The sequence below is a fragment of the Loxodonta africana genome, chromosome 9, assembly GCF_030014295.1.
Source record: "Loxodonta africana isolate mLoxAfr1 chromosome 9, mLoxAfr1.hap2, whole genome shotgun sequence".
In the NCBI taxonomy this organism is placed as follows: Eukaryota; Metazoa; Chordata; class Mammalia; order Proboscidea; family Elephantidae; genus Loxodonta; species Loxodonta africana.
In genome coordinates, this window is record NC_087350.1 from 119,885,272 (window position 1) to 120,023,454 (window position 138,183).

General features: G+C 59.6%; 1 protein-coding gene and 1 long non-coding RNA gene across 7 annotated transcripts; both read left to right on the forward strand.

Moving 5' to 3' along the window:
* Nucleotides 1–13,648: 13,648 nt before the first annotated feature.
* Nucleotides 13,649–118,514, forward strand: RXRA (retinoid X receptor alpha). 6 transcript variants are annotated; one of them, XM_064290630.1, is made up of 11 exons: nucleotides 13,649–13,776; nucleotides 88,021–88,286; nucleotides 91,081–91,221; nucleotides 94,960–95,110; nucleotides 95,548–95,727; nucleotides 104,974–105,143; nucleotides 109,462–109,591; nucleotides 110,229–110,361; nucleotides 111,268–111,359; nucleotides 113,168–113,273; nucleotides 115,051–118,514. In XM_064290630.1, the coding sequence occupies exons 1-11, from the start codon at nucleotides 13,749–13,751 to the stop codon at nucleotides 115,196–115,198; spliced, it is 1,545 nt and encodes a 514-aa protein (XP_064146700.1). In that variant the 5' UTR covers nucleotides 13,649–13,748; the 3' UTR covers nucleotides 115,199–118,514. The 6 variants fall into 6 exon arrangements, 5 of the variants coding, with proteins under 5 accessions (XP_064146700.1, XP_064146703.1, XP_064146699.1 ...); XM_064290629.1 differs by lacking the exon at nucleotides 13,649–13,776 and adding an exon at nucleotides 62,421–63,573; XM_064290631.1 differs by lacking the exon at nucleotides 13,649–13,776 and adding an exon at nucleotides 63,603–63,912.
* LOC135232328 (uncharacterized) lies at nucleotides 93,939–94,959 on the forward strand. Its single transcript, XR_010322882.1, has 2 exons — nucleotides 93,939–94,456; nucleotides 94,838–94,959. It is a non-coding gene; the product is annotated as an uncharacterized LOC135232328 (long non-coding RNA).
* Nucleotides 118,515–138,183: the final 19,669 nt, after the last annotated feature.

Genomic DNA, 138,183 nt, shown 5'->3' on the forward strand with positions numbered 1-138,183 from the left:
ACTGAGTGAACCCCATCAATGCCACATGGCACGGAATTGTCCAGTTGGACCCCAAAGGAGTTCCTGACCCACATGATTGTGAAACATAATAAGACGATTGTTGCAAGCTGGTCAGTTTTGGGGGTGTTTGCTGTGCAGCCTTAGCCAACAATAGCAATACATCTGAACAGTGCTGACTCTCAGTGTGTCCCGGATGAACTTGGGTCTATGGGGGGCTGCCTGGCTAGTCATCATAGGCCTAAGCCTCTGCCTGGGCCCCGCCCTGCTTTGGGGTCCACTGGAAGCCATGGACTTTTCCTTTTGACTAAGAGCAATTCAGACCGCTTGCTTCTCAGCATGAGGGAAGGCAGGTGTGTTTTGAAGCTGGTGTGCAAATAGCTGGAAAAAGTCACAGAAGGAAGGTGGTGTATGGGCCTCTGGAGAGAGTCTCAAGAGGTACCCCAGGGGTCACGCAGGCACCCCAGTGGCCCTGACTTCACCTATTCACAGGACAGGGCCCGCCAGTGATAGCATCCGGGCAGCCCTAATACTCCCCAACTGGGTGGGGGGTGCTGACCATAGCCAGCAACTTTCTCCTGCCAGGCCCTGCTAATGGGGAGCCACTGTGCAGTCCTGGTTTGAGGCCTTTGAGGCCTCCCTGAGGGGAACATGGAGCGGGCAGTGGAGAGCGAGCGGGGCAGCGCACCTGCTTCCTCCTGGTCCCAAGTCAGAGGACAGGAGGCTCCCATACCCCTGAGCACCAACTGTGTGCCCTTCCTTGCTCCCTGAGCCTCAGAAGTGATCTGGGGTCTTCCTCCCCCACTCACTTTAGAGAAAATGACTCTGGGCTCAAGTGTCAGGGACCGGACAGAGTCACAATGCTGGGGCAGAACTTGAACCAGGTCCCCTGACTCCCAAACCCAGGCCCTATTACTTCATTGGGCTACCCCCAAGAATCTGAGGGGTTCATGGAAAAAGGGTGAGCGTGCTTTTCTGAACTTACTCCTCCTTGAAGGCCCCAGTTGCTGGCCATGGCCTGGGTTCCACTCCTTTAATCTTGGAATGAACTTCCAACTGGACCCTCCCCTCCTTTATCAGGGAAAAATCAGCTCCCCCATCATGGGTGAGGTTGAAAGTCTTCTCTGATCAGAAAAATGCAGCACAAATAGTTGATTTGGTTTGAATTTGGGGGCTCAGAGAGAAATACAGCCGTATGGTCAATGTGGGTGTGGGGAGCAGGGAGCCACAGCAGAACCCATTGTTTGCTGTTTGGGGGGTCATCTTTTCGGATCCTAGATGTCATGGGGTCCACGGCCCTGGCTACAGAGCTGGACCTGGAGGAGGTAGGGATGCTTATAATTTTAAGTTGTACATGTCATTCTATGGTCCATTTCACGTTAATTTCTGTCCATGATGTGAGGTGGGCGTGAATGGTATTTATTTATTTATTTTTCATACAGATATCCAGCTGATACGGCACCACTAGTTGGAATTCTTCCTTTCTTCATTGGATTGCCATGGACTTGTGTCGACAATCAGTTGACCATATATGTATGAGTCTATTTCTTGACTCTGTTCTGTTCCATTGATATACACACTTTAAAAAAATTTTTTTAAACAAATACCACAATGTCTTGATGTAGATTTACAGAAAGATTTGAAATCAGGTAGGATAAGCCCTCCAACTTTTTTCTTCTTTTTAAGAATTCCTTTGGTTATCCTATAGGCCTGGTGGTGCAGTGGTTAAGAGCTCAACTGCTAACAAAAATGTTTGTTTGTTGTTTGAATCTACAAGCCGCTCCTTGGAAACCATATGGGGCAGCTCCACTTTGTCCTATAGGATCACTATGAGTCTGAATCGACTGGAAGGCAACAGGTTTGGTTTTCTGGTTTTGGTTATTCTAGGTCTCTTGCATTTCTACACAAATTTAGAATTCATTTGTAAATTTCTATTAAAAAGCCTATTGGAATTTTAATTGGGACTGTTGCCTCTGTGGGTCAATTTGAGGAAATTGTCAACTTCTCCAATATCCAATCTTCTAACTCAAGAAAAAATCTCATGAGCATAGTATATCTCTCCTTTTACTTAGATACTCTTTTTTTTTTCTCAACACTGTTTTGTACTGTTCTGTATGGAGGTCTTAGATATATTTTGCTAGATTTATCGATTTATATTTTTGTGCTATTTTAAGTAGACTTTTCAAATTTTAATTATCCAATGTTTTTTGCTAGTATACGAGGGCAGTTGATTTTTTTTTTTATGTTAACCTTGTATCCTGTGATCTTGCTAAATTCATTTATTACTTCTGATAGTTGTTTTGTACAACCTCAGGGATTTTCTATGTAAATATTAATATCATCTGCAAATAGGGACGATTTTATTTCTTTTGCAATCTTTATGTCTTTTATGTCTTTTTCTTGGCTTGTAGCAATGTCTGGGACCATTGGTTTAGGAGTGGCGAGAGTGAACATCCTCGCCTTGATCCCGACTGCAAGGGGAAACAGTTCCGTTTTTCACTATTAATTATGATGTTGGCTGTAAGCTTTTTGTGGATTCCCTTTATCAGTTGGAGGAAGTTTCTTACTATTCCTACTTGTCCAAGAGTTTTTTTTCTTTTTTTCATCGTGAATGGGTATTGAATTTTGTCAAATGCTTTTTCTCAATCTTTTGAAATGATCATACAGTTTTTCGACTTTAGTGTGTTCATATGATGGATTCTACAAATTGTTTTTAAAATGGTAAACCAATCTTGTGTTCCTGGGATAAACTCCATTTGGTCATAATGTATGACCGTTTTTCTATATTGTTAAACTCAGTTTATTAATATTTTGATGTTTTTACCAAAGATGTTATCCAGTACTTGATCAAAGATTTTATCAAATAATTGATCAAGGAGTCTATGAAATCTTTGATAAAGGATTTGAATGATTAATAGAATTCACCGGTGCAACCACCTGGGCCTGGATTTTTCTTTTTGGGAAGACTTTTGATAACAAATCCAGTTCTTTGGTGGCTTACACAGGGCTGATCAGATTTTCTATTCCTTCCGTGTCAAGTCAGGTAAGTTGTATTTTTCAAGAAATGTGTTCATTTCATCTTGCTTGTGCTCATCGTCACACAGCTAATTTGTGGACAAGCTGAAATCAACATGTGTCTTACCTTTTCCTAAAGCTGTGACCTTCCCAGACCAACGGGGCAGGCCCTCTGAGTGCCGGCAAAGCTGGTGGCAGCTGCGTGGCATCGGGGTCCTATTGCTTTAGTGGGAAGTGAGGGGGTGCTGGCGAGGACGGCTTTGTGGCGAGGGGGCTGGGCGCACGGCCTCTGGGGGAGTAGTTCTCACCTCCTCAGCACATGGACACCTTGGGGGTTCTCTGAGAGGGCCCTTTCCTTCTCCCCCCAGTCAAGTGGGAAGCAAAAGTGTGTCAGAGCGTACTCTGCGTGTGCTCTTTGGCTTAACAACCACCCTACGTGGGGGCTATAATTGGTATACATTTTACAGGTGAGGAATCTGAGGCTCCAAGACATACTGGGTGACCTGCCCCAGGACATATTGCCAAGCCACAAATGCCTCCATCACTTGGGGCTCCAAGCCACCCTACTGTGTCCTGGCAAATGCCAGTAACTGAACTACAGAGGTCTTCCCTTTGGGCTCCATTTGGGATAGTAGGGACCAGAGGGTGCTACCCTGGCTGGTTGGGGGCAACCTTGTGAGTGCTTTCTCATGACTTCTCAGTAGTCCCCAACAAAGGCCCCAGGGCTTCTCTGGGAGAACCAGCTGGGGCCGTAGACGGAATGCAGCCATGGTGCTTGTGGACATTTCAGAGCAGTGCCATCCCCTCAAGGGTCAAGGTTTACAGGAGACCAGGTTCTTGGTGGTGGGCAGCACCTCAGGGCCCTTGTGCGCAGGAGAGGCGATGAGACCCACCAGGTCTTGTGAAACTGCCGTGTGCTGACACTCTGCCATGGCTGCTCCCGGGCATCCTGGGCTGTGCCGGGGGTCGGGGATCCTTGTCTTAAAGTGGAGCAGAGAGGTCAAGGCCCCCGCTTGGCCCCATGGACTTGTGAAAACCAGAGCTTTAATCAGACTGCTGGGCTCAGAGGCCCAGCAGTGTTGCCGGTGGGTCCAGCAGCTGGGCAGGGGCACAAGAGATGACTGACCGTCTGTCCAGGCAGCCTTTGCCCGTGAGTCCTGCTTAAAGAGGCTCGGTGTCTAGCTCAGCTGCACATCAAAGCCCTCCTGGAGCCACTGGGGCTGGTGGTCTCGGCAGAGGGGGTGTCAGCATTAATCCTCTTCAGACAGCTGAGGGGGTGACTCAGGAGTGACGGGGCAGGAGAAATCCTATTAGTCCTTTATTCCGCGCCCTCCGCGGGCCCTGTCAAGGGGCCTGCACAAAGGCACTGAGAGCTTCTGGAGGCCTCAGAGAGCTGCGGTCAGGGGGACAGACACGTGAGGGGCAGCCCCAGAGCACTAATCCCTACCCGGGGGGAGCTGAAGGGAGGCCAGCAGCTCACTTCACTACCAGTCCGCTGGAAGCCTGGGAGTCCTTGCAAGCTGGGTGGCCCTGGGCAAACCCCTCTCTCCTTCTAGGAGGGCTGAAGAGTCCCCTTGAGTAAGACTGGGGGGAGGGAGGAGGCCTCAAAAGTGTTGAGGGTGGCCTGGTGGCATCTCGAGTCTTGAAACGGACAGATGCAGGGAGAGCCCAGCTTTGCTTCCCTTCCCCGGGACAATGGCCTGGATGGGTGAGGCCACCAGCTCTCCTGGGGCTGAGGGCATCACAGGTGGGGGTGGGGTGGATACATGCAGCATCCTGCCTCCTCTGCCCTTGAGGCCCAGCCAGCTTCGCCCTGGTCAGAACCCAGCTCCGGGCTCCGGACCAGCCTGCAGCTTCTAGCTGAACCTTCGAGGGAAGCAAGCCCCTGGTTGCATCACTAAGCCTGGTTTCCTCCTGGGCAAAATGGGGCCATGACAGCACCCACTTCATGGTGTATGGATGGGAACGCCCTGAGCGGAGCCGTCGCTCTACGAAGGTCAGGGCCTCTGCTTACGGTCACCAAAGTGCGGGTCACTCTGGGCTCAGACCCTTCTTAGCAGGCATTCAAGCCCCTTCCAGACTTGCGCAACCCTGCTAGGGGGAGGCTCCTTCCCTACTCCCCGCCAAGCACCAAACCCTCCACGTGCCCACCCTGCAGCAGCCCCTCCCCTCCTGCCCATGACAGACCCTGGCCCTGCTTCCAGGCCACCTCCGAGGCCTCTGATACCTCCTCTGGAGGCCTTGGAACCCCCTTGGGTGTCTGACCCCACACTCCCACTTTCTCTTTGGTCCTGTGTTTAGGACTTTTGTGTCCTGTCTCCCTTTCTGTTGAGTCTGGCTCCCCACGGAGACCCCAGGTTGGCATGGGGGACCTGGCACACAAGCATGTGTCCAACGCCTCTGCGCCACCTGGAGTAGAGGAGAGAGGGCCCGAGCTCGCTGTTCGCCCTCCACCCTTGGCTTGCAGGAGGTGCTGAGCGGTCTCAGCGTTTCGGGGTGCTGGGGTCTAGGGTGCCTCTGTGCTCAGCCCCTTGGATGATCACAGCCACTCTGCTGTCTTGGCCACGGACAGCCTCGAAGAAGAGCTAAGCGGCTTCTGCGTCAGCTTTTAAACCTACGTGTGAGCTCACTTGTCGAGCTGTGGGCCAAATGTTTTGACCATTTAGAAGCAACCTTCTGTGCTTGTGAAATTAAGTGTATTATTAATCTCGCCTGGCCCGGTGACAGAGGGCAGTCCAAATAAATATCCTAGCAGGGGAAGGAGGGCAGAGTGAGCTCATTTTTATGGGCTCAAATCGACGCAGGACATTTGGGAATGGCACTGAGGGATGGAGCCTGCCCGGGGAGGGTGGCTGGACACCAGGGGGCTGGGGGCACCGGGCTGCTTAGACAGGAGAGGAGAAGGCACTGGAGACATGGCCACTGTCACAGAGGGTGACACGAGGCAGAGGAGGGTAGGGGCCCCTGTGGGGGTCTTCCAAGCCAGGGAGGCAGGGCTGGCAGGGCTGTCTACAGGTCCCAAGGAGCCAGATTAGATGGGCTTCAGACAGGTCTTTTTTTTTCTTTTTTTTTTGTAAATTCTATCTATTTTGTTGTTGTTGAGAATATACATAGCAAAACATACACCAATTCAACAGTTTCTACAGGAACCATTTGGAAACCCTGGTGGCATAACAGTTAAGAGCTACAGCGCTAACAAAAAGGTTGGCAGTTCTAATCCACCAGCCGCTCCTTGGAAACCCTATGGGGCAGTTCTGCTCTGTCCTATAGGGTCGCTATGAGTCAGAATTGACTCAATAGCAGTGAGTTTTTTTTTACGGGAACCATTCAGTGACATTGATTACATTCTCCGAGTTGTGCAACCACTCTCACTCCGCTTTTGTGTGTTGTTTCTACCCCATTAACTCCCTGCCCCCTAAGGTTCCCATCCAATCTTTTGAGTCGCTGTTGTCAATTTGATCCCGTACAGATAGTTCTTGAAAGAGATATGCTTAAGGCAGACCTTTTTTCACTAGTTAAGCTAAACTGTTGTTTGGTTTTAAGTAGCCTTCAGGGGATATTTTTAGTTTAAGGTTTCAAGATTATCTCAGGGACATGGTCTTGGGGCTCATCCACCCTCCATGACTTCAGAAAATCTAGACTCCATGAGCATTTGAAATTCTGTTCTGCATTTCCCCCCTTTTGGTCAGGATTCTTCTACTGAATCTTTGATCAAAATATTCAGTAATGGCAGCCAGGCACCATCCAGTTTTCCTGGTCTCATGGCAGAGGAGGCAGCTGCTCACGGAAGCAATTAGCCACACTTTCCATTTCCTTCTCCTATTCCTGACTCTCCTTCTTCCTCTGTTGTTCCAGGTGAATAGAGCTCAATTGTTGGGGCTTGGATGGCCACTTGCAAGCTTTTAAGACCCCGAGCACTGTGCAAAGAGCTAGAAGGTAGAAGAGAAGCACTAAAGACGCTATTAGGCCAATTAACTGGGATGTCCCATGAAACCATGACCTTAACCCTCCAAACCAAGGAACCAAGTTCCGTGAGGTATTTGGTTGTATGTAAGCAGCCTCAGTGGCTACTCTTTTTAGACGGGCCTTTTTAAGCCCAATTTTGTTCTGATTGTAAAACTCATAAAGGCTCGTTACAGAAAGCAAGGAAAATCTCCTAGCGCTCACCACAGTCCCTAGTGAGGGAGGTGTTTCTGTCTGGATGTTTGTGTATACAGTTATAACTGGAATTCTCCCATATATAATTTTAGACTGCATCCTTTTCACTGGGCAGTGTATGTTGCTGGAGGTTGCATCCATGACTTATTTAACAGGATGTCCTTGATGGCTGAGGGTTCTTTCCAGCTGTCAGGCAGCCTCGAGGAACACGTTTGCAGCTGGATCATTTTCTGAGTTTCTTTTTAGGGCCCGTCGCTGGTGGGGGTAATGAGCCGGGAGCAGCTCCGGTTTCCCCTGGGAGACACTCCTGGAATCACACGCCCTAGGGTAAGTGTTATCTTACAGAGGCAGAAACTGAGGTCAGGGAACAGTCAGCCACAAGCTGGAGATGCAGGTGTCTCCCTGGGCCTGAAACCCAGGAAGCCCCTGCTGTCAGGGTGTCAGGCTGTCAGGGGGTTAGTGTTCTGGCCAGCTAACGTTTCTCCGAATCCACAGAGCAGGGAGGACCAGCGCCGGGCTGCCGTGTGCCCCGAGCTCTGGGGCCATCCTGGCCACCAGCTCCTCAGAATTTGGGTCTTGGGCAGTGGCTGAGGTGGAGCACTGCTCTGTGCTGAGTGGAGGATGGGCCAGGACAGCCAAACTGTGGGTGCTCCGGGGACCCAGGTCCACCAGTCGTCCTGAGGCCTCGCCCTGGTCTGGGGTCGCCTCTGTGGCACACCAGCTTCACTGGCCCCCGGAGCTGCAGCTAGCACCAGGCCTGGTCGTCTCGCCAAGGGCTGCAGAACTGTGCCCCAGGCAGAGGCTGGCCTCTCTTGCTGGTGATGCGGGTTGGGGATGAGTGGCATTTTTCTGTCCAGTTCCCTCTGATGCAAGCCCCCAGGAGCACAAGGCAAACTCTTGGTACTTTTCCCATTCTTCAATGCAAACGACACCTCTTTATGGCCGCCATCAATAACTGCTCCCATCACCCCACTGCCGCAGTCGCCACATATATATTTAAACCACATTGGAGGATGACAGAGATGGACGGATATTTTTAATCCCAACTGGCTATTATGGCTCATATCATGTCTGTCAAATAAATATTATGAATCCTTTCCCGTTATCTTTATGGGGCAAGTTGACTTCGCTGGTGCGGTTGGGGTGGGTGTCTCACCCCGCATATTTATCCCATTGTATGTATATGCATGCGAGCGGAGGGAGACAGCCGTGGCCATTGTCAATAATAAATGCCCCCGATAAAGCACATTATCTTCCTGCTTGATAGGTGGCATCTGGAGAGGGCCATGGTGGAGAGAGCCCCAGGGAGCAGCCATATCCCTGGGCCCAGGCGAGATCTGTGCCCCAAGCTTGGTTTCTCAAACTTGGCCCTTCTCCTCAGCCCCTGGGATGCGTTAACATCTATTTCCCTGTTGTTATACTCTCGTTCGGTGCCAAAAGGCCCCAATGATTGGCTGGCTATTTTCTCTCCTTGCATAGAAGAACAGACAGAGATCCAGAAAGGGCCCTTGTTCAAAGACCAGATGAGAACTGGTGGCAAAGGCAGGCTATGGTCCCCACCTCCTGTTATCTGTCCCAGCCTCTGGCTGTCCAAGCCTGTCTCCTCCTTCTTCTCTCTGGACTCTTGTCTTACCAAGCGCCTCCTGGCCCTGGTGAGAAGCAGGGGGTGGTGCAGTTCACAGCAGCCAGGGGTCCAAGGCCGGTGGCTGCCCAGAGGCTTTCTGGAGGGTCTGACCGCCAGCCTGGGCCCTGGGCCTGGTGGTGGCATGCTGTGTGACCTGGGGCCAGTCACTGCCCCTCTCACCTGTTTCTCTGTCGGTGACACGGGGGAAGCAAGAGTCTTCATCTGTAGGGTTGGTGTGGGGTCAGGGGAGCTGGTGCATGGCCAGCCTGGTCCGAGAGGCCCCAGGAAGCCTCAGTGTCCTCCTACCTTCCAACCCGGAACTCAGAACCACCCAGCACTCTGTTCAGCCTGCCACCTCCACCCTGCCAGTCAGGGCATCGTGGCGCCTTCCAGTGGCAGGCCTTTCTCAAGAGCATCTCTTCAGAGGCCCCTGGAGGGGACCCCCAGCTCTTGCCTTGGGGCTGCTCCACAATCCCAGCCCTTCTCCTTCAGCACTGGTCTGCTCAAACTGCCACTCAGCATTGGGGTTTGGAAACAGGCTCCCCTTATGATGGTGGCCAGCTGTGGGCCTCCAGAGGGCCCAGTTTATAGGGAATCCCAACCTGATTCTTCCCTGGGAGCTGGTTTGGGGTGTACAGCCAGCGGGGACTTCTCTGAGGGCGGGAACTGCCCTCCTGACAGATGTTCTCAGGGGACCATGGGCCTGCTGTGGATGTTTTCGTGGAAGACCAGATCCAGGGGGGAGGCCTGTCCTCCCCTCTCCCCCTCCTCCCCTCCTTCCTTTCCCTTCTCCTCACTTTTCCCCTCTACTCTTCCCCATCCCCTTCCGTCCTCTCCTCTCCTCTTCCCTTCTTCCCCTCCCCTCCCCCTTCCTCTCCCCTCCTCTTCCCCTCCCTTTCTTCTCCTCCTCTCCACTAAAGGGGTGCCCAGTGGGGACCAGCAGCTTCTCTGAGGGAGGGAAAGGGGTGTGAGCGGGGGCTGGAAGCCCTGGGTCCCAGTTCTGCTCCACCTGGCCTCGCCTGTGACCTCAGGAGAGCCCCTGGCCTGTCTGGGTTCCCTCCTCCACCCCAGCTTGAGTCATCTGTCACCGCAGGTGGAAAGCATTACCCCTAAAGGAGCCACATAGGAGGGTGGGATTCAAGGTGAGAAGGGCCCTTTGGGCATGGCGGTCAGGGTGGAGAGCCAGCCAGAGGGGCCACCCTACCCACAAGCACAGGCTGGGGTGCTCAAGCTGTGCCCTGACTGGTCAGGGCCCAGAGCCCTAAGACCCTGTGAGGCCCCGATTGCAACCAGCTTAGGGGAATCACCCCGCTGTGGGGAGGAACTGAAAGCTGCCGGTCACCCCCTTGGCAGCCCTGGCCCTGTGCAGAGATCCCAGCCTCACAGCACACAGCCCAGCACAGACAGGTCTTTAAAAATATTATTCACCCAGCGATTCAGAGACTGTTTACAAGGCTGAGCCCAGACAGGCACATGGAATAGCCAAAGTATCTTAAAAAGCATCCTTCAGGAAAATTTAAAAAAAAGCCCCACACAAAAAATAAAACCTCTTAGGTCCCAGGTTGTAAATAGATGGATATTACTATAAAAATATTTCAGGCCCTCAAAGTGCATGGCTGGGAGGCTGAGGCATTTTTCCATGGTTAGTGTGGACCTCGCCAAACGTGGCAGGCACCGTCCTGGCAGTCTCCTGTGGGATCATTTGTACAAAAGAGCCCCAAATTGAGGGAAGGGTGACAAACAGTGGGCCACAGGAATGACAGGCATTGTTTTCCATCAAGGAGGCAGCATGTGTTTCCAAGGACCCCCATCCAGGAGCGGTGGAGAACACTGAGGACCTGTGGGCTCCAGGGCTTCAGGGCTCTGGCCCCAAGAGCTCGCCACTGCCCACGTGGTGTCTAGGAGCCCTGGGCAGAGGCATAGGCTGGGGGGCCCCGGTGGGAGCTCCTTGGGAAGTGAGGCCCCTCTTGTGCCCTTGAGGATGGAGCCCACGTGGACCCTTGCCTATGTGCGGCTCCTGTCTCCAGGCACCACAGTGCCAAACACAGCCCTGGAGTTTTCCGCTGTGGCAAAGGGTGGGGCTGGGGCACAGAAAGGGAGGGAGCCCAGGCCCCGGCTGCCCATTGGCCAGAGGTGATGTTCAGGCGCTTTAGCCCAGCCTTCAAGGCCCCCAGGACTGGCTCCCTCACTGCTGCCCAATGCACTCTGACCTGCCAGCCAAGTGGTGCTTTCTGTGCCTTCCTCCAGCGTGCCTGGCACCAGCTACCTCCAGCCACATCTCTCTGTCCCGATGTTCACCTTGCCCCCACCTGATGAGCCCCCACACCATGCCCACCTCAAGTACCAGCTGTGCCAGGCTCCCTGGCTGGACGGGGCCTTGTCCCCCACCCTGTCCATGCAGGTCCTTGTGCCCATCACACTCCACCTTGAACTGCAGGGGCTGGAGGGTGTCTTACCTCCCCTCTCGGCCTAATTCACCACTATCCCATAATAATAGTAATGATAATGCTAGCAGCTGTCACCTCCGGAGCTCCACCTGCTGGGTACCAGACTTGCTGAGTATTACCTCAGGAGAAGGGTATGGAAACTGAGGCACAGGACAGGGAGCAACCTGGCCTAGGCAACTGGCCAGTGAGAGACAGAGCTGGGGGCTGGCTTCCTGGCCTACAGCCTTTGCGTACCAGGACTGCATTTCCACCTGAGCACCCGGCCCAGAGCACAGGGCCTGACCTAGGTAAGGGTTAGACATTTGTTGAGTGAATGAGTGATTCAGGACATTGGAGAGCAATGGTCATTCATGTTCTCACTTCTCTGTCCTGAGACCCAGCTCCATGAAGCATGGCTACCACAGCCCCCAGAACCCATAGGACGTGGCAAGACAGTGGCATTGCCCGATGGTCACTGTGTGCACGGGGTGACCCAGAGGTTCCAAAGACAGACCCTGGGGTTAAGAGACCTCACTGCCCTGTGACTGTTTGATCTTGTCATCTCTCTGAGGCTCACTTTCCCCACCGGTCAGTAGTCCATAGTGCCTGTTGTCCACGCGCTACCGGAGGATTCTGGGAGGGATTCACCAGAGAATGATCCTTGGGGGAGCTCCTCTCCTGCTCAGTTGTGCTGCGAGGCCTCCCCCTGATGCAGGCCAGACAGACTGATCATCCCCCACAGCCAAGGGCACTGTCTAGGTCTGGGAGATGGCCTGAGCACTGGGCCTGGCTCCGGTGCCCGCCCAGTCAGTGGCTCTGTCCTGCCCCTGTGTGTGTCCGCCCCAGCCCTAGCAGGAAGAAATCATTTTTAGAAGCGCAGCAGGGCCCACAGTGCAGTGGGAAGTGGGGGAGTGGGTTTGTTGTGGCTGGGATGACAGGCGACAGGGGCTGCTGCAAGGGGGAAGGCAGCCGCTGGGCCAGGCTGCCCTGGCGGGGGGGCCAGGCTTCCCTGGGGGGACCGAGTGGGGGGCTGTGCCTGGGGCTCCTGCGCCAAGTAGAGTGAGGTCCCCTCCCCCAGGACGTAACAATGATATCTATGGGTCTTTCTTCAGCCAGCCCTCTCTCTGCAATCTGTCCTGCTAACTCTGGGAGGCTGGCCCTGTTGCTCTCCCATTTCGTGGATGAGGCAAGTGAAGGCCAGAGGGTTACAAAGCTCACTGGAGGGCACGCCAGTAGGCGCGGTGCCCCAGGTGGTAAGGCTCCCTGTTTCCTCGAGGGCTCGGCTTATCTTCCCACAGTAGGGAAGGCAGCCCCAGGGTTGCCTTTTTCTCCATCAGCTCAGCTCAGACCTGGGGGGCCACTATTCAGCCTGTGTGCATGGTCTGCCCCTCCGCTCTCCAGCCGGAGTCTTTACACGTGAAACATGGGTTCTCGGGACGCAAGCCCCTGGGGTGGGCGAGGAGGCGCGCTGCGCTGGGCCTGGCACAGGGGAGGCTGGCGGGGTGGCTAGCTTACGCCCAAACCCCACTTCCAGTCCTGAGAGGCGGAGGAGGCCAAGCTGTCCCGGAGTGGAGTGCTTCCTTTCGTTTTTAAACAAACAAATCATGAATTAAAAAGTCAGTACGCAGAACTACCCAAGGTATAAAAATAGCCACCGGCCACAAACTCAATGCAAACACCAGCAGCTCCTCTCCATCCTCGTTCATGTGACAACGGGTCCATGCTGAGCCGCGGAGGGAACCCCTGCCCCATCAGAGGGCCGGTGGGTCCGTCCGTGGGCGCCGGGGGGCGTGGGGACAGGGATGGGGTGTCCGGGGCCTCTGCTTTCCCTTGGGCATGAAGGAGACTGTTGAAAACAGAAAACGGTGCCCGGCCCGGGAGGCCGCCCTTCGCGTCGGGCGCTTTGTCACTCCGCGAACTCAGGCTCCCCACTTGCCAAGCGGGTAGGGGTCGAGGGCCCGGGCCCGGGACCCCGCTCGGCGGCGGCCGGCGGCAGCAGGGCTTTGTGTGGCCGCAGCCAGGCCGCGGCGCGCTCGGCCCCTCGCCCGCTCTGTTCCGGCGGCCGGAGCCCCGCCCCGGCCCCGCCCCGCGCCTCCCGCCGCCCGGTCCCGGGAGCCGAGCCGCAAACTTGCGAGTTGCTGGTCGCGCGCACCGGGGCGCCGGCGGTCGCGGAGCGCGGGGCGGGCGCAGGCGGGCCGGGCTCTGGCGTCCGGGCTCCGGGTCCGAGCGGGCCGGGCCGAGGCGGCGGCGCTGCGCCGAGTCCCCGCCCGTCGCGGGCCCCCCGCCGCCCCCCCGCCGGCGCCGCAGCGGCGCGGTCGGCTCGGGGCGCGGGCGCGCGGCGGGGGCGCGCGGCGGGGGCGCGGCGCGCGCACGCGGAGTTTACATTGTTGGGCGACTTTTGCAACAACTCGCCGCGCTGCGGCCTCCGCGCGCCGCCCGCCGCCGCCGCCGGCTCCCCGCGCCTGGGCCCGGCCGGCCTCCGGGGCCGCCGCCTGGTCCCGCCGGCCGGGCATGAGCGAGCCGCAGCCATGGACACCAAGCATTTCCTGCCGCTCGGTGAGTGTCGCCGCGGGCGATCGCGGCGGGCGGACCCCGGACCCGCGCCCCTCCGCGAGGTGGCCGCGCCGGGCGGGGGCCGGGCCGGCAACTTTTCCGGCCGCGCGGCGTGGGGTGGGCGGCGGGCGGGCCGGAGCGGAGTTGTCGCGGGCTGGAGTGGGCGGCCTGGGGGTGGCAGGTTCACTCGGGACCAGGGGATCCCCCGTCCCCCCGACTCAATTCAGCCCGGGCCCCCCCGTCGGGCATCGCGCTCGGAGCACTCCCGCCGCCGGGGTGGCTGCCGCCTGCCCCGCGCCTCCCGGCCGGCCGCCCGCCCGCCCGCCCGCCGGGCACTTCCCTCCGGGCCGGCGGGCGTCCTGGTCCGGCCAGCGCGGGCCCGGCCAGCAGGAGGAGGAACTTCTGTCCTCGGAGCCTCCCCTGCGCCCTGGCCCCCGCGGGCCGCCTTGGGCCCTCGCTGGCCTCCGCAGCCACAGGCCCGGGCCCTGGCCCCTTGGGTGTGTATGCCCGCGGAGAAAACAGACCGGGACCCACCCCCCACCCCAGAGCCGCCCAAGCCGGGTGGGCAGGTCACCCAGGGGCCTGTAGGAACAGGACCATCTGATCTGGGAAGGCCCATCCCAGAAATGGGGCCCGCACTCCCACACCGGGGTGCTCCTTGGAGCTGAAGATACGTTTGGGAGGAGGACACACACAGGGATTGTATCCTAGCTGGCTGTCCTTCTCCCCTACTGCCCAGTGCCCACTGCCCCCAACTCCAGGCCCTCCTAGTTGGAGGAGGGGGCATGGCCCCACCGCACTGCCCTCCCCAGGGCTTCGGAGCCAGGGGAGGCGGGGAGTGGGGACTTTATAAACGAGCCTGGGAAGGATATTAATTTGGTGAAGGGGCTGCCGCCAGCCTGTCAGGCTGGGTGACAGATTCCTGCTGAATGGAAATTAAAACAGCTGATTAGGAATGAAGGCCACAGCCCGTGGCCCCTCCGGCCTGCCCACCCCCTGCAGCTGGGGTGCAGTGTGGAAGAGGCCCCCTGGCCTAGGAGGCAAAGGACCAGAGCCAGCGTAGGGTTGCCCCACGGGATGCTGGGGAGAGGGTCTGAGGTCCCCAGGATCTGTTCAGGATAAGTGTGGAGGGGGCCTCCAAAGTTTGTCCTCCTGGAGGTAATTCACCCCGGAACTTTCTGTACTAATGGAGACCTCCTCACTGCAGCCCCCAAGGGTGGGCTCGCTTCCACCCATTTTGCAGATGAGAAAACTGGCTAGGAGGAAGTGTCTTGTCTGAGGTTCCAGGCTACAGAGTGGTGGATTTGGGGTTCGAACCCGCAGCTTGTGGGTGCCGGCGTCTGCATCAAGGAGAAAAGAAAGTTGAGTTGTTTGGAACCTACTGCTGCCAGCCTCACATGGGGGTGGCTGGGTCCCTGTGTGGGCATAGCCATCTCCTTCCCCCCATAAAAAGTCTGTGTGTGTGCACACCGCGTACACACACACACACTCTCTCACACACTCGGACTCAACTGGGCTTCCCCTGAAGATTCCCTTTGGGACAGCGTGCTCAGCTCTCTCTCTCGGGCCCTTGTGATGTTGATCGGGGCCTGGCTGTACGCCGGCTGGGTGCTGGAATGGGACAGATGCCTGTCCTGACGCTGGAGGGACAGGGCTGGCTCTAGGAGCTGGTGCAGGCTGCTGCGTGGAGGGCAGGCCCAGGCCGCAGGGTGGCTGTGCCCAAGTGCCCAGGACAGGTGGGGCTGTGCCTCTGACCCAGTGCCCATGGGCCCCGGTAAGCACTCCCACCTTCTCCAGGCTCGAAGGCCTATGCTCACTCCCAACCCAACCCCGCCCGCCCGAGGCCTCCCAGGCAGCCCACGCCCCAGGCCTGAGCTCAAGTCATGGGCTCTGATTACATTTTATTTTTTTCTAAGCTTGTGACCAGCTCTGAAGTCCAGTGGAGTTGAAGGTTCTTTTAAGAGGCTACTTGCCTAAGCCCTTTTGTCAACACGGCCTAATCCTTTGTGGGGGGTGAGTGTCGGCACGCCGGCTTGCCCAGGGCCCAGCTGGTGACCCACTGCAGATGTGGGGCTGCTGGAGGCCTCGACCGCCCCTTGCAGGTCGGCCCCTTCAAGGCCTCAGGCAGGAGGGCTTCCATGGCCTTGGCCGGCTGAGGCACCTTGCCCTCACTGCGACTCTCCCAGCTACCACCCACTGAGCGGCTCAGCGAGCCCAATGTACAGATCTGGAAGGAATTGAGGCCTGGTGGCTGCCCTGCTTCCTGCTCCACCGCCCAGAGTGGGCTATTGCTCCCGCACCGGCTGGGGGAAGGCCCCGTCTGCTGGGCTGGCCAGCCTGCGCCTCAGAGTCCAAAGGTTCCAGGCCACACCAGACCCTCTCGGCTGTTGTGGCTGTCGGTCTGTGGGAGGATGGGTGGCCAGCGGCAAGGCCGGAGGCCTGCTGACCGCCCCACCGGGAGCTCTGGGGGCTCCTGGTAACATCAGAGCCCTCGGGACCCAAAATAGAGCACATTCCGGGGCCTCCCAAAATAACAGGGTCATGTGACTCGGAGGCAGGGCTTGGAGTCCAGCTTGGGCCTGACAAGGCAGTTCTCGTTTCTGCCCGGGCAGTGCCGACTGTTGGGCGTCTGTTTTGGTCAACTCCAAGGGGCTCTGTTTGTTGACTGAGGAAGCGTGAGGGTGAGAAAAACACCCTCAGATGCTGGCCTGGCCATGGCCTCGTTGCCTGCAGCCTGGGGCTGGCCGGCCAAGGTGCCTGGGCCGGAGTGGGCAGCCCTCACGCCCTCTGTCCAGACATGGCTGGAGGAGCTGGGGCCCCAGCAAGGGCTGGCGGGTGTCTCAGAGCCCCTTGGGGTGTGTGGGGTGCAGGATTGGGTAAAGAGTCTGGTCGCGTGGGCCAGCTGCCTGGCCACTGGCAGTTCCTCCAGCTGTGCCTGTCCTTCAGGGCTTCGTCAGGGGGTCACTTCCTCCGGGGAGCCCCCCCGCTAACACGCTGCCCCTCCTGCCCCGTTGGTGGTTCTGGTTGGTGGTCGTCTTGGTTCCCTCTCCTGGAAAGGGTGCTGTTGTGGAATTACGTGGCCCTCAGCGGCATAGAGGAGGTGTGCGGGAGGGGGTTCTGACTAGGAGAGGGCCCCTGGGGATCCAGTGGGACAGACTTCAGATGCGGGTGGCGTGGGCTGCCGCCTGGGAATTTCCCTTTCCAGATTGTGTGGGGTCTGGCCTCGGCTCCTTACACTCCAGGGCTGTGGCCTTGAATGGTGAGTTGAGCCGGTCTCTCGAGAGAAGAGAGCTCCTGTGCCTGGCTGTCCCCACAGGCTCAGGACAGAGGCCACCAAGCTGGCCCAGGGCCAGGCACCATCATCGAGGCTGGACCTTGCACGCCGAGACCTGCCCTGCTTCCCTTCTCTGCGGCGTGGATGCTCTCATTTGTAGCTGGTTTTGGTGGCCAGGGTTTCAGGTGGCCTATGAACTGGGCTGCTTCCATGGAGTGGCTGTTGGAAGGACAGGCATGGGGCTGGGGGCTGGATCTTTCCACCTAGGTTCTTTTGGCCAACTGAGCTCATAGGGAGCCTGGAGGCTGGGACTGGGGGAGGCGTCTGCTGGGGGTCACCTTCCTCCAGACCTTTGTCTGGGCGCTCATCAGGCAAGTGGACTTGGCGGATGCCGGCCTGCTGGAGCATTTACATTTATAAGGAACAGCTCCGTCCTTCTCTCTCTCTCCCTTCTCCTGTCCACTCGGGCCCCTTTGTCACTTGTTCCCTCCCACCCACGCTCTCTGAATGACCCGGAGTCCCTGGGTGGGGGAAGGGGATACAGGACCTGCACCTTCCTGATTCAGCTGCCGGCTGTCCTATCCCAGCTGCCTCCGTGGCCTTGGCTGTCCATCTGTAAAATGGACTCACTGTGGTCCCTTCCGGTGTGTGGGGAGGCCACCTGTCTTGTGGGCGGCTGGGGTTCGTGGTGCTTCGTTCGTGGGGCGTGCCTCCAGACGGACGGAGCCGTGTGCTCCCTGTGCTTCCCAGCTGAGGTCAGGGTGGGTGCTGAGATTTCGAGCCAAGACGAGTGCTGGTGTTATATATGGGTGCGGGTGCAGGCACAAGAGCTGCCCACCACCCTCCGTTCCTTGGTATGAGGTGGTCATTCGCAGAGCCCTTCTTCGGTGCCTGTGAAAGCCCCGGGCCCCAGTGTCCTCTGACCCCACCTCCTCCAGCCCCTGCTTGGCACGGAGGTGGGGTGGCAGCGCTGCTGTATCCCCGAGGCCCAGTCCTGCCCCTCCTTGCCGTGGATACTCCCCCGGGGCCCGCAGGAGGTGAGGGACAGGCGCTGGTACACCCAGCCGGGCGGGTGCGAGGTGTTCTGAGCAGTTGTGCCCCAGCGCCTCACAGACGGGGAAATTGCACCCTAGAGTTACAAAGCAATTGTCTAGCTCAGCAGCTGAATGAGCGTGAAATGGAGCAGAAAGCAGCAAAGTAAATTTGGCCCCAGCCGACGCAGGCAAGGGGGGGCTTGCACACGAGTGTGCAGGCTCTGGGTGTGCGCACACTTGCTTATGGACACGCGCACTCATGCCCATATACCCGATCACTACCTGCACACACACACGCACGTACACACACGCACGTGCACACACACATAGCACACTCACACATGCACACACATGCACGTGTACCTGCTCATACTTAACGCTCACCGCTCACACCGACACGTTCATACTCGGTGCGCACACACATGCACATGCGCGCGCACACACACACATGCTCCCATACTGGCACGCACACACTTGTACACGCTGATACACGTGCTCACATGCCTGCAGTAACACATGTACACACGCACACACAGCTTGCACATGTGCATCCTACACACATGTATGAGGTCATGCATGCACACACGCACACACACAGACGTGCTCACGGGCACATACATGGCCTGCATGCACACATGTGTGCACACACACACACACAGACACACACAGCCCATGCACCACACCATGGTCTGGACATACCCAGTGCTCAGCCCCATGCCTTCCCAGCGTGTCTGGAACGAAGCCTGGGCGAGTCCTCTGTGGATTGGCTCAGCCCCGAGGACACCTTTCATCCCCAGGGACCTCACTGAGCACCTCCTGGGCACCAGGCCTAGCTCCTGAGCCCTGTGGAGGTGGGGTGCGTGGAGGGTGGGCCCCAGGCTCCTTGCTGGGCTGAGGGAGGGAGGTTGCAACAGGTGGTTGCTGGGGAGGAGCTCTGCAGGTGGCAGGGAGGTGAGACAAAGGCCCTGCTGGTGGTGCAGGCAGGCAGGCCTGGGAAGTGGCTGGAGCAGCCAGGCCTGGGGAGCTGAGGCAGGAGAGGCCCGAGAGGCTGGGAGCTCTGCCTGCCGGCATCCCGCATCCGCATCCGTGTCGGAATCATGCCTCTGACCGCAGTGTAGAAGGGGGGTTGGAGATGGTGGGTGGGGCGCTGGATAGAGGAGGTGGGGAGACCCGTGGCGGGGATGGAGTAGCTTAGCTGTAGCCCTGTCTGGCCAGCTCACTTGTCCCAGAGGGGCCTTGGCTCCCTGACCTCGTCCAGTCCCAGATGATTGTACCAGCCCTCCGGTGCAGCAGGCTGGGCTGGAGCTCCCAACTGGAGTGGCTTCCTGGTTGGGGGCTAAGCTGGTCCCTGGGGTGCATAGGGGGCCCACTTTCCTTAGCCAGAGGCCCCTTGAGCAGGAGTGTGGGCCCCCCAGGCTCCTTGGCACACACCCTCTCACAGAGAGAGGCCGGCAGGTCTGCCCTGCCTGCCTTGGGGAGACACCCTGCACCCCACCCCCCGTTAACCCATCTCGGAGCTCAGGAATCTGAACAAACGGGCCACGTCTCCCCCCATCCTGGGCCCCGGATCTCTGCAGAAGGTGACAATGGGCAGTTCTGAGGTTGACTGGGCGAAGGTGCCGGGCCCACATCACCTGCCCAAGTGGGGGTGGGTGCGGGCATCCAATGGGCAGCAGGGCGCCAGGCCACTGTGGGCAGGGTGGGGCCCCCAAAAATCTTGGGCCATGGTGGGGACCTACCTTGGGGCTGGGGAAGGGGACAACGGAGCCCTTGAGGGTCCAGCAGGCAGTGCCTGACTGTAAGGCCACAAAGCTGGAGCTGCTGAGGGCCTCTGTGAGGAGCTGGGGTCTGCCCTGATTGAGATGGTTGCGTGTGTTGTTCACGGCTAGGCCTTTGGCTCTAAGCTGCTCTGAGTTGGCAGCTAGGGCTAGGGACTCAGAGGGGCCTGAGACCCTGCTTCTGGGGTGACACAGAGCCTGCCGCTGGCCCCCCTGTGTTCTGTTGGCCTGTCTGACAACGGTGATGTCCAGCTGGGCTTCTGTTTCCTTGCCCTGCCCTAGCACAGGGCTGATGGCAATGATCTCGGCAGAGGCTGGCCCCTGAGTCTGGAGCCTCCAGGGTAGCGGGCAGGCAGAGTGAGCTGGGCCCGGGCCAGGCGTGTGTCAAGCCTCCAGTGGCCGCAGGAAGCCCCGTGGAGTTCAAAGCTGGCTGGGTGAGGCTGTGGGGCTGTAATGAGGTTACTGATTCAACAGGCTTCCTGGTGCTGCCCAGGGCGAGGGAGGCCGGCAGCCGGGAGGGACCTGAGTGTCCCGTAATTGACCAATTTTGTGTAAGTGTCTGTGCTGGCCCAGGGCAGAGGTCAGGTGGTGACAGCCTAGTGGTAGAGCTGCTGCGCTCATGGCTCCTGGGGTATTCAGGGGTCTGAATTGACAGCCCTGGTGTTGCAGTGGTTAAGAGCTCGACCGCTAACCAAAAGGTGGGCAGTTCAAATCCACCAGCTGCTCCTTGGAAACCCTGTGGTGCAGTTCTCCTCTATTTTCTAGGGTCGCTATGAGTTGAAATTGACTCAAGGGCAGTGGGTTTGGTGTTTGCTTTGGTACCAGGCCCCTTGCAGGTAGGCGCCCCTGCAGTGTGCTCATGCTGCGGTCTCTGCCTAGAAAGGCTGTACTCCAGCGTGCCCCCACCATCCTCTGCACCTGTCCGTAGTCTCGGATCCATGGCCACGGCCACGGCCATGTCCTTCCGGGAGGCTGCTGGCCGACTGTCCCCGGTGGTCCCACATCCCCCTTTGTGCACAGTGTAGAGCATGGTGTTGTGGGGTGTGTGGGGATTCAGTGACTTGGAGCCTTGGTGGGCTTTGGGGCCGTCCTGGAGGAGCAGAGGTCGGTGGGTGTGCCTGCGGGGCCCCACCTTCTCTTGTTTCTGGGGCCCCTTTGGGCAGGGCCTAGGAGCAGAGCGCCAGACCCAGGTGCTGCTCAGTTAGGGAATGGGACAGGGGTGACTGTAGCTCTGTCGGTGGCCAGGCGGGTGCTGGTGTGTGCACACTTTAGAGGTGAGGACCAGGTGAGGAGAGGTGTCCCCAGGGACAGGCTGGCGAGGAGCAGCTCTGAGCTCAGCAAGGCTGGTGCGCCTTGGGCCTCTGCTTCCTGCTGGTGAGGTGCTCATCGGGAGAGCTGGAGGATCTTTTCAGCCCTCCTGGTGCCCAGCTTCATGGGGTCGAGCGATTGTCCAGGTGGCATTGGGCTGGACTCATCCGAGCCTCGCTGCTGCTCCTGGGGAGGAGATTTTACATTTGTGCTCTGGAGAGGGGGCTCGGGGGTATCCCCTGAGCTGCCTGCTCCTGTCCCACTCAGGCAGGTGGGCGAGCTGGCAGGTGGGCAGGCAGGTGGGCAGGCGGGCGGGAGGGTGGGCAGGCAGGCAGGCAGGCATGCCAGTGACCATCCACTTCTGCCCTTGCCAAGTGCAGCTGAGGGCCAGGTGCCGGGCTGGTCGAGGTCTGCTGTCTGAGTAGCTTGCTGTGTGGCCCCGGCAGGCCGCTTCCTCTCTTTGGCCTCAATTTCCCTGGGCCTTTTTTGGCTCTCAGAGGTGTCTGCCTTTCCCTCTAGTGCCCTGGCCTTTTCGATTGGGGTGGTGACTGCCAGTGGTACACTGGACTGGGACAAGCTTCCCAGGAAATGCCTCTGTGCCCTCCCATGGCTACAGGGTCCATGGGGGCTGGGAAGCCATGCTCTGAGCCGGCCAGGGTGGGGTGTATGGCCACTTCAGTGGGCCTGGCTCTGGTTAGAACTGGGAGTGCTGTGTCCAGCTGCATGTGGGCTGAGGGGTGTCTTATGGGACATAGTGGACCTTGAGAATGGGGGTGGGGTGGGCAGAGCAGGCAACAGTGGGCTGTAGCTGAGTGAGGTCAGTCCCAGAGCTAGCTACCATTACAACCTAGCCAGTCTAGCCCCTTCTCTGCCACTTGCCCTTCCTGGAGTGCTCCGTGGCTCCCCAGTGCCCCCAGCATGAAGGCCAGGGTCCTGCCTAGTGTCCTATCGCCCTGCAGCCCCCACCTCACTGCCCCCTCCCCCCAGCTTTCTCACGTCTAAAACTTGTTGGTGAGAGAGGCCACCTGTGTGACTGTGAGTACGAGCTCTGGGTCGGGGTCTTCACCTGCGTGGGCCCCAGTTGCCTCACCTGTAAATCGGGGGTCTGGTGGGGTCGGCCTTGTACAAAGGCTTCCTGCAGTAATCCGTGTGGGGCCTTAGCACGTGGCCAGCTTGCACGGCTTGGGGGTTCTGCTTTTAATTGTTTCAGATCTTTGGGGAGGACCTACAATGTGCCAGGCACCCACTGCTGCTGGGGGCTGGCCCGAATGTCTTGTTCCAACCTCAGGGCACTCTTAGCCTGTTGGGGAAGCTGCAGGTGACCAGGGCTGCTCCTCAGAGCGAGGGTGTATCAGAGGCAGGGGGTGTTTGGAAGCTCAAAGCAAGGAGGTGTAACTGCCTGGGAGTCAAAGGAGGTGATGTTGTAGTTGGGTTTTGAGGGATGAACAGAAGTGTGTTGGGTTGGATGTGGAAAGAGAATCAAGTAGAGAGAATGAGTGGACTGTCTTCAGGGAGTTCTGGCCGCAGTCAAGTGTATGGGGAGGGGATGCTCCAGGTGGGCACGGGGTGGGGTTCCTTCCTGGAGGGTTTAGAATCACTGGCTGCCGTGGCCAGGCTCCTCTGGCTTGCCCCTTTTTTGCTGGGCTACAGGTCTGGACTAGTGGGGACGTGTGAGCAGAAGCTGGGTTCAGCTGACCTGGGAGTGATTAACCCTGTGAGGGCTGAGGCTGTGAGTGGGCCTGCCTGTGACGTGGCGGCCCCAGCTCCTCTGAGCCAGTCCTGGAATGCCTGGTCTGGAGTGTGGGTGACCCTGCCTGGGCTGGTACAACAGCTCAGGGCCCCTGCTGCTGGGGTGGGTGCACTGTTGGGTGACTTTCTGGGTAGAACCGCTGAGATTTCAGTATGGATTACACCTCAACATAAAGAAAACAAAAATCCTCACAACTGGACCAGTAAGCAAAATCCCTTGTGTCCCTGGTCCTGCCATGGTCTTGCCTCACCCTCCGTGGGCTGTTCACTTCCCCAGGAGCCTCCTTTGTATGCGCTGTGCTGATCCCTCACTGTCCTCTCCTCCTGGACTGGGGAAACAGCCCCGGCAGGGACCAGAGTCCATGGGGTGGTGCCACCACCCCACCCCACCCCTGGTTGGTGGACTTACCACCCAGGATCAAGGTCGGGGAGGAGGGCTGGGAGGGGGGCCGGGAGGGGGGCCTTAGTCACCGTTGCCCAGCCCTCGGGGCCTAGACGGTGGGGAGGCGGCCTAGGCCCTGGGGCGGGTGGTGCATCCTGGGTCCTAGTGGAGGACTGACTCCAGGAGGGGGTCTGGATCTTCCCTCTCCCCTCTCCTCCATCCCGAGTATTCACCTCATAAGGTGGGTCCCCGCAAGACTGTGCCCAGTAGCTCTGTCCTGGCTCTGCCACGTGGACTATGTGACTTTGGTGAGTTACTTCCTCTCCTTATCTTGGTTTCCTTGTTTGTGGAATGGAAGGTGGACATTGGACCTGGCTGGAGGTGGGAAGTGCAGCAGCCTCGACCTGCAGCGATTCCCAGCACAGGGCCCAGGTGCCCCTCCCCCTGTAATCAGTGGCTGCAGGCTCCCAGGCCTTGTTTACTGCTGGCTCCCCAGCTCCAGGGAGCTCAGGCCCATAAGCAGAGTAAATGAATGCCCCCTTCTGACCGCCCCCCTCCCCGCCCCTCAACTGCAGCAGTGCTGTGAAAGGTGGGCCTGTCCCTTGCAAAATTGACTTTGAAGTTATTATCATCCTTGAATTACCCTTCTTCAGGACCCCTCCTGATTTCTGAGGGCAGGGAAGTTCTGCTGTGTGTCTACTGGATGCTGACTACTGTGGGCCTGGACCCTGCCCTAAAGGAGTCCCTGGCCCAGCCCTCGCAGCTGGGGGCCCTGGGGTCCTCGGAGGGGGCTCCCATCTGAGGCTGAGAGCCCCGTCTGGCAGAGCCCCCACTGTAGGTGGGCCCTTGGTTTAGATGTGAACCTGGGTGAACCTGGGATTTCCCGGGCACTCAGGAAGGACTGATGCCTTTGAATTGTGTTGTTGGTGAAGAATATTGAATATACCATGGACTTTTGGGATACACTAAAAAAAAAAAAATCCCACCTGAATTTAGAGACCATCTGAAGAATAGATTTGATGCACGGAACTCTAGTGACCGCAGACCAGACGAGTTGTGGAATGACATCAAGGACATCATCTATGAAGAAAGCAAGAGGTCACTGAAAAGACAGGAAAGAAAGAAAAGACCAAGATGGATGTCAGAGGAGACTCTGCAACTTGCCCTTGAGTGTCGAGCAGCTAAAGCAAAAGAATTGATGAAGTAAAAGAACTGAACAGAAAATATCAAAGGGCCTCTCGAGAAGACAAAGTAAAGTATTATAATGACATGTGCAAAGAGCTGGAGATGGAAAACCAAAAGGGAAGAACACGCTCGGCGTTTCTCAAGGTGAAAGACCTGAAGGAAAAATTCAAGCCTCAAGTTGCAATAGTGAAGGATTCCATGGAGAAAATATTAAATGACACAGGAAGCATCAAAAGGAGATGGAAGGAATACACAGAGTCATTATATCATAAAGAATTAGTAGATGTTCAACTATTTCAAGAGGTGGCATATGATCAGGAACCGATGGTACGGAAGGAAGAAGTCCAAGCTGCTCTGAAGGCATTGGCGAAAAACAAGGCTCCAGGAATTGATGGAATATCAACTGAGATGTTTCAACAAACAGATGTAGCGCTGGCGGTGCTCACTCGTCTATGCCAAGAAATATGGGAGACAGCTTCCTGGCCAACTGACTGGAAGAGATCCATATTTATGCCTATTCCCAAGAACGGTGATCCAACCGAATGTGGAAATTATAGAACGATATCATTAATACCACACGCAAGCAAAATTTTGCTGAAGATCATTCAAAAACGGCTGCAGCAGTATATCGATAGGGAACTGCCAGAAATTCAGGCTGGTTTCAGAAGAGGACATGGAACCAGGGATATCATTGCTGATGTCAGATGGGTCCTGGCTGAAAGCAGAGGATACCAGAAGGATGTTTACCTGTGTTTTATTGATTATGCAAAGGCATTCGACTGTGTGGATTATAACAAACTATGGATAACACTGCAAAGAATGGGAATTCCAGAACACTTAATTGTGCTCCTGAGGAACCTTTACATAGATCAAGAAGCAGTTGTTCATACAGAGCAAGGGGATACTGATTGGTTTAAAGTCAGAAAAGGTGTGCATCAGGGTTGTATTCTTTCACCATACCTATTTAATCTGTATGCTGAACAAATAATATGAGAAGCTGGACTATATGAAGAAGAACGGGGCATCAGGATTGGAGGAAGACTCATTAACAACCTGCATTATGCAGATGACACAACCTTGCTTGCTGGAAGTGAAGAGGAATTGAAGCACTTACTAATGAAGATCAAAGCCCACAGCCTTCAGCATGGTTTACACCTCAACATAAAGGAAACAAAAATCCTCACAACTGCACCAATGAGCAACATCATGATAAACGGAGAAAAGATTGAAGTTGTCAAGGATTTCATTTTACTTGGATCCACAATCAACAGCCACGGAAGCAGCAGTCAAGAAATCAAAAGACGCATTGCATTGGGCAAATCTGCTGCAAAGGACGTCTTCACAGTGTTGAAGAACAAAGATGTCACCCTGAAGACTAAGGTGTGCCTGACCCAAGCCATGGTATTTTCAGTCGCATCATATGCATGTGAAAGCTGGACAATGAATAAGGAAGACGGAAGAAGAGTTGACGCCTTTGAATTGTGGTGTTGGCGAAGAATATTGAATATACCGTGGACTGCCAAAAGAACGAACAAATCTGTCTTGGAAGAAGTACGGCTAGAATGTTCCTTAGAGGCAAGGATGGCGAGACTGGATCTTACATACTTTGGACATGTTGTCAGGAGGGATCAGTCCCTGGAGAAGGACATCATGCTTGGCAAAGTACAGAGTCAGCGGAAAAGAGGAAGACCCTCAACAAGGTGGACTGACACAGTGGCTGCAACAATGAGCTCAAGCATAACAACGATTGTTAAGGACGGAGCAGGACCTGGCAGTGTTTCGTTCTGTTGTGCACAGGGTCGCTATGAGTCGGAACTGACTCAATGGCACCTAACAACAACAACAACCATGGACTGCCTGAAGAATGAACAAGTCTGTGTTATAAGAAGTACAGCCAGGATGCTCCTTGGAGGCAAGGATGGAGAGACTACATCTCACATACTCTGGACATGTTATCAGGAGGGACCAGTCCCTGGATAATGATATCGTGCTTGGTAAAGTAGAGGGTCAACGAGAAAGAGGAAGACCCTTGAGAAGATGGACTGACACAGTGGCTACAACAGTGGGCTCAAGCATGACAACGATTGTGAGGATGGCGCAGGACCGGGCGGTGTTTCGTTCTGTTCTGCGTGGGGTCACTGTGAGTCAGAACCGACTTGACGGCACCTAACAACAACATCAAGTGTCCTCGGTTCAGAGAGGGGCCACCTTCAGGCCCCGAGTGGCCCCCCTGGCTGGACTTGTTTCCTCTTGCTGCTGTGTACATCGTGGTAGATCAGGACCAAGAGGTTCCGAGCAGACCTCCTGCGTACCTGCCATCCATCTGTCCATCTGACCCACCACGTGTGCACGTCCGTCTGGTCCTGACCGGCTACTGGGGAGGCAGACTGAGTGGGGCCCAGCTTCACAGAGTGGTGAGCAAGGTGCCTGGGGTTGGACAGACTGGGATGGAGGCCCAGGCTGCCACTTGCCATCTGCGTGACCTTGGACAAGATGTTTTTAAACCTCCCTGGGCCTCAGTGTTGTTATCTGTAGAGTGAGGCTATCCGTTTCCCATAGCGGGTGAAGCAGGCAGGCTTAAACAAGAGAATATAAGGGCACCTCACTCATAGTGAGCATGGGAAGGAAGGCTGACTAGTGACATCATCCCTGCCCCTGTCTGGTGTCGGTGACAGCGTAAGTGTGGTGTCAGGAGGCATTGGGAGCACAGAGGAAGTTTTTCTAGCTCTCTCTAGTCTGCAGTGGGCTGGGGATGTCTGAGTTGGGTTGTGAAGGATATGTAGGAGTTCACCTGGGAGAAGTCAGCATCCTCAGACTTGTGTCTCAGCTGTGCATCTTCAGAGCCTGGAAGGCAGAGCTCTCAAGTCCAAAGTCCTCTTGCCCCGCACAGAGTTGTGTGCCTTCCCCTGGGCGGGACAACCCCTGACTCCCAGGTACCCCTGTTGCTCAAAGCCTGTAGCAGCTGTGTTCCTGACCAAATCTGAAGTGGGGCGGTTGCAGAACTTGACCCTAAGAGAAACACAGCAGTGGGTCTCGTTCAGCTCAGCCACTTTTGTTGTGCACCGCTGCGTGCTGACCCAGGAAGGTGCCAGGAGATGAGGGGCGAGGCTTAAGAAGTGCCCACTTTGCCAGAATCTGCTTAGGCCAGCCATCTGGGCTGGTGGTCCAGGGGGAGGGAGGGCAGTGGGTAGCATGAGGAGTGAGGCAGGAAGAGGGGCAGAGTGGGGACATAGGGATGGTGGGACTGGTCCACAGGTTTGTAGAGGAGCTCCTATCACAGGACCACCAGGGAAAGGGCATCTGGAGTGTCTGAGGAGGAGTGGGGGGCTGTGAGGCTGGAGCCCACCGCAGGAGGCTGAGGTCTTCTACTCCGAGGGGCTGGAGCCATCAGAGGGTCTGGCCTGGGAGGGTGTGTTGGACCTGCTTGGGAGGCTCTGCTGCCGAAGATGAAGTGGCTTTGGAGGGCAGGGTGGGAGTCCAGACTAGAAGTGGGGGCAATGGATTGGAGTGGGGGTGATATGGTGAGGGGTGTCCAGAGCCTTTCACTAAATTGGGGAAAACTGTGGAGGGAGCGGGTTTGAGGACAGTCAGGACCTGGGTTTGGGACGGGGTGAATCTGAGCTGCATCTGGTACCCACAGGGAAAGGCCAGTGGGCAGTGCCTGAGAAAGGGGCGGGGTCCTCTGGACTGGATTACATGGGTTGGGGGTGTCTACTCAGGGATGGGACCCAGAGGGACGGAGACCAGGAGGGGGCTCTGGGGGCTTTCTCTCACCCGATCTCTCAGCCCTGGCTCATACTGCTGGGCGGGTTATGTCCCCTGCCCTGGTGGATGGTGACCCCGAGCACAGCGGGAAGTGTGCGCCTGGCCGCAGAGAAGGCGGGAAGAAGACCCTGGTCTCCTGGGGGCCCTTGACCTGCACCCTGAGGAGGGGGTGGCCCCTCTACTGTGGGGCGGGCGGCTATGAGACCCTTCATTGGCTCTGGCGGGCGCTGCAGATTGTCCCCTGTGCGTCCTCCGGCCCCACCAGCTGCTCCGTGATACTTCTGGGAGGGAGGATCCTGCCCCCTGCTGCAGCAAGGGGCTCCAGGTGGTAGCATGTCCCATCACCAGTGTGTCTGCTGTGATTGGGCCCACGCAGGACTGCTCCTTGGTGGTTATAGCTTGCCTGGCCCTGTGGCAGGGTGATGAGCTGGACCTGGGAGCGGGTGGCTTAGGGTATGGCATTGGGCTCCTTTGGCCTGGCTGGGGCAGCTCAGTGCCCACATCTGCACATGGGACCATGCTGGCCTGCCCCTGGGCAGGCGGCTTGGGGGCCCAGGACACTGCGTGTCCTCATAGTTCAGCTTCCGGCCTCCTCTGGGGCTCACTCCTCAGACTGGGAGGGGAATAGGTGTGTGGTCCCTCAGCCTGGGACCAGCCTCCTCTAGACCTATGCCATCTCCGCCGACGTGTTCTTGGCTGCCCTCAGCAGGCGAGGGCCGTGGTCTATAAAAAAAGAATGCTTGTGAAATTTACGGGCCTCCTCGTGCCTGGGGCGTGATCCCATCCAGTGGCTGCAGGACGTGTGGATGCTCTCAGTCCAGAATGGTCGGCTCCCAGCCCAGGTGAGGCACCTGGCCCCTCTGGCCCAGGCCAGTGCCCCAGGTCGCAGGGTCATCAACTGCAGGCAGCGCCTGCCCCCACTGCCATCGCTGGCCTCGTTACACGGGGAAGCTGCAGGCTCGCCTATCAGCAGTAGGCAATCTGGGCACCGAGCTCCCTGCCTGAAGCCGCCTGTGTGCCTTGTCTGCTGGTGAGCAGTAACTGTCTTGGTGCTGGTCAGGGCAGTGCCCTCGTGCCTGCTGGCGGGTGGAGTGCCTTCAGGATCCCGAGCTGGCCCTGGACGGGGCTGATAAGCTGTGGAGCTCCTTATTGGAGCCTTCCCCCCGCCTCCTGCCATCACGGAGGCTGGACCGCTTGTTCCACCCAACTCGGGGGCATGTGGGGCCAGGGGCCTGTCATGGCTTCAGGGAGCCAGCAGACCTCCGCGGGGCTCAGGGGGTTCAGGGGACCTCAGAGTGGACGGAGCCCTCCAGGACTGCAGAGATGGCCGCCCTGAGTCTCCCCCGTCCCCTGCTGACCCCTGCCCCTCTTGGCAGCCGGCTTGCCTACCACCCTCCCTCCCCGTTTCCCTGGCCGCCTTCTGAGAACAAGGAGGTGATTGTTGTCACCATCATTGTCTCGCTCTGGACTCCCCTGCTGGGCTCGCAGCCCACGCCAGCCAGCAGCCTGGGGACTCTGGCCTGCCGAGATCTGGGTCACCCACCCCCGGACCCAGTGTCTGGGTGGGTCCTGTGGAGGCACACCCTGTGGGTTGGGCCTGGAGCCCCAGCTCTGTCCTTGTGTCTTCCTCCCTGCCATTTGTCCCTTGTCCGTGGGACCCCACCTCGTGCTCACTGGTCCCTTTGCAGAGTCAGTGGGCTGGAGGGCACTCGGCAGAAAGACTGAGACCGCTGTGGTCTTGGGCTCTGTCCCTCCTTCCCTCCCTGGCTGCCTTCCTCAGGGACCTGGTGCCAGGCCCACATGGAGTGAAGGGACAGGCCAGTGTGCTCCCGCCACCGGGTTCTGAAGCTAGAGTGTGTGCATGTGAGCGTGTGTCTCTGTGAGCGCCTGTGCACGTTTGTGTGGGTGTGTGTCTGTGTGCCCTCTGACCCCCACCCCTGCTGTCCAGGTTTGAGATTAGTCCTCACAGCCTGTGTGGCCTGGCTCCCTCAATTAGTGAAGGGCCCCAGGCAGAGAGGGGACAGCCCTGGAGCTTGTGTGTGTGCGCATCCAAGGGAGTGCAGGAACGTCAGTGTGTGTGTGTGTGTGCGTGCACGCAGGGGAGTCCAGGCAGGTCTGTGTGTGTGTGTGTGTGTGCAGGGGAGTTCAGACAGGTGTGTATGTGTTTGTGTGCAGGGGAGTCCAGGCAGGTCAGTGTGTGTGTGTGGGTGTGTGTACACATGGGAGTGCAGGCAGGTCATTGTGTGTGTGTGTATAGGGGAGTCCAGGCAGGTCAGAGTGTGTGTGTGTGTATAGGGGAGTGCAGGCAGGTCATTGTGTGTGTGTGTATAGGGGAGTCCAGGCAGGTCAGAGTGTGTGTGTGTGTGTATAGGGGAGTCCAGGCAGGTCAGAGTGTGTGTGTATGTGTGTACTCAGGGGAGTGCAGGCAGGTCATTGTGTGTGTGTGTGTGTGTGTGTGTGTGTACAGGGGAGTTCAGGCAGGACAAAGGCTCGGTGTAAGAAAAGCAGCAGAGAAGGGTCAGTGTTGGCTGCAGTGCTCGACTTCCTGCTGAGTCCAGGAGGACCAAGAGTCATAGAGGCTGAGAGCAGGCGTGTGTTTTGGAAAGACCTCTGTCTGGAGAGGCTGGCTTGGGGCAGCCTGGTGCTGGGTCAGACCAGCGATAACACCCTAGAGCTCTCTGGCCGTCCCTCAGAGCCCACCCAAGTCCCTAGGGATAGGTGAGGGGATGCTGAATGTTTGACTCAGTAGAGGGACTGGAGAGGCCCAGGGGAGATGAGAGGCACTGAAATCAGACAGCATGGGCCCCTGGGTGCATGTACATGGCAAGTGTCTCCCTGTTCCCAGGCTCAGACTGGGTAGACATCATTAATCAACTGCAGCACTCAGATTACCTTTCAGCAGGTGCCCTGAGCAGACTCTACCTATTGATAAACGTTGAGCCACGTGTCAATCTGCAACAGGTGCCTTAGAGAATGAAGCCGGTAGTGGAGAAAGACCACCACGGAGGATGGGGAGGTGTGTGGCTGCACCCTGGCCCTCCAGCTGGGGCAGATGGGCTCCAGGAGCAGGGAGTCTCTCTTCTGTGGAGGTCTGTGCCCTGGGAGATTGAGGTGGTCCTGAAGCAGGGTCAGTCATGCACACTAGCACGAATGAGCCTAGCCTGAACCCGGAAAGGCCTAACAGGAGAGGATAGGAGGGAAGGCTTCATCTAATTGTGCAGATGGGGAAGTTGAGGTCTGAAGGGCACACAGCTAGTTGGGGCGATTTGGGAGTCAGGCTTGGTCTCTGGGCTCTAAGTCTGGTGCTCTGCCTCCTGATTTCTCATCTTTGGGGGAGCGGAGTGAGTGTGTGGACAGGAGGGCCGTGGAGAGGAGCCCAGCAGACAGACGTGGGTGCTAGGCTGGAATGGGGGCCCTTACCAGCCCCCGCTGGAGGGTCTTCAGTGGGGAAGATAGTGTCCCTGGAGTGGGTGGTGGCATAGTGCCGCACGCCCGCCATGCCCTCACTCTTTCTCGCTGTTGAGGAAACCGAGGCACAGAGGCCCTCTGTCCCTTGCTTGAGGTCCCACAGCTGGTTAGCGGCACAGGCAGGATTCGAACCCAGGCTCTTGGGGCTTTTCATTGAGAGGCTTCCTCCCATGCCTGGTGGCAGCTGGGGGAGGGGAGACACCCCTTGCTGGGAACGGACTGCAGCCCAGCCACCCTGCTGGCCAGGGAGATGCCTTGTTTCCTACACAAACATCCCCGCCTGCTGCAGTGTTTGTATTTTTATTTCCTATTTTTACTTCCCTGTTGGTTCCTTTTAGCAACTTTGGTTAGATAGGCCCCAGCCCTCCCATCTCCACCCAGCTGCCTGGCCGCGCACGAGGTCTCGGAGATGCGCGGCGCGGCGTCCTGGGGATGGGGATGGCTGGCATGCAGCCGGTGATGGGGAGCTCACTCCCTCCTGGGTAGTTGTGAAGGGCAGCCCCTCCTCATCCTCTGGGAGCATTCTGGGACCAGCCAAGGGGAGCGGGAGGAGGTGGTGGGGGATGGGGGGCCATGGACAGTGACTCAGTTTCCTCACACCTGGTTCTTGGTGGAGAATGAGCACTGGGGTGGCTGTGACGAGGAGAGAGGATGACGGTGTGGGTGTGGGTGCTGGGTGGGGTGGGCCATGGACCTGTGGGTAAATAAATACACAGCGTTCATGCCTCGGACTGGCTGGGCAGGTGCTACGGGGCAGGGCTAGGCTTGTTCAAACCTTGTCCACTGCTGGCTCTGGCTCGACCTGCTGAGGGGCTGGCCACCATCTGCAAGGCCATTGAAGCCTACCGGGGGGGGGGTTGTTGGGAGAGCCTGCCCAGCCCAGGGTCTGCCCTTGGTGGGTGCTGCTGAGTGTGCGGGGCATGGAGACCCCACAGTGGGGGAGTGTCTCCTGAGGGCTCTTGGCCTGGCCTGGGGGGTCCTTGTTTGTGACGTGATCACAACCCAGGCCGTGTGTGGCATTTGGCCTGGAATGGGGTGTTGGACTGTGAGATCCAGGCTGGAGAAAGCTGCAGCCTGCTGTGGGCCTTGGGATCCAAGGGGTGGGCTTCAGGCCCAGGACTGAAAGCTGAGCACCCTTGAAGCTGGGCCTGTACCCAGCCTGCTGCCCTTACCAGCCCTAGGGGAGGTTTTTGCCCCATCAGCAGCTGAGGAACAGGTTCAGCGAGGTGCAGCCAGACTCCAAGGTTACAAGCTGATGGGTGGTGGTGGGGCCAACCCCTCTTTTCCAGTAACTTCACCCTGCTTTTGCAGACAAGGAAACTGAGGCACAGGGAGCTGGAATAACTTTGCCAAAGCAGCACAGGGGCCCGGGCCGAGAGCCTGAGCTCCTGACCACTGTATTCTGCTACCTTTTCCAGGTTTGCAGTTGTTACAGCAAAGGGGAGCATGCTTCCTGCCCAGGCAATCCCAGCAGGCTTCCTGGAGCAGGTGGCATTGCTCTGGGCCTTGGTTGTTGTTGTTGTTGTTAGGTGCTGTCAAGTTGGTTCTGACTCATAGGGACCCTATACACAACAGAACGAAACACTGCCTGGTTCTGCTCCATCCTTAACAATCGTTGTTATGCTTGAGCTCATTGTTGCAGCCACTGTGTCAATCCACCTCGTTCAGGGTCTTCCTCTTTTCCGCTGAGTCTGTACTTTGCCAAGCATGATGTCCTTCTCCAGGGACTGATCCCTCCTGACAACATGTCCAAAGTATGTAAGACCCAGTCTCGCCATCCTTGCCTCTAAGGAGCATTCTGGTTGTACTTCTTCTGAGAGAGATTCGTTCATTCTTTTGGCAGTCCATGGTATATTCAATACTCTTCGCCAACACCACAATTCAAAGGCGTCAACTCTTCTTCCGTCTTCCTTATTCATTGTCCAGCATATGATGTGATCGAAAATACCACGGCTTGGGTCAGGCACACCTTAGTCTTCAGGGTGACATCTTTGTTCTTCAACACTGTGAAGACGTCCTTTGCAGCAGATTTGCCCAATGCAATGCGTCTTTTGATTTCTTGACTGCTGCTTCCGTGGCTGTTGATTGTGGATCCAAGTAAAATGAAATCCTTGACAACTTCAATCTTTTCTCCATTTATCATGATGTTGCTCATTGGTGCAGTTGTGAGGATTTTTGTTTTCTTTATGTTGAGGCGTAATCCATACTGAAGGCTGTGGTCTTTGATCTTCATTAGTAAGTGCACTTACTGGGCCTTGGAGGCTGGGTAAATTCCTGTCAGGGATAAGGGGGAGAATACCATGGTGGTGGGTCGTGAGTGACGCCAGCTGCTTCCTGAGTCCTGAGTTGGGAGAGATGGGTGACAGTGGACCTGGAGGCCTCCAGAATAATCTGCAAGCGCCCCGTGTCCACACCATCAGGGGCGATGTCTTTGGCCCGTGGACAGCCCACTGCCTACTGGGAGTGGCCTCAGGCTCTCTGGGGGCAACAGGACCTGGCCCTAGCTGTGTTGGGGGTGTGGGATGGTGCTGACTTCCTTTGACATTTCATATTTAAGTGCCTCATATCGCTTAGCTGTTGGGCTAGGGAAAGCTCTAGAGCCTTGGCCTGTAGGAAGGGCTGAGGTGGGGTGTGAGCTTGAGGTCACATAGTGGGGAGCGTCCGGGCAGGGGTCAGGAGGCCGTGCAGTGGGGAAGGGCTGACCCTTTCCAAGAAGTTTGGAGGACACGGTGGTTGGTGAGCGGCCAGGTGGCAGGGGGTTAGGTGGCAAGGCCAGCCAGACTGAGGGCAGGAATCTGAGACCAGGCCTCTCAGGTATGGTGGGCAGGCAGGCTCTGTGTGGATGGGGTGCTCTAAGGGGATGGCCACCTGCTGTGAGCTGCCCGCCTGCCCTGGCTGGGCCTGGCTTCCTTCACATGTTGCTCTGGGCACTTCACCAATGGCCTTTGCCAAGCCTCTGCCTGGGGGAGTCTTGGGGCTGGTGGTGCCTGGGGAGAGAGGGCGGCTCCATCAAGGCCTCCCCTTTCCTTGTGCACTGGGCAGTGGAAGTGGCTACCCCTCCCTCTTCCAAGGGACACAGTGACACCCTGAGGGCCCTGCACAGAGCCATGGGGGTAATTGCCTGGACTGAATCCAGGCTAGGGCCTGGCTGTGCTGTGCTCTGTTCTCTCCTATCTCCCTGGCTAGCTTACGGCTGGCACCGAGGCAGTGACCCCTCATGTCTGCTCAATACTATGGGTGAGTACAGCTCCGAGTCAGACCAGACCCCTCCCAGCTGGGGTGAGTGTTTGTGCCCTGCCACGGGTGCTGGCAGAACAAGGGCATAGTGCCTGAGGTGGTCCAGTGGGGACTTCCTTCAGACCACAGCGTGCCCAGAACCATGTGGTGGGGGGCTTACCTAGAAGCGCCCACTCTGGTCTGTGCTGAAAGCAACGGCGATGCCCAGAAGCAGCCCAGGAGACCTAGATAGAGGGTCCCTGGGTGCAGCCCAGTGGTCACTCAGGTGCACTGGGTGCCTGGGTTGGCAGAGCCGCCAACCTGGCTGCAGGGCTGAGAGGTCAAGCTGAGGCCCACCTGCTGGTGGGGAGTCCTGCCCGAGGGCGCTGAAGGTGGCTCCAGGTTCTGCCAGCCTCTCTCCTGTCCTGCTGCCGGCTGGCCTTTGTCCCAGCGTGAGTGATGCGGTGGGCAGCATGGGTGTGCTGGCGGTTTGTGCACTGTAGGCCTGGTACTGCCAGGTAATCCTCTCGGGGGCTGAGGTGGTGGGGGGAGCACCTCCTGCCTGGAGAGGCCGCACAGATGACAGGATCCCACTGACCTGTCTTGGGAGGCCCCAGGGCAGAGGGCATTTGGCCAGTGGGAGCTGCCTTGTCACTGCAGCCAGGGGCCCAGGATCCTGCAGCGCAGGATGAGGAGCCCCGTGGGCCTGGTTCCTCCACCAGCCAGGCCCCTCTAAGCCGTGTGACCTGCGGTGGGCGCTTCCTTCTCTGAGCGCCTCTTCTTCTCTGTGGGGGGGGGGGGTGTTGCCCTGGCTTCCTGGGTGCTGCTGAGGGGCAACTGAAATAGGATCTGACCTTTAGTTCTCGCCCGGGGCAGGGAAGAGCCGTAGCTGGTGTGTCCCTGTCCGTGGTGAGGAGACAGGTGTCTCGCTCTGGGTTGCTGTGGGCTCACAAGGGCCCATCATCGCCCTGCATCTAGAACGTGGAGGGCTCCCAGAGTCGGCCTGGGCACCGCTCTGAGTGTGGGGAATGCCCATATGAGGGTCTGCTACCTTGGGAAGGGGGTCTCAGGGCAGCTGGTTCCAGAACCATTTGGACCCCAGGAAGCCAAGACTCGTGGCCGGTGCAACCTCGATGTCGACTTGGGGGCTTTCCTGAGTCCCCACCGTGTCACTCAGAGCAATCTCTGCCTGCCCAGTGATCGGGGCAGGCATGTGGGTGTGCCGTGTCAGGGACCCTGGTCTCGGGGACCGAGCCTGGGAGTAGCGTGACTCTGGTTCGCCTTTTTCTTCAAGTGAAGAGGATCTTTCGTAACTGTGGGAACAAGTGCTTCCTCCCCAAGCTGGGGTGGGGCAGGGTGGTCAGCACATGTGACATCCAGCACCCTGTCACCCTCCTGCCCGAGTCACCCATGGCCCATTGCCGACCCTCTGAGTGCTGTCTAGTGGGGCAGGCACTGCCCGGCCTTGTGTCCCCACCTAGCCCTCACTCACACCCTTCCAGGCCTGACTCAGTGCCCCTCCTGGAAGCCCCTCTTGAGGCCCAGCCAGCATCCCTCCGTGGGGGAGGTTTTCACATGTGGCCCTCGGGCTTGTCTGTGCAGCGTGGGCATGGACAAGCCCACCCCACCCTGCCCTGAGCTCAGTTTCCCCGGCCCTCAGCGTGCCCTTCCAGGGTGATGCTCGAGGGCGTGGTGGTTTATTTCGTCCCATGAAGGGGGTGTTCGCTGTGTGGGGCTGGCTGTTGTGTTCGGCCCAGGCTGGGCACTTGGTGGGGCCCGGGGGCCGTGGATGTGTGGGGGCGGTGGGCCTGACAACCCAGCTTCCTGCCTACGTGGTTGAAGGAAGGGGGCTGTGCTCCTGACTCAGCAGCCGCAGGCTGGGGGAAACCGGAGGTTTCTCGACAGAAACCCCAGCCCTGGCACCTGCCCGCAGCCCAGATTTTTCTTATGAAGGTGCCTGACTCTGGGTCCCCAATGGGCCTGTGGGGTGTGAGGGTGGCAGTGGGGCTGAGACAGGACTCCAGGCTCCTGGGCCTCTTCATACACTCCCCAAGGTACACGGCTAAAGACGGTTCCCCCTAATGTCCTCTATGCTCCCCAGGACCATGGGTGGTCCTCTCAGCAGGTCTGTACTGCTCTCCTGCCAGCTGCCTGCACCCTGCTGGGCCCCAGTGGACGCCCCTTGGTGCCCTGGAGTACCAGTCACTACCCCCCGACCCCGGTCTGTGCTGTTCCTTACGGGCCAGCTCCCCATGTCTGCAGGTCTCGCCTGAACGCTGCCTTCCCTAGGAGGTGCCTCCAGGTTATGTCCCCTGTACCCTCATGTCCAGTGGGGGTGGTTTCTGGCTTGGGAGCCCTGGAACCCCCAGAATCCATGCTGAGGAGGGCCTGGTTCCCAGCTCCGTACAGTGTCAGACAAGTGAGTGTTGGGTGGCGGAGAAAGGGGGCTGGTAGCAACCCCATGGTGCCTGAAGCCTGCTCCCAGCCTCTGGCAATCGCTATGGGCAGGCAGTGGGGCGGGCGGGCAGGCAGAGGGGCGGGGGAGAGGGGGGTCACAAGGCCTGCACTTGAGCCGCGGTGTGGGCGTGCCGGAACCACAGAGGGTGTTGAGAAAATGCAAGTGGGTGCGTCAGGAGGCGGGCACCTAACACTCTGCTTAGGGTAAAGTCTGGGGCAAGGGCTGTTCTCTGGGCCTCAGTCTCCCCACCTGTGAAATGGGGATAATGGCTCCCATGGGGCATTGTCTGGAGCTGATATTTGCACAGTGTGAGGTTGTACGGGTCTGGGTTGGGGGTCGTTAAGTGTATGCTGGCAAGGTGTTGAAAATTGAGATGAAGTTCAGAAGTGGGCTTTCATCTCCTCTCGGGGGCCAGAGGTGGGTTCCCTGCTCGGCCCTGGGGCACCCTGGCTCACCTTGCATCCTGGCACAGTCTACCACAGGCCCAGCCTCTCTCCCGCCAAGTCTTAACTCAGCAGCTGAAGCTAGCCCGGAACCTCCTTCCTGCCAACAGCACCTGCCTTCTCCCCTTCAGGGGTTTGTGGAACCCAGAGCTAAAAATGTCTGCGCCTGTTGTGGGGAGCAGCCTGAGGAACGGTGGAAGCCGAAGTTGATTGTGCCGTCTGCTCCTGCTCCCCTGGCTGCTGGTGTGGTGAAAGTGCAGAATGACTGGCCTCTGCCGCAGCCAGGTTCATTCATGCCTGAGTCTGGGTCGCTCCTGGCAGAGCCAGAGCAGAGCCGGTGCGCCATGGAGTCGCTGCCCTGCTGCTTCTGCTGTGATGCACCTTACCTAAGTGCCCCCTCTGGGAAGCCTGCCTAGGTTCCCCATTCAGAAGGGCCTCTCCCACGCCAGGACTCCGGTCCCTCAGCCGTCTTATGGTGTCTTATTCCACCTTTCTCACGAGGTGCTGCTCCCCACTTGGCCCATTGTGGGGCTCCATCCTTCCCCAGGAGGTGGGTTGGAAGAAGGGCTGCAGCCTGGGCAATGTCTGGGAATGGGACCATGCAGGTGACAACCTAGAGAGGCGTGACATTGTGGACCCGCAGGACCTCCTGCGGCGCCACCTCAGGGTGCTTGCTCTTTCTGTGTTCCACCCAGATCATGCTGCCCCCGTCCTTGGCTGTAGTCCCACCCTGCCCCACCCCCCACCCCCTGTGGTCCCTGGGTGAAGTTGGAGTCCTGGCTGGCCACTGCCCCAGCTCGGCTCACCAGGACCAGCCCTTTGGATGATCTCCTTCCTGTTGCTGGGTGCCGGGTCCACCCCCCACCCCTGCAGGGCCTGAGCACGTGCTGTTCCCCTGTCTGGACACCCTTCCTGCTCCTCCCAGTGCCCCTCCCACTGCCTGGGCCTTAGCGGGGCCACCTGCACACTGGCTTCCTGGCCTCGCCTTCATCTGTCGCCACCCTGTCCCCACTGTCTGCTGGCTTCCCCCCAGGGCCCGGGTGGGAGGAGCACCCTGGGCAGGAGAACCCCTGTCAGGAGGGCCCTGGGTGGCCACTGTGGACGTGGAAGGCAGGTGGGCTGGGGGACCTTGATGTTCACCTTGGACAGTGTGGGGTGGCCTTGTGAAGAGGAGGGAGAGAAATGGTTAAGGAACTGAGGGAAGTCCTAACGTTTCTGTTTTTCCCGTGTGATTTAATAAAAATGTAAATCGTTGGGTGGAGGATGCTCACCTTCTGGGTGTTGACCGAGATTAATTGTGACCCTCGGTGGTTAGCCTGCCTTTGTCTCCGAGCCCCTGTGCCGCTGAGGATGCCAGATGCTGGGAAGACACCGGGCCCCTTGGCCTGGGTGGGTGGTCGGAACTTTGAGGGCAGCCCAGCTGGTGTGGAAGCAGGCTTCCGCTCTGACCTGCTGTGCCCCCCACATCCGGAGGTGTGCAGTAGCTGAGCCAGGATGGCCTGGGACCTGCGCTGGTGGTGGTCAGATCCTGGGTATGTGGAGGGCTGGCCAGGGCAGTCAAGAAAACCCTCCCTGCAGGGTGACATCAACGCTGAGGTTAGGGGTGAGAAGGAGCCTGCCAGGCAGAGACGTCGAGCGGGGACATTCCTGGCTGAGCGAACAGCATGTGCAAAGGCCCTGAGGTGGGAGTTAGCTCGCCGAGGTGAGGGTCAGTGCAGAGCCAGGCGTTGGGTTCTGGCAGCAAGGGGCGTGGTGTGGTTGGTGCTGGTGAGCAGAAGGCAGCCTGTCCTCACAGGGACTTGGGCCTTTGGTTTGGGCCTGGATGGAGAGCTGGTTGTGGGGTGGGAGCGAGGCACAGAGGGGAGTGGAAAGTTCTGGGCAGCAGGCACATTGGGAGGCCTGCGTGGGGAGAGCGGCTCGGAGACTGGGGGAGCTGTGCACTTGACCCTGGGTGTGGGGAGGTGGGGGTCTCCAGGGGGTGGAGCACGGATGTGTGGTCAGAGCCTGGAACATTCCAGGGGCGGCATGTGCAGCTGGACCAGGGATTAAAGGGCCGGAACAGGCACTTGCTGTATCCTGGTGTACAGTACCAGAGCCTTGCTGGGTGCCGAGGGTCAGCTGATGGCTGTAGGCTCTAGGGATGGAGCCCCAACTTTGCTCCCTGACCTTGCACCCTGTCCTTGCAGTCCTGCAGGGTTCCATTGCCATTACGCCACTGCAGATCAGTGGTTGTCAGAGGGATGGGGCTGCCTGCAGGGGGCTGCCTGTGCCAGCTGCTGCGGACTTGGTGGGTGGAGGTCACCGTCCCCCCCATGGCAGTCACAGCCCCCAGGCAGAGCTGGCTTCTGTGTGTGGTACCCAGACACCGGGCTCACCCTGCCCTGGGAACCCCAAAGGATCCATGCTGACTCTGAGCCTGAGTGGAGCCAAGGTGTCTCGTGGCAGGCACGGAGGCTCCCAAGGAGGCGGCGGCATGTCTGAGGCCCAGTTCTGTCGCCAGCGATGACTGCAGTGCCCTGTGAGGTGTTGGAGATGGCATGGCATACGCCAGGAGGAGGCCGTGATACCTCTGGTCCTGGCCACGGGAGGAGGATCCCACCGCAGGAGGAGGGGTCCTGGAGAGGTCCAGGCCGGGTGTCATGGGGGCCCTCCGCATTGCACCCCAGCCTTTGCTGGATGGCTGCGTGTGGTGGGTGGCCCTACTTAGGGAAGCCCTGGGTGGTTGCCTTGGCCTGGGTGGGGACGCAGCTGGGCTTGGTGGGTGGGGCAGGAAGGCATTCCCAGAGGGGGCAGGGACAGGCTCTGGGAAGCTGCCAAGAGGGGGGCACCCTGGAGTGAGGAGTCTGGCTGTCGGGTGGATGAAGGAAGGGAGTGCCTGGATTGTGGGTCGGGGGCTTCAGTGTGTGGGCTGGGACCCACCCTTGTGGCCCTGGGTGCCCAGATGCTGGCCATGTGGGTATTGCTCCTTTGGCCGATGTCTGCCAAGTGTTCTGAGGCCCCAGTGGTTCTTGCCTTTTGGGCAAGGCTGGCTCCCTGGTGGTGGTGAGGGGCAGTGGGGGCTAGGGCAGGAGGCTCCTGGCCCCGTGGAAGTTCATGGTGTTTAGGGAGCATGAATGGACTTGGACCCTAGCATCTAAGTGGGCTCAGGCAGGCAGGCGCAGTGGCTTTCCCTCAGGTGGCCCCGGAGACCCCCACGTGGGCTGGGCCATCTGTGCACCCTACAAGTCTCATGGGGCTCGGGGTCTTCGTTCCCACAGAGGCTGTCTGGGTTGCATCAGCTCTGTGCACCCGGTTTCCCAGAATACGACCCCTCGGGGTGGTGTTCACCTGGGGGGCTGCTCCGAGGAGGGTCAGTGTGGCTTGCAGGGTGGGTGGGCAGGGGGCGGGCACAGGCTGCCCATGATGGGAACACTGTCCCACAGCACACAGCACCCGCTCTCCCTCAACCCCTCGACCCCTCCTGTCCATCCCAGCTGGGCCACCGTTCCCCATTCCCTGTGCCTGGGCTCCCCACTGGCCTGCCCTGGACCCCTGATTCCTGCCTCTGACCAGAGCACACACAGGCCCAGTACTGGGAAGACTGGGTCCACCAGATGGCTGGGCGGGCGCATCTGCCCAGTGAGGCCAGGAGACATCGTGCCGATTGCTGCTTTGATGAAGCGACCTGTCTGAGAGCCGCTGGGCAGCTGGTCAGTGTCACGCTCGCCTGGCAGGATGCTGTAAGCTGGGCTGCGTACTGCGCACTGTCCTGGGGGAGCCGAGGGGGAGCTGGCAGGGGAAGGTCAGGGCCTCAGGGGGCTCTGGGAGGGGCGAGGGGGGACGGATGGAGGAAGGGCAGGGCCTCAGGGCCCCTGGGGGGCTGGCACCAGAGGAGGGGCGTGATCACAGCAGCATGGGAGGACCCAAGCTTACGCCCTGCCCCTCTGCTTACCTGCTGCGCACTCTTGGGGCATCCTTTGCCCCTCCAAGCCTCAGTTTCCCCATCTGTGGAGGAGGTGGTTGCTGTCCCTGTTGGGTTGGTGGCTCAGGACACAAGGTGCAGCAATCATGTCAGGCAGTGTCAGGGCTGTGGGACTCCCCTGGGGAGGGGTCCCGTGCTCCCTCTCAGAGGCCACATGCTGTGTGCCCAGCCCCTGAGCATGTCACTACCTGGTCAGGAGAGAGGGTAGGCACCTGCCCAGTGAGGAGCCGCGTGCCCACCACCCACTGCCCAGGGTTCCCATCCATGGCTGGCTGGGCCTTCCTGGGGTCTTCCTCTAGCCCTCCCGTGATACTCTCACCTGTAGGGAGTTTGGTTCTTTGCCAGGGGGTGGGCCAGGCTGCGCTCCTCACTGCCAGCCCATCGCATGCGGCCACATTTGAGGAGGGGGAGCTCAGAGGTCAGGGCCTGCATCTGAACCCCTCTGCCAGTTTAGCTGCAGGCCTTCGTGACCAGGCACCCCCTCACCCAGGCTCATCTTTGTCTGCACCCAGAAGTGGCAGCAGCCCCCTGTCGAGCGCGATGGCCTGTCTCACACACCCCTGCCACGCCGTGGTGAGCCTAGGTGAGGGTGGGCAGGTGCCGGGGTGGCTGGAGTCCAGTTCGGGTAGGCCATGGGGGTCCTGTCTCCTTGCCCGTTCACTGTGGGAGTTTGGGCAGCAGTTCCTCCTATGAGTCTCAATGTCCCGCTTTGTAAAAGAGGGGCACCGACTTGGTACAAATGCCCCATTGTGCTCCTGTGTTGGTATTAGAGGGCTGGGCCCTGTGAGTACTTTGCTCAGGAAATTAAGATGCGGCTGCCTGGTTCTCCTGGGGGTGGGCTTGGCCCTGGTGGTCAGGATAGACGGCAATACTGGGGCCCAGCGGGAAGTTGCTGGGTGACCTTGGGTGAGCGTCTGAGCCTGCCGTGTCCCGCTCTGTGGAGGGCATTGGTGAGGTCGCCCTCAGAAGGCCCCTGTACCTGCAGTGGGGTCTGTGATGCGGCTGGCGGGGAGGAGCAGGGGTGGGGGGTGGGAAAAGCCGTAACTGAGGGCAGGGGTGGGTGATGGTCTAGGGGAAGGCAGGTCCCAGCCCAGCCCCCTAACGAATGCTCCTCCAGACTGTCCTGGCTTTTATCACCCCAAAGCTGGTGTCTTCCTCTTGGGGAGCCCCTGGAGTGGGCAGGGATCCTACCTTGGGAAATGCAATCCTTCCCAGCCTGTGAATATTTCATCAGCGGATTAAAAATTGAAGTTGACCGTCCCTGCTGCTGGGGTGGGGGGAGGCCACGGCTCTGTTTCAGGCTCGTTTGCGTGTTTTTCTTGATAATGGAACCATGTCAACTAGAAAACGATGTTGCTGCTTAAAATGCCATTCCGGGCCCTCTCTAATTAAGGCCTGGATGTAATAACGAATCTGTGGCTGAGAATGAATTTTTAGCCATCAGAAGGAGAGGTGCCTGGCGCGCAGCAGGGTCTGTGGGTGGGTGTGGGGGTCTGCAAGAGCTGTATGGAGGCCACGCAGCGGCTGCGGCTCTGGCCAGATGCCGGCGTGTGTGTGTGTATGCGTGCATGAGTGTGTGTATGCCTGGTGCATGTGTTCGTGCATATGAGTGTGTGTCTGTGTGCATGTGTGTGTGTCAGGGGGTATGCATATCGGGTGGAGAGGGCTATGTGTATGTGTGTGTATTGGGTGAGTCGTGGTACCTGTGTGTTGGGATGAGGAGGGTCTGGTGTGAGTGTGAGTGTGTGTGTGTCACAGCTGGGCTGGAGTTTGAGACCTGGCCTGTTGCTCAGGACTCTCCGAGTCGGCTTGGCCCTGATGTGGGGACTTGAGGCCCCTGTGCCCATCTGCCTGCCTCATGGGAGGGAGGCGGGAGCGAGCTCACATGGCCAGCCTGGGGACAGGGCCCAGGAGCCATGTCTTAGGTGCTCTGAGGGACCTGCAGAAGCCAGTTGCAGGCAGGGGAAGGTTCTGGGCTCTGGAGGTGAGGAACCAGGTCTTCAGAGACACATAGTAGGCATCGGGGCTGCAGACGGGGCTAGGCTGCTGGCGAGGGTAGGGGTGGGCAGCTGACGCAGGGCCCAGGCAGAGGGAGAGCTGGGCCTGGAGCCATTGGCAGTGGGGAGTGGATGGCACACAGGGAGGGCCCTGGGAAGGATGCTGGGCCACGTTCCTCCCCGGGGCTCCCACTCCCGCTCTGGGACAGTCAACATGGAGCTTGGCACTGTGGTCCTGCCTGGCCCTGCCCAGCAGTGGGCAGGAGTGGCCGAGTGCCAGAGCAGCAAACTGGGTGAGGACAAGTGTCTGGACCACCCAGGCTTGTGGCTGCACTCCCACTTTGCAGCGCTTCTTTTCCTTGGGTGGCTGGAGCGACCCACAGGTACAGACGACCCTGGGCAGCCTTCCCGGCCCACATTCCGCCAGCCTGCTAGCACTGGGCCCCCCCCAGGCAGCAGCCCCCTGCCCCATGGTTAGCAGGGGTGGGGGTGATGGCATGTGTGGAGCACCAGTGTGGTGGGAGTTGGCTCATTCGATACCTGTCAGGCCACCTCCTGCGCACATGATGTTTGCCCCAGCTCAGGCCTGCCCCAGGCTTACCTCATATAAACAAACCTTCACCCGCTTTCAGTGTTGGACTCATTCATGCTGGGGGCCCTGGGGAGGGACAGCCAGTCACTCCCTGTGGGGATGCCGAGGGCCCAGTGGCTGCTCTCTGGGGTGGAGGTGCAGGCTGACCCCCCAGGTGCTTTTGGGATGGTTGCCTTCTTCCCACCCTCCTTGGCATGCAGCAGTGAGTCTCAGCCTGATCCTGCTCCTGCCTCCTCTCCCTTGGGGACCCACAGCTGAGCCCTGGAGCCCGGGTGCCTGCCAGAGGCAAGGAGGCTGTGCCTGGCAGGCCCTGTGCGTTTTGTTGGAGCTCAGCGACCCAGTCGAGGAGAGGGTAAACACCTTCCCCTGTGGACACAGTGTGGGCCCATCCCCTAGGGTCCTCTCGGTCTCTGGAGTTGGGGTGCCCAGTCCTCCTTGGAGCTGGAAGGAAGGAGCAAGAGCTCCCAGGTGGCTGAGGGTGCAGCCCACAAATGAAGGTTCTGGGGTCTGAGGGAAAGCTGAAATCTTACTTTCAAAATGAGAGCAAACACCGAACTCGGCTGCCCAGCCGGGAGGAGGCCTGTTTATTTTCTTAAATGGATTGGGAGTGCTGTCGGCATGGCTCACAGTGATCTGCAGAAGATGGGATTTTTGACAGCCTGAGGTGCGGGAGGCCCGGCCAGCGTGTGCGATGTAGTGAAATCACAGGTGGGCCTGAGCTTTGTGTGTGTGTGTGTGTGTGTGTGTGTGTGTGCACACATGGGTGTGCACGCGTTTGTGTACATGTGCGAGTGTGAGCATGTATGCACAAGTGCGCCCTGTGCATCTGCGGGTGTCTGTGTGTGCATGCATGTGTGTACATGTGTGAGTGTGTACATGTGTGCATCTGTGAGCATGTGTTGTGCGTGTGGGTGACTGTGCACACGTGTGTGTACTTATGTGCATGTGTGTGTATAATGTGCCTGCATATGGATGCATGTGTACTTGGGTATCTGTACGTCCTCAGTGCGTCCAGGCGGACCTTCCAGTCCCTCCTGAAGATGGTGGCCCACAGTAGGGGGTAAGGCTGTCACCAGTCAGCCGGCCCCTCCCCGCCTTCTCCCCAGGCTTTGGGAATGGCAAGGGAGCTGCTTACACGTGAATCCCCTTTTGGGCCATTTGGAACATGACTCATTTACAGGTCTGAGGTGCACCTGCTTGGTAGGCCACACCATCTGCGGTCTCCCCACATATTCCTGACCATTGTGTTGCGGGGATGACTTCATACCTACCCACGAGCCTTGCTGGGATGAGCACAGAAAACTCCGTCTACTCTTGGAGGCCGTGACCCCAAGGTGCTAGCGGGAGTAGGGCTGGGCAGAGCGAGAGGGTGATGTTTCAGAGATCGGGGGCCTGGGTGCTTGGGCCTCTTCTCACTGGGGAGGGACAGGAGACCACAAGGTCCCTGGCAAAGGGCTGGGGGACAAGTGTTCAGACCATAGAATCACCATTTGGCCCATGCCTGGCGTCTCAGTCACTTGGTGCTGCTGTAACAGAGATACTACAGGTGGGCGGCTTTAACAAACAGACATTAATTTTCTCAAGGTTTAGGTGGCTTGTTGCTGTTAGGTGCCGCCTAGTCAGTTCTGACTCATAGTGCCCTACCTACAACAGGACGAAACACTGCTTGGTCCTGCACCATTCCCACAATCTTGGCTATGCTTGAGCCCATGGTTGCAGTCAGCGTGTCAACCTATCTCATTGAGGGTCTTCCTCTCCTTTGCTGCCCCTCTGCTTTACCAGGCATGATGTCCTGGTTCCTGGTTCTTTGTGTGAGACGAAGTCTCACCATCCTTGTTTCTAAGGAGCAACCAAGACAGATCTGTTCTTTCTTCTGGCAGTCCATGGTAGACTCAATGTTCACCAACACCGTAATTCAAATACATCACTTCTTCCGTCTTCCTTATTCATTGTGCAGCTTTCATGTGCATATGATGTGACTGAAAACACCATGGCTTGGGTCAGGCGCACCTTTGTCCTCAAAGGGACGCCTTTGCTCTTCACTTTGAAGAGGTCCTTTGCAGCAGATTTGTCCAATGCTCTTCGTCTTTTGATTTCTTGACTGCTGCTTCCCTGAGTGTTGATCGTGGATCCAAGTAAAATGAAATCCTTGACAACTTCAATCTTTTCTCCATTTATCATGATGTTGCTCATTGGTCCAGCTGTGAGGATTTTTGTTTTCTTTCTGTTGAGGTGTGATCCACACTGAAGGCTGTGGTCTTTGATCTTCATCAGTAAGGGCTTCAAGCCTTTTCACAAGCAGGGTTGTGTCATCTGCATATCGAAGGCTGCTAATGATCTTCCTCCAATCCTAGTGCCAAGTTCTTCTTCGTGTAGTCCAGCGTCTCGGATTATCTGCTCAGCATAGGAAGCTGAAAGTCTAAGTTCAGGGCGCTGGCTCTGGAGGAAGTCTCTCTCTCTGTCGGCTCTGGAGGAAGGTCCTTGTCTCTTCAGCTTCCGCTTCCTGCTTCCTTGGAGATCTCCATGTGTCTTGGCATCCATTCTATCCTGCCTTCGCTTGTCCACTTGCATGTTTAAAAATCTCTTTTATATCTCAAGAGAGATGGACTGAAGACATACCCTGCACTAACCCTGCCTGATTAACATAACAAAGATAACCCGTCCCCAAATGGGATTATAGCCACAGGCATAGAGACTGGGATTTGCAGCACATTTGGGGGGACACAGCTCATAATACATGGGAAAGCCCTGAGCTTTACCCCCCTCTGCTTGTCTGTGCCCACGGACTGGCTGTGGCTGCTGGAGCTCCTTGTGAGAAGTGTGGGCACCTCAGAGAGAAGGATACGAAGATGGACGGGGATGCCTGCAGGCGGATGGTGGGCCACGGTGGGTGTGTCGTCCACCACGGAGCTGTTTCTGCTTCTGCACCCAGCATTTAACGTCGGGCTGTGTCTGTCTCCAGCACAGTTCCTGCAGTGTCCAACCCGCTGCTGCGTCTGGTATCCTGGCTCCCTGCCTTGCACAGGTGTGGTGTGGAGGGGGCTCAGGCCTTGTGGAGTGGACAGACTCACCTGGGATGTAGCGCAGTTGTGCCTTGACCTCCACCCAGGGGCAGGTTAGGATCTTTTGGGGAGCGGTTAGAACTCGGTACCCAGGCCACACGCGGCCTGTCACCCCAGCACCTTCTCATCGCTCCCTGGGTCATTCTGACGTGCATTCGGGGTACGGCCACCACACACATCGCGTACGCTCTGGCATGTTCTTTCCAGCGGCTTCTCTCATGTCTCTGCTGCATCGGCTTTTCCTGTGTCTGGGGTCTGAATGTTTGGAAGCTCTGCTGTTGCTAGAAAGCCCCAGACCCGGGCACCCCTCCCTCCCGGGCCCAGGTACCTGTGTTCCTCAGATGTGAGTATCGGAGTCCCTGATGGCCCCTGAGACCTGATCTTGCCTTGCCCCACAGACCTTGCCCTTCCAGGGCTGGGCTCTCGGTGGGCACGGGGATGTAGCAGCTGAGTAGCCACCAGGAAGTCTTCTGTCTGGGGCTGTGGGAGCTGGCTCCAGAGTGCTGGGGGTCTGACTGGCTCTCCTGTTCCTGGGGACTGCATGAGGGGCCCTCTGTTCTAGAAGGGTCTGGGACAGGTGGTTCCAGAGGGATCATGTCTCTTGCCTGCCCAGGTCTGCCTCTAGGGCTCAGGGCTGGCCCACGCCTCTGAAAAGGCTTGGCTGGCTTCCTTCCTTTGGGACCTGGAAAGGTGAACCGTGTGTCCTCCCTTCCACCCATGGGGGCCGGGTGAAGCCTTCTGGGGAAGCTGCCCCACCTTAGCCTCATGTCCCAGACTCCCATGGGGCCAGGCAGCAGCCCGAGGAGGGGAGGGGACAGTGCCAGGGAGGAGCCAAGATGTCCTGAGCCCTCCTGGGCCCCTTGCCCTGCCTCACCAATTCTTGGGTTCCACCAGGGTGTGGGGACAGGGGACTTTCAGGGGGAGGACTTGTCCATCTTTCTCCTCAACCTTGTTCTCACCTGTGGGAGGCCTGAGTCCCAGGGTTGGATGGTGGATCCACTGGGCCTGTGTGAGGGGAACCTGTGTGCCAGAGAGGGGCATGGGCACCTGGGATGTGAGAGGGTCTCCTGGGCCGGGGAGGGGTGCAGACCCCAGGGATGTGTGTGAGGGTCTCTGCGTAGGTGGCTCACCCCTGGGAAGGCGTTGGGTCTGACTTGGGGGCCGGAAGCTCCCCCCAGCGTTAGTGACTGCACAGATCATTCCCATGTCAGAGGGTTGTCAGCAGACCCCCTGGGCCCCTTCTGGCCTCCCCATGCCCCTCAGGAGATCTGGGGTGTGAAGTGAGAAGGTGCATGGCAGGGGCCCACCTGGCACACAGTGAGTCTCAGTTGCTTATTTTTTGGTTAATCTTTTCTCTCTCAGGCCAAACCTCTCAGGGTGGGGCCAGGAGGGCTCAGGCCCAGACCGTGGCAGGGAGGAAGGGTGCCCCATGGGGAGGGGGCTGTGTGCAGAGAGGTGTTCAAAGCCAGCGAGGCCCAGGCTAAGTGCCGGGGGGAGGCGGGGAGCTGCCCGGCCTGCCGAGTGTGGGGGCCCTCGCTCCTTCGCCAAGCTTTCTGCAGCCGGGACCTTGTGGGGGCTTGCTTGCAACACCATGCAGGCAGGTAGGGGCCGGCCCATTGTGCAACTAGCAGTACTGGGAATTCCCCCCAGGCCCCGGGCCTGCCCTGCCCTAGGAGTCTGCATTTTTTTGGAAAGCTTCCTAGCACCTGGCCCCAGGGGAGTGGAGGCCTCAGGAGGCAGGTGCGCAGAGACCCTGCGTCTCCCAGGCTGAGGCAGGCTGCCCTCCTTGCCTCCCCCTGCAAGGCTGTGCCCCCACAGGAGACAGCAGAGAGGAAGTAGAAGTCACAGCCCAGGGGGCTTGCTCCAGCCGGGCCCTGCCGAGAGCTCTGGTTGTGGGGCTTGGCTGGCTTCCTTCCTTTGGGACCTGGAAAGGTGAACCGTGTGTCCTCCCTTCCACCCATGGGGGCCGGGTGAAGCCTTCTGGGGAAGCTGCCCCACCTTAGCCTCATATCCCAGGCTCCCATGGGGCCAGGCCGCAGCCCGAGGAGGGGAGGGGACAGTGCCAGGCCTTCCATAGCGACCCTCACTGGGGGCAGTGCCCAGTGCTGGGCTTTGGGCAAGTTACCAAGCCCCGCTCTGAGCCTTGGCTCCTGCTGAGTGGAGTCAGAGTCTTCATCTCTGTGAGCTTTGTACAGGTGCACCATACCTGGTCACAGCAGGGTATGCCAGTGGGTGCTGGGGTCCTGTGCTGGCCTAGGGCTGGAACCAGGACTACGTTCTCTCTGGAGGCCATCTGGCCCTGGGAGCCTCGCTTATTCCACACGGAAGGAGGCCCTGTTTTCTGAGCACCTATGTGTGCCGGCACAGCAGTGATTGTCCTGGTCAGGGGCCCTTTGGGCAGGTGTCTCGGGGCAGCAGGGGAAGGATGGTCTGGGGAGAAGGTATTGCTCAGCTGGCCTGTGCTCCCCAGCAGTAGGAAAGGAAAACTTCTTGGAGCCTCACCCTGCCCCCAGGCCTCCTCAGCCCCTGCGTGCACAGAGGGTGTCTCTCTGGGGCCCGGCCTTCTCTCCCTTTCAGTCCCCCACCCCCATGCCGACTGCCCCCGGGAAACCTCGGGGTCCCTGAGCGGGGCTTGGAACGCAGGCGCAGGCACGGTCAGGGCAGAAGGAAAGCAAAACCAAACCCACCCCAGCCCACCCAGCCCACACCGAGCGTCTTATCTGCGTCCCCACAGCCCTGTTGCAATCTCATCTCTGAGCGGGTTGAGAAATGCCGGTGGAGGAGCAGATAGTCGCCCAGGCGCTGAGCTGTCTGGCAGGTTTGGTTCCTGTTCCCCAGGAGAAACCTGGCCAGAGTTCACTGCCTGGAGAGCGCCCAGCCACCTGCCCCTACCGGACTTCTAGCTGGTACCTGGGAAAAGGCAGGGACAGAGAGGGGATGTTGGACACCTGGCCCACCCCGCTCCTCTCCTGGGCACTTGCTGGCCTCAATTTCCTCATCTGTCGGGGACAGGGATGAAAACGGTCTGTGTCTACGAGGATTGTCAGACTGTGAGCACAGCACAGAGAATCTCTCGGCCAGGGGTGGCTGCGTCGTGGTGGGAGTGGATGACTCCAGGCCTTAGGCAGCCCCTGCCGCACTGTGGCCCTGGGCTCGGGGCCTTTGAGGCCAAGGGATCAGCGGTGTTGGACAGGAGCCGAGAGATCAGATCTTAGGGAGGGAATGCCCCACACAGCCAGAAGTCAGACTTGTTAGCCAGAACCTTCTGGAACACAAACATGCCACAAGCAAGCAGAAAGGCCTACCCCCAGGTCAGAGCCTGTATTCTTAGAGAGTTGTGTGTAAATCATAGTTTCTTACTATGTTTATTTCAGGTTTGCCCTGACGACCTTCAACATATCATATCGAAGGATGAGATTGGGGGTAGCCGACCAAGGAGGGGTGGGAAGTAGCCACTTTGGCTGGCTGTTCAGCCGAGGTGCAGATAGCCCTGTAAGGGCTGGGGACGGGGAGTGTGTGTGGTGCCCCTGGAGAACTCAGGGAGGGGTGGAGAAGTAGACTGTGGAGAAAGGAGGTCAAGGGTCCTCCTGACACTCTGGGGTGTGGGGAGTGACGTGTGACCCCCAGATGTGGTTCTTCAGCAGAGCCTGCCCGCCTGTCCTGTGGCCCAGCAGGACCCAGTGGGAGCCTTCTCCCCAGATCAGAGCTGACAGGGTGGGCCAGCGTGGGTGTTTGCCTAGTGAGTGGGCCTTGAGCCAGGCACACGGCCAGTCAGGCTGACCACCGTGGGGTGGGAGGTGGGCAAGGGGCAGGGTGTGGTGGGACAAAGGGTCAGAAATGGCAGTGCCCTCTTGGGAAGGAGGGGGTAGGCTGGGGCTTAAGGGCAGGCTTCCTGGAGGCAGAGACAAGGAACAGTTCATGCAGAGCCCCAGCAGAGAGGCTGCACTTCTGGAGAGAGCCTGGGGCTCAGCTTGGAGAGGCCAAGAGCTGAGGCCGGAGGGCCAGTGCTGGTCTGGGTGATAGGGTGGCCCGGAATGGGGTCTGGACTTCGCCCTGTGGGTTCTGGGGAGTACAGAGGCATTGCAAGGGGGAGCTGACAGTTCCAGAGACTTCTGGGAATTGGCTTCCCAGGTTCTGTTTGGATGCTGCTCTAAGAGAGCAGCTGCCCCAGGCTCCCGCGCTCCCAGCCCTCTCCCTGCTGTCGGCAGGATGGGGCAGGGCCGCTGAACTTTGCCAGGGACAAGCAGCTCCTGGGGCAGGCCTGGGCCCAGGCTGGGGTCTCTGTGGATGCCGACAGCCTTGGGAATGTTTGCAGGTCTGAGCTGGGCCTGTGAGCTGAGTGTGTGCCGCGCTTGGTGGGTGGGAGGGCCACAGGCACAATGCCAGGGCCCCGGTATTCCCGGCAGTGGGCTTAGGGGCAGGGGTGGGGGTCCCAGCACAACCCAAGCCCAGTGGAAACAGAGTTGGGCAGGCGGAGCCCTTGGTGGGTGGGCTGGAATGGCCCAGGTTCACACCCCCATGTGAGGGGGCGATCTCTGTGAGGCGTTGCATTCCTCCTCCCATTTTGGGGGAACCATGCCGGTCGGGGGGACATCAGTTCAGGGAGATTTATTGGGAACCCCTGGGCCGGTGCTGTGAAGAGAGGTTGGGGTGAGGCCTGGGGTGAGACTTGGGTCTGTGGTGAGAGGGAAAGAACAAGGAGCCACTGAGGACAGCTAGGCCGGAGGGCGGTGGCCGGCAAGAAATGGCGGCAGAAATCAGCCTTCGACCATCTCAGGCCATCAACAAGTCGGAGAGGAAGGCAACAGTGTTGGGGTGGGGGCCCCCTGCCTGCACCTGAGGGTGCCTTAGGGTGCGATTTGAAGGCTGCAGAGCAGCGAAGCTTAGGCCTGCAGAGCCTGGGGCGGAATGGGGCCTCCCTGCTGGTGGGCCTGCCCAGTCCACTCCTCCGCATGGGTGCCGCGGGGGCCTGGGGGAGGCATGTAGGCAGGCTTCTGCCATCTCTGATGGGCTGCCTGGGGCCTCCCTCTCGTGTTTTGGATCGGCTTCATCGTAATTATCCAGCAATAACGAGCTAATTAATCGCTGTGGGTGTGCAGGGCACCCCCCTTCTCCGGGCATTTCTCCCTTGTGTCTTCACTTCCCCTTCCTCCTGGGGCTCTTGTTCCTTCGTGGCTCAGCGCTGTGCCTGGCCGCCCCACCTGGCCCTGCCCACCCCCTTGCCACTGCCCCCCAGCCCTGTGGAGAAGGAATCTCATATGTCACCCTCCAGGAGACGAGCGTGGCCCATGTGTCTGGGGCGAGGGTGCTGGAGCTGGGGGGAGACCCTAGACTCCGGGGAGCTGGCTGATCCCCCAAGTGGGCTTTTCCTGAAATTGGCAAAGAAAACACCCCTCCCCTCTGCCCAGTGAGTTATAGCAACCAGGGGGCGTTTGTGGCTGGGACCCCGGTAGATAGCGTGCACAGGGTGTGGCCCTGGAATCGGGGGTCCAGGCCCAGATGATGTCAGCTGCTCCCCCTATGGGTTGCAGCCCTCCCCCCCAGGGCTGAATGGCCTGTTATGGAAGGCGGGTCTGGGAAAGTGCTTGGTGCCCAGCCCTGCTGTCCTGCCAGCTCCTTGGGTCCTGCTGAGGTGGAGAGTCTAGCCCTGTGTTGGTGTGGGCTTGGGGACTGAGTGGCCCGAGTAGTGACAGGCTGCAGGCCTCGCCTGTCATCGGGCAGGTGGGTAGGGGGCGGAGAGGCAGGAAGCAGCTACCCTCCTTCCCCATCCTGCAGCCACAGATGGGCTTGGAGGAGGAGGAGGGAGAGGAGGAGGCTGGTTGCCTTGTGCCAGGCCCCTGGGCTGAAGAGCCCTCCTCTGGGTGCCAGAGTCAGGAGTGCTAGGTTTGAGTCCCTCACTCCATCAGGCCTTGTGGGGCCTTATGTCCTCCCAGCCTTAGTTTCCTTCTCTGAGGTGTTGTGAGGCAGCGTGGTACCTCCTGCTCGGGCCCTTGAGAGTCCTTTGGAAACGGGGGTCCCTCTCAGGTCTGGAAGCCCTCCACAGTTCTCTGGCCTGCTGGATCTGGAGACTGTATCAGGGAAAGCCAGGGTCCCCTTCTGGTGCAGATGTCTCCTCAGAGCTGGGGGTGGACACGTGGGCATGTGGGCCGCTCTTGGGAAGGCTGAGGACTCCGATGACCTGTGCGTGGCAGGCTTGCTGTAGGGGACAGGGTTCCTGACTGGTCCCGGGCCCTGCCCCTAGTGGCTGTTGAAGCCTGAGGTGAGCCCTCATCTCTTCCTGCCTGGGGTCCAGGAGCCCCCTGGGGTAGTCTGGGGACTCAGGAGGTCCCAGAGGGCCCTGAGCTGCCTCCCGCTGGGGGGGCCCCTGGCTTGGCTTGGCTTGGGCTGTGCGTCTTCCTTGGGCCCCAGATGAGGGGCGCGAAGCTGGCCTTGCCCAGAGAGAGCAGGCTTCTGGGTGTCAGAACGACACCCAGGCCCTACATCTGACTTGTCAAAGTAATGCAGTGGCCATTTTGCTAATTAACTCATTAATGAATTCTGGAGCCTTTGATGATCACCTTCTCTGTGTCAGAGACCAGTCTCAGAGCCATTAGGGAACTTGGAGATTCTATTGAATGTTTTACAGATGGGGGAACTGAGGCCTCCCTGGTGCTCTCACTCTGGCCCTGCCTTTGCCCGGGTCCCCAGTCCTTTAGACCAAGCCCTCGACACTACCCTGGGTCCCTTGACACTGCCCTGGGTCCCTTGACACCACCCTGGGTCCCTCGACGCCGCTCCAGGTCTTGATGCTGCTCTGGGTCTCGATGCTCTGTGTGCATTTGGGTACACGGTGGACGTCTCGTTCTCTTGTGCCCACAGTCGGGGAGGACATGGAGGCCCGTCTAAGGACCGATTGAGCTTACTTGGTATGTCCAACTCCACCCAATGCTTCCGCATCCCCCGACACCTCTCCCAGTGTCTCCAGGGGAGTCCAGCCCGGCTGGGATGGGGCAGGTGGGGTGGTGGTGTGCTGAGGTGCTGCAGCTCCTGGAGACAAGGCACCTCAAATGCACATGTTCCATCAAGGCTCAGTGCCGTGAGGGCCGTTGTGCCGTGGGCTGGTCTGTCGTAATTTGTGTGCCCTAATTGCCCAACGGGCACTTAATCGGTGTGATCGGAATTGGAGTACTCACAGGCTCTCGTTTGGGAGGCCAGCCTTGGTGAGACAGACTGTCCTGGCCCAGGGCTTGGGGCACAGCACCTGCGCCTCCTCACTCGAGCTCCAGGGTCCAACCTGGGCAAGGGTTCTACCTGTCTGCCCTCAGTTTCCCCATCTGTGGAGTGGGGGCAGTGGTACGTCTGTCTCCTCTGAACAGGCCCTGTGGCACCCTGGTGGCCATCACGCTGGGCTCCTGGGCTCCCTACATGTCTTTGCCCCTTGGGCCCTCTCAATGCCCAGTGGGGACCACCTCCACACAGGGCCCCCTGCCCACACCACTCCTTCCGCCTGGAGGGCCCTGTTCACCTCACCTGTTTCAACGTCAAGGTCTCTTCTGGAGAGGGCGCCCTTGGGCCCCCTGCCTGGGTTGAGGTTCCCCTCGGATTCTCTGCAGCCCCTGTGTTTTTCTCTTCACCCCACAAGCCCCACGCTTCTGCTGACTTGTCCGGTGGCTGTCTCGCCCGCCCCCACTAGACTGTCAGCTTGGAGTGCCTGGGCCCTGCTGTGACCTCAGCAGGTTTGTTGAGTGAGTAAACGATGGTGGTGTGGTTTCTGAGCGTCTGCTCTGAGCCGGGCACAGGGCTAGGCATGGAGCTGGCCAGTTGCCCCCACTTAGATTGCGGCCTCACAGACAGTCCCACGTGACAAGCACTGCCACTGCCTCCAGACAGAGAGGCCCAGAGGGCCTGCACAGACTGTGTGACAAGCACTGCTGCTGCCTCCAGACAGAGAGGCTCAGGTCTGCTTGGCCCTGTGTTTGCAGGCACACCCTGACTCCTGTCTGCACCCACCCGCCTGGGGCCTCTGCCTGGCCAGGCTGGAGGGGCTTCTCCTTGGGCGGGGGCCTGGCCTGGAGCATTCACTGTGGCAACTGTCCCCTCTCCGGGCCCCTTGTCCAGGACAGAGCTCTGAAGTGAATCGGAGGTGTAGACTCCCCTCCTCCGGGAGCCAGCAGTAGGGGCCCCTGTCTTCCCACCCCGCCTCAGGAGGAGAGGAGAGATGAGGGAGAATCAATTTAGAGAGTCAACTGATCTCATCGCTTGAAGGTTCCCAACTAAGCACCCAATCCTAATGGCTGGTGGACCCATGAGCCTGCTCTGCCAGGTGCGTGGTGTGGGCTCCTGACCTCCCTTCTTGGGGCTCAGCCTTTCTCCTGTTTCTGAGCCTTGAAGGCATCGTCCTCCAAGGAAGGCCCACGTGGCGTGGGCCAGTGTGACACTCAAGACAGTGTAGTGGCAGCCTGCGAGGCCCTGTGCTGTGTCAGCTTCAAGCTTGCTGACATCTGGACTTGCAGGAGCAGCCTGCCTGGCCCACATCTACAGATGGAGGCCCCAGGCTCAGGCATGGGACCTCTCGGCAGTGGTGGCCTGGGTCTGCGGGCAGGCCACCGAGCATGTTGCACTGCGGGGTCTCTGCATTTTGGTGATGGGCCCTGAGCGCAGAGGGCTCTGTTGGAGTGCAGGCAGAATGATTTCTGGGGGAACACGAGTCATATGTGCCTGTGGCCTGAGCCCCTGGGCTCCTGACATTTTGTTCTCTTCCTCTGTTTTAGCAGTTCTGGGGAAAAAAGCTGTCTTAGTTCTCTAGTGCTGCTCTAACAGAAATACCCCAAGTGGTGGCGGTTAACAAACGGATATTTATTTTCTCATAGTTTAGGAGGCTAGAAGTTCGAGTCCGAGGCTCTGGCTCCAGGGGAAGGCTTTCTCTCTCTGTCGGCTCTAGGGGAAGGTCCTTGTCTCTTCTGAGCTTCTGCTCCTGGGTGATCTTCATGTGGCTTGGCATCTGTCTTCCTCCATCACTGCTCTGCTCACTTGTTTAATCTCTTTTATATCTCAAAAGAGATTGACTCAAGACACACCCTATACTAATCTTGCCTCATTAACATAACAAAGACAGCCCATTCCCAGCTGGGATTATGACTGAAGGCATAGAGGTATTACTGGGGGACACAATCCAGTCCATAAGAGCTTAGCAGCTAGAAGATGGCACATCCCAGGGAAGAAGGGGCATCGCAGAGCCAGTGTGGTGGAGCACCGTCCCCGACACCTCCAAGCCTGTTTGCTGGACTTTTCCTTGGTGGCACTGTTTCTGAGTCTCAAACTGAATTAAGACATCTGCCCACTTACCTGAATTGTGAGGTCCAAACATCTTGTTTGTAAAGATCAGGTGTTGAAGAAAACAGTGCAGGAGAGTTGGGGCACGAGCATGTGTGTTTGAGGGTGCGGAGGGCAGCGAATCTGTTAAACACTGCCCCCTGGGCACAGGTTTGCACCTAGGCGTGAGTGCATATGCACAGGTGTGTGTGCACTTGAACACGTGTGTGCACGTGCACAGGTGCATACACGAACACAGATGCTTGTGCGCACTGGCGAACTCTGCCCCTGTGTACGTAGCGTGGACGGGCAGAGGTGGGCCCAGGAGAGGGCCTGATGCTGGCGTCTCTGCAACAACGGCTCCTTCTTGAGTGCTCACCTGTGCAGGTGTCCTGGGAGCCCTTTGTGCGCATGGCCCTTTCAGATGCTCCCAGCAGCCTGAGGAGGGCAGTGCACAGCTGTGAATGCTGAGGCCCAGACTACTCAGGTCCAGGTCCTCCCTGGCCTTGGGGCCCCTCTGGACTCCCTGGGCCACCTCCTGGTCCTGGCGCCCACATTAGGAAGTGCGGCAGGCAGGGGCACAGGTGGGTCGGCTGGACGTTCAGCCCTCTGCGGCCCCAGCACCCTGCCCCTGCCTCAAAAGGTCTTGATCAGGCATGGCTGAGGGGTGGCAGCCAAAGGGCACTCTGGGCAGTTAGGCAAGAAATTTCTGGGGCCTTGTTGGCCCCTCCTGCCCCTGGGGCACAGCTGGCCCTGGTATTGGGGTGTTGGGGGAGGGGGAGCAGGGCGTCCATGCTGGGGCTGCCTCTCTGGCCCCTGGCTTGCGGTTGCAGCTTTTAAAACATTACAGATCGGCTGTTCTGAATCCCTCCCCCTTCTCCCTCTTACGTATGAGAAACCGAGGCTGGGGAGGGTTATGCCTGTCCAAGGTCACACAGAAGGGAGCGGCAGCCTTGCAGTGTCTGGGAGCGTCACCTGTGGTGAAGATGGTGGACTGTTGGGGGGTGAGTGTGGTGGCGCTAGGAGCAGGCTGGGGAGGGGGTGGTGGGCTGACGAGTCCTGGGGGCAGCCTAGAGACAGCGTCCTGGCCTTGGACTAACCATGGCTAGGCTCCAGCTTTAACAGTCGGGTACCTGTGTGCCCCACCAGGCAGCGCCCAGGACAGGACCCCTTTCAGTTCTGACTAGGGTGGAATGAATGACGGGGGGAGGTCTTTCTGGCTGAGACGTCTCCCCCTCCATTCAGGGAGCCTGCCGTCCCGTCCCCTCCCTCACGAAGCCTCTTCAGGGGAAGAAGTTGTGGGGTGGTCTGCATGGTCGTGGTTGGGTCTGGGGAGGGGCCTCAGGAGCCTGCCTGCAGAGCCTTAGGGATGGCGGGCCTTGTCCAGTGCCCTTTCCTGGGACAGGCTCGGCCTTTCTAAAGCATCTCTTACTAGTACCCTTGGGTTGCAGACAAGGACAGGGTTCCCAGGGGCCCGGGTCCCAGTGAGGCAGTGGTATGTTCTCGGCCGGGTCTCTTGTCTCGGTGGTCCACTGGGTGGTCTCCTGTGCCGGCAGCGTGCTAGAATCCGGGCTGTACAGGGAGTGCCCTTGGCCCCGGGGAGGGGACTGCCGTCTTCCGCTCGCTGTGTGCGCCTTCCCACCCAGCGCGCCCTGGCACAGCCTCAGGAATTCCACGTTATCGCTAACGTCCTGGCTTCCTCAGCAGGGTGCAGGGCTGCTTCTGTCCTCCACCGGCCACATCTGGAACGTGTTACATCTGTGTCAGCCGCTGAGCGGCCTGGCTGCAGTGGCTCCCGCAGGCAGCGGAAACGGCCCCCTCCCTGCGCCCCCGTGGCCCCCCTGCCCTGCGCCACATCGCCCTCAGTGAGCAAGAGGGACGGGTCAGCTTGGCAGAGCCTGGCGGGGGTGGGGTGTGTGGATGGTTCCTCCCCAGTGGTCTGGGGCTCCTCGGAGGAGCCAGGTGGGGCTGGAGAAACCATCTCCGGCAGGCAGCCCTGGCTCTTCCTGGTTCCAGAAGCCTGGAAACACAGAGTTGGAAAGGCCCTTAAGGACTAGCCACGTGACAGCTTCCTTTTCCATGTGGGAAAACTGAGGCCCAGGGAGTCAGGGTCTCCTGCCCAAGGCCGGGCAGTGCTCTAGGACCAAGGGTGGAGCCTTGCCCCCAGAAGCCCAGCTCCCTGTGCTATGGATACGATCTCTGCAGGTTGGTGGGCTCAGATTTCTGAGGCTGGTGGGCAGCTGGACGGAGCAATTTCCAGGCCCGAGGCGTGGCATGGGGCCGTCTGCTGTCACTGGCCGAGTTGAGGCCTCCAAATTCCATGCAGACCACCCTCAAAGTTACAGATGCGCTGGGGACAAGGGTCTGTTTGAGCTGAGATGCTGGACTCAGGACTCTTCCCCCAGTGAAACACGGTGACAAGGCAGGCTGGGCCCAGGAGGCGCAGGGCGGTGGGGGTCTGTGTCCTGAAGCGGGCCCGGTCCCCGCCCCCAGGGAGCAGGCACATCAGCAGGGCAGAGCACCTGGCCATGACCGCAGCCTTCGCTGGGCCCCAGACGCAGATGTGCTGCGTTTATGAATGAACTAATTTTTGTTGAGATGTATTTCACATACCGTAAAAGCCACTGTTTCAGAGTGTACGAGTTAGTGGTTTGTCATATATTCACAAGGTTGTGCAGCCATTCCCACAGGCAATTTAGAACCCTTTTGTCACCCCAAAAGAAGCCCCATCCCTTTGGCAGTCACCCCTGCCCCCCAGGCCTGGCATCTCCCTCTTGGCCTCTGTCTCTGATTTGCCTGTTGGGGTTTGTGTTTCATTTGATCTTCAGAACAAGCCGATTGGTGTACGAGGCGGTGAAACTGAGGCCGCAGCCTGTGTGAGGTGGCGTGGCCCCAGGCCCTTGCAGCGGCTGCCCTCGTTCTTCCTAGGGAAAAGGGCCTTTCTGGGCCCAGACAAGGAGCCCTGAGTTCCCGTTGCATTGCGAGTACTGTGTCCCCAGGCGCAACACGACATGTCAGGCACCACTCCACACCCTGCACTCTGTGTTCCCGTTTTATTGGCGGGGAAGCTGCCAGAGAGGTCAGGGAGCTAGCCACCTGCACAGCTGGTCTCTGGACCTCTTTGCCAAGCTGATAGGACTACGTGGTGGCCCCGGTGGAGGGTTTGGGGGCTTCTCCTTGCTGGGGCTCTGGGGCGTGCATTGTTGGTTTGAGAGCTGCCTCTTGGCCCCGGCCTACCCTGGAGACCACCACCTTCACACCTCTGGCCTCCTCTGGTAGGGGCAGCCTGGGTTGCCCTCCCTCGCCAGGCCCCACCCCGCCTCGCCGGATCCCGGCCCGGCCCAGCCGGCAGTTTTGTGCTGAGCCTGCAGGAATGGCTAATTAAGCTAATAGTTCCCAGAGCTCCTGACAGCAGCCGATGGTATCGCTTTGCTGAGATACCAACTGATAAGACACCCTGCCTGCTCGGTGTCGCTTGTTATTAAACAAACATGCTCGGTTCACCACAAAGCCGACTTGCTCCTCTTGGCGCATATGTGGCCGGCTCCGGGCCCAGACAGGCGGCCGTGATCCAGGGGAGCTGGCACCACGGTGTGGCCCGCCCTCCTCAGCCCCCTCAGCCAGCTCCCCCTTCCTAGGGGAGGGGAGGGGCTTCCCCCGCTAAGGACCGCAGCCCTGGGACTCTTCATTCTCACTCTAGAGTTACAGGGTGCTCATTCCCCCCAGCTGCCACCTGGTCAATAGTTGGGGTGGTGGCAGTAGAGAGACACCCCCTCCCGGGCTCCTGTCTCTGTGAGCCTCACGCTTCAAGAAGCCCCTTGGTGGAGGAGGACAGGTGGGCGTGCGGCTCGGGCCTGCCAGCTTGCCGACAGAGGCAGTGCCTGGGCCATCAGGGGCCCGGCAGATGGCCATCTGGCTTCAGCAGGCTGAGACCAGGTCCCCCTGAGAAGGCCAGTCCGTGTGGCATGGGGAGCGTGGTGCTACATTTGTGCTGATGATCCCAGGGCTCCAGTGAGGATGCCCTCGCCAGCCCCTCCCTCAGGGTCTGTGCCCACCGGCCCTGCCACAGGATTTCCTGGCATCGATGTGCTGGCACATGCCCTTTGGGGTGAGATGGCAGGTCCTGGGGAGCTGGCTGTGCCATAAGAAGTCAGTGGTGTCACTCCATGGATGATGCCTGTGTGTGCACGTGTGTGCATGTGTGTATGTTTGCAGGTGTGCACGTCTGTGTGCATTTGTGTATGTATGTGTGGGCACGTGTGTGCATGTGTGCACGAGTGTGAGTGCATGGGTACCACACTTCCAAGGGCCTCTGTGGGCTCCTCACCCTGTTGCTGTGAGCTCTGACACCCCAGTCCCTTATTTTCCTCCCAGCCTGAGGCCGGAGGCCAGTATGCTCCCTCTCCAGGGCCTCCCTGCCCAAGGGTGCCCGGGGAGACAATGTGAGCTTGGGGTCAGGAGGCTGGATTCCAGGTCCAGCCCAGGGAGCCTGGGTCCCTGTCTGGCTGAGTGACCTGGGACAGTCCCACTCTGAGCCCCAGCGGAAGTCCAGAAGAGCTTGGGAAAGCAGAGGTGGAAATTGTCCCCTGCTGGAGACCCCCGGGTGTAGTCCTGCCTCAGGGCCTCCGTGCCAGCTGGACCACGTGAGGAACATCTCTGAGGGTGACGGCCTGGGGAAGGGGCTGGAAAGGCAGCCGTGCTGGGAGCCTCTGGAGCTAAAGGCCGAGGGGAGGGGGCAAGCTGTGGTGGGGAGCTGTGAGATGTGGCCTGGGCCGCTCACAGGGACGCTGGGCCCCTGCCCCCTTATCCGGCGGAGGGCACATGGGGGGCCCAGTTCGACATCTGAGGTTGATTGCCCACCCCCTCCTGACTCCCTGTCCCAGTTAGTTCTTCCTTTCACTGGCCCAGTGGGGTCAGCCAGGCTTTGGGGCACCCTGCTGGACTGTGGGTGGCCTTGGTTTCCCCTGTTGTGGTGGGGTGTTGCTGTGGGGGCTTGGTGGGACCATTTCCTGAGCCTGGGTTGCCTTTGAGTGGTAGTTGTCACCAACATCGTTTTTACTTAAAAGTCAGCAAAGGCCTGGTGGCTGCGATGCCCTTGGTGGTGGGGTGGGCACGTGTTCTAGCCTGGCTGGGCGGCTGCAGGGCAGTGCACTGGCCTGCGTGTAGGAGGGCAACACCAGGCTTTCCGGGCCGTGGTGGCTGACAGTGGCCCCCTCCCTGACTCGGCTGCACTTCCCCTGCTGACGAGGGGCCCCGAGCTCCAGTGAGGTGCCGTCTCCTTCCAGAATATTCTTTCCCCTGAGCCTCGTCCTGGCTAGTTGGTGGGGAAGTCTCATCGTGTCTCACAGCCTTGGAGCCTGAGGCTTGGAGCAGAGCCGGCACTGATGGTGTCCTGGCACCTGGCTCATTTGGCCAGCGCCCCAGCCTGGGGTGATGAAAACAGGCTGCTGCCTTTGCACCTACGAAACGGCCCCACCCTTGTCCCTGCCTGTCCCTGCCTATGACTGACGACGAGGATAGGTCCCCACGTCGGGAGGCAAGGGGACCTGGAGGTGCTATGCTGGAGGCCTGGCCTCTCTCCTCCAGTGGCAGCCCGGGCAGGCTGGCTAGATGACCTGCTGCGTGTCGAAACCCGTCACTGACGCGCCGGTGGTGTTGAAATGAGTGAGTGCGGGTTTCCCAACATCCTCCCTGTCACAGGGCTGGTGCCCGGAGGCCTGGTGCCAGGCCGGGCCTGGCCCACCCTCGGGGTCCCGTTTCCTCCTTGGGAAGCGAGCAGAGGTCCCCTCCCCTTGTTGCTGAGGGCACTGGCGGAAGTTGTGATGTGAGGGCAAAATGACCTTGTAATCCTCAGAACTTCCCCATTGTACGGAGGGAGAAACTGAGGCTCGGTGAGCTCAGGTAGCTGGCTGTGGGGTGGGGGATGGGATTTGAGCCCAGGCATTTGAGTCTGTGGCTTTGCTGATAGAACGGGCAGGAGCAAGGGAGGGAGGGGATGGAGGAGACAGAGGCCGTCTGGGTACCTCCCCTGCGTGGGGGGTGCCAACAGTGGGTGTCGAGGGCAGTGGCCAAGGGCCAGCACCCCTCTCTTCCCTGGGGCTTCCTGGGGACTGGCCTGTGCTGCCCTGGACTGGTGGTGGGGGCTGAGTGCTGGAGACGGTAGGGAGGGGAGCCTTGGCAGCCCCTAGGAGCATGGCTGGATCAGGGCCTAGCACATGAGGGTACCTGTGGGTGGCAGACAGCAATGGCTATGGGGGTTGCCCAACTCAGTGACCACCAGTGTGTTCTAGGCATTAGGCTTAGGGGCAGAGTGGCATCCTGCCTGTAACCTTGGAGGTGGGCCTCCTGTATTCAGAGGACTTGGAGGCTCACAGAGGCCGAGTGTCCAGCCTGGGGGCACAGAGGAAGGGGCAGCAAGGGGACCATGGGCATGTCCGAATTCAGGTGAGAGCCAGCTCTGCCTTCCTCACCTGTGTGGCCCCAGGTGAATTGCCAACCCTCTCTGGTCCCCAAGGGCACTGCTGGCCTAGGCATGGTGTGCTGGCAGTCACTTCCGAAGTCTGGCTCTCGGGCTGAAGGGTCAGCAGGAGGGGAGTGGGCTGAGGCTCCCTCATCAGCCAGGTCAACACTGCAGACCCCTGCTGGGTGGGGCCTATATTCTAGGAAGCCCTGTGGTCAGACCTCGCCCAGGCTGCGGCCGCAGGGAGGGGCTCTGGAGACCGTGTCCTGGATGAGGAAGCAGCGTCCAGAGAGGGCGAGGGATGAGGCCTGGCCACATGGGAGATGGCCGAAGGACCAGGCCTGCGGAAAGGCAGTGGGAGTGGACACAGTGCTCTGGTAAGGTCGGGTGGGGCTGGGAGTGACCATCACGAAGGATGGGGGTGACTGAAGCAGCGCTCCTTTGCTGAGCACTCACAGTGTGCTGGGAACATGGTCTGGGGCCCAGGAGGGCCAGCACTGCCAGGGTGCCCAGCATGTCAGTGGTCAGAGGCTGTAGATCCAGGCCTTCTGTCCCCCAGCCACTTCCTTCTTAGGTGACATCATTTTGCAGAAGAGGAAACAAAGGCTCCGACAGGCTGGGCAGCCTGCTGGGGTGGCACAGCCTGCCGGTGTCTAGGTTCCTGCTGGGGGCTCTGTAGAGCCTGCCGCTAGTTTGGCTGGTCCTGAAGGATTCTGGTGAGTTCCGCAGCCTGCCCTGGCCCGTCTTGGGGGCCCTACCCCAGCTGGAAGGATCCAGGAGGGCTCCCTGGAGGAGGAGGGCTGCCTCCTGAGCCTGCAGGGCTGAGGTGGAGTGAGCCAAGGCAGAGACAGGGAATCTCAGGCCGAGGGAGCATCCCTTCCAAGGCTAGAGGCGAGAGCCTGCGCGTTCCTAGAAGTGACCCAGCTCCCAGGTGGGCGGGGAGTGGGCAGGGCCAGGCCACGTGGCTGGCATGGAGTGGGCAGGGAAGGGTGGGCGTGGCTGCCATCCTCCTGATCTTGGTGGGGTGGCTGTGGCTGGCTTGGGTCTGGAGGAGGCCAGGTCCCTGTGATGGCCCGGCTCTTTTTGGAGCTCTGGAGTCTGCCTGTCCTCGAAGTGGGTGGAGGATTCCAGGCAGGTCCTGGCCCAGAGTAAACCCGGTTCATCTTGGGGTCAGCCCAGGCTTTTTGAAGGGTTAGTGTTGGCGCTGGAGGGGCTGGAGTGGCTGCTGGGTCAGCCGGCTCGGCTTACAGCTGAGAGAGTGGCCCGGGGTGGTGTGTCCAGCGGGTGGGTGCAGGGCTGTTCCGGCAGCTGCAGGCCTTCCGTGGTGGGTTGCCGCTCATGCTGGGGGAGGGTAGAGGGGCTGCGGGGTGGTAGTCATTCTGAAAAACTCAAACGGGGGTTGAGGACACGAACATTTGCCCTGGGCTTGGAGAGCACTTGGTGAGAGCTTGTGTTAAGTGGCTGGTTGGGGAAATGCTGCGATTCTGTAAAACAATTACCTTCTCCCCAGAATGAACCCAGCGCCCTTCAGCTAACAGCAGGGAGAGTGGAAGCCACCTCAGCCCAGAGCCCCGGCCTTTTGCTCTGTCTGCAGGGGGTGTTGTGTCTTGGTGTTTATCGTTTCTAAGCAAAAATGGAATACAGAGTTTCCGTTTCTGTCAAGGTTGGGCTGTCCTGTGAGGAGGGGGGATTGCCCCCACATTCCCTGCCTGTTTTTTGGGGGGAAGAAGGAGGCCTTTCCCCGGGGCTGGGCAGCTAGAGGAGAGGCTGCGGGTGCTGGATGCTGGGGACACTGGCTCTGCCACGCTTCTGCTCTCCGGGCAGCACTGGACCACTAGGAGGGCATTCTGAGGGGCTGGGGGATTCTGGGCCCCCCACAGGGTGTGTGTGGGGTTGGCCTTGTGCCTTTACCTCCACGTGTGCCAGCGTCTGTCTCGTTCATCTGTGCTGCTCCCGTTGTCCATTACCTGTGTCCCCACTAGTGTTGTGACACCAGCCCCCCTGCTGCCCGCTGTGGCCAAAGGGGCCAGACACAGGCTCTGCTCATCCCTGACAGCTGCCTCCCTCCTCTCTTCCTTCCTCCTCCTCTCCTGGAGTGCAGTCTGTAGTCAAGCAGCCACTGCTGACTGGCTTCATGTCTGTGAGCCCCCTGTTCCCTTTCTGTACAAGAGGGTGATGCCTACAACATGGAGTTGTTGAGAGAACTGAGGGGGTCTATTGTGAAGCGCCCAGCACAGGGCCTGGCGTGCCGTGGATATCAGAGAACCCCCCCAGCCTGGTTGCCATTTGCTGGTGGGGCTGGGGCTCAGGGCATCTGCCTTCTTCCCTCCCTTGAGGCAGGGGCTTGGAGGTGGCTCTTCGAAGCCGAGAGGAACAAGGGGCCGGGCTGCTCAGCAGCCTGGTGCGGACCGTGTGGCCGAGGGAGACAGGACAGGTGCATTAGAGGAGGTGGCCTGTCTGGCGTTTGTGCACCCTGCTGCATTCCAGGCAGGCCCCTGCTGCTGGTCTTGAGCCCTGAGATGGGCAGGCGCACAGGCCCTGGGCAGTCCCAGAGGGTACGTGTGGGGTGGCCTTTTGTGAGGTCTACCTGCAGCAGTGCATGAATCAGGGCTCGGTTCCCTGAACATCCCTGTAGGAGTGTGTCTGTGTATCAGTCCACCCACCTGTGTGGGCCTTGGGCCCTTAGGGTGGCCAAGGTGGTCACTCTGGGCGGGTCTTGGTGGGCACAGCACACACTGGCTTGGTTGCAGCCCTGATCAGACTAGCCCATCGATGTGGGGGCGGGGCGGTGCCCAGGGCATTGGTTTTCCCAGGGGGCATCCAGTTGACACTCCCTCTGAGCTCAGCACTTTCCTGGCGCCCTCCTCCCTGGGGTGGTGGGTGGGGTCAGCTGTCTTCCCATTTGCGCAGTGATGGGCAAGGCCTCAGGCTTTGGATGACTTGCTCAGCCCCGGGCTGATTCAGGATGGAGTTGGGGTCGGGACTGTAGCTTCGTGTGGTAGATTTTGGAGGGAGTGAGGAGCACCCCAATTCTTGTAGAGATTTTCATTTCTCCTGCTGGGAGCCTGCGGCCGCCTGCTGGTCTCGGGAGCCACGCCACTGCGTGTGGTGAGCAGGTTTCACCCCGAACTGTGTTTGGGGATTAGGCGGGAGCCCGGCAGGAAGCTGGCAGCCACAGAGCTGTGGGCAAGGCTGGGAGGCGGTCAAGAGCACGTTGAGGCCCGAGGCCACCCCGGCTGCTTCGGGAAGGGGTCTGTGCTCACTGTTGTCACAGGGAGGGGGCGTGTTCTTGACGGCAGAGGCAGTGTGGGGCCCCGTAGGCGCTGCTGTGCTGTGGTTTTGCGCAGGGACCCGGCAGTTTAAGTCTCTGGAATATGGGGCTGGGGATTGAGGTTGCCTGCCCCTGTGGGGGACCCTTGGCCTGGAGGGGAATGTGGGTGCTTACTGGTTTGTTTGCGCAGAGCCAGGCTCTGGGTGGCCCACAGAGCTGCCCTCTGGGTGGATGCTGCCTAGTCAGAGCACCTGGTGCTGAGGGGCAGGGGCCCAGTGGGGGCTGTGGCCACCTCAGGCCTGGTCAGTGGCTCTGGGTCACACGCCAGGGGGTGGGGAGCTCCGGTGGCTCTGGCAGGCAGCCTGGTCTTGGGGTTTGCTGAGGGAGGGGCGGCGACTCTTCATCCTCAGAGTGGCCCCAGCCCGGCCAGTGGTGGTCCTGCCCCATGGCAGCTCAGTCCCGCCTATGGCTGCAGAGGACCCTGGAGTGGCGCTGGGTGGGCTGGGCGGTCCTGGCTGTAACTTTGTTTCATTTCGTCCAGTCGGCTTGTCCTCCGTCCTGTGCGGAAAGAGAGGCCCAGCCCTATCTTGGGGTGGGGGCACCAGGAGCCCCTGCCTTTACTCCTGGCCAGGGAGGGTGGCGATGAGCTCTGAGAGCGTCTGCCGCCGTCTTCCAGTCAGTGAAGACACACAGCTATCCCCCGCTCCTCCCAGCGATATGGCTTCTGGGCTCTAGTTCCCGCCCTGAGGCCCACGATCCGCCTAGCCCTCCCACCCCCAGCTGGCGGCTCCCTTTAGGAGCACATGCACTAGGTAAGCCCCTCCTCAGTTCTCTCCTGTCCCTGGGGGCTCCTGAGGATGGTGTCCTGGCCTGTCTCCTTCACAGCACCTGCCCATTTTACAGGTGAGGAGACTGAGGCCCGAGACAGGCAGACACTGGCCTGAGGTCCTCAGGGTGTCCGTTCAGAGCAGAGGCCTGAGGCCCACTGGCTGACCTCCCTCCTGGGTGAAGCTCTGTCTTTCCGGAGGCCTCCCATGGGGAGAGGAAGTGGGCCTGGATTGAGAGTCCCAGCCTCCAGTTCAGCAGAGCCCACAGGCTGGCCAATGGCTTCTGCTTTGGTGACCAGAGAGGGTGCAGCAGGCTTTGTCTGTGCTCCAGGGCCATTTTCGGCTGCGGGGGCTCCAGCGCAGGGCCTGGTGTGAACTCAAGTGGTCTCTTGGGCCTTTCGAGGACTCCAGCCCTGTGGGGGCTGTGCAGCTGCTTTCTCAGTGCCCCCCACCCCCAAGGGCATTGCCTGGGCTCCCAGGTACCCTCTCCTGCTGCCCAGCGTCCTGAGCGGTCTGGCATTGCTGGCGCTGTCTGCTGTCAAGCCTGGGCAGGTGCGTGTTCAGAGGGCGGCCTGCCTGCCGGTATGGACGGGGGCGTCGTGCCGGCCCCATGAGTCATGCTTAGCCAAGGGAGGGGGTGGGTGGGGCGGGCTCCAGGCCGGCGTGCCGAGGCCTGTGTGTGGCCTGCCTGGGGCCTGGCTTGGGAACCTGGGGGCTGTACATGGGCACAGGGCGGCAGCTGGGGGCTGCCTGCTCTCCCCTGGGAAACAGAGGGCTGGATTGAGGGTTTCATGTCCGCAAGATCAGGTCTCTCCCTGCCCTTCGGTAAGCCGGGAGGAGGGTCTCAGGTTCCTGTCTGTGAGGTGGGGTGGGCAGGCTGGGTGGACTGGGGGTAGGAGCCCCTGGTACAGGCCCTACACCACTCAGAGCTCGCCCAGGCAGCCTGTGTCCCGGGGTCAGTTTAGAATGGCCAGGAGAGTTCAGCCAGGAGGCTGAGGGTGGGACGCAGATGGAGTGGTCAGAAGCTCGGCACCCAGGTTCCTTTTCTGGCAAGGGGAGTGCCTGAAGACCAGATAGGAGAGGGATTGTCCAGGGCCGATGGCCAGTGACCTGCCACTGTGGAGTATCTGCCACCCCTGCCCCGGCCTTGCTCTGTCCAAACTCCTGCTCCTGGGCAGCGTGGGAAAAGGAAACTGGCTGCCAGCCAGCTCCCCCAGGATCCGAGCACCTTCTGCCAAACCCTCACTCCAAGGCTGGGAAGGTCTGAGGCCAGAAGAGGGCCCTCTGGGGCTGCAGAGCTGCCAGACCAGGATCATGGAGCTTTGAGCCATAGGGGTCTCCCATGTGGCCAGTAGCCTCCACCTAGTGTGAGGTCTGCAAAGTGGAGGTTCCCCTTATCAGAGACAGCAGAACCCTGATCTCAGGAGGGCCACCTGGAGGACTCGGGGGGCTCCTTTTCTTGAGGACGGAGAGAGGTAGCCCGGGGCTCCCAAGGAGGTGGGCCAGCTGTGGTGGGGCTTAGAGGGTTCAGAGGCCTTGAAGTGAGACCAGGGGTGGGGCCAGTCTTGGAGCCCACAGTTGGGTGGGGGACGCAGACCCACAGAGGTGTATTGAGGGGAAGGGTTGGGGGGGTACTTGCCCACTGACACAAGTCTAAGCGGGTGGCAGATGAGATGTGGAATGATATTCTGAGGCGCCACAAATAGGAAAGGTGCCCGCATGAGACAGCTGGACAAGGGGGGGAAGGTGTTTCCGCTATTAACGTCTGCTCATCTTGAATTGGCAACTTAAGAGATTGCCCCCGGGCACTTGTTACCCTCACCAGGCCCCTGCAGACCTGCGGCTGGCGCCTGCCACAGAGCTAGGGCTGGATGCGCTGAGAGTAGACTGCCTGCCAGCGGCAGGGAAGCCTTCCTCAAGGAAGTGTCCCTGGCGGGAGCCGAGAATAACCAAGGGAAGGACATGTTCGTGCTTTTTCTGAGGCTAGGACTTCGTCCGGCAGGGGCAGATGGCTACTCCCACACGCCGACCTCAGCTGATGTGCAGAACGGAGGGGTTGGCCCGGGCAGGCACCTGATGATGAGCGGGCAAGCAGCCAGTGGAGATCCCTGGCGGATTCGGAGGTTCTTCCGGCTGACAGGGCCTCCTGGCCTTGCCCATCTTTAGGGATTTTTTCCTGGTCAGCAGCTTCGAGGGGTGACACCGTGAATTAGTGGGGTACCCGGGTGTCCTCACCAGCCCAGCTACTGAGAAGCAGGCAGCTTCCTCACCTATTCTGGGTCCGGACACAGAGGTGCCCAGTGGTGGTTGGGCTGCGGCTATGCCTGGCACCTTTTTGTGCTCTGGGGTGGGGGTGACGAAAACGTGTCTGGGGCTTGCCCTTCGTCGTATGGTACATCCGTGTAGTGGTCAGTGGGGCTCTCCTGAGGTAGCCCCGGGCCTGTGGTCTCTCTGCTGAGGCTCCCAGCCCCCCTGCCGAGATAGGGCCAGAGGGATGGGGCAGCTGGCCAAGCTGAGGTGTGGAGGGGAACTGTGAGCTGGGCCTCATTTGCCTGCCCCCGCCCGTGCTGGGCCTACTCGTGCTGCTGGCTGAGGGTGTGAGGAAGGAAGCTGGGGGTGCTGTGTGTGTTTGCTGACTGGGCCCGGAGGGCTCCAGCCAGGGCGAGGCCCGGGGGAGGGCAGTGGGGGCTGCTGGGGGCCCGTAGGGCCTCCCAGGTCCAGGAGCCTGTGCTGAGGAGTCCAGAACAGTGCTGTGGCAGGGTCCAGGCGGCAGGAGAGAGGCCTGGCCTGCAGGCTGAGAGGAAAGGCAGGAGCCCTGGGAGTTCTCCCCAGGGCTGCCATCTTGGATGCTGCTGCCCTGGCGAGTGGACCCGACACAGGGGGCTGGATACCAGGAGCCCCTTGGGCTTGGGTGGGGCAGCAGGTCTGCGGACTCCGGGTCCTGGGGTAAGTGAAGGGTGCTTTCAGCTCACTGGTCTAGCTCTGTCCAGCCGAAAGTGGGGAAACCAAGGCCTGGAGAGGGGCAGCTGATATAAGCTGGTGCACGTTTACCAGCTGGCCCTGGGGGTGGGGCTTCTCTGTGGTGTTGGCCGATTTCCGTGGTGGGAAGTCCTGTCACGGCCAATTTCAAGCCACCGACCTGACTCCCCTGAGTGTGGAGTTGCCGGGATACGTGCCTGAGAGTGGGCAGCTGGGATCCCGTGGGGAATGTGTCTCTGCCCATCCTCAGAGAGGCACATGCGTGCTTGTCACGATTCTGCACTGGGCCTGGGCTCTGTGCCTGCCACATTCTTGGCTCTTGCTGAATGTTGGGAGCACTCTGGTTGGGGGCCAGGAGGCATTAGGCCACGCCCAGGTGCAGGCTCAGACCCTCAGGGCTTGGTGTGACCTGCAGACAGGGCCTGTGTTTGTGCAGAGGTGGGGATGGGTGGGTGGGGGCTGGGAAGAGGAAGACGGCAATTGTGGAGGGTTGTTTTGTGGGGCCTGAGGCTGGTCCACACGGGTCTGAGGGGGTGGGTGGGCTGGGTGCCAGGCCCCTGGTCAGGACGAGCCCCATTCCCCCAGGGCTGGGCCGGCTGAAGAAGCTGCACAGTCCCCGGCCCGCCTGCTCCCTGTGAGGCTGAGGTTAAGCCTTGGGAGTCCTGAGGTCTTCTCTTCCCTGACCCCTGAGGACTCAGGGGTTTGTTTCCAGGTGATGAGGCTGGTTGGGCACGAATGAACCTATTGGGTGAGGTGAGCACCAAAAGGACTCCACAGGCACCTCCCCACTTCTGCCCCACCCAGGAGCACAGGCCCTCAGGCAGTTGAGGAGGATCTAGGGGTCATGGATGACCACCAGCCACAGCTGAGTTGGCTTGGCTTGCCTCTTGGGAATAAAGCTTTTGACTTGGGCTGGGCAAGGAGGAAGTAGGCTGGGCCCTGATCCTTGATCCAGGCAGGACTTGACCACACCCTCCTACCTGGGTGAGCTGGCCCAGGTGTGGTCCTGGGCCCTGAACCAGCCGTGGACGCAGCAGGGGAGGTCAAGGAGGAAATGGGGTCTGTCTGGCCAAGGTCTCGCTGAAATCGGCTTGGGGGGTTGTGTCATTGTTATGAAATACCACGTCCAGGGGACACAGAATCCAGGCCAAACGAAGATGCAGAAAAGGGCACACTCTTGCCCACCAGAACCGAAGCCTGTACCCGTTCACTCCGCAGTGTAACCCCTCGTCATTCCTGAACCCCACTCTGGGCAAGCTGAGCGTAGGTGCCTGCTCCATGTGGTGGGTGTGGGTTCCCAGCGGACTCTGGTGAGCCAGGAGCTGTGCAGGTCTGCAGGGAACACGAGGGGGCCTAGGACAGCCGGGTGGGGAGAGGCCTGGGACTTGGGGATCTAGTGAGTTCCAGTGGTGTGTGCCTTTATAGGGGTGGGGGGCAACTGCCGCGCGTCCCACAGCCACTGGGGTTTCAGGTGTCAAGAGCAGTGTGAGCAGATGGTGGGTGCGTGCATGGCGCGGCCTGGATGGAGTGACCAGGGGCCTGGAGGGAGACCAAGGCCACGTGGCTGCTGAGTCCCAGGGGCTGTCGGCTTGGGCGTGAGGCTCTGTGCTCCTTCTCTGTAAGTTTTCTGGGAGCATGGACCCCTCCCAGTCTGCCCTGCTCCTCAAGCCCTGGGGCACTGGGGCAGCGCCAGCCGTGCCTCGTGAGACTGACAGCCACAGCTGAGTGCAGCCTGGGGGCTGGGTGTTGGGTGGGCTGGGTGTTGGGTGGGCTGGGAGGGCCTGTCAGGTGGCATGAGACTTCTGCTGACCCCCCCCAGTCCTGGGCCATGTCACGGCCACTCGTCCCCTGTACTGGCGTTGCTGGGTGGCAGGAAGTGCCCAAGGCCTGGTGATGGGGCAGTGGGCAGTGTGCCCTGCTTTGAGCTGTTCTGGGTAGTCTTCCTTAGCCCCTGTGGCCTGGGCAGGGCAGCCTAACGTGTACAGGGTTTGTTGGGCCTTGGGGCTCCCAGGGTGAGGACTGAGGACCCCCTACTTGTGAACCAGGGAGTTTGTTGTGCCCACTCCCACTGCCCGCCCTGGACATGGCCACTGGGTAACGGCTTCCAAAGGCATCTATGCCTCGAAGAAGGACCCTGGTGTGTGGCTGGAGGGGGGATGGGGCTACGCAGGCCTCTGAACCTACCTCCCATGATCCCTCCAAGGTGTAGCCCCTCCCCTGCCCACAGCCGCAGAGGCCAGGTGCCCAGTCCTGCTCAGGCTCCTTCTCCCTGGAACGAGGACTCCGCTTCGCTCCCCTGATCCTTTCCAACATTCAGAACTCTTTTCTATCCACACCTCTGCCCCTGCTCGGTGTGGGGACTCCCCCCGTGTTGTAGACCCTGCTCGGCGTGGGGACTCCCCTGTATTGTGGACCCTGCTTGGCGTGGGGACTCCCCCGTGTTGTGGACCTTGGCTTCGTGTGGGGACACCCCCTGTGTCATGGACCTCAGATCCCAGCTTGGTGTGGGGACTACCCCTGTGTTGCGGACCCCAGACCCCAGCTTGGTATCGGGACTCTTCCTGTGTCATGGACCCCAGACCCCGGCTTGGTGTGGGGATTCCCCTCCGTGTCGTGGATCCCGGACCCAAGCTCGGTGTGGGTGCTCCTCGCTGTGTCCCAGACCCTTCCCCCCATTGACCTCTGCTGCTTGCCTCCCCTCCCAGGCCCCTGCACACAGTGCCTTTTCCTGGAGAGCAGGCGAGGGTCCTGGGAGGAGTGGGTGTGGGGCCCACCAGCCCTGCTGGCTCTTCTCCTTGCCTGGTTGCTGGCACAGACCAGGAGTAGCCGTCACATAGGTTATTGGGCACTCCTGGGCGCTACCTGGCAACCTCGCTTTCGCAAGGTGGTGGGCTCTGCCCCCTGCTGCTGGCCTGGCCTCTCACTCTGCCCAGCCCCTGGGTAGTTGTCCATCTGGCTGTACGTCTGTGGGCAGAGACAGACACAGCTGGATTGAGGAAATAAAGCTGGGGTCCTTGTCCTCTTCCCAGAAACTCTTGGGTTCGGCCAATGGGAGCCGCCTGTGGTCACAGGTGTCTGGGTGAGGGTGGTGGGCCGGGCGGGCCCTGGGAAAGGGGAACTCGGGCAGTGCAAGCTACCCACTCCAGACGCCAGCCGCCTCACTTGGGACGCTGCCGCCTGGTCTTCCTCCCTGTGCCCCAAGCCGCCACGCTGCTTCCCCGGAGGCTATGGGACCCCAAGCCGGCAGGCCGGCCACTGCGGGGCCTGGGGCCGCCCCTGTGGTGGGACCTGACGCCCACGCTGGCCATGCGGCTGCATCTGCTTGCCTCACTCTCAGGTGGTGGCCTGCCCTGGCGGGTTGGGGACCGCAGGTGGCCGGCAGGCGAGGGCCAGGTCTGGGAGGGTCCCAGGTGTGCTGCCTGCAGGGGTGTGGACTTGTGGCAGGCTTGCAGGGGAGCACGTGGGACCCCAGGTGAGAAGTCTGGGCCAGGGGCTAGACACTGGGCATGGGACACTCACCATGGAGCATGCATTTCTGACTCCCAGGGGCCATAAGCTGAGCAGCAAGGCACTGCTGAGGGTACATTTCCCTGTGTGCTCCTTATCCTGCCTCCCAGGTAGCCACCCACCGTGCGGGGCCCTGGCTGGTTCTTCTGCCTCTGGGCCACCGTATGGGAGCCTGGCTGGTTCTTCTCCCTCTCGTCTTGAGGCCCCATGGAGGGCTCCTTGGGAGCCGGCATCGCCCCTGCTTTAGGGAAGCTGAGTGGGGAAATTGGTGGGGTGGCCCGGGACGCCTGCTTGCTCCAGGTCTCTGCTTTGGTCCTGGAAGCCTGTGCCTGCAGTGTGGGTGTTGGGGAGGGGCAGCTGTGCGCAGGGTCTGGTGACCTCTTTTGGCCATAGCCACAGAAGGTTTCAGGCTGAAAAGGTCAGTGATGGGCCTGGGGTCCAAGTCCATGCCCATCCAGGGCCCATACTCCGCCCTGTCCTTTCTGACCAAGCTCTGAGGACAAGGATGTCTCTGTGAGCTGCTCACTGGGCCTGAGTGGGGTGCTCTCTCATCTCACAGACCTCCCTAGAAGGAGTCCTCTTCTGTGTTCCAGGGGAAATGGAGGCTTGGAGTTGAAGTGACCGGCCCAAGGCCCCCCAGTGGGTGGGGAAGGGGCTTTAACCAGACCTGGCCATGCAGTGCCAGACCCTACCTCCTTGATGTTGTTCTTAGGTGCCGTCCAGTTGGTCCCGACCCATAGCGACCCTGTGCACAACAGAAGGAAACACTGCCAGGTCCTGCGCCATCCTCACAATCGTTGTTATGCTTGAGCCCATTGCTGTGGCCATTGTATCAATCCATCTTGTTGAAGGTCTTCCTCTTTTTTCCTGACCCTCTGCTTGACCAAGCATGATGTCCTTCTCCAGGGACTGGTCCCTCCTGACAACATGCCCAAAGTGCTGAGATTAAGTCTTGCCATCCTTGCTTCAAAGGAGCACTCTGGCTGTATCTCATACAAAACAGACTTGTATGTTTTTCTAGCAGTCCATGGTATGTTCAGTATTCTTCGCCAGCACAGTAATTCAAAGGTTTCAATTCTTTCGTTTTCCTTATTCATTGCCCTGCTTCCTCGTGCTTATGCCCTTCGATGCCCCAGGCCTTTTAAAATACTTCTGCAGTTTCTAAACGTTTAACCGTTCACACACGGGTGCCTTGCCTATTCCCCGTGGAGGGACCCCGGCCTGGCTGTCCTGATACCTGTGTGGATGGTGGTGGACAAAAAAAAGCTGAAGGCACGATGGGCACAGCCTGAAACAAAATTGGTGTGTGCCACTGGCCGCATGCCATCCTTGACTGTGGACCGTGGCCTTCAGTGTGCCATTCATTCTGTCAAGTCCATCATTGGGTGATAGGTGCACAGCTGCACACGGCTCAGAAGGCTTGGTCCAGATCTGAGTCTGAGCTTGAGGCAGCTGGAAGATGCAATCCTCTTGTCAGGCATGTGGTTTGGATCTTGGAGGAGGTGATGGTGGGTGGCTTGGGCTCACACCCTCAGTAACTTCTTCTGCAGGGCAAGCACTGCCCACCCATCCCCCAACTCGTGGCGACCACACCTTTGTAGTTCCTTCCTGAGCACTGGCTCCCTCTCTGAGTGGTGCAGAAAGGGTGCTCTCCAGGCCAGCTCGTTCTGATGGCCAGAGCCATCTGAAATCACATACAATTACTTTTGTATAGAAACCACCGGGGTGGTTTGCCTGTCCTGTGTCCTTACAGAGAGTGGGGTCACCTCAGTGGCTTGTTTGGGGCTGTCACTGGGGATGGGGTGTGTTGTGGTGTTGCAGGGTGTGTGTTGGGGGGCCGTGCGTTCTCCATGCCCCATGACGCAGCTGACAGTCTCACTGTGAGTGACTCGGGGACACTGTTCCTGCCCCATGGTGGGGACAAGCCCAGGGTCCCTAGTGGTGTCTGCTTTCCATCTTGGCGTCGGCCGCGGCCTCTTGACACGCTTCAAGGCATTTAGAGAGTAAATCCTGGTGGTGTAGTGGTCACGAGCTGTGGCTGCTAACCAAAAGAAAGGGTGGTGGTTTGAATCTGCCAGGTGCTCCTTGGAAACTCTATGGGGGCAGTTCTGCTCTGTCCTGAAGGGTCGCTATGAGTTGGAATTGACTTGATGGCAGTGGGTTTGTTTTTTGGTTATGCTTGTTTGCTGTTGGGGGTCAGGGAGCAGTCTGTTAGGGCTGTGTGTAAACTGAGGCAGTGGGTGTTCAGTGAGGAGGTCTCGTGGGGGTCCAGGGCACTGTCTGAGTAGCTTCTGGACTGGGAGTGTGTGGAGTGTTCCGCGCCTTCCCGCTCGTCTCCATGGTTTGCGTGGGTGTGGAGAGGAGGTCGGCTTTGCTGTCCTCTGTCCGCACCCCCCTGACGGGCTGGTTTTGGGGGCTCCCAAGGCGATGGTGGGCTGGGCCTTCTCTGGAGGGGCCGGACGCTCCCCATCCGCATGTGGCTGCGGCTCCAAGGCTGGGGCGGGCTGGGGAGTTGGGGTGGGTATGAGGCCTGGGAAGGCATGCTCCTGGGCCCTCTCGTCAGATGCCCAGGTGGGCAGCTCCACTCCTTCAGCTTCCTATGGGCACCTTTTCCACGGCGGCTGTGGGCGGTGCCCATGGTGGAGGAGCTACTGGCAGCCCTGCCTACTCCCCTGGGCTGAGGTCTAGCCTCTGTGACTCCCACCCCTACCCCCATAGCTGGGTCCCTTCCCTGTCTCCCAGCCACTGCAACGCAGCCTCCTGTGCTGGCTGAGCTCTAGTCCTTCTGGGGAAGGTGTGACTGCCCAACCCACCCCACCACCTGACTTCGCCTTTGGGGGAAGGCTCCTTGCCCTGCGCCCCACGCTGCAGGGCGTGCAGACACACAGGCTGTCCGACACCTTTCGTGGAGCTGTCTGGGGTATCCCCAAGGAGAGGAGCTACATACAAACATTCTTTCCTGATTCCTGACCCCACCTGGATGCTGACCTGGGCCTCGCCCAGAGCCTGGAATACACATGGCATGGAATGTCTGGGAGCAGGAGTCAGGTGCGTGTGGGGGAGGGCAGAGAGTCCACTGTGCGCGCAGCCAGCTCCGAGGGCTGTGACTGAGCCTTGGACAGGGATCCATGCCAGTGAGGGCAGGCAGCAGGAGGGTAGGGCGGCAGAGGCCAAGGCCCCTGGTGGTCAGAGCAGAGGGCCCGGGAGGGCTGGCCAGTCTGGCAGTGCTAGGGCTTGGGCCGCCTTGGGCTGGGCCACCTTGGGCTGGGCCACCCTAGGCTGGGTCAGGGGCTTTGACCTTTGTGGGGAGCCACTGACAGTCACAGCTAGGACAGCATGGAGCCTTCTATGACCACCCTCAGTGCCAGTGCGTCCAGCCCTCTTCTGATCTAGCCCTGCTCTCTTCGGCGTGGCCTGCAGCCCTTGCCCAGAACGGTTGTCCTGTCTAGGAGGGGAGAGGGACTTCAGGAAGCCATCTCATGGGCTTGTGCCACGTCGGCAGTGCCAGGAACCTGGTGGGGCCTGGCACAGTGCTGGGATGGTGGTCGGCGGCCGGACCTGACCTGGGGTGTGGAGGAGGGTGCGGGGAGCACAGGCAGGTGCAGGCATGTGCTAAGCCCTGCGGCAGGCAAGCTCCTGTGCATTTGAGACACAAAGAGGCTGCGTGGCTGGGGCACTGGACGGGGCAGGGGTCCTGGAGTGGGGAAGCTGGAGGTGGGAGGGGGCTGCCCTGTGCAGCCTCTGAGGCTGCTGGGCAGAGGTTTTCTGGCCCGAAGCAGTGGACGGGTGGGAGCTCGATATCCTGGGATTGTTTGAAGAGGTTGCTGTGGGCGTGGTGGGGGCCTGTGGGTGAGGAGGGGTGGAGGGGCGTGGGCGGGCTGCCGTCCTGGTCCCCTGAGCCCCACGGAGGCCCCAGCCTGCAGGCATGGCAGGCGGCAAGGTGCTCACGCCAGCCGTGTTGGGGAAGCCCCACTCCAGGGTATGGGCGTCCTGTTCTCGGTCTGTGTCATGGGTAAGGCTCCGTCCTCCCTCGTCTGCAGAGGCTGGGCCCCCAGTCGGGATGCCGCTAATGACTCAGGGACGGTGTGCGTGGGCCTCAGTCAGGGGAAGGCCCCCTTGTGCTGGTGCCTACAGTGCAGGGGCAGCGGGGCTCTTAGAGAGCCCAACTGATCAGGCGACCCTTCACTCCTGGCAGACCCACATGAACCCATGGGGAGGCAGCAGCCTGCCCTCCCGGGACTCTGGGTGGCCCTGCCCTGTCCTGCCGCCCTCGGCCCTGGGCTGCCCCACACCCTGCAGGTCTGTGCAGTGGCAGTGCAGGCAGCGGGAGGACTCTGGGGTGACCCCTTTGTCCCTGATCACTGCAGGGTCCTCTGGCTTCCTTGGCTTCGAGGCCACCTAGCGTGGAGCCCCCTCACACTAGCAAAGGTGGTTGGGGTGTGGGATAGGGCTCCAGCATCAGAGACAACCGGGAGCAGGTGAGCAATCAGAGGAAACACTGGGGGTGGGGAGCACGCATTCCACGACAGAGCAGACGGCAGGTGGCCTCCAAGCCGCCCAGACAACATGGCTCAAACTGAAAGTGTTTCTTGTTAAAAAGAAACCGCCTCCCGGAGCCCACAGCCTGCAGCCTCCTTCTGGGGCCCAGGCCGGGCCGTGGAGTGGGGATTTCACCAGGAATTCCCCGCCTCTGTGGTCCGGGCAGGCGCCCTGTGGTGTCGGGACAGTTCCGGGGGACGGCCTGGACAGGAGGCTGCGGCTGGTGCCTGGCCTGGCAGAGGTGAGCGCCCTCCAGCCTGCTCACGGTGAGGGGGCCCTACTGGGCCACGGGGTCTGTGCCCTGAGCTCCCAGGGCCCGTGGGGGGTCTTCGTGCAGGTGAGGGGGTGTGGGGTCCCCTCGCTCTGCGGCATCTGCCCTGAGCCCTGCCCCCTTGCAGGGTGTGGTGTAGAAGCACACCCCCTCATGCGAGGCCTCCCCAGGCTCCTGTGACAGGACGTCATGTGGACATGCGCAGTGGTGCGCTCATGGGGGCTTGGCTGGCGGCCGCCCCTTGCAGTAGGTCTTGATGCCATTTTAGCTGCTGCTCTTGTCAGGGGGGGTCACCCTCCTCACTGCTGCCGTGTCGGGGACAGGCCCACGGGCACCAGGGTCTCCATTTTGCAGAGGTGAGGGGTGGGGACACGCCCAGTGCCATGCAGCAGGCCAGTCAGCAGGCCAGTCATGGATGCGGACCCCCAGGTCCTCCATGGCCCCTCCTCGTGGTCCCCTCTTTGTCACACCCTTCTGTGGCCGGGGCCCCTCCCACTGGACTCCAGAAGGCCTGGGGGGCGACTTCTGGCCCTCCCCCATCTCTCCCCGGGGCAGCGTGTTTTTGGCCACATGGTTCAGCGGTCTCTCCGAGGGGGGGCAGCTGCAGGAGGCGGGCCGGACCCCTGGCATCCCTCTGGGTGGGTGATCCTGGGTTCACCTGGCAGCCCCCTGGCAGGTGCTCCTCCTGGGGCCAGCTAGAGGGAGCATTGCGGGTGGGGTGCTGACCCTTCCTCAGAGTAGCCAGTGGGCCGCTCTCACCCATGGGCCCAAGAAGGGGTGGATGAGCCAGTCGGACCTCCTCGCACCTGAGGTGGGCAGGTGATGTGGGGTGCCATGTGGCACAGTCAGGTGGCTTGGAACTCTCAGAAGGACCAGTCTCAGATCTGGGGGCCCTGGGTCTGTATCTCTATCTCATGGGCACCCCATGTGGCCTGCACCTTGGGGCCATGCTGGCCGTTTGCAGTGGCATCTATGAGCTTTTGTCCACTGGGTTGGCAAGAAGCAGTACGGAGTCGGTAAGTGGCCCCTGGACCTCGTCGCCCGCCTCTGGCACCCCATGGCAGGGGCCAGCCCTGCCCCTGAATTCTCACAGAGAAGAGTAGGTGAAGGAGGAGCTGGTGCCTCCTGACCACATCTGGAGTGTCTGTGCAGGGCCTGGCCCATTCTCCTGAGGCCATGAGTGACTGTAGGCTCTTTCCCCCAACCCTGATGCAACAGAGTGGCCTGAGAGGGTGGGGTGGGCACAGCCAGGGGCTGGCCAGCAAGGGAGGGCCCTTCTAGAGTCAGGCCGGAACCTTCAGCTGCCTGGCCAGGGAGTGCCTGCTGCCCCTCCCCGCGGCTGTGACAGCTATGAAGGGTTTGGGGTGGATGCTCCAGGACAGTTTGCCCTCTCCATGGTGTTTGGGCATAGCTGCACGCCACACCTGGGGCACCCCCAGACAGGGGCTGCCGTGGTCATCTTGGAGCCCCGCTGCCCTGGGGTGGTGACCCTGCCTTGGATCCTCAGGGTGTTACCAGAATTGGGGGCAAACGCATGTGGCTGGCCCTCTCTGTGGGCAAAGTGGGCTTCTGCGGTGACCTCCAGCAGAGACCCAGCCCTGGTGTCCCAGGGTGCGGTGCCCTCACTCCATCTTTCCTTGGTGCCCCTGGGAGGCTGGCGCTGGTCGGCCCTGGAGAGCCCCTCCTGGCCACCCCTTCCTCCTGGCTGTGTTCAGTATTTCCCACTGTGGTGCCTGGGCTCTGGCTGCACCTGCCAGCCACTCCACCTGCCTCAGGGCCTAGCCACAGGCTCCCAGGCTGTGTGCAGGCCGGGGGCAGTCTGGGCACCACTTGCCACCCCACCCCCCCGGTACGGCCAGTGGAGCCCCAGAGCACCATCCTTTTGCCACTCAGAGTAAAATGCCGCCGGCGTCACCACCAGCCTCTCTGGGCTCAGCCTCCGTGAGCTGGGGTGCAGGATGCCTCTCTCAGGTGACAGTAACTGCGTGGAGGGTTGGTCACTGGCTCTCGTCCATGCTGCAACCTTTGTTATTGAGGGAGTGCGCTTGTTTGCACCCTTGGAGGCTTGATGGAGTGTGTGCCCTCTGACCTGGGCTGGAGGGCTGTCGGGGCCAAGGGCCAGAGCTTGGTGTCTCCTGGCTGGGACGTGGAGAAAGTTGAGTGAGCTTTGTCCCTGAGCACTGGCAGGCCGAGCAAGAGTCAGGCAGATCTGGGTGACCCTGCCTTTTTTTCTCTGAGGACCAAGCTGCCTAGTCGAGAGCCTCCTGGCCCTGCTGGATGCCCCCTCGGGCTGAGCCCGGCGGCCTAGGCAGCACCCTGGGTTCTCTCCACCACTCTACTCCACAAATCCCTGAGCCAACTCCGATTCAGTACTGGGAATCCCTGCCATCGAGGCCCTACCAGGCTGGTCAGGTGGAGGGGGGTGAGAATATCTGCTGAGCTGATGGAGGGAGAGCTTGGCCCTGGGGCTGCTCCTAGGGCGGAGGAACGGGAATCAGAGACCCCCTTGTCCCTGGTTTGGGCAGGTTGGTGCCCACAAAGGGGGATTTGGGATTCCAGAGCCCCGGAGGGTCAGAGCTGGCCTGGATCTCATCGTCCCATGGAGACTGGGGCCAGAGCCCCCAGAGGGGATGGGGACAGTGCTGGACAGAAGCCCAGGGCTCACCAGCCCTACCCCCTGGGTCCCTCCTCAGGCCTTGACACCTGGGGCACCGCCTGTCTGTCTGGTTGGTGATGCTTAAGAACCAGCTTGTGAAAGGGCTAGGTGGTACTCATGGGGCCTGAGGGAGATGAAGTCCCTGCTGGTGCCCATGGCCCGCAGCCTTAGGGCCACTTTTGGGGGCTGTGAAGGAGATGTGTGTCTTGTTTTCCATCCTTTACTGGGTCTCCTCCTTCTCTGGGGCAGGGCTGGCACCCACCTTCAGGGTAGGCAGGGATCTGAAGGTAGGCTGGCTCTGCAGGCTGGTGGCCTGGTGGCTGAAGGAGGGGCTGCGACCCACTGGCTGGCTGAGGGCCTCTCCACAGGGACCTCCTGAGGCTGTCTGCCATATGGAACCCTGATTTGGGGCCTCCCGACCCCCCCATGAGGACAGAGCCAAACCTGAGCCCTCCTCAGTGGGGGCTGAGATTTGGGGCTGGGGCCATTGGCTGGCCAAAGGGCAGGGTGACTCCAGAGGAGCTGAAATTTCAGCCAGAGCGCCTGAGCCGTAAGCCGACACTGGGCCAGGAGGCAGTGGGTGGGTCATGCTGCCCCAGGCCAGAGGTCACAGGCCCTGGTCTTGGCTCCCCTCCCTGGAGGGTGGGCAGGGAGGTGGGAAGCAAGCCCCTTGTCCTGAGACCCTGACACAGTTCGTGCTGGAAGCCGCTCTGCTGAGGGCCTTACAGGGCCCACTCCATTTTACAGAAGGGGGAACTGAGGCACAGTCACGTCAAGGGACTGTCCTTACCCTTGGCCAGGGAATGGTAGGCCCAGTGGTCCCCAGGGTGGCACTCCCGTGTCGGGGAGCAGGTTTGCCTGCCCACCCGGTTCCTGAGGGCCCCTCACCCCATGGAGCCTGTGGACACTTCCCGCTTCCTCCCACCTGGTGCTTCAACCACCCCTAGCCTCCTGAAACCCCATCGCACCGTGGTCCTTGCCACGTCCCTACCACAGTCCCTGCCGCCGCTGCCACTTCTCCCCCTGGGCGGCAGGGGAAGCAGTACTTCCGGAAGGCGGGGGCTGGAGGTGGGCGCCCCAGGACGCTACTGAGGGCCCGCTGGCTCCCTGCCATAGTGTTTCAGTTCTGGGGGAGTCCCCAGGCAGCGTGGGGGAGTGGCGTCAGGGTGTCGCTTGCTGCCTGGCCTGTGCTGGCTTCCTGGCCGCCCTCCTCCCCCACCTCTTTCATGCCTTAGAGGGTGTTGCCTCCTCCTGAGGCCCCCAGCCCGCCCTAGCTCCACACTCCTTGGTGTGGAGTTTAACAGATCAGATCGCCCATCCTTGCCCACGCCTGGGCTTCCCACTGGCTCCCCTGGAGGGCCTTACTTTCCTGGTCTGTCCCATTGGACATCTGCCCCCAGCCTGTGGCCTCCCAGGACTTGGCTGTGATTGGCCTTGCAAACTCAGGACTCTGGCAGAGCCTGAGAGCCTAGCCAAGAGTGGGGTTCCCTGACTGTGGGGGAGGAGGATGGCATCCTAGGGGCTCCATCCCCCCATAGTTGGGCTGGCATTTCCTGCCCTCTCACTTGCCTCCCCCGCCTGCCAGGCAGAGGCAGGAAGGGAGTTGGTGGGGGTTCCCCCACTTCCTGCTGAGGGGTCCGTGGGGAGGGAGTCTGCGCGGCCTAGGGGGGGCCTGTGCAGGAATGTGGGTCAGTGCGGTGTCCCCTCCCTCTTCCGAAAGAACCTCAGGGTCACCAGGTCGGCATGTGAGTGCACCCGGGGCCATTCTCTTGAGTGGTGGTTGTTGTTTTCTGCTTGTGTGCCATTACCATGGGGAACTCACCACTCAACAAGCAACCTGGGCCTTGCTAGGCAGCAGTCAGGATGACAACAGACAACAGCCTTTCTTTTAACTTCATGCAATGTAACTTTCACATTGGTGTCCAGGCTCTGCCCTCGGGGCCCAGGGAGCGGTCCAGCCCTGCTCTGAAGGCCGAGCCATCCTAGTGCAGTCTGTGTCTGCTCCAAGGCCTTTGTCTCTGGTCTCCAGATATTTGCATCCTTGAGTAAGTTTGGTAGCTTGGCAAGCTTTTAGTGGCAAGGGAGGGGTCTGTGCAGCCCTCCTGGCCTGCCACCCAGCATCCCTTGTAAGCGAGGGTAGAGTGCTGGGCATCTCTGCCTGGACTCTTCCCTCTCTGTTCTCCTGTCGTAGGTTGTCTGCTCCAGGCTGCTCTGTGCACACTGGAGCCCTTTCCCTTCTTTTCCGCGAGCCCCGGGTTTCCTCGATGGCCGTGAGGCTCTGAGGCTAGAGGCCACTGACTGGTTCATAGGCTCGGAGGTGTTGAAATAGGGTAGTTTGGTTTTGCCACTCAGCCTCCCCCCGCTGAAGGCCCTCTGTGCCCCTTGGGCAGGCAGGTGGAGGTGCTGTGTGTTAGCTGGGTGCTGAGGCTGGCATCCTGCAGCCAGGGTCCCTGCCCGCAGCCTGGCCCGCCAGCCCCATCAAGCTGTGTCGGAGTGTGCGGGGTGCAGCAGATAAGTGTGTGGCGGCCCCTGCAAGTCCAAAGTATGACTTTGTAAGAATAAGGCCTTATCGCAGCTCCTGCATATCAGTGGGTGGGGACTGATAATGGTCTGGGAGAGGCAGAGCTGGTGCCGGTGCCGCACGTGAGGGGCCAGGCCCTGCTCTGCAGGCCAAGGATGTTCAGACACAGTCTCCCTTTTCTTGTCAACAGTCCCTTCCTGGCCAGAAAGTGTCTCTGTCCAGAAGCGTCCAGAAAACACACCCAGCCCATTGTCACTGGGTGCTGGGAAAGTGTCTGCTGTGGACACTGTATGTAAACAGGAAGCGCTTGAGAGCGGAATGTGGGCCACGCTGGGATGGCTGGCCTGGTGCTGGGCGCCCCCAGGGGCCCAGAGTCTGCCGTCCGCCTCCTGTTGGAGAGCATTTGTGGACACTCCCCCTGTGCATCTCGGCCCAGTGGGCTGGGGCAGGTGCAGGGAGGATGGGGGGCTGTGCCTGAGAAATTGGGTGCCCCGCCTTCATGGGGGGGACCAGCGGCACACAGAGGCTGGAGGCTGGGGCTCGCTCTGGTGGCTGAACCCCTGCCCTCACTTCCCCTGTGTCCACCCTTGTTCCCCAAAGCTCCTTCCTGCCCCCGGCCTTTCCCTTGCTGATCAGTTCCCCCTCCGTCTAGTTGGCTCCCACGTCCTCTGAGGTGCCTTGGGGTTGGGGGGCTTTCGGGTGCAGCCTGCAGCAGGCAGCCAGGCAAGCGGCCTCCGTCCCTCCCTCCTTCCTTCCGCCTGAAGCTCTGTCCTTCTTCTGCCTCCCCTTCCTGCTGGGGAGGCCCAGCCAGGCCAGAACACAGCCATGAGCCCAGTGGGTTCTGAGCGGCTGCAGCTTCAGGAGCTGGTGCTTACTGCTAAGAAATCACCCATCCTCCCCAGGTCCTGCTGTCCAGGTGCTGTGGACACTGCTGGTGGGACTCTGCCCCTTAAGGGGAGCAACACTGGAGGTGGTCTGGCAGGCTGTCTCTTCCCCCACAAAAAACCCAAACCTGTTGCCGTTGATTTCGACTCATATTGACCCTATAGGACATAGCAGAGCTGCCCCCATAGGGTTTCCAAGGATCAGCTGGTAGATTTGAACTGCTGAACCGTTGCTTAGCAGCTGAGCTCTTAACCACTGAGCCACCAGGGCTCCAAAGCCATCCCTAATTCAGATTACCTAGAGAGGGAGGAGAAGGGGGAGGGGCAGGAGGGGGTGGTGGGAGCTGGGAGAATCTAGGAGTAACTGACCCCCCAGGCCGTGAAATCCTCGTCTTCTTCTCAGGCCAGGGAGAAAGGTTCCCAGCACCTGGGGCTGCCAGGGCCTGAAGGTTTGGCGCTCTGGCCCATCTTCTGAGTATACTCCCGGGTCTGGGTCCCACCCGGCCAGCCTTCTTCCCAACACTGCGGCAGTGCCTTGGCCTTCTAGCGTGTGCTGTGGTGGAGATGACTACAGAGCCGACTGGTGCCCAGTGAGCCTTACTTTCCTCTTGGGATTGCACCGGAAGGGGCGGGAGGGAGTCCCCTCTGGTCCACTGCCAGCCTGTGCCTTTCTGTGCTGTGTCTGCTCCCACCAGCTCACTAAGAGTGGGTGTGCCTCTCTGCATTTGGCAGGTGAGGAGACTAGGCGTGGAATGGGAAGAGGCTGGCTCAGACCTCCTCATCCCAGGCAGCTGGAAGGCAGGGCAAGGCGATGCAGTGATGGGACCAGCCTGTGGCCACTGGAAGCCCCAATAGTGGCCCAGCCCAGCAGCAGCTGCAGGTTTCTGGGGGCGTGACTTTAGGCATACCTCATGCCTTCTCTGTGCCTCAGTTCCCTTGTGGGTCACAGGTGGGTGGTGGCAGCTTCTCCAAGATACAAAAGTGCTTCACAGACCCACGTGATCAGCCTTGTTCTGTGTTGTCAGTCCCAATCTGGGGATTTTTCCTGGGCTTGGGGACTGCCAGGCTCAAAGTGTTTGACATTCACACATGGATACTACTGTCCGTGTTCTAGGAATTTAATGACTAATAGAGCTGATCTGCAATACCATCCTTCGCCAGTAGGTGCCACATGATCTGGCTCTGGAATTCCATAAGTTTGCATTTTCTAGTTCAGTGAACGGTTTATTCCCTCCTTTGGGATTGGTGGATGTTTGAAATGTATCACAGGAGGCTTGCTTTGCTGGTGGTGACCATGTCTGGGTCAGACAGGGCACTAGTGATGGCCAGGCTCATCTGCCCTATGGCAGACCTCTTTGTAGAGCCGTGATGGATTGAGGATGGATTGAATGGTAGCATTCCAGGCCCCTTCCCTGTGCCTCCTCCTCCCTCAGAGAGGAAGGTGACAGAGGAAGCACCCAGCAGGCTGGAGGCTCCAGGATGGGAAGCGGTGAGCCCTCCCCAAGGAATTGGTAAGCATGGGGTGGTGCGAAGCCTCTTGTTGGCATGGGCCGACTGCTGGAGTCACCCAGCAGGACTAGCACTATCCAGTGTCTCCATGGGTAGTTTCCTAAGACCCTGGAGAAGAACACAGGCTTGGCTGGCATTGGTCTGCCCATGTCCCAACGCTAATGTCAGTAGTGATGTCCCAACATGTGAGAGGCATCCCCCCAAGACTCACTGTGCACAGCTGTCAAATGAAGGTGATGGCGCGGAGTAGGGGACGTGGGGATGGTGCATGGACAGGGCTGCTTCCTGCTCCGGACCCAGTGCTCAGCCCACTCAGGGCCTGGTTTCTCACTGTTGGCATCAGTGGGGCTGCTCCGAGGGTAGGGGTGCTCAGGTGTCACAGGCACAGCACATGAGTGGAGGCACACTGAGCCCTACAGTGCCCCAGAAAGGTCAATACTAGCCACCCCTTGTCCTGTGAGACTTCTCAGGAGCGTGTAGAATGCTGCTGGTGGTGCGGGAAGGGCACAAGACCATTTTGCAGAGGGGAAGGCTGAGGCCCAGAGAGCTGGAGTGACCTGCAGCTGCCAGCATGCTCGGCCATGTTTGGGCTCCTCTGAGGGTCTTGCAGTGGTCGGACCAAGGCCATGGGCCGTGGCTTCGCATCTCAAGAGGCTCCCTCCCAGAGAAGTTTCTGCCTGCAGTCTTGGGGTGGGGTGGGGGGCCTGGTCAGTACACCTTAGAGGCAAGGATGGTGAGACTTACTTACGAGTCTCACATACTTTGGGCGTGTTATCAGGAGGGACCAGTCCCTGGAGGACATCATGCTTGGTAAAGTAGAGGGTCAGCAAAAGAGAGGGAGACCCATAATGAGATGTATTAGCACAGTGGCTGCAACAATGGGCTCGAGCATAACAATTGTGAGGATGGTGTAGGAGCGGACATACATAGGGTTGCTATGAGTCAGAACCGACTTGATGGCATCTAACAACAACAACAACTGGGCTTTGAAACACCCAAGACGAAAGGCTGGGTACGTGGTAGGTCCTGCCTTCCCCCACAGCTCCTGGCATAAACCCCAGCTGCCTCCCGAGGCCTACCTGGAAGCTTCCTACTACCAGGCCACACCTGCTGCCAGGCCTAGCACACACAGGAGGTACCACTTGGCCCTCTGTGCACCCTCCCTGCTCCCCTCCTACCCCACGAGAGCCAAATAGACCCTAGACCACGGGTTGGAGGGGCCCCAGGGGGCTCTGGTCTCTGCCACCACTGCCACAGTGCCTTTGGGGTGGGTCAGGGTGCCAAGCAGGTGTGGGCTCTGCTGCTGGTCAGGTATAAGGACTTGATTTCCTCATCTGTGAAATGGGGGTGATAACAGCACCCACATGGCCATCTTAGGGCCCACTGGTGGCAAATGTCAATGTGACTTTTCCCAAGCTGAGCCATGTGGAAGACAGTGCGTGGAGGAAGCTCAGTGCAGCTCTGGGCACCCCTGCCTTGGGCACTCCCGTCTGGCCTTGTGTTGGTATGAATTGGGCTGAGTGTGACAGGGCCACCATGGGGCACCTGGGGCCCTGCCTGGGCCCATCTTTTGCTTTCTTACCTCTGTGTGTCCATTCTTGGCCTGAGGGGAGGGAAGAGAGGGCCCTGGCATGGATCCGTGGCCTCTGTCTGTCCTCTGTAGCCCGTGGGGAGGGGTGAGGGCTGTGGCATGGATCCCTGGCCTCCGTGTGTCCGTCCGTAGCCTGTGGGGGGTGGTGAGGGCCGTGGTGTGGATCTGCAGCCTCCATGTGTCCTCTGTAGCCTGTGGGGTGGGGGAGGGCTGAATTGTGGATCCGTGGCCTCTGCTCTGACACCGTCCTGTGGATTCTTGTCTTGCAGACTTCTCCACCCAGGTGAACTCCTCATCCCTCAACTCCCCGACGGGGCGTGGGCCCATGGCCGCGCCCTCGCTGCACCCACCCCTGGGGCCCGGCGTTGGCTCCTCACTCGGCTCCCCGGGCCAGCTACACTCGCCCATCAGCACTCTGAATTCCCCCATCAATGGCATGGGCCCACCCTTCTCGGTTATTAGCTCACCCATGGGCCCGCACTCCATGTCGGTGCCCACTGCACCTGCCCTGGGCTTTGGCTCGGGCAGCCCCCAGGTGAGTTCTGGGCTAGGGCAAGGGGAGTGGGTGGGGTCTGGGGAGTGGAAGGAGCCAGAGGCAGGGGCTGGGTCAAAGAGGTGGAGCTTATGATCAAAGGATGGGAGGGGCCATAGGTAGTGGGAGGGCCAGAGTATGTTGCCTGGGATCTGGGGGTGGGGCATGGGACCCAAGGGCTAAGTACACTTACCATAGCCGAGGCAAAGGCTGGCACCTGCTGGCTCTCAGCCCCAGGAAGGCTCTTGTTGGCCTGCAGTCCCCACAGCCTCCACCTACCCTGGATACCCAGTGGAGCTTGGTGTCTCCATTTCCATTGTGGGCAGAGATGTGGAGCTGGGAGGGGTCTGTGCCCACCCGAGGGTGGCAGTAAGGCCCCCAGAAACCTCGGGGTGCATGGTGCCCCACAACAGCTGTTAGCCGTCTGCAGGCAGTCAGGGTGGGTGGCGCTGGAGGAGCAGGAGGGTTTTTGGGGTGGGCTCTGCCTGCTGTAACTTCCCCCTCATGGAGGCCTGGGTGGGCTGGGTTGCTCCACGGGCCTTAGCCCAGCCCTCTGTGCCAGCCCCCGGGGTGACAGTGGGTGAAGCAGGGCATCTCAAAGCACAGCTGCACATCTTGCTGCAGCTCCCAGTCTAGCTCGAGGGGTACAGGACCTTTGGCCACGTTGAGCCCTGTCATCCCCAACACTCTTCACAGCCATTGATCCAGGGCCCGAGGGCAGCTCTTTGTGGTTAGTACGGTGCCCACTGCAGCCGGTGCCTCTATGCAGCTAGTGCCCCTCTGCTGTCAGTCCTGTGGTTACCCCATGTGGTCAGTACTGTGCCCCTCTGTGCTTGATACTCCTTTGCGGCCCATACTATGCCCCTGTGTACTTGGTACCCCTCTGTAGCTGATATTGTGCCCCTCTGTGCCTGGAACCCCTCTGTGGCCAGTACTGTGCCACTCTGTGCTTGGTACCCCTCTGTGGCCAGTGCCCGTCTGCTTAGTACTCATCTGAGGCCATTACTGTGCCCCTCTGTGGCTGGTACTGCACCCCTCTGTGCTTGGTACTCCTTTGTGGCCAGTACTGTTCTTGTCTGTGCTTGGTACCCCTCTTTGGCCAGTTCTGTGCTCCTGTGTGCTTGGTACTTCTCTGTGGTTGGTACTGTGCCCCTCTGTGCCTGGTACCCCTCTGTGGCTGGTGCTGCTCTGTGTTTGGTACCCCTTTGTGTTGGTACTGTGCCCCTCTGTGCTTGGTACTCTTGTGGCCAGTGCCACTCTGTGCTTGGTACCCCCCTGTGGCTGGTGCCCTCTGCTTAGTATCCTTCTGAGGCTGGTACTTTGCCCTTCTGTGCTTGGAACCTCTCTGCATCTGGTACTGTGCCCCTCTGTACTTGGTACCCCTCTGTGGCTGGTACTGTGCCCCTCTGTGTTCAGTCCTGTGCCCTTCTGTGCTTGGTACTCCTTTGTGGCCAGTACTGTGCCCCTCTGTGCTTGGTACCCATCTGTGGCTGGTGCCCCTCTGGCTTGGTACCCTTCTGCAGTTGGTACTGTGCCCCTCTGTGCTTGGTACCCCTCTGTAATTGGTACTGTGCCCCTCTGCACTCAGCCCTGTGGTGTGGCCCTCTTTGAGTGGAGGACCTGAGGCTCAGGGAGGCAGTGGAGGCTGGGTTGGGTCTCAGAACCTGTCCATTTGGCTCTGAAGCCCCGACTGTGCCCAGCCCACTGCAGCGCTGCCACCCTCCATGAACACCTTGCCATCTCCCCGCTGGATGGCTGTCCATGAAGCCAGGCAGTCTGTCCTGCTTTCTGTTGTCCCTGCACACACACAGTTCCTGGTCCGTAGTAGGTGCATGCTGAGTACCGGTTGCTTGTAAATGAGTGACTCCAAGTTCCCACAGGCCAGTGAGACAGGGGATCAGGCAGGGCCAGGCCTGGGATGGGTGTAGCAAGCTCAGTTTGCCCCGGCTTCACTCTGCTCCCGGTCAGCTGTCCATCCATTTGTCCGTGGTCACCCCCACGTGGGTTTTGCCATGGTGTGTGCCACGTGATTGGTCTCTGTGTACTCCACATACATTTCTGGGAGGTGCCTGAAGTTCCCTTGGTCCTTGGCCTCCGCCTCCCATGGCGCCTTTCCTGGGGACTGAGTCCAGCCTCTAGGCTTCAGCAGTTTGTCTAGAAACCCAAGGTTCCCCATATTCATGGTAGTGTGGGTGGAGTTCAGGGGGGGATATTCCCCCACCCCCAAAACCACAACCGCAAACTTAGAGTTGCCGGAACCAGCCAGGATCTCTGACTTCTGCTGTCGCTGGGGAAGGCCTGGCATTCTGCCGAGTGCTGCCCGCCCAAGTCCACAGCTGGGAGGGAACGTGGGTGTCTTAGTTCTCTAACCGATCTACAAGTGGATGGCTTTAACAAGCAGAAATTTATTTTCTCACAATTTAGGAGGAGACTAGAAGTCCGAATTTAGGTTGCTGGCTCTAGGGGAAGGCCTCCTCTTGTCTGTCGGCTCTGGAGGAAGGTCCTTGTGTCTCCGAGCTTCTGCTCCTGGGCAGTCTTCATGTGGCTTGGCATCTCTCTTCCCCCATCTCTGCTTGTTCACTGCTTGTTTAATCTTTTTTATGTCTGAAAGAGATTAAGTCAAAACACATCCTGTACTAATCTTGTCTCATTAACGATATAACAAAGACAGCCCATTCCCACATGGGATTATAACCACAGACATAGAAATTAGAATTTATAATACATAATTTTGGGGGACCTAATTCAATCTTTAACAGTGAGCATCACCAGGCCCACCCTCCTCCCACCCGTCCAGCAGAGAAATGAAAGCCTGGCGAGGGTCTGGGAAGAGCCAGGCCAGACCACGGCTGTCAAGAGTCCGAGCCATCTGATGTCTCTCCCCTGGCCTGCGTGTCCCAGAGCCTGCCTGGCAACTCCCCACATGTGTGGCCACCCTGTGGGTATTGATTGAGGAATGGTGCCTCCCAGCCAGAGCAGCAGAGCCTGGGGGCGGGAGCGAGTGTGGAGACTGGCTGGTTAACGCTGGTCCCGCGTCGGGCACAGGAGGCCTGCGGTGGGCCCCGAAGGAAGGACGTGGGGGTGTGGGTGGGAGCAGCAGAGCTGGGCTGAGGAGCCGGGCGGGGCACTGATGGAGCGGTGGCTATTTCAGTGAGTCCTGTCGGCTGTGGTGGGAACTGAGATGAGTGCCAAGGATCTGAAAGGGGAAATGGATGGGGCCTCCACCCTGGCCATGCCATGGCGTCTCCTAGGAGACGGGGCTGGGAGTCCAGGGGAGCAGTCCCCGGATGGATAGGGAGCTGCGGAGCCCTGTGGGAGGGGTGTGTGTATGGTAGGAGGACGGGGCCACCTTGCTCTGTGCTGAGAGCTTTGGCGCGGGCCCAGGCCCGCCAGTTCGGAGCTGAGGAAGCAGGCAGAGCGCTCCGGGGCGACCTCCCCTGCCCTGCGCAGCTGGGCCGGGACTGTCCACCTATCGGGCACCCCAGCTGCCAGCACCCAGAGCAGCAAAGGGAGGGAGGAAGGGGCCTAGATCACTGATGGCCGCCAGGGTCAGGGTGGGCTGATGGCCGCTCTCCCAGCTGGGAGCGGCTCGGCCACTGATTCCGGGGGGGTGGGGGTGAGAGAGGGGGTAACCGCTCCATCCCATCTGCCCGAGAGGACCTTATCTGGTGGGGGCCGCAGCCACCCACCTTGCTGCTGCAGCCCTGCCTCAGTTTACCTAGGGCAGACACCAGGCCCAAGGCTGCACTCAAGGGGCCTTTACCACCCAGTGTGGTTTTGGGCAGCCTGAGAAAGAGGAAATGAGCAAGTCCTTCCTGGTGGTGCCAAGTCAGTCCAGTCTACCACGGCCTCCGGGCTCCCCCGCCATGGGGAAGGGCTGGCTGCCCACAGAGTGCCTGGTGCCCAGCCTCGGGCCTGAGGGACTCCTGCCCACATGCTCTCAGTGGCTCCCTACTGCTAGGACCCCAGAGCAGGCACCTACAGTCCTGGCCCCAGATGGTTAAGGATGGGATTAGGGTCAGCCCCCCCAGCTGTTCCTGTATGCAGCTGACCTGCCCCCCCTTTCCGAACTTTTGTGTTCCCACCTCCAGATGTTAGCCTGGTGGCTCTCTGCCTGGGATGCCCCCTGCCTGTCCTTGCAGGCTGCCTGTCCCCTTGGGGGGCCACTGTGGACTGCAGTGCTGTGGGGACCTCCTCCCAGCTGGCCTGTGTGGGGTGCACCGTGGGCCAGGTGCTGCTCCGAGCAAGGCCGGGAGTCCTCTGAGTGCACACTGGCACTCTGCCTGTTTGCAGAGGGGGAGACTCGGGGTAAAGTGGTGAGATGATCCCCAGAGTCATGAAGTTGGGGGAGGTGGAACCCAAAGCCGGGGCCGTCTTCCGTGGAGACACCTAGCTGGGGTAATCGGCCCACAGCCTGTACCCCTTTGTGACCCTTCTCAGAGGCCTTAGGGTTGTTTCTGTATGACAGCCCCCTCCCTCCTACATGGTACATCTGAGATGGCCAGGCCTTGTCCGTGTACTTAGTGGACAGTGGATGAGGTAGGACTGAGGGGTGCACACCCCTTCCTTACTGAATGAGGTAGGGATGAGGGGTGCCCCTCCCCAGCTGAGTAGCTCTTCTGCAGCAGGGGGACCATGTGCTTGGTAATTGCTTCCTCTCCCCCCACTCAGCAAGGCTGGATGCCCTGCTTTGCCACAGCCAGTCCCAGCCTTAGCGTCCTCATCTGGGAAATGGGCAGGCAGCACGTCCCCAAGCTCCCAGGCAGTGATAGGCGAGCGTGCATGCACGGTCCAGCATGTCACGGCGCTCAGCAGACTCCGGGGTCTGCCCCGGCACCTTCTCAGTGCCTCTGACACCCAGACGGTGCACGCGGCGTGTTTTAAATCACAGAAGGGCCCCCACTTCTGCAGTGGACACCCTCCGCCCACCGTGGCTCCTGACTCCTGACAGCCCTGACCTTCCCTGCAGATGCTGGCAGCCCAGGGGAATTCCACATCCACGCCAAGCCCCCCACCCCTGCCACCCTGGGCCCCCAGACCCAGCCACGCCAAGCACCTCAGTCCCTGGCATCCTGGGCCCCAGACCCAGCCATGCCGAGCCCCCCAGTCCCTGCACCCTGGGCCCCAGACCCAGCCACATCTGCCTCAGGCCCCGGGCGGATCCTTCCAGGCACTGAGGCTGGTATGCATGAAGCTGAGGGGTGGCTTCCAGCCACGTTCTTCCTGTCCATGAGAAGGGGGGTTGGGGGTTGGGACTCTGGGGAAGGAAGGGGGAGGTGGCAAGAGGGTCCCTGGGGCTACCAGGGGGCAGCGCGGGTGGCTGCCACCCACCCCAGAGACTTCCGCAGGCTCCTGAGTTCCGCCTTTGCTGGGGGTTTGCAGAAGTGGGGGGGTGGGGACTTCCTGGCCTGGGGTCCTGACGCCCTGGGACACCGGCTGGTGGGGGGGTGCAGGGATGTGCCTGGGCCCTTCATGCTGATGGGAGACTTAGGCGGAGGCAGGGGAACCAAAACTGCTGTGTCATTGCAGCAGCTGTTGCCGGGGTGACTGGGTGAGTTTCCCACGCCTCTTCCTGGCACGAACTCTGCGCTGTGCTGTGCTGTCCGGACGGGCGGAGGGCAGGTGGTGGCCACAGCCACCAGTGCCTGGGTCAGTCCACTCCCCCTCCACTTTGTGTCATGCCATCAGAGACCCCAGGTCTAGCCCACCAGCCTTGGGCAGGGCAGTGTAGTGGGAGGCTGGGACATTCTGGGGCCCCAGGTCTCCTCATTCCTAGCTGTGATGTGGGCCTCGGTGTCCTTACCTGTGTGCTGGGGATGCCAAGTGTACCTCCCTCATGGGTGGCTCCAAGTTCAGGCACCCAGAGGGCATACCTCCCCCAGGGTGGGCTCATAGTGGGGGCTCAGTGATGGGAGGTGGCTCTCATTAATGTCCTCTCAGGATGTCCTGCAGGGGAGGTGTTGATGTGGGGTCCTTGGCAGTGCTATGGGGTCCTTGGTGGTGTCATGGAGTCCTCGGTGGTGCCATGGGGGTCCTCGGTGGTGCCATGGAGGTCCTCAGTGGTGCAGTGGGGTCCTCGGTGGTGACATGGGGTCCTCGGTGGTGACATGGGGTCCTTGGTGGTGACATGGGATCCTCAGTGGTGACATGGGGTCCTCGCTGCCACACGCCAGGTTCACAGAGAAACAGGCTGGGCACACACAGCTGAGTGCCAGCAGTATGCTCAGCCCCGACTTACTCAGCGAGGCTTGTGGAGGCTGCCCTGCCCTGGAAGCTCCGTTCTCCCACACCAGGGGTCCTTGCTAGTTCCATGGGGTCCTTAGCAGTGCAGTGGGGTCCTCAGCAGTGCAGTGGGGTCCTCAGTGGTGACATGGGTCCTTGGTGGTACTGTGAGTTCCTCAGTGGCACTGGAGGTTTTGGGCACGATGGTGGGGTCCTGGGACCTGGTGTGGGAGAACAGAGCTCCCTCTACGAGGGAGCAGGGTAGCCTCCACGAGCCTGGCTGAGCAAGTCGGGGCTGAGCATACTACGGGCACTCCGCTGTGTGTGCCCAGCCTCAGTTTCTCTGTGAAGCTGGGGCGCAGTAGTGCCCTCCTTGCTGGAGAGCTGTTGGGGGGTGCTGGGCGTGGCGCCCCTCACCTGCCCTGCCCTGCCCTGCCCTGCTGCCCCTCTGCAGCTCAGCTCACCGATGAACCTCGTCAGCAGCACTGAGGACATCAAGCCCCCGCTGGGCCTCAATGGCGTCCTCAAGGTTCCCGCCCACCCCTCAGGAAACATGGCGTCCTTCACCAAGCACATCTGTGCCATCTGTGGGGACCGCTCCTCAGGTAGGCCACCGGCGGGGGCGGGCCGCTCTGTCCACCCGGCAGAGGGAGAGTGTGGGGAGGGCCTTCCGCCCGAAGGTGTGTGGGGAGAGACCAGACGTGGGCAGGGCATCGGGGAAGCTGCTGGAGCGGAAGATGCTGTCTGCGGTGACAATGGCAAGGGGGGCAGCGTGGCTGTGCTTCTTTTCTGGGTCACGCGAGGTGTAGGCCCCTCGCGGGACACTGAGCCTCGAGAGGCAGGGACAGCACTGGCCTGGTCCAGGGCTTGCTGCCTGCCCCCCACCCCAGGGCCGGCGCCATGAGCAGAGAGCCAAGCTGGCGTGTGGAAAATGGGAGGCCATGGTGGGGAGAAAGGCCCTTTGTGGGGACCATGGGTGGCGGGCTCGGCCCCTGGGGGTCACTCACCACCCACAGCCCGCCGCCCACCCACCTGCCTGCAGGCAAACACTACGGGGTGTACAGCTGCGAGGGCTGCAAGGGCTTCTTCAAGCGGACGGTACGCAAGGACCTCACGTACACCTGCCGCGACAACAAGGACTGCCTGATCGACAAGCGGCAGCGGAACCGGTGCCAGTACTGCCGCTACCAGAAGTGCCTGGCCATGGGCATGAAGCGGGAAGGTAGGGCGGGCAGGGGGCAGGGCGGTGAGTGGGGGCTGAGGCAGGGCTGGGAGGGAGGGTAATAGACAGGGACAGAGGGCCTAGGTCGGGGGCCTGGGAGCAGCTGGTAGTGGAGGAAAGCTGTGTCCCACCCACGGGGCCTCCTTGTGCCCTACCTTGGAGTTCTGGGGGGGTGGGCCTGAGGGTCAGAGACGATTCCTGCACAAGGCAAGTCTGCTGGCAGCTCCCAGAGGTGGCTGGCCAACCTGTTTTTTACCCCTTTGGGCTGGGACAAGCTGCCTGCCTGACAGTCTAGGGTGTGTGCCTTCCAGGGCGCCCCGGGGGCTATGCCCTCCAGGGCATTCCTCCCCCCCGGGCCATGTGCAGGGGGCTGTACACTCCAGGTCGCCCCCCAGAGCCATGTGCAGGGGGACTGTACCCTCCAGGGCACCCCCAGGGCCATGTGCAGGGAGGCTGTGCCCTCCAGGGTGTCCCCAGGGCCACAGGGAGGGGGCGCTATGCCCTCGAGGATGGCCCCTAGGGCCTGCGTGCTGCCTGGTCTGTGTTGGAGCCAGGTTGAGGGGTGACCAAATGCTGCCTTCTTTTCTAGGTGACAGCCCTTTGCTTTCCTCTAATGGGGTGGGGCCTCTGGGACCTACCTGGAGTCTGGCTCAGTGCCAGCACCTCCCCCCACAGCCTCACTTGGCTCTCACTAGTCTTTACTGAATGCCTGCTGTATGCCTGACCCTGGGGTTCTGGAAGAGACAAAGCCAACTGGGGCCTGCCACTAGTCAGGTGGGGCCAGGTGGTGATTGGCAGGGGCGGAGTGGGCCTGGTCCAGCAGGTGGGCTCAGGGGGCCAGGGCAAGGGGCTTCCTGGGCAGACACTTAGTGAGCCAGGGCTGCAGGTGAGACGTAGGCACCTGGAACTCAGGAGGGCAGGTGCCTTGGGGCCTGCATGGTTGGTTCTGGTGGGCAGATCAGAGACCATTAGGACATGTCCCATGTTCAGGTGGATGTGGGATGGTCCTGGCCTTGTTCCAGTCCCTGTCCTTGGGGCAGCAGTGCTCAGAGGCCCTTCATCAGTGGGACCAGAGCCTCGGGCGGGCCACATTGCCTTGGATGTCTGAGCCCATTTTACTGACGGCCGTTCTGCGGGTGATGGAGGATGGGGATCACAGAAGACATACTTGTGTGCTCGCTGAGTTTGTCACATTCGAGCCGACCTGTGTCCCAGCCCACGTCCCAGCCCTTGCTGTCCCTGGGCCTCAGTGTCCCCATCCGGTATTCCGTTTCTCCCTTAGGCTTGGTAGCTCCTCACTCTGAGGAGATTCTTTTGTGTGTGGTTTGCACGCACTCTTTGATGGCTGGTTGTGGGTACAGGGCAGTCATGGTTGACCTGTGGTTTGTCGAGCCCAGGCTCAGGCCCTCGGCCTTGTGGGATTGGAAGGTTCTTCAGGGACCAGGGTGGTCTGGCTCTCCTGTGGTGGCCTGCATGTGGCTGGCGGTTCGTCTCACTTCCCGCCCCCCAGCCTCCACGGGCCGAGCGTGGCCTGATGTCCCACCCTGAGGTCTCTCCGCACCCCAGCTCACAGGAGCTGACGTCTCACCCTGGGGGGCAGCCTCACGTGCGTTGGTGGGCGACTGGATTTTTAAGTGTTTTTTCTTTTTGGATTTTTTCGTGCTTGTACAACCTCAGTTGTTCTTGCTGAGAAGCTGAAACCCCAGCTGGGCCCTGTGTTCCTGAGGGACTTCCTTCCTGAGGGGCTGCCAGGCTGGGCGGGGACTGTGGGAGGGGGCAGGAAGTGCAGGGTGGCCCAAGTCTCTTTGTCGCCATGGTCCCTGGCATGACCAAGTCAGGGCTGCAGCTGGCAGTGCTCGAAGGGGCTGTGGGAGGGTGGCTGGAGGGCTGTGGACCTGCCGTGCGGAGCCCGCAGCGAGGGAAGCCCGTGGGCCTGGGCGGGGCTTTTCTTACTGGGACACGGGGTTCATGGGGTGCTGAGAACTTGTCAGGCCTGCCCTTCACTGTGCAGATGGAGAAACCGAGGCCCAGAGGGGCCAGGGGCTTGCCCAGGGTCACACAGCTGGGTCAGCTCCCAGTCCACATCTTGTCCCTTTTCAGTGGTGAGAGGGCTGAGGGGGTGTCTGGCTGGGAGGTGTGCGTCCACCTCCAGCTCCTTGGGCTCCCTGTGTCAGGGAGGGCTGGCCACATGTGTGAGGCAGGCCACGGTCTCATGTGTACATGGGCAGGGAGGCAGGACCTGTTGGGTGTCCAGGGTAAGGGGAAGAGCATGAGTGTGTGGGAAGGAGGCAGACCCTCGTTGAGGTATGGGCCCTAGCCCCCTGTGGCCCCTGTGGTGGGGAGCGTCAGCAAGGCCTGGGCAGGCGGAGGGGTGTCTGGCTGACGCCTGGAGGATGGGGTGTCAGGCAGGGGCTGCATGCCGGTTGCGGGGAACAGGCTGTGTACAGGCCCCAGTGTCCACAGTGAAGGAGAACAGTGCTCCTCAGCCTCAGACAGGGACCCTCCAGGGGCCAGGGGCCTGTGGGTGGAGCCCCGTCACACCCAGGGGACTGCAGAACCAACCTTCAGTCCAGCCCTGCTCTGTGTCCCGGGCCTCGTGTCACACCCAGGGGACTGCAGAGCCAACCTTCAGCCCAGCCCTGCTCTGTGTCCCGGGTCTCGTGTAAGCACGTGTAGGGGCCCATGCCAGGCCCCAGCCGGACCTCCAGGCCCTCCTGCTCACTGTGGGTGCAGTGCCGCTGCCACCACACAAGGCCGAGAGATGGGATGCAGAGAGGTGGGTACCTGAGCAGGCCCCCCCACCAGCACTCTGCCGGCTGCCCTGAGCCCTGGGCGGCCCCCACACCGTGCCTTGCCTCCAATCCACGTCTGATGGGCACCTCTGGTGCGCTGGCCGTTCCCTGGCAGTGTGGGCAGCGAGACCTGGTTTATGGGCTGTGAGATAAATACCTGGTCCAGCAGGGATCCCGCCTTTTGTCTCAGCTAGATTTAAAAGTCGTGAATGTGCAGTAAAAACCCTCCCACGAGGCCCTTTCACGCCCCAAACACAGCCGTAAAACGGTGCCTCCCTAGCGGGGGTGCCTCTGGTGGCCCCTACTCAGTGTGGGCGGCCAGGCATGGGTAAGCCCATGTGCTAAATGGGCTCTGTTGCCAATGTCTGTCCTTGGCAGGGTGGGAGCACCCCCCCACCACCACCACTGTGCACTGCAGTGGCAGCTCCACGGTGCAGCCCATGTGTTACCTGTAGCCTGCAGCCACGCGGCACCTCGGTGCTGCCAAAGCACAGGACATGGGTTGGGAGGTGGTCGGGTGGTGCCTGCGACCCCCCACAGAGCAAGGTCTGAAACGCAGACCTCCTGTGCCTGCTTCCTGGGCCAACTGTTTCGAGGAGGGCTCCAGGGGTAGTCAGGGTGGCTGGCTGCATAAGGCATGGGGTGTCAGCCCTGAGGTCCTGCCTACCTTCTTAATGCCAGTCAGGTGGCCAGCTGCGCAGACTGGCCTTGATGCCACACAACCCCCCAGAGGCCTGGTGATCACACCCCGTTACAGTTGAGGAACCTGAGGCTTGCACAGGGCACTGTGGCCTGGCACAGTGTGAGGTGGACTGGCCGGGGCAGGCTGACTGCAGGAAGGGCCCTGGGATGCATGGGTCAGCACTGCATAGGAGGGGCTGCCCTGCCCAGGCTCGGGCAGGCAGACCTCTGCCCCACCTCTGATTGCACTGGCTAAAAAGGGCTGTCGCAGGCCGATAGCATCTTGGGTTGGGCAACGGCAGGGCCTGTGCACACAAGCAACCACCCTGGACTCGTTCTGCAGCATTCCGGGGGGCATGGTGGGGAGCGGGCCTGAGGACAGGGAGCTGAGACCTGGGTCTAGAATACCCTGCATGGCTTTGAGGGGGCCTACAGGCACCCCCTGGAAACCCTGGTGGCGTAGTGGTTAAGTGCTACAGCTGCTAACCAAGAGGTTGGCAGTTTGAATCCACCAGGTGCTCCTTGGAAACTCTTATCGGGCAGTTCTACTCTGTTCTATAGGGTCCCTATGAATTGGAATCAACTCGACTGCAGTGGGTTTGGTTTTTTTTTTTTATAGGCACCCCCAGAGGCGCCCTGGTGGTGTAGTGGTTAAGTGCTCAGCTGCTAACCCAGAGTTTGGTGGTTGAAACCCACCAGTCGCTCTGCAGGAGAAAGGTGTGGGGGTCTGCTTCCGTAAAGATTACAGCCTTGGAAAGCCTGCGGTACAGTTCTGCTCTGTCCTCTAGGGTTGCTAGGCGTTGAAATTAACGTGACGGCAGTGGGTTTGGTTTGGTGTTGGTTTGCAGGCACCCCAGTCTTATGGGAGAGATGAGCCCTACCCTCAGGGGGCTCCTGGCCAGCTCGGGGAGACCTGGCTCCCGCCCTGGGCTGACACTAGCCCTGGCTCCTCTCCCTCTCCTCCTTCAGGATGGCCTCTCCCTGTTTCCTTCCTGCCTCCTTCTGCTTCCTGCTCCCTGTGCCCTGGCTCTTGAGAACGCCAGTGAGGAAGCGGCAGTGTCCTCTCTGTGTGTGTGTGTGTGTGTGCGCGCGCGTGTGTGCGCGCATGTGCACAGGCTTTGTGTGGCCCCACACGCTTCTGCTATGGGGAAGCCCTGGCTGGCCTTGAGGGCCACCGTGGTGCTCTCTGGCTTGGAGACATTGCACAGTAACTTTGCTGCCGTAAGCCTCAGTTTCCTCATCTGTGTGGTGGAGTGACCAGCAAGGTCCTCACAGGCTTGCTGGGAAGACCCCGGGAGGTGTGGCACTGTGCGTTGTCCATGGTGGGTTGAGTCACAGTAGCCACGCCTGTGCGTGTACCCTTCTCATGTGCAGGTGCGTGTCTTCCCTTGGGGGGAGGAGGGATACGTCCTCGGAGCCGACAGGACGGGAACTCACTGTGTGAGTTTGCAGGACACCCCTCTCTGGGTCTTAGTTGGCTGTCCTGAAGTGGAGCTGTCGTGGGCAGGTCCAGTCCTGGCCTTCCCAGGGCCCGGCCCTGGCTGTGACCCAGTGGGGCCTGGATAAGTCATGGGGAAGGACCCGCCCAGTGGGCGGTCTCTGAGGACGCCCCAACCAGGGCTTTCTGCTCATCACCTCTGGTGTCCTGCTTGGCCCCAGGGAAGTTAGTGGTGGGGGCGCCAGCGGGTGGAGACACCACACTCTGGCCGGGGGGCTGCTGTGCCGAGTCCAGTGCCAGTGTGTCTCCTGATGTCAGGGATCTGGTTATAGTGGGGTCTTGTCTACTACGGAGGAGCCACCCCCCTCCCGGGCACATGCTTGGCTGACGGCTGCTGGAGGAGCAATCCTCCTGGGCCGGGGTCCGGCTCGCCTGTCTCGTGGACCTCCATGGGGAGGACTTAACCCAGGGCATCCCAGCTGCCCAGCAGTGCCTTTCTGGCCCCTTCCCCTGCCACCCTCCGCCCTCGCACCCAAGGCTGGGAGCCGCAGGATAACACGGTGCTGTGTTTACAGACGCCTCCCGCCCGAGGTGAGGCTTCCCGGCGCCAGTGCAGCAGAAGTCAACACGACTCTGTCTCGAAGGTGATTGAGCTGGCAAAGCGTAAGCCCACTCTCCAGGCCTGCCGCCCGCCGTCTATAAATAAAACCATAATATTTACAACGATGCTGCTCAGGGCTGCGGGGCTCTTGGTGGCTTCAAAGTGCTTTGCAAAACATTTGCTAATTAATTCCCGGCCGCCCTGCCGAGGATGCAGGTGCCCAGGAGCCCCACAAGCTGCCCGCTGCCCCTGCCAGCTCCAGTGACCCACACCAGTGGCCACCCTCACCTGGGCTCCTATGCCCTAGGTAAGCCCCCTCAGGCCCAGTGACAAAGTGATGGCCACCGAGGCCTGCAGCACGCCTGTGGACTCATCCGGAAGGAAGGTGCCGTGGCTCTTGTCCTGCAGACAGGGAAGCCGAGGCCCAGAGTGGTTAGGGAGCACCACATGGCTACCTGGGGCAGAGCAGGGCTGGGGGGGTCCGACTACAGCTTCGTGCTCCCTCTGGGCTGAGAATGAAGCCACACTTCCTTGGGTTTCTGGGCCTCAGTTTCCCCACCTGGTGGCATGAGGAGCTAAGACGTATGCCTCTCAGCTGGGGCCCACCTTCAGGGTCTTCGTCTGGTCCCTGTCGCCCTGAGTGCTGTCCCAGATGTGTGGGCCGAGGTCCACATGTGCAGGGGCCTCTTGCCTCACAGGACGCTCAGGTCGTGGGGTTGGCTGTCCTGGATCCCATGACCATGCCCTCCGTGGTGACACTGGGGAAGGTGACATGTTAGCCCTGCTGTGCTTGAGCGGCTGTGGCAGGAGTGTCTCGGAGGCCTGGGCGGGAGAGGCCAGGCCAGACTGGCCTTCTGAGGTCTGGTGGGCTCCTCACCACCTGCCTGCTGGCTCCAGGCTCCTGAGCCGCCCAGCTGCTGCCAGATTTTCCAGAAGGGCCAAGCTTACAAAAGTGCCAACTCCGGGCTCGTGCTTGGCGCCTGGGCCCAGCTGGTGTGATGTGCAGGGTTGGCGCGCCTCCTGCCCTTGAATCTCGCCACGTGGATGGAACTTCTCCCCCTCAAGCTTGTCCTGTGGGGGCTTGTGGAGCTCGGACTGTCAACTCAGGAAGGATGTGGGGCCCGCTCTGGGGGACTCTGAGCAGCCGTGCGGTGCAGGCTGGATGCAGGTGGATGAGGCCACCCCGGAGGGCGGGGAGGCCAGTGAGGCCTCCCTGCAGCTCAGGCCTCAGAGCCCAGGGCAGGGCTGGAGGTTCTGCAGGGTGGACGGTGGACAATGCTGCCGTCGACAGAGAGGTCCTGGGTGGGGAGGGACGAATCTGGCCTGAGGCCCAGAGAGGTTAGGGCGCGTGGGAAGCCCTGTCGAGGCTGCATGATGCCCTCTGGAAGGCTCTGTCCTGGGACTTGGCACCAGAAAGGAGAAGGGGGCGTGTGTCAGGGATCACTGCCCAGGCAGGCTGACAGACAGTGTGCAGCAGGAGGAGGGGCAGTGTCCCGTGTGTCCCCGGTTGTTAGAGAGTACTGGTGGCCGTGGAAGCAGGGGCTTTCCCGGGAGCGAGCCAAGAGCCCTCACTGAGGGGAAGTGAGGTGTGTGGATTCAGGGCATGCTTTGGGGACCCCTGGGGCCTGGCTGCTTCTCCAGCTCTGCCAGTCACTCGCTCGGACAGGTCCTTCTCCTCTCTGTGTCTCGGATTCTTCGTCTGTAAAATGGGGGTGATGAAGGACCTTCCCCCCAGAGCTGTGGGGTGGTGTCGTGAAGCAGCAGAGGGAAGGGTGTGGTGGCATTGGGGCAGCTCGTTCACAGCCACTGCCCATGGGGGTCGGGAGCATCAAGGAGAGGGGCGCTCCTTGGGGGCTCTGTAAAGTACCGTCCAGGCTGTGTGCAGCCTGGCCCTCCTGGACTCTGGTGTGGATGCCCCAGATGAGCTGGGAGCAGTCCCAAGTGCCTGGAGTGCCTGTGGGAGGGAGGTATGGCCAAGGGTGGAGTCCTGGGAGGGGGATGGGCCCACCGGGCAGTGGGTGGGACTTGGGGGCTCCCTGGAGGTGGGCCTGACAGAGCTGGGGTTCAATTTCACAAGGAAGCTGGAGAGCAGATGCCCCTGTGAAGGACAAGAGGTGGGAGGTGGGAGGTGGGAGGAGGGTGGTGGCCATGGTTGGCAGTGGACAGGTTTGGCAGGTGGGAGTGGGCGTCTGTGTCCGGTGCTAGGGAGTCAGGGTCGTAGAGTGCAGGGCAGGGTGGCAGGATCGGGGGCGTGGAGGCTGGGATTCGGCTGTGGGGACGTAGCTCTAGACAGGTCAGACGTCCAGGTGGGGAAGGAGAGGCAAGTCCATGTGGGTTGGGGGGTGGGCTGAGGGAGGTCAGACCCCAGCCTCCAGCCTACCCGGGTAGCATCTGGCTGGGGGGTTGGGGAGGCTCCAGCCTTAGGCCTCTTCTGTGAGCCCTGTCTCCAGAGCTGGCCGGAGGCCGGGCAGTGGGCCGGAGCCCAGCTACTGTCGGCATCAGCTGACCTGAACCTCGCAGGTGGGCCTGGAGGTCTTGTTTCCTTCCCTGAAATATCGTAGTATTTGCTCGCTGTACTCTGCCTGGACCCCTGGAGCTGGCTGTTTCCTGGCGGCTTCGCCGTGGTCACACCCTGCTGCTGCTCAGGGGCCAGGTGGAGCCAGCCACATAGGGGTGCTCTCTGCTCAGTCCTACTGTACCCACCAGAGAGCAGAGGGTGGGCATGGGGTCAGCCCAGGGGGCTCAGGGCCCTGTAGCCATCACCGTGGCCTGTGGGTGCTCTGGGTGGGGGTCTGCAGCCTGGTGCTATGCTCCAGTGCTGGCTCAGGCCTGCTGTGGACCCCCTCCTGGGAAATAGGGACCTGGGCTGCACAGGCTTGGAAGTCTGTGGCCTGGAAACGCCCATCAGAGATGCCTTGGCCTTTCCTCCTGTGTGGGGCTCTGAGGGGTTGGTGTTGAAACGAATCCTTCCCTCTTGGTCTGCTCCCCACTGGCTTTTCTTCTTGGGATACCGGAAACTGCACCACAGCCTGACTAGTCCTCTGCATCCCGTCCCTGCTCCCCCTGGCCGGCCTGGAGGCTACCCAGGCCACCGCCTGCCTCATGCCAAGTTTGGCCCTCCAACTCTGGTCTCCCCATAGCGCCCCCATATGTAGCTGGGAGGCTACATATGGGAGCCCCATATGTTGCTGAGACACACTCACGCATCCTGTTGCCGTCGGACCTTACCCTCCTCAGAGTCCTGTCCCTGTCCTGTCTCCCCGTCAACTTCTGCGCGGGCTGATCCTTATAAGGAGCGTGTTCTGCCCCGGCTCCGGGCTTTTGCGCAGGCTGCTTCCTCTGCGTCTACGTTGTCCCTGTTTGGCCTCCTTCTCCGGTCTCAGTGCCACTTCTTTCAGGAAGCCTCCCTCACTTTCCCTGACTCTATGCCCATCAAAGCTCTTCTCCCTCTGCTGGGATCGGTCCTGAACTGCTGGCTCCGTAAGAGTGGGGCCCTCTCCCCCAGCCTCTGGCTGGCCTGGGGGCTCCTGGCATCAGTGCTGAGATGGATTAGCATGAGGTGGGTGGGACAGTTCTGGGTTCTCTGAGGATGTGGAGGAGGTGGGCGGGGGTCCGGGGCCCTGTGGGGCAGGTGCTGGGTGCATAGGCTCAGAGCTGGCACTGACCGGCCTCGCTGGGTGCTGGTGTTGGGCACGGGCTAACCATCCCCCTCCCCACCCCCCTTGTGGTTGTAGCTGTGCAGGAGGAACGGCAGCGGGGTAAGGACCGCAATGAGAATGAGGTGGAGTCCGCTGGCACTGCCAATGAGGACATGCCCGTGGAGAAGATCCTGGAGGCTGAGCTGGCCGTGGAGCCCAAGACAGAAACATACGTGGAGGCGACTGTGGGGCTGAACCCCAGCTCGGTGAGTGCCTGTCCCCCACTCGGGCCCCCGCCCCCGGGGGCCTCTGTACCCCACCGGCTGTGCACAGCCCCACCGGCCCTGCACAGTGCTTGCCCTCCCCTGGGCCGCTCCGTGGGCAGGGCTTTCTCGCCCTGGCCGTGTCCAGGTGGCTCAGTCGGTTCTCGAGGGGCTCGGTTCCTGCCCTGCAGCCCTGCCCTCCCTGTTGCCCCTCTGTGATGCCTGGGCCCTGTGTTCACTGACAGGCCCCCAGGGCCCAGCAGGACCCTGCTCCGAGCTGAGCGGATGCCCTTCTGGGGAGGCCAGGTGGGGGCCTGCAGGCTGCCGGGTCACATGTTGCTGTCAGGCAGTCCTAGCCCCTCACCCTGTGCCCTGAGCCCCCTGTCAACAGGCACCTGGTATAGAGGGAGCTCCTGACAAGCAGCCCTGTGAGCCATAAGAGCAGGTGCCCGCTCCACATCTGCCCAGTGGTCACCTCCCTCTAACTACCTGCCCCAGCACTGGCCCCTTTTCTTGGGGGTTCTGTGGGAGGTGTCCTTGGAATTGCCTCCCTGGTTGGGCCTCTGTCCTCCCAGACCACCTTGCCCCCTCTGTCCCCAACAGCCTCAAGGTGATAGGTAGGTGGGCTGCAGCCCTTCCCCAGGTGCTCTCCTGGGCTGAGCCAGAGCCTCTGGCCCTCACGTGGGGGTCCCCTTCCCATCACGGTGTCTGCCTGCAAACGAAGCTGCCCTCTGGCTTCCACTGTGCCATCTGAGCACTCCTGCCCCAGGGCATTAGGGGCCTGGTGGCTCTGGGGTCAGGGCCCCTGGTCAGCTCTCCCGGGGCAAGCCCTGTGGACGTTTGCTGCAGGCCTGTGATGGGGCCATCCCCAGCCGGGCAGGTGACATTTGTCTGCATTCACCCTCAAGGCTCCTGCTGCCTTTGGCCTGTTGTGCAGTTGGTTGGGGGCGTTGCTTCTGCCCCAGGTTGTGGTCAGGGTTGTGCCCAGTCTTGTATCTGCCTCTCTCACTTGAGTTTGGAGCTGGGTTTAACGCTCTGGCTGTCACGGAGATCTTGTCCAGGCCGACCCTGAGTCCGTCAGCCTCACTCCTCCTGCCCCCAGGGACAGATGCGCCCACTCCTCTCAGGGCCTCTGCTCGCAGCACAGGGCACTCAGCCCAGGGGATACTTCCTAGGGAGCGGCCCTGTGCCCCTGCCAGGGAGCCTAGCCCCTGCTTCATGGGCTCAGAGCCTGTGTCTCCCTTCGTGGCCATTAGCTCCTGGCGATTGCAGAGTGAGGGGTATGGCCTTCAATCTCCCCCATGAAGCCGGGGGTGGCAGCTGGTACCCACTCTCCTCTAGGGGCCCAGCACCCCGACCTCACACTGCCCTCCAGAGCCCCGATGGTTCTCACCCGACTACCCTGTCCCATCTGAGGTGAGCCCCCCATCTGCTCTTGAGGCTCCTGCAACCTAGGTCCCCGTGGCTTGGTCACTGCCCACCCGTGCTTCCCTACGCCCCATGAAGGGGCACTGGTGCACCCAGGAGCACAGCCCCTCTCAGCCCTCCACTGGTCATGAGCCAGGACAGCCCACCAGAGAGGACACATGGGTCCCCGCAGCCAATCTCTCTGGGAGAGCTGCCTTCTGGTTGCAGAATGACCACCCCACCCCAGTTGGTGACCAGAGCAATGCCCAGCCCTGGTTTGACCATGGCCAGGTCTGCCCAGCCTGTGGTCCTGCCCAGCAGACCCAAGGCAGGGGCCCAAATGTCAGCTGTGAGGCCCTCCTGGGCCAGGTGCTCTGAGGAAGAGTGAGAGTCCGACGGGGTGCCTGCTCTGGCTTGTGCTGAGTAAGGATGCTCCGAGGAAGAGTGAGAGTCCGACGGGGTGCCTGCTCTGGCTTGTGCTGAGCAAGGATGCTGTTGGGAAGCCGTCTGCCACCTGCTCCCGTCAGAGGAGGATGGGCAGGCCCAGAGCCCAAGCCGGGCGGGCTGCTCTGAGTCCAGGCTGGCTTGCTGCCTGCTCCATGGGTTTCTAACCTCAACCGAGTCCTCCTTGTTGGTTGGCCAGGGTCCTCCTTCTGGGAAAGGATGACTAGGCCCCTTCCCTGTTGGGCAGGCTGCGCCAGGGAGAGGTAGCCCCTAAGCATCACGGCTGCAGTGGTGGTGTCCCTCGAGCTCCGGGTCCTGTTATCATCCCTGGGAATGGGCAGTCAGTTCACTCACCAGCATTCCCTTCGAGTTATCACCCCTGGTGACAGGTGAACAGTCCACTCACTGACTTTCCCTGGTGTTATCACCCTGGGGGCGGGCTGTTGGTTCACTCATTGGTGTTCCCCTAGCATTATCACCCCTGGGGACAGGTGGACAGTCCACTCACCGACATTCCCCTGGCGTTATCACCCTGGGGACGGGTGGTGGGTCCACTCACTGATATTCCCCTGGGGACGGGTGGTTGGTCCAGTCCTGAGCATGGGCTGGGGACTCTTTTCACACTTGCTGTCCAAGGAGGCCCGTTTGGTCTCTGAGTGAGGATTCCAGCCCTTGCTGGGCCACACAGCAGAGGTGGCGGGCAGTGCTGGGGCTCCACAGCCCCTTCTCCACCAGGGAGCCTTAGCCCTCAGTACCCCACTTGGCCTGGATACCCCTCCTCTGGGCCACCCCTGACCCTGTCCGCTGCCCACTCTAGGGGCTCCCCGTCAGGCCTACCACTTCTCCAGGTTCCCTCTGTCACCTCAGCCCCTCCCCCTCAGCCCCTCCTCTGCCCAGCCCCGCAGCAGCCTTGACGCCCCCGTTTGTCATTGGCCACTTCTTGAGCCCCCCACAGTCCTTTAAGCAGGCTCAGCGTGTTTAGACTGAACGTCTGCTGAAGAACAGATGGTTTCTGTCACAGGAAGTCTTGGAGGGAGGCGTTTTCTCCTCTGACCAGCTACCCTGCGGTCTCTGGAGTGAGGGATTCCTGTGTCCGGTTCCTGGGTGTTGACCCTGCAGCCGCACCATCGGGGATGGGGGTGTATCTGTCCTCTCCCCACGCCCCGGACCTGCTGGCCAGGAGCTGGAGAGCAGTCTTCCTTGTCCCTGAGGCCCGCGTGGGTTCCCTTGTCTATGAGAATGACTGGATGGTTCCCTCTGTCTAGAACGTACCGGGAGTGCCTCTGATGCCGCCTGTCTGACGGCCCTGTGTCTTGGCTGTCACTGGCCTTCCCTGCACTCTCACCTCCTCGTCTGTTACAAACCGTGGACACAACAGCTGTCCCCTGCCTGCATGGTGGGCCACATGACGGACCAGAGGTGCTGTGGAGCCTGGCCTGCCCAGCTCTGCCTGCCCGTGACCTCAACTCATCCCTCAGGCCTCAGCTTTCTTCTCTGTACATGGGTCCCTGTGCCCCTGCCCCCAGAGCTGCGATGGGCGTGACATGGGTCATATCAGATCCTATTGCCGCTGTATCAAATGACCACAGAATCTGAATATAAAGCAGTACACCTACATTATCTCACAGTCTGGAGTCAAGTTAGAATTTAGCCTCACTGGGCCGGAGTCAAGGCTGGTTCCTTTGGAGACTCCTGCAGGCAATCTGTGTCCTGACCTTATCTGGCTGCGAAAGGCTGCCCACACTGCTGGGCTCAGGGCCCCTCAGTCCTAGAGGTACCTACACTCCTGGGCTCAGGGCCCCTCATTCCTAGAGGCACCCACACTCCTGGGCTCAGGGCCCCTCAGTCCTAGAGGGTTCCGCACTCCTGGGCTCAGGGTCCCTCATTTCTAGAGGTACGTGCACTCCTGGGCTCAGAGCCCCTCAGTCCTAGAGGTGCCCACACTCCTGGGCTCAGGGTCCCTCATTTCTAGAGGTACCTGCACTCCTGGGCTCAGAGCCCCTCAGTCCTAGAGGCCACCCACACTTCTGGGCTCAGAGCCCCTCAGTCCTAGAGGCCACCCACACTCCTGGGCTCAGGGCCCTCAGTCCTAGAGACACCCATACTCCTGGGCTCAGGGCCCTGTCCCACACCTTCCAGGCCAGCAGCACAGCAGCTCCTCTTCTCCAACGTCTGCTCTGTCCTCCATCTCTCTGCCTCTGCCCCTCCTGCCCCCCTCTTACAAGGACCCTCGTGATTGTTGGGCCCACCAGGTGATCCGGCACACCCCCATCTCAGGATCCTAGTCTCCTCTGCAAAGTCCTTGTTGCCGTGAAAGGCGACACAGTCACAGGTTCTGGTTCAGGACGTCGTGTCTCTGAGGGCTGCTGTTCAGCCTCGATGTGGGTGAAGCTGTGGGACAGGGCCTGGCCTGGACTCCCGTAAATGCACCAGTGTGTGGTCCTGACCGTGGTACTCTCTCTCCATGTAGCCGAATGACCCCGTCACCAACATCTGCCAGGCGGCAGACAAGCAGCTCTTCACCCTGGTAGAGTGGGCCAAGCGGGTCCCGCACTTCTCGGAGCTGCCACTGGACGATCAGGTCATCCTGCTGCGGGCAGGTAGGTGCTGGTGGCTTGGGGGCTGGGGTGGGTGTGAGGAGGATGGGAGAGGGGGACATTCTTGGAGCTGCTGTGGCCTACCTCAGGGGCTGAGGGAGGCACATCCTGGTCACTCCTGCCACCTGAGGCTATTGGGGTGTGAGGTTAGGGCGCTGGACCTGGCTTCTGCCCCAGCCACGATCACACGGGCTGCATGGGGAGGGCGGGTCCTGACCAGTGCTTGCCGGATGCCCGGTGGGCTCCTGCCCTCTTGGGGCCAGAGGAGCATGACCCCGTGTGACCGTGGGTCCCAACTCCTCTCAGAGTGTGCTGCACGTTCTGCCCAGAAGGTATATGTCCACCGGCTCTGCCTCAGTTTTGGGGTTCCTATCTGCCCCCCGAGCCCCCAGGTTCAGAATACCTAATGTTGCGGGTCCTCGGGGCTCAGCTAATCCTCAGGCTCTCTAGAAATGCCCAGCAGGTGGGAAAAGCCTTGTCCGTGGGGAGGGTGGTGGTGTGTCTTTGCACCTGCCAGGGTTCCCCAAGCCCACTTTGGGAAGCTATCTGCCAAGATGGGCCTCTGATGGCTCGTGCTGTGTGGGGGCCGGGTAGGGGCTGGAGTGGACGGCCCTGAGACACGGTGCCCTGTCACCCCCAGGTTGGAATGAGCTGCTCATTGCCTCCTTCTCCCACCGCTCCATCACCGTGAAGGACGGCATCCTGCTCGCCACCGGCCTGCACGTCCATCGCAACAGCGCCCACAGCGCAGGCGTCGGCGCCATCTTCGACAGGTGGGCGGCGGTCACCGGGCAGCACACGTTCTGTGCTGGGTCTCCATGGTCTTCCTGGGGAATGTAGGGGCACAGAGACACATGGGGAGAAGACGACGCCCTCCTGATCGGGCATCTGGGGAGACTCGATGACCACTTAACCAGATAACCGGTTAAGGTTCTGGTTTAGCTTTTTCCAATTCTTTTTTTTTTTTTAACCCTGTGTATTTATCCGTGGAAAGAAAATATGCACTTTTTTTAAAAACAGAAATCAATTCTACTGTAGATAATTTCCTAAGAACGTTTCTGTTTTGACACGTCCGTGGCTGTAAAGCCCTCGCAGCCCCTGGTGGCCTGCGCAGGCCATTTCCTTAAGCCATGCCCTGCTGCTTCGTGCCTGTGTCCTGGCCCTGCACACATGGCTTCTCTGCCAGCATCTCTGTGCCTGTCACCCAGAGGGTGGGCTGGCTAAGGCAGGCACATAGACTCCAGGGTCCCTCTGTCTCCAAGTTGCTCTCTGGAGTGCTAGCCCCCCTGAACCCATGCACCCTGGTCATTCTGGGCCTGATTATCAGCGGGAAGGGCCGAAGAGGGGCATTGCTGGATCTCCGGGGTGGGGCGGGGGGGGGGGGCTCGGCAGTGGCCTGACCCCAGCATCTAGCCAGGCTCTCCTCTGCCCAGCCACCATGAGGCCCCCCTTGATCCCCAGGTCTGGCAGGTAGAGACTCAGGAGTGAGAGGAGGCCCACCCCTGCAAGGTCTGGACGGTGCTGGCGCGGCGACGCCTCCCTCTGGGTCTTTCTGGGCAGGATCCCGGCTCGGCCTCGCCCTCTCCAGCTGCCCCGCAGTGCCACGCCGCTCCCCAGGTCGTGTTTCGCGGGTCCTGGCGAGGGCGTGGGGCCACTGACTGGGCGTCTGCCTCCCGCAGGGTGTTGACGGAGCTCGTGTCCAAGATGAGGGACATGCAGATGGACAAGACGGAGCTGGGCTGTCTGCGGGCCATTGTCCTCTTCAACCCCGGTACGTCCGCCCCTCCCGACCCCGCCTCGCCCGCCCAGACCTCACACGCCCAGGCCCCGCCCCACCCAGACCACACCTCGCCCCGCCCAGATCTCACCCCGCCCAGGCCCCGCCCAGCCCAGGCCCCACCTCGCCCCGCCCAGATCTCACCCCACCCAGACCCCGCCTCACCCCGCCCAGACCTTACCCTGCCCAGGCCCCGCCCCACTCAGACCGCACCCCACCCAGACCCCGCCTCACCCCGCCCAGGCCCCGCCCCACCCCGCTCAGACCCCGCCCCGCCCCACCCCTCCCAGCTCCGCCCCGCCCCTCCCAACCCTTCCTGTCCCCCTAGGCCCCGCCCCACGGCTCCAAGATCCCGCTCCACCTCTCCCCCGCCCCCGCCCTTATCTCCAGGCCCCAATCTCCCGGCCCCGCCCCACCCCTCCCGGCTTCCCGCTTCTCCTAGGCCCCAACCCCTCCCGGCTCCCTGCTCTACCCAGACCCCTCCCGCCCCGCCCAGACCCCGCCCCTCCCAGACCCCACCTCGCCCCGCCCAGACCCCGCCTCGCCCCGCCCAGACCCCGCCCCGCCCCCGCCCAGACCTCGCCCCGCCCCGCCCGGACCCCTCCTCGCCCCTCCTAGCACCAATCTCCCCGCCCCTCCCGGGCCCGCTCTCCCAGCCCCTGCCCTGACCTCCCGACCCCCGCCCGGCTCTACCGGACGGCCCCCCTCCGCCCCACTCGCGGGCTCCCTCCTTGGGCAGTGCAGCCCCCTGAGCCTCTGTGTTCTCTTTAAATGGGCAGAGCCACTGGGCCTGCGTCACGAGGCTGCTCAGTGAACATCGACGCTTGGTTTGTGTGGAGCTTTGGTGGCCCTGCAAGGAGTGGGGGCCAGGGACCCCATTGTCATTAGTGGCACCAATGGGGTCTCGGCCGAGTGTTCTGGGCCCAAAGCGCCGCCTGAGAATTCCCACCTTTGGGTGGGCAGTGCTGAGGTGCAGAGACCCCGTGGTTTAGGCCGATGTCCTAACGGTGCCAGCCTTACACCCCAAACAATGCTTCGGGGGACAAGTGGGGTGGGGCCCTTCTCAGAGCCCCCCCCCCCATTTCTGGGATGAGACTCCATGGCCCGTGGACAGAGCTGCGCTGGGGAGGGCCCCTCTAGCCTCCATGGCTGTTGCCATCTCTGGGCTGGGCAATGTGCCTGACCTCATGGCCTACTTCCACATGGCCTGCTCCACATAGCTTGCTTTTAACAAGCACACCTGAGAGTGACAGACACCTGGGTGGAGAGGCGCGGGACCCCTGGGGCGCTGGGCACTCCCTGGTGAAGTGGCATTTTGGGGAGGACTCAGGTCATAAAGAAGAGGCTGCCCTGGGCCCCAACTTGAGACAATTTGAGTATTAATAAGGATGATAACTGCAGCTAATTGAAACACATTGGTTAGGTTTAAATCCCTGAGTTCATCGTGGTTTAACGAACAATAGCAGCTCTTGCTGGTCACCTTCAGGGAACTAGGGAACTCACTCAGTGTTTGGAAAGCTAGTAAATAAAGGGGGGAGTGGAAAAAAAGGAAAGAAAGGCAGGAGACACACAAAGCAGGGGTGCCTGCCCATGGACTGAGAAGCCTTGCAGGTCTGGGCACTCTCCTGGGGGCCCTGGGTCCAGGGTGGGCCCTGGAGGGGAAGCAGCTCAGGTTTCTGAGTTTGGAATTCCGAAAATAGGCTCCCTGTTGTATGTGGGCACCCAGGGAGATGGAACCGCCTGGGTCCCTGGGACCAATTTGGGGGGCTGTTACTGCTAACCTGTGTTCTTTCCTGCTCCAGACTCCAAGGGGCTTTCGAACCCGGCTGAAGTGGAGGCGCTGAGGGAGAAGGTCTATGCATCTCTGGAGGCCTACTGCAAACACAAGTACCCTGAGCAGCCGGGCAGGTGAGTGCTCGCCTGGAAGCCAGGCTGCCCGACCCTGCCTTAAAGCACTGTGTGTGGGCGGGCATGTCCTGACCTCCTGTCCAGGCAGGCATGGCACCCACCAGAAGGGTTGGCCTGGAGCCCCCACACGGAGAAGGCACTTGTATTTGCTGCGTAGATGGATGAAGCTGCCTTCCTCTTCTGCGCGTGGAACCTCTCAAGGCAGCCCGTGGCGTGTTCACGCCCTGCACGGATGCCGAGAGAGCGCGCGTAGTAGGTGCTTTGTAAATGTGTGCAGAACAGATGGTCCCAGCCCATGGCCCACCTGTCCACTAGAGGGCGCGCAGGGCTGGGCTGTGTTTCCCTCCTGGTCTATGGTGCCAGCGCGCAGTGTGCAGTCAGGGAGGGCTGTGAAGCTTAAGTGGGTTCACGGGGTTCTGAGCCTGCAGTCTCCTGAGGGTGTCTCCCCTGGCCTCTGGATTATACACTGGGTGGGTGGGGGGCTAAGCAGACAAGGAGATGGGGCCCCACCCTGCCCTGTGCTGGCGCACACATGGTTAACTGTGTCCTGCTCAGTTCAGCCTCATCTGGTTTGGTTTAAAGTGAAACTTCCCGAATTGAGGGACTGCAGTGGGAGGGGTGGCAGGCCCTTGTTTGTCCTGGCCACCCGCCCTCCGCGCAGCCCACCACGCCAGCTCAGCGGAAAACAGCGCGTTCCCTGGCTGTACTCCAGCCTCTGGGCTGTGTTTCTGCCTTTATAACGGGGCTTGTGTCTCAGTCTGCGCAGGCTGCTTCCCCTGAAGTGAAGCACCTTGTTAATCGCAACAAACCCCCCAGGGCCCTGCGGGGAGACGGGGCAGTGCCTGAGGGCCAGGCAGGCAGAGACAGCCCTGGAGGCATCGGGCCTGTCCCCACTGTGCGTGCTCGTCCCCCAACCACGGACACCCGACATCCTCAGCAGCTGTGGCCTCCGAGCATGGAGCCACTGACCCTGATGTTCTTCTTCCAGGACACCCCAAACTCTCCCCCTTCCCAGCCCCTCCCCAGGAAACGCACCAGAGGGGGCAGGGCCTGAGAAGAGGTGCCGCCCGCTGTCCCTGGGCATCAGCTGACCTGCTCAGAGCCTGTGCCTCTGGCCCCATTTCCAACAGAGCTATTTCAGGGGAAGAGTGGGCCTGGCAGGGGCCAAGGGGGACCTTCCTGAGCACCCCCTAGCTCTGTGGAGGTGCTGGGGGTGGGGCTTGCTGAGCACAGGTCTGCCACCCTTCTCAGGAGCAGCTCCACCTGCAGTGGGATGACTCCTCAGTCACCCACCGTGCCCTGTGTCACTTTGGGGGCTGCCCACTCAACCCATCCCGCCACCACTCACACCAGCCCCTTTGCCTCTCCCTGTTGCCTGCCACGGTCTGTGTTCTCTCTGTTGCAGCCAGAGGGCTCTCTGGTGCTCTGATCCATTCCTGCCGCTCTCTCCCCTGCAATAAATCCTGCTGTGGCTCCCCATTGCCCTTAGAGAAAGCCTACATTTCTTAATCTTCACATGAAGCCTAGATTGGCCTACCCCTGCCCTCTGTTTCGTCCCCAGCCCCTTGTCATTTTTCTGTCCCTCTTCCAGATCCTCCCATGCACCCTTCAACCCCTCCTCTGGGTCCCTGGTTCCTCTGCTTCTCTGCCTAGATGCCCTTCCTCCCCCTGGAAGGCTCACTAGGCAGGCCTCATGCTGCACACCGGGGTCAGGGAGACCCCGCCAGGTGCCAGGGTGCAGGGGGAGGAACCTCACATGCCCACCCCTTGCCCACAGGTTCGCCAAGCTCTTGCTCCGCCTGCCCGCCCTACGCTCCATCGGCCTCAAGTGCCTGGAACACCTCTTCTTCTTCAAACTCATTGGGGATACGCCCATTGACACCTTCCTCATGGAGATGCTGGAGGCCCCGCACCAAATGACTTAGAGCCCGGCCGGCCTCCGCGCCCACCCGGCCCCCGCCGGCCACCAGCTGCTCTTCTCAGCCCGAGCCCTGCCCTCTCTGCCTGGCCTGTGTGGACCTGTGGGGCCGCCTGTCACTGCTACGCCTAAGAGATGTGTTGTCATCATTGTTTTTACTGTTCTTGTCTATGGACCGAGGCAGCAGCCTCCCAGGGTAGCAGCAGGAGCCATAGGAGCTGGAGCGAGGGGTCTGCTGCTCATGGGTGTCTGCGGGTGCCGTGAGTCGTCCTGGCCCTCAGGGCTTCTGGAGCTGAAGATGCTGGGAGGGCAGGTCGCTTGGTCCTGTTTGTTGCTGGTTTTTAAGCTCAAGTGGCCTTCCTTTGCTTGGAGTGGCCCTTTCTTTGCCTCCTCTCAGTATTGGCACCCAGCCAGCCTGTGGGTATCCCCGGGGTCAGGAGGGGACAGGTGGGGGTGGTCGGTATTCCATGGCTGAAGACTCCACTTGATCCCAGGAAGATGAGAGGGCGCTGTCTGGGGCCAGCATGCCTCCCTTCTCAGACTGCTGGGGCGAGTAGCCCTCTTTCCAAAGATAACTTGCAAGTTAGCCGAGCTGACCTTGGGATGCGGAGTTTTGGAGGCCACTCTTCCACCCGCTCAATTTTCTCTCTGCGTCGTCCTGGTTCCCTCCATGTATTCATGTCCAGCCTGTGGTTACCAGACTGTGGCTTCCGGCCTCTCCTTCCCTCCCAGAATCTTCTCTTCACCTGCATGGTGGGCCAAGGCTAGTCCCTGGTTCCCAGGGGGCTAGCCCAGTCTCAGTGGCTTCCTGGAGGGACCTGGGCCCTTCAGAGGTGGGTTCCCCTGGCTTGTCAGTTGGAACTCCCTCTGCACAGGTCAGCTATCTTGCCAGTCACCTGGAAGGCTCCAGGGAACCAGCGGTTGCTGGTCGGCTTTCCCCAGAAGGTCTCCAAGCAGCTGTGGGCGTCTGGAGGGAGGCAGGAGGTGTGGGGCAGGCGAGGGCCTTATGGCACAGGCAGAGTGGGGGCAGCCTGCAGGGAGGGCTTGGTTAGGGCGTGGGCCCACTCTTGGCCCCTCCTTTCCTGGCCCTACCTGGACGACTCATGGGACCCTGGGACCACTGAGCCCAGCCTCCTTGGGGCTGTTGTGTATGGGTACCATCTGGACCCCTGCTTGGGGTGGAGGCGCAGGACACCTAACCTCCTGGGCCCAGCCCTGTCCAGCCTAGGATCTCCTTCCACGGAGCCTGAGACCCAGCCTGGGTGGGTGCACTCTGCCTCCCGGGGTGGGGCTCTGATGCTGTGGAGGGCTTTCTCAGGTGGGCTGGCCTCTTTGCACTGTAACCCCTTCCCTTGGGCCTCGGCACCGTCCATATTTGAGTCTCAGACCCCATGAGTCCAGCGTTTGTCAGCGGGGGTCCCTGGACGGGGGACCACAGGGGGCTGGCCTTTTTGGTCCCCCACGGAGTGCTCGGTAACAACTGCCTTCACTCTGCAGCCCCTCACCAGTCCCCTTTCTCTGGCCTGGGCCCGTGGGATGGGGTGGGGGGCTGTTTCCCCATCTGGTGCAGAGGTGCCCCTGTGGGGGCCTCCTTTGACTCAAGGGGGAGGGCAGCGGCTGCTGGAGAGGCTGCTTTCCAGGGGGGAGAGAAAAGTGTCCATTCTCCACCTGCCAGGCATCCCCACCCCAGCTGAGTGTGAAGCCCAGCAGAGCCCAGGCAGATCCCAAAACTCCTCGTCCCTCTGATCTGCCCCGCCCAGGAGAGACATATAACTGTGGCTCCCTGCTTGCCTTGTCCCGTGGTAGGATGCCCCTGGCACCCTCGCCCCCTTGCCTCCCCACCCCTCCAGACTCCATCAGGAAGCCTCAGCACCTTTGGAAGTCACCTGTGCCTGGAAGATTGGTGCAGGCACTCTTGGGGGACTCCATTTTGGGATGTCCCTCTTGTGGGAGAGCCAGCTCCACACCCAGCTCTCTGGTGCCTTCTGCAGCCACGCCCACCACCCTCCTTCAAGCCTCGCACCAGCCTGGGCCTTCCCCGAGTATCCCACACCTCACTTGGACTTGGGGGGGGGGCACTGGCGGGATGCAGGGACAGGGCGCTGGGCGGGGGGAGGCTGGCGCCTTCTGGGGAACTTGGATGCTGGCCCTGGGCCAGCTAGGCGTCCAGCATGGTGACCGGGGGCCCCCTTGTGCCACCAGAAATCCCGCTCAGCCCTGTGTGCCCCCCGTCGTGTCTGTGTCGTTTGCCTCACTTCCTTCAGATGTCCCCCCCAGCCCGTGGTTTTGTCGTCATAACTACAGTGCTGTTTGAAAAGGTGGCGCGTGGGTAAAGTGGCACGTTACTCAGTAGAGGTAGGACTTCTATTTAACCAGACTTTTAGTACCCTTACAAATCTGGTTCCATTACGGTGATTTTTTTGTAATTATTATTGTTATTATTATTATTTGGTGGGACAATCTTTAATTTTCTAAAGATAGCACTAACATCAGCTTGTTAGCCACCCTGTGACCGCCCCCTCTCAACCTGACTGGATGACGTGGGACTCAGGACTGCCGCTTTCCGTCCCCCAGCTCTGACATCGGATGGTGGCTCCCTGGCCAAGGAGGGGACGACTGCATCGGGGGGCAAAGCCAGGCTTCCCCCACATCCCCCAGGAAGCTGGCCTGCTGGTGACCACTTGACAGCGGAGGGCCCTTGTCTCAGCGCTAGCCCTCGTCACCGTAGGTGTGGCCAGAGAGGTCCTGGAAGCACGCGGCCTCTGTGGGGGACAGCCCACACCCTGGGTTTCCTGGAGGAGACGCCCTGACCCCGTCCTTGTGGTGGCTCTGGGAGGGCCTGGCGGAAGGTGTTGGCAGTGGGTAGCCAGCTGATGTTGTCCCCATCACAGATGAGGGCGCACCATCCAGTCCTGTTGCACAGGCATGTGGCGTCAACACGCATGTGCCATGCAGAGAAGCGCCGTGTTCAGAGAGCCGCACGCCTGGCCTCGTGGCGTGTGCAGCCCATACCAACTGTTCATTTTTAATCGAGACTGTTTCCTGTTTTCCTACACATTTGCTTCGTGTAAGCAAGTACGTAAGGACCCTTCCTTTGGTGAAATCTGGGTTCGTGTGACCATCTGAAGGCGAGGAGGTGCATCTATTTTAGGGTGCTTTGGAGTAGGCAGCTTTCGAGGTTCCCAATCTCTAGCCATGCCTTAGCTGGGACACACAGCTGTCACTTTAGAGAGGGTCACAAATGCGTAAAGAGAGTAAAGAAAAGATGTCTAAAGCATCGGGAAAGGTAAAAAAAAAAAAAAAAAAATCTATTTTTGTACAAATGTAATTTTATCCCTCATGTATACATGGATGATGTGGTGGGGGGAGGGTGGGGGCTGGTTTCGTTTCTGCTCCCAGAGACCGAGGCTTTCGAAAGCGTCCTCGAGAAAAGTTGGGACGGGGAGACAGCAGAGGGAGGGGCCCTTGTGACACTGCATAAAGGCTTTGTACGAAACCGCTTCAGATACGTCTTTTTTCCTTTGGGGGCAGGGGTGGGCCTGAAACTGTAAAAACGGGTTTTCTTCCCCTTTCGAGTACTTTCTCAAACCTTGTTGTCCTGCCCTCATTGCCAGCGGTCTCCCTGCGGCTCTGTCTGACTGTGAAATGACTTCCGAACATGATTGCTCTCTAAGAAATTGTGGCCACAGGCGCCAAAGGTTTGACGGACAGTGGTAGTGGGATCGTGGGGGGAAAGAGAAACGTGAGAGAGAAGCAAACAAAGTATGAGCGTTTAAAAATACATTGCCATCCGGCTCTCATCTGTTCTGTGTGGGGTTCTCCTGTTTGGGTTTGGAAGATGCCTGGAGCCGGAGGGTTTGCTGCCCAGCCCCCACCACCCCAGCCCTGACACCCTGACCAGAGAAACTGCCCGATTGGCTGGTGGTGGCCAGGCCTGGCATGGCCAACCCCAGGACATCAGGTCCGGTGCCCACTCTGGGCCGCCTTACTACTTGTCAGCTCTGTCCCATGGCTGTCTGGGCAGCCTGGGGTTTGGGGCCACACTTGAGGGCTCCCCCAGCCCCGCTAGGGCACATGGCGTGAGGACCCTTGCAAAGCAGAGAGCCGCCACCGCCCTTGCCCTGGCAGCTCAGGCCCAGACCCTGTGCCCACACTGGTCTCCATGCTGTCTGGAGGCTATGCTGCACTGGACCCTCATGGACCTCCATCCAGCGGGGGCTCCGGAGGCTCTGGCATGCCCTGGAGCTGGGAGCTGGGTCTCTGGGTGATCCAGCCCCATGGCATCTGATCGTGACCCCGTGCAGGGTCCCAGAACAGGTGTGGCTCCTGGCTGGAGAGGAGGGGCCATACAGCAGAGAGGTGACCATCTGGGAGGCAGTGGTTTTCCCCACGTGCCCACACACACATGCACACTCACACCCACACTCACAAAAGCACCCACACACACATCGTCCAAGGCACATTTAAACCCCAGGAAGATGGGCAGTGAGCTGTCGGGGAGGAAGGGCCTGTCCTTAACCCTCCGGGAGCGGCAGGTGGAACTGAACCAGCCTCCCTGGGTCCTGTGGGGACTGCTCCTTGGCTCCCACCATGATTTGCCATCTAGTTAAGGCACTTTACCAACCCAGCTGCTGATTCCAAGGGGTCCTCACGATTTCCTGGAGAGTGGTGCTGCCCTCCTATTCACCCTCAGTGCTGGGGTTCCTCCTTGCAGTGCAGCCCCCCATTCACCCTGGGTGCCAGGGTCCCTCCTGGTGGTGCTGGGGCCCAGCTGGGCGGTCCCTTCAGCTTGTCTGAAGTGAGGGGAAACAAGACCCAAGCAGGGGGGTGATAGAGATGACCTGGGTGTGGGCCACTTCTTCCCAAGCCAGAGGCCTCTGGATGTTCTCCGGAATGCTCCCCCATGCAGGGCCCACCTGGGGCAGACTGCCTGCAGGATGGGTGGGGGCACAGGAGCCAGTGGGCTTTCATAACCCCCAAGGACAATGGGGCAAGATGGCGAAGAGGTGGGTGGCACCCTGGTGGGGCATGGCCCTAATAGCGACATCCCCCAGTGAGCAGGGGTCCAGTGACCCTCCAGGGGCCTGAGTGCTGGCCAGATCCCGAAGCTCCCAGCAGCCAAGCAGGAACCCTGGGTGGCCTGTGGGCATCGTATGGCAACCTGGCTGTGGGCCTCTCCACTGCCTCTGGTTGCCATGGCAACACCCGCCCAGGGCAGTCCCTCTGGACCAGCAATGCTGGGCTTGATAAGTTGATCATCACGGTGGAATCAGGCTGTGCAGGGGCCGGCCACCGGGGGTTGGGGGTGAGGGTGGGGACAGGTGCTCAGGCCCGGGGGGCAGGAAGGTGGTGCTTTTGGATAGGACATTACTATGCACCAGGCCCTGTGCCTGGTGCTGGGCTACAGTGGGGAGGGCCTGTCCCTGCCAACACCAGGAGAGTGGAATGGGAGGAGGGAGGTGCGGGGGAAATGGGATGTCCTGGAGGGGTGGTCGGAGTCCAGGCCTCCTCTGGAACGAGGAGGCAGACCCACAGCCCCTGGAGGGGCATTGGGAGAATCCATGATGAGGCGTGACCCCCCCCCCCCACAAGAGGCCCTGGCAGGAGGTGGAGTCGACACTTAGGACAGAAGAGTCGGTGCCCTTGCCGTGACGGAGCCCATTGGGACAGTCAGGGAAGTCTTGGGGACCTCAGGCAGGGTGGGGCCTGAGCCCAGAGGGATCTGGGAAGGGGGTCCATGACAAGACTTGGGTCCCACCTTAATGCCCACATGGTCTCATTGGTGCCCACAGGGCTTCCAAGCAATGGCCAGGACTGACCCCAGCCAGGGCAGGGGAGGGGGAGGGGAGGGCAGGGCTTTGCGAGTGTGGCCGGAGGGGCCCAGTCCAGTTCCTGGGCCAGCAGAGGGGCAGAGGCCATCCGACACAACTGGGGGAAAGGGCCAGCCCTCTCCTACAGGCTTTTATTTTTTTTTTAATTTTTTACTTATTTTTAGTGGACTTTATTTTTTAGGGCAGTTTTAGGTGTACAGAAAAGTTGTACAGAAAGCCCGGAGAGTTCTCATGCTGCCCTCTCCCCTATACAGTTTCCCGTTATTACCGTCTTGCACTCGTGAAGTGCGTCGTTACTATCATGAACCCGTATCAATGCACCGTTGTTAACTGAAGTCACAGTTCACATGAGGGCTCAGTGTATTGTCCAGTCCCGTGGGTTTGACAAATGCGTCGTGTCCTATGTCCACTATGACAGCATCACAAGGATTAGGTTCTTTCCTTTGTGTTCTCGGGGGAGGAGTCTGGGGACCTCAAGGACTCAGTGTCAGGCGGGATGGGTCACTTAATCTAACATTTTCCACCAACTCTTTTAGCAGGGGAACCCCTTCTACACAGATGCTGAGACAGAGCAGATGGGGCTGGGCAGGCTGAGCCCCCAGGTGAGCACCCGCACCGCACACATACCCCAGAGCCCCTGAGGAATCCTAGTGGTACTAGTAGGGGTACCGGCCCAGAGATGGGCGGGCGTTTCCCCGGAGGCCAGGCCCAGGCAGGACCAGGATCTTGAGGTGGCACTGGGCACCCTGGAATGAAAGCCCAGCAGCACCCTGTGCCACCTGGGACCTGCCTGGCTGCAGATGCAGGATGGGGCTGAGTCACGAGACAGCACTGCCCCCTGCTGGAGAGCTGGGGCAGCACTCGGCAATTCCTTCCAGCCCCTTCCAGCCCTTAGGCATTTCCTGGAGCCCCCATTACACTGGTTCCCAATTTCCTGACTGTCAGGATCACCCAGGAGCCACATGAAATCTTGATGCCAATTAAATCAGGGTGTCTGGGGTGGAGCCGGCATCGGGGTTTTAAAAATATCGCCAGGGAATTCCACCATGCAGTAGAATTTGGAGCCCACCCTGCTGTGTGGTCCCTGGCACCAGGGGCATTCTGCCCTGGTCTGGGCTGCAAGCTGGGTGGGCAGGTGAGGGCTAGGAGCCGAAGGGCGGAGGCCTCAGTTTCCCCATCTCTGCAATGAGCACAGAAGGTCCACTTCCCAGGGCGATGGTGATGATGGTATATGAAGACCTTGGTTATCCACAAAGACTCAGTGTTGCTGCTCCCTGTTTGCTTGGTGGGGAAGAAGCACCACCGCAGGGCATGGAGTGGGGCAGGCAGAGGGCTCAGATACCTGCTCCCTGGGCAGGCTGGGGGTCCTGGGGTCCACCTCTGGAGAAGGCCAGCTATGGGCCAAGTTTCTAGGGCCTGGGGTCAAGGAGAGGCCTCCTGGCTCTTGCCCACCATGGGGTGGACGGTGGGAAGGTGCAGGGACCACTGTGGGGATGAACACCTGAGTTCTTGATTGCAGGGCAGGTAGAGCCGGGGGGCTGGCAGCATGGGGTGGAGGTCAACCTGGGGCTTTTGGGAAGTCAGGGGCATAGACTTAGTGGGTTCTCTCATTCTTTCATTCAGTACCTGTCAGGTCCTGGCCCTGCCTTAGGGACCGTTATCTAGCCAGCAGGGCAGGGGAGCCAGGAGGAGGGTGCAGCAGGGCTGAAGTCCTGGACACTTGGGTCTGAATCTAGAGTACCCCAGTCTCCTAAGCCCCCTCCAGCCCTCCAGCCCCCTCTTTCAGCCCCCACCTCCACCTGGGCAAAGCTGTCCCCCTCCCTGACCCTCAGGCTGACCTTGACAACTGGGGATCCTAAGACGTTACTTCTTGGGCGGGGTGTGGACCCCCAGCCCAGTGCCTGTGCGAGGCCGCATTGCGCTCCATATTCAGCGAGGTGAACAGAACGACCTTCCTCTGTTGACCAGTGTCGGTTCTGAAGCTTCCATGTCAGAAGCCTGCTGGGAGCATCCAGGTTCCGGGATGCAGCCCATTGGACATATGGGGTGGGGGCAGGAATCTGCTCTGCCCTGCTGTCCCCCACAGGGGTCACCTTGATGCAGAGGGTCCGGGAACCCACTTTGAGAATCCCAGTGGTGGTTCTGGGAGACAGCCTCCAGAACGAGGCAGAAGAGAGAGCTGTGCCCTGGGGCAGCCATCCACAATGGTCCATGGTCCCGCCTTCTCCCTCCGGCCACTGTGAATGCCTGTCAGCCAGAGGGGAAGGGCATGAGAGGGCCCCCAGGCACGGACTCATTAAGTCAGGCTGTGCCAACCCCAGCAGGAGGGCGGTGGGCTGAACTCTGACCTCTCAGCCTCGGTTGCGCATCTGGGGGATATTTGGGGTGAGGTTTAGGGAGATGAAGCCCGGGCCAGACTCTCATTCAAGAGCACCAATTCTTAGCCCCACTGCTCAGGCAAAGAAATTGAGGCTGGGAGAGGAGGCGGTTGCTCAGGGTCAGCTGGAACAGCCCAGGCCCCAGGCCCGACTCCAAGGCCAGTGCTCTGGACAGAGCTGGCTCGGTGCCTGCCCTTGTGGAGCTCTCAGTCTGTCAGGGGGATGGAACTGTGCAGACGAATCACTGAGGCTGAGCTGGGTGTGGGGAGAGCCACCTGCTCAAAGCGGGGACACCTGGGCTGGGGCCCAGGCTGGACTGAATGTGCAGGTGGAACCCACAGTTGCTGGGAGTGCAGCAGCCAGGTGAGAAGGCCTGTAGGTCTCACCTTCCTGTTAGCTGGCACCCTCGGGGTGGTGGGACAAAACATGGTGTCCCTGGGGCCATCTGACTGCTCAGACAGTGGAGATGCTGCTGGGAGGGGGCAGGCTGGAGCAGCTTCCGCCAGCACTCCGCCTGCCCCTGCCCCCCGCCCACAGAGAGCCGGGTACGGCCACTTTGGAATATGATTTGGCAGTACTGTACAAAACTCCACATAGTCCAGCAATCTGGCTTCTAGGCATTTACCCAACTAATCTGTAAACTCGAGTCTGCACAAAAACCTCCGTGTGAACATTTATAGCAGCTTTGTTTGTAACTGCCCAAACCTGGAGGCAACCAAGGTGCCCTTCAGTAGGTGAAAGGATAAGCAAAGAGTGGTACTTCCATACAACGGAGTATTATTCAGCCCTAAAAAGGAACAAGCTATTAATTTATGAAACAACATGGAAGAATGTTAAATGCATATTCTTAAGTGGATGAAGCTAGTTTGAAAAGGCTATGCTCTGTGTGATTCCATTTATATGACTTTCTGGAAAAAGCAAAACTATAGAGAAGGGAAACAGATCAGTGGTTGCCAGGAGAGGTTGACTAGGTGAACACGGGAGATTTAGGGCAGGGAAACGATTCTGTGCTGTTGTCGTTAGCTGCCATCCAGTCGGTTCTGACTCATGGTGACATTACAGATGTATGAAGCCACCTCACTGGAGGGCTGGAGAAAAGTGCTGGTCTCAGTCGTGTTGGACATCAGTGCAGCCAGGAAGACTGAAGGCAAAGGGACATACCCATAGTGCTGTCCTCTGGTTGTTAACATTGTTTCCCACGGGGTATGGGTTGACCATTCTGAAGCCATTATACACGTGTACTGGAACTGAACAGTTGTGTAAATGGATGGCAGGTGGTAGGGGCCAGGTTTCTCACTGTAGGAGCTGGAGGTTACAGATAAGCAAATGAAGAAGACTGGGATGATCCATGAGGTCAGTGGGTTAGAGCTGGAGTCATTAATATGAATGCATGTTTAACTTAAAATAGTTACAAATGGTTACATGCAGGAATCTTTATAGGTGTGTGTGTACATGGGCTAGCAGACACGCACCTGTGTCCTGGCTCTGTCATATGAAAGGGCCTCCTAGGCAAAGACACCCCAGCAGCATCAAGCACACCTAGAGCTCAGATCTTGGTTTCTAATGTTGTTGTTAGGTATTGTCGAGTTGGTTCCGACTGTAGTGACCTCTTGTACAACGGAAGGAAACACTGCCCCGTCTCTCACCATCTTCACAACCATCGCCATGTTTGAGTCCATTATAGTAGCCGCCGTGTCAATCCATTTCATTGAAGGCCTTCCTTTCTTTCGCTGACTCTCTGCTTTATCATGTTACCCTCCTGACAACATGACCAAAGTATATGAGATGCAGTCTCACCATCTTTGCTTCTAAGGAGCATTCTGGCTGTACTTCTTCCAAGGCAGATTTGTTCATTCTTCTCACAGTCTGTGGTCAACACCGTAATTCAAATGCCTCAATTCTTCTTTGGTCTTCCTTGTTCATTGTCTAGCTTTGGAATACCTGTGAGGCAACGGAAAATACCATGACTTGGGTCAGGTGCACCTTAGCGCCATCTTTGCTTCTGAACACTTTGAAGACGCCTGTTGCCACAGATTTGCCCAATGCAACAGGTCATTTGATTTCCTGACTGCTGCTTCCATGGGTGTTGACTTTAGATCCAAGTAAAATGAAACGATCGACAGCTTCAATCTTGCCTCCGTTTAATCATGATCTTGCTCATTGGTCCAGTTGTGAGGATTTTTGTTTTCTTTATGTTGAGGTGCAATCCATACTGAAGGCTGTGGTCTTTGATCTCCATCAGTAAGTGCTTCAAGTCCTCTTCACTTTCAGCAAGCAAGGTTGTATCATCCGCGTATCGCAGGTTGTTAATGAGTCTTCCTCCAATCCTGATGCTGAGTTTGTCTTCATATAGTCCAGTCTCTCAGATTATTTGCTCAGTATACAGATTAAATAAGTATGGTGAAAGAATACAACCCTGATGCACACCTTTCCTGATTTTAAACCATGCAGTGTTCCCTTGTTCTGTCCAAACTACTGCCTCTTGATCTATGTACATGAGCACAATTAAGTGTTGTAGAATTCCCATTCTTTGCAATGTTATCCACAGTTTCTTATGATCCACACAGTTGAATGCCTTTGTATAGTCAATAAAACACAGGGAAACATCTTTCTGGTATTTTCTGCATTCAGCCAAGAGCCATCTGACATCGGCAATGATATCCCTTGTTCCATGTCCTCTTCTGAATCCAGTTTGAATTTCTGGTAGTTCCCTGTTGATGTACTGCCACAATTGTTTTTGAATTATTTTCTGCAAAATTTTACTTGTGTGTGATATTAATGATATTGTTCGAAAATTTCTATGTTCTGTTGGATCACCTTTCTTTGAAATGGACACAAATATGGATCTCTTCCAGTTGGTTGGCCAGGTAGCTGTCTTCCAAATTTCTTGGCATAGACAAGCGAACACCTCCAGAGCTGCATCTGTTTGTTGAAATATCTCAATTGGTATTCCGTCAATTCCTGGAGCCTTCGGTGCAGTGTGAATTTCTTCCTTCAATGCCATCGGTTCCTGATCATATGATACCGCCTGAAATAGTTGAATGTCAACCAGTTCTTTTTGGTACAGTGACTCTGTATTCCTTTCATCTTCTTTAGAGGCTTCTTGCATAATTCAATATTTTGCCCATAGAATCCTTGAATGTTACAATTTGAGGCTTAATTTTTTTCTTCAGTTCCTTCAGCTCGAGAAATGCCAAGCGTATTCTTCCCTTCTGGTTTTCTATCTCCAGGTCTTTGCATATTTCATTCTAATACTTTACTTTGTCTTCTTTCTTGAGCCACCTTTTGAAGTCTTCTGTTCAGCTCTTTTACTTCATCATTTTTTCCATTCACTTTAGCCGCTCTACTATGTTCCAGAGCAAGTTTCAGAGTCTCTTCTGACATCCATTTTGGTCTTTTTTTTTTTCCCCCTGTCTTTTTAATGACATTTTGCTTTCTTTATGTATGATATCCTTGATGTCATCCCACAACTTGTCTGGTCTCCCTTCCCTAACGGTCACTGCATCCAGTCTGTTCCTGAGACGGTCTCTGAATTCAGGTGGGATATACTTAAGGCTGTACTTTGGCTCTAGGGGATTTGTTTTAATTTTCTTCAGCTTCAACTTGAACTCGCATATGTGCACCTGGTAGCCTGTTCTGCAGTCAGCTCCTGGCCTTGCTGTGACTGATGATATTGAGCTTTTCCATTGTCTCTTTCCACAGATGTAGTCAATTTGATTCCTGTGTATTCCATCCGGCAAAGTCCACTTGTACAGTTACTGTTTATGTTGTTGAAAAGAGGTATTTGCAATGAAAAAGTCGTTGGTCTTGTAAAATTCTATTGTGCAATCTCCTGCATAGTTTCTATCACCACGTGCATGTTTTCCAACTACCCATTCTTCTTCGTTTTCAACTTTCAAATTCCAGTTGCCAGTGATTATCAAAGCATCTTGATTGCATTGATCAATTTCAGAAGTTGGCAAAAATCTTCAGTTTCTTATCTTTGACATTAATGGTTGGTGTGTAAATTTGAATAATAGTCGTATTAACTGATCTTCGTTGTAGGCATATGGATATTATCCTATCACTGACAGTGTTGTACTTCAGGATAGATCTTGAAATGTTCTTTTTGACGATGAATGCAATGCCATTCCTCTTTCATTTGTCATTCCTGGCATACTAGACCATATGATGGTTTGATTCCAAATGACCAATACCAGTCCATTTCAACTAACTAATATCTAGGATCTCAATCTTTATGCATTCCATTTCATGTCTGACGATTTCCAGTTTTTCTAGCTATATACTTTATACATTCCACCTTCCAGTTATTAGTGGATGTTTGCAGCTGTTTATTCTCACTTTGAGTCGTGCCACATCAGCAGTTGAAGGTCCTAAAAGCTTGCCTCCCTGCACATCATTAAGGTCAATTCTAAGGAGGCAGCTCTTCCCCAGTCATCTTCTGAGTGCCTCCAGCCCGAGGGGCTCATCTTCCAATGCTACATCAGACAGGATTTCGCTGCAATTCATAAGGTTTTCAGTGGCCAATTTTTTCAGGAGTAGATCTCCAGGTCCTCCTTCCTAGTCTGTCTTAGTCTGGAAGCTCTGCTGAAATCAGTCCACCACGGGTGACCCTGCTGGTAGTTGAAATACTGGTGCCATAGCTTCTTCCAGTATCAAGCAACACGTGAGCCACCACAGTGCAACAAGCTGACAGACATGAGGGATTAGGCGAGGTTGTTGGTTGGTTGTAAATGAGGACTTTGCCTTTCCCATATTCTGGTTAGTAGAGAGAGAGAGAGAGGGAGAGCAAGTGAGTTCTGGGGTCTGGAGTGACCAGCTGGCTCCCCTCTTCTCCTCCCTGGCCTCACTCTTTCCCCTTCTACCTCCCTCCCTCTCTCCTTCGCTTCCAGAGGTTGAGGCTGGCCTGTCATGGGCTCTGAGTGGCCTGGTGCTCAAGGCAGGGAGGGAGACAACAGCTGCTTTCCAAAGCCACTGCTGCCCTGAGGGTTCTGAAATGAGCCTTGGTCCTGGTGGGGGTGCCGAGCTCAGCCAGGCAGCATTCCTGAGTGCCCACTGTGTGCAGGCCCTCTGGGTGCCAGCGCTTGTCCTCTGCATACCCGCTCCTGCCCAGCCACCAACATGGGTCTCGTGGGCGCCCCATCTCCCCCACAGCTCCGTGACACAGGCAGGACAGGGTGCGGGGCGGGAGCGGGGAGGTGCCAGTGTAGGCAAGGAAGCAAGGTGGAGCAAACGGCTGGGGTGTCAGGGCTACCACGTCAGGAGCCCTGGCTCCGCTGGTGTCCTTGGTGGTCTGAAGGGGCCTTTGGCCCTTTGAGGCAGTGCTGGGGCACTTCCCACCATCAGCGACTTCTGCTTCTTGGATGTGGCTCTGGGTCCAGGGTGGCTGACAGCTCCTGGGAGGGCTGGGGAGGGCCTGGCCTTCAGGGTGTCACAGCCAGGATTCAGTTCCACCAACCTGCTGTGCATACATCTGTCCCTGGCGTGTGTCTGTGGCTCTGGAGTGGAGGCCCGGGTGGCACATGCCAGGGGTGCCTCCATCTGGGTCTCGCAGACTCACCTGTTCAGAGACCCAGGGAGGTGGTTTCCTGTGTCCTGTGAGGCCTGTGTAGAGGGTGCTGGGGCCCCAATGAACTGCTCCAGCCACTTGGTGATGCCTTCTGGACCCACCCTCACCCTCTCGGTTGGGGGGCGGGGGCAGGAGTCAGTGGGTGAAGCAGGGTGCACAGGGACTGCACCTCCCCCTGGCCTCCTCTCGCTGCTCCCCCTGCACAGTGTCTTCTTGGGAGCAGAGGGAAGGTGTGGGCGCAGCACCTGGTAGAGGCAAGGACAGGTGCAGGCTCCACCTGGGAGACACAGAGGGGAGACTCCACATGACCGGGCACAGCTGGGCATGGGAGGGGCGGCCCAGGGAGGTGCCTGGGGGTCGGGCTGAGCCTTTGCAGGGGCCCACCAAGCTAGGGGGCAGTACCCTGGGCATAGGTCACTGTGGCTTGTGCCCAGAGCCACCGTTTCCCCAGGCTGGCCCACCCCTCAGGTGTGCATGTGACCGAATCACGGTACTGGTTTAGCTTTTGTATTCCTTCCTGAGGGACCCCCTCAGTTCAGCAACCCAGGAGTAGCCTGTGAGCTTTGGAGGGGGGTGCTGGGTGGAAGCTGACACCTGTCTCACAGGCACGCCAGCCCAGGAACACACCAGGGCTTGCAGGGGCTGTGGGTGTGGCCTAATGCCTGAGCTGCTTGTATCTTATCCCTGTGGCTGGGACTCCAGGTCTTCAAAGATCACCAGGTGTTCTAGGTGGGCAAGGCCTGGCTGGGTTAGAGAGGCCCCCAGGGCCGGAGGCCTGAGGGTGACAGTTTCCTAACAGAAGAGATGCACTTTCCAGGGACTTCTATCTGCCAGGGGTGGGGCAGAGGCAGGCAGAGCCTCTGTGGGGACAGGAGGGGCAGGCCTGCAGAGCCTGAGTGACAACTGCAGGCAGGAACTGAGAACTGGGAGGCTGAGGCCCCACTACTGATGGCAGGGTCAGGCTGGAACCCAGTGTCTGGCCTCTTCAACCTGCTCTTGGTGGATACAAGTGTGGGCTCTGGAGTTACCCACCTCAGCTCCCCTTGCTCGCTGAGTGATCCGATGTCTGTGACTCAGGGCGGATCCCAGCCCTACCCACGGGTGGCTAAGCTTAGCTCACAAAGCACGGGCTGGCATCAGCCAAGCACTCAGCAAGTGGTAGCTCTGGATGGCTAAGACAGAACCCCCACCAGGGATTGGCTTTGCAGGCTCACTGCTGTTTTTCACAAAGTCCTTTCTCCAGGTGCCTGGGCGGTGTGGGGTCTAGCTGGGAATGACGTCGTGTGCACAGAATTCATGCCAAATGTGGGGCCTATGTAGAACTAACCTGCTGTGTTGGAGGGGCTGGGAGGATCCCGAGTGTGTGTGTGTGTGCGTGTGTGTGTGCGTGGTGTCTATCCTGACTGGAGCTGGGGGTGGAAGGCAGGGCTCACCTGGTCTGCAGGATCCTGGGGTGAGCAAAGTGGAGGCCATGCAGGGGCAGGGGGCACGATATCAGGGTCCCTGGGGTGCCACAGGCAGGGGGCCCTGGATGGGGACAGGCTGACGGGGAAGAGTCCGATAGCTCGCCAACAAGTGCAAGCCCAATGAACTTCAGTTGCAATAAACATGCGATACCTTCATTAGTACCAAGCAAGCAGTTTAGGAAAAAACTCGCAAGTGAGTGGGGACAAATGGCCTGTGGATTGAGGGGCCCGTTCTGAGCTATTCATCTCAAGTGCCAGCTTTTGCCAGTTCCAGTCAATGGCAGGGGCTGAAGCACTGTGTTAAGGGTTCTGAGGTCTTGTCTGCCCACAGTAGACAGATGCCCTGAGGGATTTGTTCTGTGGCGGCTTAAGGAGAAAGCTGACAGGAGAACTGTCAGTGTGCAACAGTACGCTTTAATGGGTGATTTGGAATGTGGGGGTGTGAGAGGAGTGGCCGGCTTACAGGTCCAGGGCTAGACAACTTCACCCCATCATCCCCCTGCCATTGGTTGGCCACATCAGCTCCCCTTAAAGAACCCCATTGCTGTCAAGTCAATTCCGACTCATAGTGACCCCATAGGACAGAGTAGGACTGCCCCATGGGATTTCCAAGGAGCAGCTGGTGAATTCAGACTGCCGACCTTTTAGTTAGCAGCCGAGCTGTACACCATTGCGTCACTGGGGCTCCCAGCTTCTCTTAGGGATCTAGAAAGTCTCCCAGTCCCTGGACACCTCTCCTCTTCCACACAGCCCACACAGGCTAAGACCTGTTCAAGGAGTTACAACAGCTTGTAAAGCTGGGCTGCAGTTCTCTGGCTCGACAGTGGATGGCACTCTCTAGTTCATCACATTTGTAACATTCACACAAAACATTAGGTTTTATAAAACCAAAACCACTTATTGAGTGAACAAGTTCGATAAAGCCGAATCCCGTGGGCCCTCTCACTAAACGAGGTCTGATTCAGGGAGGGAGACATTCAGGGAGACAAGAACTCTGCTTTTTCCCAGCAAACAGGTCAGGTAACTACAGCAAACCGCCATACAGGGTGGCTATGAAACTCGTCAGGAGCCCTGGTGTGTCGTGGTTAAAGCACTCGGCTGCTAACCAAAAGGCCGGTGGTTGAAACCCAGCAGCCACTCCACAGGAGAAAGACGTGGCAGTCTGCTCCTGTAAAAATTTGTAGCCTTGGGCAACCGATGACTGCCCTGACAGGGAACACGACAGAGAACCCCTGAGGGAGCAGTAGAGCAAGGGGATGCAGACCTCAAATTCTCTGTAAAAGACCAGACTTAATGGTCTGACTGAGACTAGAAGGACCCAGAGGTCATGGTCCTGAGACCTTCTGTTAGCCCAAGACAGGAACCATTCCCAAAGCCAACTCTTCAGACAGGGGTTGGACTGGACTATGGGATAGAAAATGATACTGGTGAGGAGTGAGCTTCTTGGATCAAGTAGACACCTGAGACCATGTGGGCAGCTCCTGTCTGGTGGGGAGATGAGAAGGCAGAGGGGGCCAGAAGCTGGCCGAGTGGACACAAAAATAAAGAGTGGAGAGAAGAGGTGTGCTGTCTCATTAGGGGGAGAGCAACCAGGAGTATATAGCAAGGTGTATATAAATTTTTGTGTGAGAGACTGACTTAATTTGTAAACTTTCACTTAAAGCACAATAAAAAAAAAAAATCTGTAGCACTGGAGACCCTGTGGGTCAGTTATATTCTTTCCTATTCTATGGCAGTGGGTTTGGGGTTTTTTTAATAGGGTCCCTATGCGTCAGAATTGACTGGGTGGCAAAAGGTGTGAAGCTCTCCGCCACTTAAGACTCAGCTTCCTTCCCCAGAGAGGCCCATGTGAGCTGGGCCAGCCCTACCTGGATAATTTGAGTATATATAAAATGAGGGGAAACACCATCAGGTGCCTCCACAGGGTGTCAAGAGTTGCCAATCCACTCAACGGCACCTAACAGCAGCAGTGCCATGGTTGTTAGCACCCCTTCCACCACCAGAGGGCAGCATCGCCCCGCTGGGAGAGCCATCTCCCGGAGCAACGGTAGCCCGTGCTGATTGGCTAAGCCCTGCCGTCTCTTGGCAACCGGCTCCCAGCCCCGCCCTCCTACAGTTCCAGGTCCTGGGACACACTGGTTTGATGTCCAGACACCCGCTCTCTCTCCCTGTGCTTAGGGGCCAGCCGCTGCCCCCAGATGGAGCGTGGGGGACAGTGGGGGCAGCGAGGGTCCCACATGCAAGCATCTCTTATCTTGTCTTAGCGTAGGGCCCTCGTTCCCACGCCCTGCTCTGGAAACAGCGAACAGGACCAGGGAAGTTTCAGAGCCAGGGTCGCAGCCCCTATGCCTCCCTTCCCCACACCTCCCCCCCACACCTCTCTTCCTCCCAGGTTGACCATCTCTTGCTCCGTGGCCTGGAGTGGGGCGGGGAGGATGCTGAGGGCACCAAGGTGGTGCTGACTCGGGGGTTCAGGGAGCCCTCTCAGTGGCCATACCTTGTAAAGTGATTACGAATTTTGATCACCTGGCCCCGACGTGAAGCCGCCTCCCCTCCTGTCCCCAAAGCCTGCAGGAGGTGCCTTCTGAGTTTAAAATGAGGTGGTAGAGAAGGGGGGAAAGACAACTCCTCAGCTTCCTTCCTGGTGCCTGGAGTTCCTGAGGCTCAAATCATCTGAAGAAGTTAGGACTGCTGTTCTCTCTTTGGCCCCCTCCCCTCCAGGTGCTCCTGAAGGAACCCCTGATCTAGATCACCTCATTTCTGCCCTGGTTGCACAATGGTTGAGCACTTGGCTGCTAACTGAAAGGTTCGTGTTTCAAACCCACCCAGTGGCTCTGCAGCCTAAGCTTTTTTTTTTTTTTTTTAATCTTACAGACCATCTGTGCCTGTAAGATTAAAAAAAAAAAAAGCTTAGGAAACCCTATGGGGCAGTTCTACTCTGTGACATGGGGTGACTGGGAGTGGGAACTGACTCCGCGGCACCTCACAACGTTTCTGCCCCTCAGGCCAGCACGATGGCTTTCCTGTTCTATAGACACAGATGTGGAATTCTGCGGATCGCCAGCTGCTGTGTGCCCAGAGCTCCGTGCTGCAGGCTGCAGGGATGGGGCTAAGAGAGCCCCCTGAACAAGCCTGTCTTTGCTCTTGGCTGTGAGCCCTGCTTGGCGAGCGCTCTGCAGGCATCTCCAGGTGGTGCTCCAAGGCCCTTCACGCCACCTGGTGCCCAGACAACGCTGCCCGCTGCCCTGAGCAGTAACTGCGCTTACCCCCTTTTCCCATAGATGGCGCCCTCGTGACCCTGCCCTGCCCCCCCCACTTTCCCAGTTAGGGTAATAGAAGGGCGTCACCTTCCTGTCTGGTTATCAGAGGCTGGGAGAGGCCATTGCTTCGGGCTAGGGAGGCGGCCATAAATCTTGAGCTCTGTGTGCCGGGCCATCGGGCTGTGTTGCCAGGGCCCAACCACTGCTTATAAGGAGTCCTGAGGTCACCGAGGCTGTTACCCGCCACTGTGCAAGGTTGTGAGCCTTCCAGAACCTTCACTTACCTGTTAGAGGGAGGAGAGGCAAGTGGGGGTTTGTAACCAGTCATGATCACTGCATGGCTACCACTGATGGAGCCTTCCTTAGGTCTAACTGAAATCTCTCCTGCTGCTGACTCCACCCCACCCCACATGGTTGGGCCCCAGGTGAGGGCTTTGCAGCACTGCTCACAATGCTGCCCAAAGGGATTGCTGTGACTGGGCATCAGCCTGGTCTCTAGAAGGGTGGCAAGGCACAGCGTGGTGGTGCTCCAGGGCCCTTCACGCCAGCTCTTCCAGAAGTTGCCCGGGCCCCCACAGCCCCTGGGCCCAGCCTCTGGTGCTTTGCTCAAACTGCTTCATTTGTTTGGAGTACCGTTCTCTGTCTCTCCTGGGGACACTGCCCCTCTTCAAAGCTCAGATGCCCCTTCCCCAGGAGCTCTCTGGAATTGGCCTCTCCCTCCAGTTTCAGTATATGCTTGGTGACCTCACCGGCCCCAGGTGAGCTGGCTGGCTGATGTAGTGGGGCCAGAAACCCACTTGCCCCTGTCTTCTAGCTCCAGGCCTGGGGCCGAGGGGTGGTGCTGACCAAAGCTGGCTCTACACAGAGGCACGATGTCAGTTTCAACTGTCTGCATCTGTACGGAAACTGAGGCTCCACATGGAAACATGACTCCCCCACCTCCCCACATGTGTAAGCCATGGAGCTGGGGGTTGCAACAGGCCTGTCTGAGCCCACAGCCTGGCCTTGACTGCTCTGGCCTGCTTTTTCCCTGGCCACACCCTCGCTCAGCCCTGAGGCCTGGGCCAGGACACCCACATTCAGTGAGGGAGGGGCTGTCCCTAACACCCTCTGGTCCCACAGCCCTGTCCCCTGCGGTGTCTGGTCCTGAGGCTTGGGGAGGCAGAGGAGACAGACCCGAACTGGAGCCTGAAGCCTCACACTGGCCTGCCGACGTGGCAGCCCCCGCCCCGCCACGTAGGCTTCCACCCCAGCAGGCAGGAAGCTGCACTCGATTGCTTTTTGCAAATTTTTGGAGAGTTGTCGCAGGAAGCGTCTGGACATGGTCCAAGGAACATAAAAAAAGGGGGGGAGGGGGGTGAAGGAGGAACAGGGGCCGGGGAGGTTTGGAAAAGCCATCTGAATTCACTCTGCAAAGACAACTACAATTATGCCTCCGAGAGCTTCGCAGTCACTTTAGATTCAAACCATGTTGGGTGATGTCAGTGGGAAAGAATGAAGCTGTGCTGAGGGCTTCTTACACACAACACCAAATGGGTCCCAGGCCGCTCCGGCCGCTGGGCTGACACAGCCTCGAGCTGCTGGGAGCTTTGTCAGCGGGGAAATGCAGAATCAGGGTGTGGGGAATTGGGGTCCCCCACTTCGAACTTGCTGGGTGTCTGTTCCGGAACATCTGGCCGACCCCACCGGGCCAGGCTGCCCACCGTGGGAGGAGGTGAGATCTCCTCCAATCCCCCTCCTGAAACGTTCCGTTTCTATCCATCCCCCAGCCCACTGGCTGCGGGGAACGAGCTTGGCCTTCCGCTCGACATGCCCTGCCATGCTGTTCCCTGTGGTTGGAGTGACTTCCTTTCTCTCACTGCCAAAATTCAAGCCCGGGACTGTGAGGGCCCCTCGCCTACTGGGGCACCATGGTTCGGCCCTCAGTCTGGGGAACCACCGGCACTCTGGCCCTTAGTGTGGCCTGTGAGTACTGGTCCCACAGGGGTCCCACGCTCCTGGCCACCGCAGGCCCTGGGTGTCAGTGGGAGTGACAGTGTGGCCTCTGTCCTTACTGCTCCTGGGATGTCCTGACCACAGGTGTGGCACCTCCTGACAGCCTGGTCCCCAGAGGGTGCATCCTGAACCGGGGTCCCGGCCAGCTCTGATACAGCGGAAGTGAGTGCTGTCATCATTGCACAGAAGAGGGTGCTGACTCCGTGTCCCGGAGGTCCTGGGATGTCTGTGGCTGGAAACCCGGGGGTCCCCATAGATACCCAGAGCCCTGCCTCTGTGGACTGCCTCAGACCCTGTACCTCCAGAGCCTGGGACCATGGTAAAGCAGTGTCAGCCCTATGCTCTCTGAGAATGTCACGGCCAGGAAGGTCCTTACACTTGGCCTATCTGAGTGTCACCTTCGTATTCAATCTCAAAAAAGCTTCTTGAAATAAAATCAACCAGAGAAGCCCAATTACCTGGCAAAGAGGAGCGGACATCTGCCTGATGCCAGACATGAGACCAAGGTCCTGCTCTCAGAGCTCAGCCGGGGGCTGGCCTGGAGCCCACCCTCAGGCTCCCAGCAGACCTCCTGTGGACCAGACATTGTACATGCAGGGCATTCAGGCTCCTGGGGACGTGCTACTTGCCACAGGGCTGTGCTGGCCGGGCTCTGGCTGGCTCTTGTGCCCACTGCCAGTTGGGGCAGAGGGTCCAGGGGCCAGCTGCGGGGCCTCAGGGTCTGGCCTTGGGGCTCAGCCTGAATGTGGGAGGGGGAGCCTGGCTTTGACAGAGGGGCGGCCGTCTGTCTGGGAAGCCATTCAGCGGCGGCAGAACATGAGTCATGGGCTGGGCCCTGGCCTCTGGGGGCCTGAGGACATTTTTTCCGTGGAAAGCAGCTGCTGGCGCTCTTGCTGCAGGGAGCTCTCTGTCCCCCTCCTGCCGCCTGCTGGCCTTGGCAGGGGGCTGCACTGTCCCCGCTGGTGCTCTGTGCTGGACTCTCCACCAGCTGGGGGGGGGGCAGGAGCCCCAGGAGGGGTCGGGGAGCTGGGTTCTGGCCCGGTTCTGTCTCAAGCAAGCAGCCTGCCCTCTGAGCCTTGTGCTGCTGACTGCTTCTGGGGAGGAGGGTCTTCAGGGTCAGGTGAGGGGATGAGTGTCAAGGGCCTGGGTGGTAAGGGGGGTTCCCATCATTAACCCCTCAAAGTAAAGATGGGGTGAGGGTGCACTGAACCAAGGAATGTCTAAAGACGAGGGAGAGGAGAGGGGTAGGGCCTTTGGGTGTGTGCTGATGCCACTGAATTTAGGAGCAGCCACCCCCAAAGTACCCTAGGAGCCCTGGCCTCTGAACCCAGCCAGCCCCACTTGCCTGCATGTCACCCCCTGGGCTGGCTCTCTGCTGAGGACCCTGGCTGGGAACAGGATGGACTCATGGCTCCCCACTGGAGAGGAAGCTGAGGAAACAAAAGTAGCCCCAGGCCCTGGGAAGGCCCCTAACCCAGGACTCTGGCCATGGGGCCTTGGGCCTCAGGGGTCACATCTGGCTCGGTGTCAGCTGGCCAAGCTCAGGGACTGCACTCTGGCTCTCCCCAGCATGGGGGCAAGTAGGAATGAATGATGGGAAGATCTACCCCCAGCAGTGGATCTCCAACCTAGGTGGTGACAGGTGTCACGTTCCAGGCAGCTGTGACCCCGCAGCTGTGGCCTAAACCCAGCCCTACCAGGACTGGGGGGCCAGGTACCATGTCCTGGTCCCCGTGCAGACTGGGAGCAGAGAGCAAGCCCTGGGGTCCCTGGGATGGAGCGTGGTGTCAGTTGGGCCTTATGGGGGCCCAGCCCTGAATGACCTTCCGGGTGGCCAGTGGGGAAACTGAGGCCCAGCAAAGCCAGATGTTGGCTCAGGTAGCACAGGTAGCTAGTGGCCTCTGATTCCTGCAGGTTGGGTTTGCACTGAAGCGTGAGTGCGTGTGTGCGTGGGTGCGTGGATGTGAGCGTGGGTGCGTCCATGAGAGAAGACGCTGCCCGAGTTCCGCCGGCCCCCTCTGATGCACGGGGCTCGCCCTTCCAGAATGTTCCCAAGCACGTACCACCTGTGACACACCACTGTCTGTGGCACACCAATGGGGCCACACTGGATATCCTTCTACAACTGCTGTCTTTCACCACAGAGAACAGCCCTCTCTCCTGACACCGTGTAGGGAGCAGCTCCTTTCTTCTCACTGGCTGCTGTGGGTGCCGCCCCAGCCCTCGTCAGTGAGGATCTGGGTTTCTTCCATTTGGGGGTCTCACCAGGCTGTGCTGCCCTGAACATCCTCCCACACAGCATTTTGCAAGTCGTGCTCCAGGGTGGGGCTTTGGGAGCTTCGCTGGGTCAGAGAGCCCCTCTCACAGGCTACGAGTTGCAGGGCTTTTGTTTAAGAATGAGAGATTTAAGCGTTTGCATAGGTCGTTGTTGTTAGTTACTAGGTTGATTCCGACTCACAGTGACCCCATGTGTGCAGACTAGGACTGCTCCAC

Excerpts from the sequence above, each read along its gene's own strand:
- RXRA (XM_064290629.1), top strand. The coding sequence starts at position 63,498 with ATGAGGCCTGGCCACATGGGAGATGGCCGAAGGACCAGGCCTGCGGAA. Across the intron at positions 91,222-94,959 it reads CCCACATGTGTGGCCACCCT|CTCAGCTCACCGATGAACCT; the intron begins GTGGGTATTGAT and ends GCCCCTCTGCAG. Across the intron at positions 95,111-95,547 it reads CTGTGGGGACCGCTCCTCAG|GCAAACACTACGGGGTGTAC; the intron begins GTAGGCCACCGG and ends ACCTGCCTGCAG.